Source organism: Nycticebus coucang, chromosome X (assembly GCF_027406575.1).
Source record: "Nycticebus coucang isolate mNycCou1 chromosome X, mNycCou1.pri, whole genome shotgun sequence".
NCBI lineage: Eukaryota > Metazoa > Chordata > Mammalia > Primates > Lorisidae > Nycticebus > Nycticebus coucang.
This window is the reverse complement of record NC_069804.1, coordinates 1,079,135-1,196,413: the sequence shown is the minus strand read 5'-3', so window position 1 is coordinate 1,196,413 and position 117,279 is coordinate 1,079,135. Positions and strand designations below refer to the sequence as shown.

Genomic DNA, 117,279 nt, shown 5'->3' with positions numbered 1-117,279 from the left:
ACGAGAACCCTTCAGCCTTGCAGCTGGTGAGGCTGCTGCCAGCAGGCAAAGCACCCCATGTTTGCCAATTTCAGCTTTATTATTTCACTGTGAAGCCACCCGGCCACTGGGAACTGCCAACAGCCTGTGTTACTTCTGTGTATGTTTGCCAGAAATGTACCTAGTCTGTTCACCCTGTTCAGCACTGAGTGCCTGGATAACACATTTCTGTTTCCTCACACAAATTTAAAAAGAAAAAAGAAAGAAAGAAAGAAAAGAAAAAAGGAAAGCTATAGTCCTGCTCTTGGCAGGACGTGCAGAGAGAGAGGTGCTCAGAAAAGCAACAGCCTCAACACAGCTTCTGATTTTTCCCAGTGTAGAGGGCAAAGATGTCTGTCTGTGTCTCTCTCATTTCTGGGGTACCAGATCATTTTATGGTGGATGCAATACCTCATCCACCTCACAGGCCTTTTATCTCAGTCTGTTCAGGCTGAAAAAAAGAAATACCATAGACTGAGTGGCTTATAAGCAACAGGTATTTATTGCTCATGGGTCTAGAGGCTGAAGATCAAGATCCTGGCATGTGCTGTCAGGTGCTGTGAGTGGTGGGGACTCAATTCCTGGTTCATAGATGGCACCTCTCCCTGTGTCCTCACACACTGGAAGAGGTGAGGGGGGTCTCTGAGGTCCCTTTTATAAGGATACGGAGGCTTATAAACAACCAGTATTTATTGCACCCGGGTCTGGAGGCTGAAGATCCTGGTTCATAGATGGGGCCTTCTCGCTGTGTCTTCATGTGGTAGAAGGGGCCATGGAGCTCTCTGGGGTCCCTGTTCAAAGGACCCTGATCCCATCCATGAGGCTGCACCCTCCTGACCCCACCTCCTCACACCATTACCCTATTTGCACATACACATCCATCCATCCATACTATAGGGCATTGGGTGGAAAAAAAAATTGCAGAACCTTGATTACAGATACTACCAGAAGCTGGGTGAAAATAATGAAGGTTTTTGTTTTTTTTTCCCCAACAACACCATTCTCTTTACTTTTCACATATTTGAAAATACAAGGTGAAAGAAAATGTATTCTATTGGAAAATGCCCTAGGAAGACACGATTTATACAAACTGGGTTACTGAATGCTGCAAACTGTATCCGTTCAGAATTACCAAGTAAGGAAGAAGCAAACTTTCCAATTCTGCTGCTTTTTTTTTTTTTTTTATAACTGAGGAATCACTGACATATCATAAAATGAGCCCATTTCCCCTTCTGCAGAGGTGAGCCAAGGATCGAATCAAAACATCCTCACAATGTGGCTGAGTATCCGCGGCAGCTGTCACATGGAGTCGTGAGCACACGCTTACTCTTTCTGGAGGAAATGAGTCTGGAAAACAACTTCAAAGATATGCCTAGACAATGTGAGAATTTCACTGTGACTCACCAAAACATAGAAGTCATTCAGGTCACACGTACTGTGAAAACTCTTCCACTTTTGCCCTTGGCTTTGTCGTTTTTGATACCTCTTTGGGAATCTGCGCTATTCTGTATTGTCAAAGGACTCTTCAGTGCTATGAAAATACCTCTAAGGTAGGAATAAACACAGGGTGGCCGTAAAGTTTGTGTGCAATTTTAAACTGCACACTATTATAAATTGTACACAAACTTGTGCGGCATCTGTGGCTCAGTGGATAGGGCACCGGCCCCATGTTCCAAGGGTGGAGGGTTCAAAACTGGCCCCAGCCAAATTGCAACAAAGAAATGACTGGGCATTGTGGTGGGCGCCTGTAGTCCCAGCTCCTCGGGAGGCTGAGGCAGGAGAATAGTCTGGGCCCAGGAGTCAGAAGTTGCTGTGAGTTGTGTGACACCACGGCACTCTACCGAGGACAATAAAGTGAGACTCTGTCTCTACAAAAAGAAAAAAAAAAAAAACAGGTAAATTGTACACAAACTTTACAGCCACCCTGTATAAGCCATATACCAGCAGGTTACTTAAAAAAAAAAAAAAAGGGATATTAAATAGTAGAGTGAAGGTGTTTTTGTTTTCATTAATTTCTTACTCTTAATTATTTTGGATACACAACAGTTTGTACATATTAGGTTGTGTTTCAACAGTAGTCTGTGGGATTCTTAGAGAAATCTCAAATAATGCGTGGGGTGAATCCTAACCTCTCTCAAGAGAGGTTTATCCCAACCACCATAGAGTGAGAACTTGGCCCATTTTCCAGAAGAAGAAATCAAGGCTATTTGAAGATAGGTCACTCAATTTGTTCAGGGTCCCAGAGGTATAAAAAAGGATGGCTGGGCCTGATCCCAGTACTCAAGGGGCACTCAGAACTGGTATGTTAATTCTTAGCAAAAGTTGAAGGAAATCATTAATTTAAGGGACATCCAGCTCCACCCACCATCCTTTCTGCTTTCAGGGTTCACCTTTCTGGGTCATTTTATTATAATAAAGACCTTCCAAGTCAAAAAAGACAAAGATGGTCAAAAAAAAAAAATAATAAAGACCTTCCTAGAACATAAATAAAAATGGTATCAAAACTCCAGCTGACCAACCCATTGTCATTATGACAACTTGGGGATGTACAGTGTTCGGCTGAAAGCGGAAACAGGTCAGGGTGTGTGTTTATGTGGGTGATTCATACAATATGTACGACTTCCATGTGAATCTAAAACTACTGCAAAATAAACTCTATGTTAAAAAATGAGATGATGGGTTTGTGCGTAGAACGGCTAGGGTGTCATTGAGGCCCCTCTCTGGAAACTTAAGAGCTGACCTCATCTAACACTTTCAGGAGGTGTATGTGAAAATAGCAAAGGTATTGATATTTAGTAAATGTTTTTGAAGTTTTCCCTTAAAATACCTCATCTGAGCTGGGCACAGTAACTCATGCATATAATGCCAGCACTTTGCAAGGCTAAGGAGGGAAGATTGATTGAGGCCAGGAGCTCCAGGCCAGCCTGGTCAACACAGTGATACCACATCTCCATAAGAAATTTAAGAATTTATCAGGACATGGTGGCATTTACCTATCAATAGTCACAGCTGCTCAGGAGGCTGAGGCAGGAGGATTGCTTGAGCCCAAGAATTCGAGGCTGCAGTGAGCTATGATGAGACCACTGCACTCTAGCCTGGGCAACAGAGCAAGACCCTGTCTCTAAAATAAATGAATAACATAGGTTCTCTGTTTTCCCCATCCCAGGGAAAATTCAGTGCCACCACGCTGGCCGAGGGCACCTCTGATGCCATTCCTGCCATGCAAAGTGAAATACTCCTCGGCCTTACCTGAAGGAAATAACCCCTTTGTAAATGCAGAGACATTGTTTCAGCTTTATTTCTGACTACAGGCACCACAGGGGCATTAAAAACTCAACCAGAGGGCAGCGCCTGTGGCTCAAAGGAGTAGGGTGCAAGCCCCATACATCAGAGGTGGCGGGTTCAAACCCGGCCCTGGTCAAAAACTGCAACAACAAAAAAACTCAACCAGAGGCTCAGCGCCTGTAGTACAGTGGGTTATGGCATGGGCCACATACACCCAAGCTGGCGGGTTCAAACCTGGCCCCAGCCAGCTAAACAATGACAACTGCAACAACAACAAAAATAGCCGAGCGTTGTGGCAGGCATCTATAGGCCCAGCTACTTGGGAGGCTGAGGCAAGAGAATTACTTAAGCCCAAGAGTTGGAGGTTGCACTGAGCTGTGATGCCACAGCACTCTACCCAGGGGACAAACCGAGATTCTGTCTCAAAAAAAAAAAAGAGAAAGAAAGACAAAACTCAACCAGAAATATGTGAATGTTTTTAGCAGTTTATTCTAGGAGAGGTGAGACAGCAAGTCAGGGTTGGCTGCTGGGGGGTTGTCTCTTGGGGATGGGGATGTTGGTCCCACAGCAGGGGTGGAGAGAACAGATTTGGGATTTAGCCTCATGACAAGGCTGCCAACCGTCAACCATAATCACTCATAAAGGAGTCGGGCTCCAAAAAAGAAGATCATTTGTTCCTGTTCACATAGCACTTCACAAATGTCAGGTGCAGAACTCAGAAAGAAAAAGCAGGGCGGCGCCTGTGGCTCAAAGGAGTAGGGTGCCAGCCCCATATACCAGAGGTAGTGGGTTCAACTCCGGCCCTGGCCAAAAAAAAAAAAAAAAAAAAAAGAAAAGAAAAAGTAAAGGCTGGGTTTGGTGTTCCTTTTTTTTTTTCTTTTTATTAAATCATAGCTGTGTACATTGATATGATCATGGGGCATCATTCACTAGCTTCACAGACCGTTTAGCAAGTTTCACATATACCCTTGTAAGATGCACCGCTGGTGTAATCCCACCAATCCCCTTCCCTCTACCCACCACCCCCCTCCCTCCCCTCCCTTTCCCCCTATTCTTAGGTTGTAACTAGGTTATAGCTTTCATGTGAAAACCCTGAATTAGTCTCATAGTAGGTCTGAGTACATTGGGTACTTTTTCTTCCATTCTTGAGATACTTTACTAAGAAGAATATGTTCCAGCTCCATCCATGTAAACATGAAAGAGGTAAAGTCTCCATCTTTCTTTAAGGCTGCATAATATTCCATAGTGTATATATACCACAATTTATTAATCCATTCGTGGATCGATGGGCACCTGGGCTTCTTCCATGACTTAGCAATTATGAATTGGGCTGCAATAAACATTCTGGTACAAATATCTTTGTTATGATGTGATTTTTGGTCTTCTGGGTATATGCCCAGTAGAGGGATTACAGGATTGAATGGCAGATCTATTTTTAGATCTCTAAGTGTTCTCCATATCTCTTTCCAAAAGGAATGTATTAATTTGCATTCCCACCACCAGTGCAAAAGTGTTCCCTTTTCTCCACATCCGCGCCAACATCTCTGGTCTTGGGATTTTGTGATATAGGCTAGTCTCACTGGAGTTAGATGGTATCTCAAAGTAGTTTTGATTTGCATTTCTCTGATGATTAAAGATGATGAACATTTTTTCATATGTCTGAAGGCCGCACGCCTGTCTTCTTCAGAGAAGTTTCTCTTCAAATCCCTTGCCCAGCCTGCGATGGGATCCCTTGTTCTATTCTTGCTAATGCGTTTGAGTTCTCTGTGGATTCTGGTTATTAAACCTTTGTCGGAGACATAACCTGAAAATATCTTCTCCCATTCTGAGGGCTGTTTGCTTGCTTTACTTACTGTGTTCTTGGCTGTGCAGAAGCTTTTTAGTTTGATCAAGTCCCAGTAGTGTATTTTTGAAGCTGCTTCAATTGCCCAGGGGGTCCTCCTCATAAAATACTCGTCCATCCCGATTTCTTCAAGGGTTTTGCCTGCACTCTCCTCTAGTATTTTTATAGTTTCATGTCTTAAGTTTAAATCTTTGATCCAGTGAGAGTCTATCTTAGTTAATGGTGAAAGGTGTGGGTCCACTTTCAGTCTTTTACAGGTTGCCAGCCAGTTCACCCAGCACCATTTGTTAAATAGGGAATCTTTTCCCCACTGAATGTTTTTAATTGGCTTGTCAAAGATTAAATAACGGTAATTAGCTGGATTCATCTCTTGATTCTCTATTCTATTCCAGACATCTACCTCTCTGTTTTTGTGCCAATACCATGCTGTTTTGACCACTATTGATTGTAGTATAGTCTGAGGTCTGGTAGCGTAATTCCTCCTGCTTTGTTTTTATTTCTGAGTAATGTCTTGGCTATTCGAGGTTTTTTCTGATTCCATATAAAACGAAGTATTGTTTTTTCCAGATCTTTAAAGTATGACAGTGGAGCTTTAATAGGGATTGCATTAAAATTATATATTGCTTTGGGTAGTATGGACATTTTAACTATGTTGATTCTTCCCAGCCATGAGCATGGTATGTTTTTCCATTTGTTAATAGTTTCAGCTATTTCTTTTCTTAGAGTTTCATAGTTCTCTTTATAGAGATCTTTCACGTCCTTTGTTAGATAAATTCCCAAATAGTTCATCTTCTTTGGCACTACTGTGAATGGGATAGAGTCCTTAACTGTTTTTTTCAACTTGACTGTTGTTGGTGTATATAAAGGCTACCAATTTATGAATGTTGATTTTGTAACCTGAGATGCTGCTGTATTCCTTGATCACTTCTAAGAGTTTTGTAGTAGAGTCCCTAGTGTTTTCCAGATATACTATCATATCATCCGTGAAGAGTGAAAGTTTCATCTCTTCTGACCCTATATGGATACCCTTGATCGCCTTTTCTTCCCTAATTGCAGTGGCTAAAACTTCCATTACAATGTTGAAAAGCAATGAAGACAATGGGCAGCCTTGTCTGGTTCCTGATCTGAGTGGAAATGATTCCAATTTAACTCCATTCAATATGATATTGGCTGTGGGTTTGCTGTAGATGGTCTCAATCAGTTTAAGAAATGTCCCTTCTATACCGATTTTCTTAAGTGTTCTGATCATGAAGGGATGCTGGATATTATCAAAAGCTTTTTCTGCATCAATTGAGAGAATCATATGGTCTTTGTTTTTTAATTTGTTTATGTGCTGGATTACATTTATAGATTTACGTATATTGAACCAGCCTTGAGATCCTGGGATAAAACTGACTTGGTCATGATGTATAATTTGTTTGATGTGTTGCTGGATTCTGTTTGTTTGGATCTTGTTGAATATTTTTGCATCTATATTCATTAGTGATATCGGTCTATAATTTTCTTTTCCTGTTGGGTCTTTCCCTGGTTTGGGGATCAGGGTGATGTTTGCTTCATAGAATGTGTTGGGTAGTCTTCCTTCTTTTTCTACGTTTTGGAACAGGTTGAGTAATATAGGTACTAATTCCTCTTTAAAGGTTTGGTAGAATTCAGACGTGAAACCATCTGGTCCTCGGCTTTTGTTTTTAGGGAGGTTTTGTATAGTTGATGCTATTTCTGAACTTGATATGGGTCTGTTCAACATTTCCACTTGATTCTGGCTAAGTCTTGGAAGGTGATGTGCTTCCAAGTATTGGTCAATTTCCTTCAGATTTTCATATTTCTGAGAATAAAGTTTCTTGTAATATTCATTAAGGATTTTTTGGATTTCTGAGGAGTCTGTTGTTATTTCGTTTTTGTTGTTTCTGATTGATGAGATTAGAGATTTTACTCTTTTTTTCCTGATTAGGTTGGCCAAAGGTTTATCTATTTTATTGACCTTTTTGAAAAACCAGCTTTTTGATTTATTGATCTGTTGTATTATTCTTTTGTTTTCAATTTCATTTAATTCTGCTCTAATTTTGGTTATTTCTTTTCTTCTACTGGGTTTGGGATTGGAATGTTCTTCCTTTTCCAGTTGCTTGAGATGTCCCATTAAGTTGTTAACTTCCTCTCTTTCCGTTCTCTTGAGGAAGGCTTGCAGTGCTATAAATTTCCCTCTTAGGACTGCCTTTGCGGTGTTCCAGAGGTTCTGATAGTTTGTGTCTTCATTGTTGTTTTGTTCCAAAAAATTGGCGATTTCTTTCTTAATCTCATCTCTGACCCAGCTATCATTCAGCATAAGGTTATTTAACTTCCATGTTTTTGTATGAGTATGCAGATTCCTGTTGTTACTCAGCTCAAGTTTTATTCCATGGTGGTCCGAGAAGATGCATGGAATAATTTCTATTCCTTTAAATTTACTGAGGTTAGACTTGTGACTTAAGATGTGATCGATTTTGGAGTAAGTTCCATGGGCTGGTGAGAAGTATGTGTATTCAGTTTTGTTGGGATGAAATGTTCTGTAGATGTCAACTAAATCCAAATGTTGGATGGTTAGGTTTAAATCTAAGATTTCTTTGCTCAGCTTCTTTCTGGAGGATCGATCCAACACTGCCAAAGGAGTGTTGCAATCTCCGACGATTATGGAGCTGGAGGAAATCAAGTTACTCATGTCTGTTAGAGTTTCTCTTATAAATTGAGGTGCATTCTGGTTGGGTGCATAGATATTAATAATTGAGATCTCATCATAGTGAGTATTACCCTTAATAAATATGAACTGACCATTCTTGTCCTTCCTTACTTTTGATGGTTTAAAGCCTACTGTATCTGCAAATAAAATTGCAACACCTGCTTTTTTCTGATTACCATTTGCCTGAAATATGGACAACCATCCTTTCACCCTGAGTCTATATTTGTCTTTTAGGTTAAGATGTGACTCTTGTATGCAACAGATATCTGGCCTGAGTTTTTGTATCCAGTCAGCTAACCTATGCCTCTTTAGAGGACAGTTTAAGCCGTTCACATTAATGGAGAATATTGATAAGTCTGGTGAAGTTTTAGTCTAGTGGCCATTTTTAATCCTTTCGCCAGTGTGGAAATTGGAGTTTGATCCAAAGTTTCTGAGTGAGTTTACTTTTGTGGTATAGGATTGGGTTGGTCATTATGGAGGATAGGTCTGAGAATATCCTGAAGAGCTGGTTTGGTTATGGCAAATTTCTTCAACATATGAATGTCATTAAATTATTTAATTTCGCCATCATAAATGAAACTCAGTTTAGCTGGATACAAGATCTGGGGTTGAAAGTTATTTTGCTTTAGGAGATTAAAAGTCAGTGACCACCCTCTTCTGGCTTGAAAAGTTTCAGCAGAGAAATCTGCAGTCATTCTAATATTCTTCCCTTTGAAGGTAATGGTTTTCTTTCTCCTGGCAGCTTTGAGGATTTTCTCCTTCATATTAACTTTAGTGAAGTTAATTATGATATGCCTTGGGGATGTCTTATTGGGGTTGAGTCGTGCTGGGGTTCTGAAGCTGTCCTCTATCTGAATTTCAGAATCTCTAGGCATGTCTGGAAAATTCTCTTTCATAATTTCATGCAGAAGGGCCTCTGTGCCCAGCGAGGCCACTTCATCTGTTTCTGGAACTCCTATGATTCGGATATTCACCTTCTTCACTCTGAGAGAGTGATCCGTTTTTGCTCTCCATTTCTCTTCCTCTTTGAGAGTTTGGGAGTGTTCAAAGGCTTTATCTTCGATGTCAGAAATCCTTTCTTCTGCTTGCTCCATTCTGTTACTGAGGGATTCTACTGTATTTTTCATATCTTTGAGGGCTGCAAATTCTTGCTTCAGTGTGTCTAAGTCTTTGGTGGTTTTGTCTTTAAATTCGTTAAATTCTTGAGACAACTTTTGAATTTCTCCTCGAATTCCTAATTCCACTTTTTAAATCTTGTCTGCAATCCAAATTCTGAACTTGATTTCTGACATCTCAGCCAGTTGTTTATGAATGGGATCTTCAATTGCATCTGCCATATTTTTCCTTGGGGGGGTTGATCTATTCTGGTTATTCATGTTACCAGAGTTTTTCTGCTGATTCTGCCCCATGGTTGTTTTACTCCCTCTGATTTTTTCCCTGGGGCTTTGTCGAGGGCCTGTACAGTGTTGTGGCCTGAGAAACTGGGGCCCTGTCTGGTGTGGTGGGGCTAAATGGTTCTGGCTTGTTTTCAGCTGGTTTCTGTTTCACCCTAGTGAAACAGATACTTTGGACTGAAGTCTCAGCTGTGGAGAAATATCAGCAATTAAGTCACCCCGCCCCCCACCGGCATACAATTGGAGAAGAAAAATCAAACCTTCCTACCACCGTGCACCCAGGGCACCACCTGATTTGTCCTCAGGCGATTGGTTCAGTTCAAAAAGGTCCAAATCAATTGTCTCCGTCTGCACCTGTCTCGGGTGAGAGAGTTTAAGAGGTCTCTGGGAACTGGATCACAGGGGTCTGGTGACTACTCTGGTGTGGCTTGCTCCAGTGCTGCGTGGAGTCAGGAGAAGCCACCCAGCCAATAAATCAGTCTGGGAAGGTTGCTGCCTCCTTCCCCACCTTGCACCACTTCGCATCCAGTCACTGATAGCCCTGCAGTTGGCTGACCCGGTTGCCTATAGTGAATCGGTACTCCAGGAGTTTGTACCTGCCTGAATCACAAGGAAGTCTGCCAGGCCACTGCTCTCTGTCTCTCTCCAGCAGGAGGAGGTGAGGCCTGACAACCTCGGGCACTTGATGAAGGTTGAGGGGTTTTCACTCAGGTCCAGTCTCACCCCTGATTAATGTTACTGACAGAACAGAACAGAACAACTCTGCGTTTCCCCTTCTATTTGTATCCTTGTGGTGGCAGCTCGCCTCAGTGGGGTTGACGTGCGTTCTACAACCTTCTCTCTTAGTGCATCTCAAATCCACCAGGTTACTTGCTGAATTTTTGTACTTTAACTCTCCTTCTGGATGGGAGCCTCTGTAGAAATTCTCCAATGTGGAGAAACCAAAACACTTGTGCACTGCTGGTGGGAAGGTAAAATGGTACAGCCGTTGTGTAAACAGTATGGAGGTTCCCACTGCTCACCAGGAACCTAGCCCCGGTGTGTTTCAAAATCAGAAATGCAGCAGGTAGTGAGTCGTATTGCTAGTAAGAGGGCTGCTGCCTTATGGCTCAGGCAACCATTGCTCCGGTGTAGCTCCCCTCTGGCCAACCGTCCTCTCTCCGCTCCCGTATCCCAGAGTCTGCACCCGACCGGCTGCAGCCCAGCACTGTTTACACCCCTCGAGCAATTGCCCAAGAGTCTGGACCCGTGGGGACAGGCCTCCAGACCTTGAAGCGAGAGCAGAGGGGAGCGCGGGGAGCGCTGGAAGCCTGGGGTTGCGGGCAGAGAACACACACAGCTTTACACAGTTTTATGCCTGGCCATATTGTCACCAAAAGATGGCTGTCGCACTGTGTCTCAGGGAACTGCCACACCGGGACTGGCCTCTAGACCCCAGTGTGAGCGAAGGGGAGCGCTGGGAGCTCAGAATTCCAGGTAGAGACTATATACAGTTTATACAGATTTATGCCTGGCAGGAAGACGCCGTGGCACCCTAGTAGGGGAGGTAGGTCCAGTTTTTAGAGGGTCTCTCCCGTGGAGTGTAGTGGGAGGATGTTTGAACTCTGCCCGGTTGTTTGTGGGGCACTCTGAGCCGTTCTCATGGGGGACAGGACTCCGGTCCGCTTGGTGATGGATTTTGTACCTTTTGTTTGTATCCTTGTGGTCGCAGCTCACCTCAGGGGGTTGACGTGCGTTCTACAACCTTCTCTCTTAGTGCAGCTCAAATCCACCAGGTTACTTGCTGAATTTTTGTCCTTTAACTCTCCTTCTGAACGGGAGCCTCTGTGGAAAGCAAGCTTCAGTCAGCCATCTTGTCTCCTTCCCCCACACCCCACTCCACCCCCGGGTTTGGTGTTCTTTCCACAGCCATGGTAAGGGCTCTGAGCAGAGTACGTTTGAGGAGGAGGGATGCTGTAATGCACATCAGGTTCCTAAAAAGATTCGGACCTAAGTGCCGTAACTCACCCCACAGCTACACCAAACTTAACTGTAACCATCCCTACCCCAACCCTAACCCTAATAACTATGCCTACCCCAATCCCAACCTCTAACCCTAACACCAGCCCTACTTTAACATTAACCCTAACCCTAACCCCTAACTCCAATCCCTACTCTACCCATAAATCTAAGCCTAACCCCAGCCCTACCCTACCGAGAACGCTAACCTCTACTCCTATTACCAACGTCTAACCCCTACTCCTAACCCTAACCCCAATCCCTACACCTCATCCTAACCCCTACCCCAAATCCTTTACCCTCCCTGAAACTTTACCCCTACCTCTACCCCAACCCTAACCCTAAACTCAACCCCTAACCCTATTCTTAAGAGTAACCCTCAATCAAATTCCTGCCTCTAACCCTAACCCTAACCACTACCCCTACCCTAACCACTAACCTTACCCCTAACCCCAATCCCAACATCTAACACTAACCCCAGCCCTACTTTAACATCAACCCTAACCCAAAACCTAACCCCTAGCTCCAATCTCTACTCTACCCCTAAACCTAAGCCTAACCCAGACATAACCTACCCAGAATGCTAAACTCTACCCCTAGCCCCAATGCTTAACCCCTACTCCTAACCATAATCCCAACCCCTACACCTAACCCTAATCCCTACCCCAAATCCTTTAGACTTACCTCCACCCCAACCCTAACCCTAAACTCAACCCCTAACCCTACTACTAACACAAACCCCTAATGCTACCCCTGCCTCTAACCCTACTCAAGCCTAACCTCTAACGCCAACCCTAACCCTAACGACTATCCCTACCCCTCACCCCAATCCCAACCTCTAACACTAACTGAAGCCCTACTTCAACATCAACCCTAACTCTAACTATAACCCCTAGCTCCAATCCCTACTCTAACCCTAAACCTAAGCCTAACCCTAATCCCTAACCACTACCCCTACCCTAACCACTATCCTTACCCCTAACCCCAATCCCAACATCTAACACTAACCCCAGCCCTACTTTAACATCAACCCTAACCCTAAACCTAACCCCTAGCTCCAATCCCTACTCTACCCCTAAACCTAAGCCTAACCCAGACATAACCTACCCAGAATGCTAAACTCTACCCCAGCCCCAACGCTTAACCCCTACTCCTAACCATAATCCCAACCCCTACACCTAACCCTAATCCCTACCCCAAATCCTTTACCCTACCTCAACCTTTAGCCTTACCTCCACCCCAACCCTAACCCTAAACTCAACCCCTAACCCTACTACTAACACAAACCCCTAATGCTACCCCTGCCTCTAACCCTACTCAAGCCCTAACCTCTAACCCCAACCCCTACCCTAACCACTATCCCTACCCCTCACCCCAATCCCACCTCTAACACTAACTGAAGCCCTACTTCAACATCAACCCTAACTCTAACCCATAGCTCCAATCCCTACTCTAACCCTAAATCTAAGCCTAACCTCAGCCATACCCTAACCACAACGCTAACCTCTACCCCTAACCCCAACCCTTAACACCTACTCCTAACCCTAATCCCAAACCCTACACCTAATTCTAACCCTTACCCCAAATCCTTTACCCTACCTCAACCTTTACCCCAACCCTAACCTCAACCCCTAACCCTACTCTTAACACTAACCCCTAATCCTACCCCTGCCTCTAACCCTAACCCTACTCCTAGCCCTAACTCCTTGCACTACCCTAACCCCACCACTTAACCCAACCCTTAACCCCACTACTAACTCTAACCCTGTCTCTAGTTCCAGAATGTTCTCAGCATCCCCAAAAGAAGACCTCCTTCCCCCTTAGCAGTCATTCCCCTTCCCAGCCCCTAAACAACCCACGGCCTGTCTCCACATATCTGCCTGTTCTGGACATTTCCTATAAATGGAATTATGCAGTATCTGGGCTTTTGTGTCCAGCTTCTCCCTGACCATCACATCCTCAAGGTTCACCCATGTACTAGCAGGTGTCAGAGCCTCACTCCTTCCCGTGTGGGTGGACCACGTTCTGTTCCTCTACGCATCCCATGACGGCCACTTGGGTTCCTTCCACCTTTCAGCCCTTGTGAGTAGGGCTGCTACAAAAACACATATGCACATTTTTCTTTGAGTCCCCGTTATCTGTTTTCCTGGGTTCTAGAGGCAGTGGCACCACAGATAATCAGCTTGTAGCCAGTCTCCTGTGTCCACAGGCAGGAAATGAGGGTGACACTTTACTCCAAGGGGCCAAATCCCAGTTCTCTGCAAAGGCAGCTCCTAAAACTCCCCACTGTCCATACGGTGCAATGGCAAATTCCAATCGGAAAATGAGGGATGGCCCACGCGCAGACGGAAGGCGGCTGAATCCCTTTAGGAAGCGTGATTTGTTTGCAAAATCCTTTGGACAGGTCAGTTCTGGAGGTAAAACTCTGTCCTGAAAATGCTGCTCAACCTTCCTCTGTCCCCTGTGTGGCCCGTAAAATTTATGCATTGAAGCGCTGATCCCCAGAAACTCAGGATGTGGCTGTGTTTGGAAAGGGGTCTTTAAAGAGGTGATTAAGGTAAAATGAGGTTACTAGATTGGGCCCTGGTCCAGCAGGGCTGGTGTCCTGATCAGAAGAGGAGGTGAGGACCCAGACAGGCACAGAAGGACGACCCCATGAGGACCCGGAGAGAAGATGACGTCCACACGCCACAGAGAGAGGCTTCAGGAGGACCAGCCTGAGACACCTCGACCTCAGACGTCCAGCCTCCAGGATGTGAGAGAAGAAACGTCTGTGGTTTAAGCTGCCTGGTCTGTGGGAGTTTGTCAGGGCAGCCTGAGGACAATGATTCAGCCCCGTGCCAGCACCTCAGCTCCTGTCCTTATCTCACTGAAGCAGAATCATACGCTTTAATGTTCCAGGGTTCTCAAGGGCACACCTGTGTGTGTAGGTTTTATGTAATGCACCTGCCAAAAACTAGGGAGATTCTGCCCCCAGGGGACCCTAGGTGAGGGCTGCAGACCTTTCATGACCTGGTGGTAGTGCTGCTGGCATCTGGCGGGTGGGGCCCAGAAACACCGCTCAACACCCACAGTGCACAGGACGCCCCCAACACAGTCAGCAGTGCTGAGGCTGAAATACCCTGTGTTACACGCGTTGGGAGTCTCCATCCTTCATCTGTATCTGTGTATCATCCGTCTTCTCCACCTGTCACTCACCTATCCATCAGTGGTCTGTGCTCCCAGTAGCTACCGCTATCCATTTATTATTCATCGGTTTCATGTACTTATTATCTATTAATCACCTGCCTATGCCTTCTATGCCTGTCATTCATCTATATGTCTATCGTATCTGTTAGTTTAGGTATGCATTATCTGCCTATTATTCCATTATTTGTCATTCATCCTACTTCTAACTTATCTATGCGTTTATGGATGGATCATCCATCTATTAAGCCATTATCTATTTCTGTATTATTCACCTATCTCATCAATTAGCTATCTATTCAATCTATCTATCTAATCTATCCATCCAGGTATCTATCTATCCATCCATCTCTTCTATCCATCCATCCATCTGTTCTTTCTATCTGTCCATCCATCCATCTATCCATCCATTTTATCTATCTATCCATCCACCCACCCATCTATCCATCCATTTTATCTATCTATCCATCCACCCACCCATCTATCCATCCATTTTATCTATCTATCCACCCATCTATCTATCCATATTATCTATCCATCCATCCACCCATCTAATCTATCCATCCCTCCATCCATCCACCCATCTATCCATCTTATCTATCCATCCATCCATCCATCCACCCATCTATCCATCTTATCTATCCATCCATCCATCCATCTATCCATCCATCTTATCTATCCATCCACCCACCCATCTATCCATCCATTTTATCTATCTATCCATCTATCCACCCATCTATCTATCCATATTATCTATCCATCCATCCATCCACCCATCTAATCTATCCATCCCTCCATCCATCCACCCATCTATCCATCCATCTTATCTATCCATCCATCCATCCATCCATCCACCCATCTATCCATCTTATCTATCCATCCATCCATCTTATCTATCCATCCATCCACCCATCTATCCATCTTATCTATCCATCCATCCACCTTATCTATCCATCCATCCACCCATCTATCCATCCATCTTATCTATCTATCCATCTATCCATCCATCTTATCTATGTCTATCCATCCATCCCTATCACTCTATAGCAGTCTTCCCAATCAAAGACCATTTACTACTCCCTCAGGGTACACTTGGTGATGTCTGTGGAAACCTCTGGCTGTCACAACTGCAGTGGATGCTGCTGGCATCTGGTGGGTGGGGCCCAGCGATGCTGCCCCACACCCCACAGTGCACTAGACGACCCTCCATGGGGAGTCCTCCAGCCCCAAATGTCCTCAGTGAGGACTCCTGGTCCAAAGGGAGAACAGGCTCATGGGGGCAAGGACCATGCCCAGTACATCAGGGTAGAGGCATTAGGAACATACCTCAGACCTTGAAACTGCTACTCAAGCACCAGGGAACCCAAAAGCATCTCCCAAGGTGGCCTCTCATCTGAACAGAACCCCTAACCCCTCCTGCTCAACACGTCCAAGGAAACCACTGAGGACACACCTGGGGGCTCCATCCTGATCAAGATAGTACCCCAGACACATCAGATCCGGTCTCTTTTATTGTATAGATAAGAGCAGAAAGGGGCATATGATTTCAACACCCCCAAGGACAAGTGCACACACTCAAGTCTTACAACCTGCCTTCACTGATCAAAGATCCTTGGTCTTTCCCTCAGCGTATGTGTGTGAGGAATCATTTCTGTCCCTAGAACAACACATCTGAACTCAACTCCCAGGATGGCCGGACAGCCCAAAACTGCTTGAGCAATTGTAACCCGCCAAAGCACTGAACCCTTCCTACCTCAAGTGTATTTTCTCTTAAATGTGCCTTTCACCCAGAAAAACACACACAATTAAAAGAAAATCTCGTGTCACCGACCCTTAGCAAAGAAGTCTATTTTTGAATATGAACTTGTATTTCTGGGGTAAGAGTCACCGTTGCTGACAGCATCTGGGAAAACAGCGTTTCCAGTCTGGTCCCCTGGACTTTGTAGCTGCCAGCTGGCCCAGGGGACTGCCTGAGGCTACAACTCTGGCCAGGAGGAAGTTACTGGCTGTGACACATCTATTTCTCTCTATGATTCATTATTAGCTGGTCCCACTTAGACACTCTGCCAGCAACAGGGAATAAAATAAAGAAATAAGGCTCTGTGCTCATAGACAGTGGTTACAGCCCCAGACACATGCACCGAGGCTGGCGGGTTCGAACCCAGCCCGGGCCAACTAAACGAGAACTGTGACAAAAATACAGCCTGGCAGGCACGTGTACTTGGGAGGCTGAGGCAAGAGAATCACTTAAGCCCAAGAGTTTGGGGTTGCTGTGAGCTGTGACGCCATGGCACTCTACTGAGGGCCACATAGTGAGATTGTGTCTCAAATAAATAAATAAATAATAAAAATAAAAAAATAAGAAACACAGATGTCTGTCTTCCGGGAACTCACAGGGCATCAGGAAAAACTGCTCTATAAAATGTTCGCCTGGTGGTGATGCCTGTGTGCTGCCCGTAAAGCTCGCGGGAACTGTCCCCGTCTGCTGCCGCGCTAGGCTCGTGGGGAACCCCCTATGTCTGCGCCCCCTTCCTGCGCCCAGGGATCCCCCCACGCCTGCGCCCGCTCGGTGCCAGTGGGGACGCGCGCGTCTGCGCCCTCTAGCGTCCACAGGGTCTCCCGAGACTCCAGGGTGAGCCCCGTGCTGCCCGCGCGGAACCCCACGTCTGAGCCAGGATCCCCCCAAGTCTGAGCTCCTTACCCACCGTGGGACCCGCTAAGTCTCTGCTCCCTCCCGCCCGCGGAGCCACCTCCATGTCTGAGCCTCCTACCGCCCGCGGGAATCCCCGCAAGTCTAGGCTCCGCCGCAGCCGCTGGGACCTCCCACGTCTGCGCTCCGCACCGCCCGCGTGGAGCCTACTCGCCGCGCCTGCAGGGTTCGTATCTCCGCGGGATCCCGGACGGGCCCCGACTCCTCCCCAGTGCGGAAGGGCCCAGAACCTCACTCCGGGCGGAGCCTGAAGAGCCGGGGCGGCCTCTAGGCGGGGCTCACATGGGGCGGGGCTTAGAAGTGGAGGGGCGGGGCCTGAAGAGCCGGGGCGGCCTCTAGGCGGGGCTCACATGGGGCGGGGCTTAGAAGTGGAGGGCGGGACATGAAAAGCCGGGGCGGCCTCTGGGCGGGGCTCACATGGGGCGGGGCTTCTTTGCCCAGGAGGGATGGAAGGCGGGTGGGGCGGGGCTTAGAAGTGGAGGGGCGGGGCCTAAAGAGCCGGGGCGGCCTCTGGGCGGGGCTCACACGAGGCGGGGCTTCTTTGCGTAGGAGGGATGGCCGGCGGGTGGGCGGGACTTAGAAGTGGAGGGGCGGGGCTTCCTCGCGGAGGAAGGCCGGGCAGCGGGAGGAGCTTCGCCCGGGAGGAGAGGCTTATAGGGGGAGGGGAAGAGCTTCCTCACAAAGGCTGGACGGGGCGGTGGGCGGGTCCTCAAGTAGGCGTGGCTCTGGGCTCCTTCCTCTGCGGCCACCGTACACCTGCGCCGGGCGCGGGTCTCGGGGTCTCGGTCCAGGCCGCGGCGCCATGGTGCTGTGCCCGGTGCTAGGAAAGCTGCTGCACAAGCACGTGGTGCTGGCCAGCGCCTCCCCGCGCCGCCGGGAGATTCTCAGCAACGCGGTGGGCGGCTGGGACCGGGCGTGGGTGGGGACGGGGGTGGTGGGGGGTGGTGATTACGTGGGGAGGGGGCCGGGGAGGCCGGGGACAGAGGGTGGGCCTGGTGACCGAGGTGGGGGACTAGGGTCTGCTAGTGACGGCATGGGGACCTACTGACTGCTAGTGACCCAAGATGGGGGAGCTGGTGACCGTTAGTGGTCAGGATGGGAACCTGGTGACGGTTAGTGGTCAGGATCGGAACCTGATGACCGTTAGTGACCAAGATGGGGGGGCCTAGTAACCCCTAGTGACCAAGATGAGGGCCTCGTGACCAGAGTGGGAGCCTATTCACTGCTGGTGACCAGGATGGGAGGGCCTACCATGGGGGCCTAGTAACCGGAGTGGGTGGCCTTGTGATTGCTAGTGACAGGGTTGGAGGCCTGTTGACCGGTAGTGACCGTGGAAGACCTTGTGACCAAGAGGGGAGACCTGGTGACTGGAACTTATTAGGGGCCAGGGAACTGCAGCTGTAGGGAAGGACTTGAGTGATCTGGGGGTTGTAGTGCAGGGGCCTATGTGATTTGGAGGCCAAGGTCCAGGGACTTAGTGACCTGCAGGTATAGACCCACATGCACACTGTAGGGGTGTGGGGGGTTTGTCACTGGTGACATTACCCAACCCCAAGGTTTAGGTCCACATCTCTGCCCCCCAGAGACTCAGGACTGGCCTCCCCAGGGACTGTTGTCAGTCCCCGTGGATTACAGGAGCAGGCTAACACCATCATTTCTGGAATTTCGTGTGAGCAGGGCCCTTTCTGTAGGCCGCCTTGACCTTCACTGGCCCCTGGGAGCCCTCTGACCTCCCCGGCACTACACCCCACACCCCGATCAATACTCCCCCGCCACCAGCCTCTCTGTTCTCCAGCCTCTTCCCTGCACGTCCGCCCGGGCTGGTTCATGGTCTGTCCCTGGCCAGCTCCCTAACCCAGCGTGGGCACATGCTAAAAGCCAGTCAGTGGCCTCCATCACTGCCATGCACCTTCTGTTCTGGGGCTCTCCCACCCCCAGCCTAGATCCTTTTTCTTCTGTTGCAGGGTCTCAGGTTTGAGGTGGTTCCTTCCAAGTTTAAAGAGAAGCTGAATAAAGCCTCGTTCTCCACCCCGTATGCATATGCCGTGGAGACTGCCAGGCAGAAGGCTCTGGAAGTGGCCAACAGGTTGCACCAGGCAAGGGGCCCTCTTCCTGTAATGCTCTTTTGCTGTGAGAGGATTTCCAGGTTTTTAACATAAATGTTATAAATAAATGCCATTTATATATATGATTAATGCTGCTTACCAATTACTATGTTATAATGTACTGTTGCAGTATCATTCATAAGACAGCACTAATATACATTTCCTATTGTGTTTTATAATTGACATATAATTAATATACAATACCATTTATAATGTGGGATGAACATAGCTTATTACCGTGTATTATTGCAATTCATATAATAGTATCATTTATTATCTAGAATTATGTAACTTATCCTTACTTTATGCTACCCTGTACTATCCTATTATAAATAATACAATACTATCATTTAGGATATAGAATTAATGCAGTTATCTGTTAGTATTTAAATATCAGGTGTATACACCTGTTGCAATTCACATGATGTCAGTTACAGTATACTAATACAATTAATGTACATGTATCTTATATATTACTATTTGTTATAGTGTGATATACTGTTGATAGTATACCCTAAATATTATCATTTAGAGTATAGAAGTAATGTAGCTTGTCTGTTACTATGTGTTTTATAATATTCTATTACAATTAATAAAATATCAGTTGTAATATAGAATTAATATATCTTGTATTTTGCTGTTTATTATAATGTGATATACCATTGATATAACCTTCTCCTTTAGAGTACAGAAGTCATTTAGCTTATTACTATGTGTTTTATAATATACTAGTGCAATTAATATAATATCAGTTACAATATAGAATTAACATGTCTTCTATGTTACTGTTATAATGTAACATTGATATCACCTTATCATTTAGAGCACAAAATAATTTAGCTCATTTCTTACTATATGTTTTATAATATACCATTGCAATTAATATAGTATCAGTTACAATATAGAATTAATATATCTTACAATATGTTACAATGTGATATATCATTGCTATAACAATGTCATGTAGAGTTAGAATTAAAGTAGTTTAATCTATTTCTACTTGTGATAATGTAACATACTATTGCAATTCACATAATAAATGCATTAAAGTTACTGCTATAATTTACTGTTATAGATAAATGAGTAGTAATTGGTTGGTTTTGATAGGGGAACACTTAGACTAGTATTTAGGTGCAAACTAAGATCAAGGTTGTATACAAATTTCACTTGAGTGTGTTCAAGCCCAAGGTTGAATTTTCAGCTTAGATTTGTTCTGTTGCCTTAAGTACTTCTGCCCCATACATTGAGTGGGTCAAAAACCTTTTGGCCATAATTCAAGACACCTCAGGGAGCGTCTGGGGCCTAAAATCAACCTTAATGGAATTGGCCCAGTAGCTCCCCCATGAAGGGATGAAAAGCCTGCACAGCCAGTGTGAACATTCCCAGTGGTGCCCACCAGCTGCTCTGGAGAGCCCAGCAGGTGCCATCCCCTGTAGCTGATCACACAGTCCCAGCCTCTGGACCCTGCAGGCTGGCAGGTGCCTTGGAGATGCACCTGTGTCCTTGCCTGGGGCGTCGAGGGCTCCTGGAATTGCTTTCCAAAGTCAGGCTGCTCTGAAGTTTCAGAGATGCTTTCCACTGGTGCAACATGCCCTGAAGATGTTTGTGTGAGACTCCCAGGAAGGAATGTCCCTTCTAAATCTGAGGTTGGCTTTCTTCCAGAAGGACCTCCGGACCCCCGACGTGGTCATCGGGGCAGACACCATCGTGGTGAGTCCTCCTCTGTGTAGCCTGTAGTGTGGTTTGCATGTTCTTGGAGATTCAGCTTATGTCAGACCCTGACCCAGGGAGCGAGGGCCTCAGGGAGCTGGTGTCCCCCCAGGGCCTGTGTGGGTAGAGGGCGCACTTGTTCCTGGAACCGCTGTAACACCCACACACCAAGCGTCCTAAACAACAGAACTATCCTCTCCTAGGGTTCCAGGGACCACAAGTCTGAATTGAAGGCACCAGCAGGCTGCCTCTTTCTGGAGGCTCCTGGGGCGAGTCAGTTGTGTGTCTCCATCCACCTTCTGGTGGCTTCCGACAGTCCTGGATAGTCTTTGGCTTGTGGCTGCATCACCCCAACCCCTGCCTTTGTCTTCATGTGGCCTTGTTCCACTGTGGGTGTCTGGGTCCAAATTTCTATCCTCTAATAAGTGTACCTCTGAGTGGACTTAGGGACCACCCTACACTTGTCTCCCTTAACTACTTACCTCTGCAAAGACCCTGTTTCCAAGTACCACTGTGGTCAGAGGGGCCAGGGGTTAGGTTGTGGACGAACCTTCTGGGGAGCAGGATTCTACCCACAGTGTGTGTTTGGACGCTGAGCAGCATGCTGTGCCGTGGGAGCCGTTCATGTCTCTCTGCCATGCCAGAGACACATCTAAGCATGATGCAGGGAGGTTGGGCCCCAGTGCAAGGCACTGCAAATGTAAACGTCTCACACAGTCCAGGGGCAGAAAGCACTGACTGGGCTGGTCCAGGGCCCCCCTGGCTCCATGTGGCTAAAGTCCACGGTACCCGTGTGCCTGCGGGCAAGAAGGAGACCCTCACTCTTGTCACCCAGGCTGGACTGCAGTGGTGTCATCATAGCTCACTGCAAACTCGAATTCCTGGGCTCAAGCCATCTTTCTGCCTCAGCCTCCTGAATACCTGGGCATACAGGCGCCCGCCATAGTGCCCAGCTAGTTTTTCTATTTTTAGTAGAGATGGGGTCTTCTCATGCTTAGGCTGGTCTCAAACTCATGAACTCAAGGGATCCTCCTACTTGGGCCTCCCAGAGTGCTGTGATTACCAGCATGAGCCACCATGCCTGTTTCAAGATAGTGAAGTTTAAAAAAAATTTTTTTTTTAGAGACAGGGTCTTGCTATGTTCTCAAGCTGGGTTCAAGCTCCTGAGCTCAACAATCCTCCTACTTTCCAAGTAGCTGGGACTACAGACACCACCTTGCCTGCCTCTAGGGATGTTAAAAAGTGAAAACTTAGGTTCCTCAAATGGATAAATATAAAATTACCTGGTGCTCCAGCAATTCTGCTGTTATGGGTAGAATTTTCAAAGCCAAAATTACCAGAACCTCAGACTGTGGCTGGGTTTGAAGATGGGTCTTTACAGGGGTGATTAAGGTACAATGAGGTCACAGTGTGGGTCCTGACCCCCCAGGACTGGTGTCCTCATAAGAAGAACAGATTGGGACACAGACAGGCACAGAGGGAGGACTTCGTGAGGAAACGGAGATGATGGTGTCTACACAGCAAGGAGAGAGGCCTCAGGAGGGGCCAGCCTGAGACCCCTTGATCTCAGACTTCCAGCCTCCAGGATGCGAGAGAATGAACTTCTGTGGTTTAAGCCGCCCGGTCTGTGGGACGGTCTGGGGGACTCTGGCAGGGCTGCCCCAGGAGACTAGTACATCTGTTTGCTGTAAACCCAAAGAATTGAAAGCAAGTGTTCAAATAAAACCTTGAACACAAATGTTGACAGCAGCCAAAAGCTGGAAACAACCAAACGTCCACCCAGGCGAGTGGGTGAACAGGGTGAACTCAGGGTGTTCTGTGTACACCATGAGCGGTGTAGGGAGGGAAGGAGGCTCTGACCCCTGCTGAGTGGGTGAGCAGGGTGTGTTCTGTGCACACCACGAGCGGTGTAGGGAGGGAAGGAGGCTCTGACCCCTGCTGAGTGGGTGAGCAGGGTGTGTTCTGTGCACACCATGAGCGGTGTAGGGAGGGAAGGAGGCTCTGACCCCTGCTGAGTGGGTGAGCAGGGTGTGTTCTGTGCACACCATGAGCGGTGTAGGGAGGGAAGGAGGCTCTGACCCCTGCTGAGTGGGTGAGCAGGGTGTGTTCTGTGCACACCACGAGCGGTGTAGGGAGGGAAGGAGGCTCTGCCTCCTGCTGAGTGGGTAAACCATGATAAGTGAGGCTCTGTGGGAGGAGCCAGGCAGGACGGGCACCTGTGATTCCATTTACATGCAGTGTCCAAAGGAGAGTGGACTCATGGTCTCCGGGGACTGAGAAGCAACGGTGCATGGGACAAGGTGTCCTTTGGGGGCAATGAGAATGTTCCTGAACTGGACACAGGTGGGGTTTGAACAACATGGTGAATGTACAAAACACCCCTGAATTGTTTGCTTTTAAAATGGGGAAGTGAGGTCAGGCATGGCGGCTCACTCCTGTAATTCCAGCACTCTTGAGAGGCCTTGGTGGCAGGGTCCAGGAGTTTTGAGACCACCCCAAGCAAGAGCGAGACCCCGTCTGTACTGAAAATAGAAAAACTATCCCGGCAAGGTGGTGTGCTCCTGTAGTCCCAGTTACTCAGGAGGCTGAGGCAGGAGGATCACTTGACCCCAGGACTTTGAGGTTGCTGTGAGCTATGTTGAGGTCACAGCACTCTACCAAGGGTGACAGAGCGGAACTCTGTCTCAAAAAAATAAATAAATTAAAACGGGGAAGTGTGTGTCATGTTGATTTCACTTTCAACAAAAGCCCCGACTTGTAAAAAGGGGACGGTGGGGCTTTTGCGGAAGGGATGTGGTAATCGACGCCATGTGTGCTGGTGTCTTGCAGGCAGTGTCCGGGCTGATTCTGGAGAAGCCGTTGGATAAGCAGGATGCCTACAGGATGCTATCTAGGTGGGCACGGGGCTGGCGTTGGGGATGCCTGTAGGATGCTGTCCAGCCGGGCACGGGGCTGGCGTCGGGGATGCCTGTAGGATGCTATCCAGGTGGGCATGGGGCTGGTGTCGGGGATGCCTGCAGGATGCTGTCCAGCCGGGCACGGGGCTGGCGTCGGGGATGCCTGTAGGATGCTGTCCAGCCGGGCACGGGGCTGGCATCGGGGATGCCTGTAGGATGCTATTCAGGTGGGCACAGGGCTGGCGTCAGGGCCGTCCTGGGTGCAGAAATAGCCTTGGGGGGTCAGTGTGTGGCCTCAGTGGTCAGAGCCTCAGCGCCCCACCACCCCGGGATGTGAGGATGGAGCAGGCCCACTGTAATCCTTGACCCCTGGCACGTTCTCAGCCTTGCGGGCTCTGTGTCCTGCCCACATCCTGCCCACATACACTGAGAGGGGCAGCTTGCCCAGCTCTGGGCTACAGGGCAGCTGTCACGTCCAACTGGCTGCACAGGGCAGCCCCATGCATCTTACCCTGGCGGTGTTTACTGGGGGGCTGGGAGCCCAGCCGGGGTTCCACAGCAACCCCCTTGCTGCTCATGTCCAACCTCCATTGAGGACAGATGTTGGCCATGCCCCATCGTCCCATCTGGGCATCCCAGGCCTGCCTCACCTCTCATTCCATCTCTGTACACACAGAAGGCCCCTGGGAAGGTGGGTGCTCTCTTTACAGCTCCCGCCTGTGACAGCATGTGGCCGCTGTGTCTTGCAGGCTGAACGGGAAAGAGCATAGTGTGTTCACTGGTGTCGCCATCGTCCACTGCTACAGTAAAGGTGACTGGGGCCCAGGGGGACGTGAACTTGGGGGAGACTTCACCCCAGGACAGACCCCAGGCCCTCTGAATTGCTGTCAGTCCTGCTGTGCTTGGAGCTGCCCCCTCCCTGCCGTGGCCATGTGCTAACTTCAAAAGTACCACTTGGAGGATTTCTGTGCAGAACGGGAGGCCCTGTCCTCAGGCTGGCTCTGCCTGCCCCCTCCCAATTCCTCCTGTTGCCTCTGTTGTCCTGTTTCTGTTTTGTGATTTTTTTTTCCTTTCCTAAGTGAACCTTCCCTCTTCACCGAGGGGAGGTGTCTGGCTGCAGGATGAGCCTGGGGTCCATGCCCCTATGGGCAGTTGGGAAGCAGGGGTCAGCCTGGCCGTACACCCTCACCTCTACACCTTTGTCCTTCAGAGGGTCAGCTGGACACTGAGGTCTCCGAATTCTATGAGGAAACAACTGTGAAGTTCTCAGAACTGTCCGAGGAGCTGCTCTGGGAATACATCCACAGCGGGGAACCCATGTGAGTGCAGGGACTGTGTGGGGCTGGGGACCAGGTATGGGGCCCCAGCTGTCTGCACACATGGGATCCTATTAGCCTCTCCCCAAAAAGGAAATCCTATCATCTGTAACAACACAGACGGACTGGCCGATGTCATGTTCAGTGAAACACATGCACCCCATGTTCTCACTCTTCTGTGCAATCTAAGAACATTGATGTCTGAGAAACAGAACAAAAGGGTGTAGCTGAGGGCAGTGGGCTGAGGACATGTTACTCAAAGACTGCAAAACTCTAGTTAGTTCACGAGACATATTCTACAGCCAGTGACTGTAAGTAAGAACGGTGGGTCGTGTTCTTTTTGGGTTTTTTTGTAGACAGGGCTCACTCCATCTCCCTGAATAGTGCTGTGGCATCAGCATAGCTCACAGCAACCTCAGACTCCTGGGCTTAAGCAATCCTCCTGCCTCAGCCTCCTTTGATGGCAGGTGCCTGGGTGCCATCGCACCCAGCTAATTTTTCTACTTTCAGTAGAGATGGGAGTCTCACTCTTGCTCATGCTGGATTTGAACTCGTGAGCTCAAGTGATCCATCTGCGTCAGCCCCCAGAGTGCTGGGATTACAGGCATGAGCCACTGGGCCCAGCCTTGATCATTTTCTTGAAAAAGGCCATGGGACTGTATCCTGTGTGTGGTCACCATACAAAGAAACATATGTTTCCTGACGTCAGGAATAGTGTGATTCGCTTGATTTAATCTTTTTACAGTGTGACCATCTACATCAAAACATCTTGTTGTACACCTTAAGTATACAAGAGCTGAAAAAAAATGTGTGTACATTTCAAAAACGAAAAGCTGTATTAAATTTGTAACACTCAGGTCACATTTGACCCCTGCAATGCCGGAGGTGCCCAGCATGACCTGTGTTCATCTTGTGTTATCGGTGTATCTGGGTGTTACAATTTTAGTAGATTTTTCTTTTCTTAAAATGTACGTCCATGTTTTTGGTACCCTCTGTGTGTATATATAACATGACCTATGGCCAGTTGCTGAGCTGCTTAATGTGTAGCCACCAAGGAGTGAGATGGCTGGGTCCCCTGCGGTCCCATGTCTGATAGGCCTGATATGAGCTCTGGTCCTAGGATTTTCCATCTCATGAACGTGGCTCTGATCCCTCCCAAACTTGTGCAGGGACAAAGCTGGCGGCTACGGGATCCAGGCGCTGGGCGGGATGCTGGTGGAGTATGTCCACGGGGACTTTCTCAACGTGGTGGGCTTCCCGCTGAACCACTTCTGCAAGAAGCTGGTGGAGCTGTACCACCCTCCCCACCAGGGGCACCTGCAGCGGACCAGACAGGACTCTATCCCACCCGTGGACACGTTTGAGAATCCCAGCGACGTGGACGGTGATGGCTCCAAGCTTGTTCAGAGGACAGTGGGCAGCAAGGACAGGACAGAAGTTGGCACTGACCACCAGGCTAGGGGCGCCCTCAACACCGACTGTAACAGGATGGTGGGGCCCCTGCCCCCTTTCCCGGCCAGACTTCTAGAACTGGTAGATGGCTTCAAAGTATCAAAGGTACTCAGGTTGGTCCCTGGGGCCGCTATAGCAAATGGCCAAAACCTGGTCACCTGAAAGAACAGGAGCTCACCCTCCCCCAACCCTGGAGCCCAGGGGTCTGAGGTTCAGGTGTCTCACGGCCGCTCCCTCCACAGGCCCCAGGGGAGGCCCCTTCCTGCCTCTCCCAGCTCCTGGGGGCTCCAGGTGTCCCTGGGCTTGTGTCCACATCACTCCAGTCTCTGCCTCCATCGCCACGTGGCTTCTCCTCTGTGTCTGTGTCCCCTCTGCTGTCTTTTAGGAGGACACCTGTCACTGGATTTGGGGCCCTCTCTAATCCAGAATGGCCTCATCTCCAGATCCTTCACTAATCACATCTGCAGTTGCAATAAGGTCCCATTTCAAGAACCCAGGGTTTGGGATACATGGTTGTATCTTTTTGGGTGACACCCATTAGTCCATGACAGCATCTTGGGCTGATTGATTGACTGACTTCCCTAAGTGGCCTGGCACAGAGAAAGAGATTCTGGGAATAGGTTCCCATCAGCCAGTGTGCTGCCCACCCTGGGGTCATCGGGAACACGGCCAGAAAGGGGCCCAGTATGTTTCTGAGGGTGCAGAGGGCACAGATGACCCCAGCATGTGGCCAGGCTGCAGTGCTGATGGCGCGTAACCTCAGGGTGCCCTGAAGCCTGCTGGCTGGACATGGGTGGACTTTGGTTTCGGTCACCACCTGCCTCGAGAGCAGACAGGGTCAGGGTTTGTGTCCTCCTGTCCCGTGACCTCATGCCCTCAGGGCAGCCGTCCCAGCAAGGGGCTGGCCTGGGTAGAGCAGGAACCAGCAGGCCCAACTCAGAATCCCCAGTCTGTTCCCACCTGGCCGCAGCAGCTAGGTTCATCCAGTCTGTTCCCACCTGGCCGCAGCAGCTAGGTTCATCCAGTGTGGTCACAGCTGTGGGCAGCTGGTCACCGACACACCCCTGTGTGGTCACAGCTGTGGGCAGCTGGTCACTGACACACCCCTGTGTGGTCACAGCTGTGGGCAGCTGCTCACTGACACATCCCTGTGTGGTCACAGCTGTGGGCAGCTGCTCACTGACACATCCCTGTGTGGTCACAGCTGTGGGCAGCTGCTCACTGACACACCCCTGTGTGGTCACAGCTGTGGGCAGCTGGTCACTGACACACCCCTGTGTGGTCACAGCTGTGGGCAGCTGCTCACTGACACATCCCTGTGTGGTCACAGCTGTGGGCAGCTGCTCACTGACACACCCCTGTGTGGTCACAGCTGTGGGCAGCTGGTCACTGACACATCCCTGTGTGGTCACAGCTGTGGGCAGCTGCTCACTGACACACCCCTGTGTGGTCACAGCTGTGGGCAGCTGCTCACTGACACACCCCTGTGTGGTCACAGCTGTGGGCAGCTGGTCACTGACACATCCCTGTGTGGTCACAGCTGTGGGCAGCTGGTCACTGACACATCCCTGTGTGGTCACAGCTGTGGGCAGCTGGTCACCGACACACCCCTGTGTGGTCACAGCTGTGGGCAGCTGGTCACCGACACACCCCTGTGTGGTCACAGCTGTGGGCAGCTGCTCACCGACACACCCCTGTGTGGTCACAGCTGTGGGCAGCTGCTCACTGACACATCCCTGTGTGGTCACAGCTGTGGGCAGCTGCTCACTGACACACCCCTGTGTGGTCACAGCTGTGGGCAGCTGGTCACTGACACACCCCTGTGTGGTCACAGCTGTGGGCAGCTGCTCACTGACACACCCCTGTGTGGTCACAGCTGTGGGCAGCTGCTCACTGACACACCCCTGTGTGGTCACAGCTGTGGGCAGCTGGTCACTGACACACCCCTGTGTGGTCACAGCTGTGGGCAGCTGCTCACTGACACACCCCTGTGTGGTCACAGCTGTGGGCAGCTGGTCACTGACACACCCCTGTGTGGTCACAGCTGTGGGCAGCTGCTCACTGACACATCCCTGTGTGGTCACAGCTGTGGGCAGCTGGTCACTGACACACCCCTGTGTGGTCACAGCTGTGGGCAGCTGGTCACTGACACACCCCTGTGTGGTCACAGCTGTGGGCAGCTGCTCACTGACACACCCCTGTGTGGTCACAGCTGTGGGCAGCTGGTCACTGACACACCCCTGTGTGGTCACAGCTGTGGGCAGCTGGTCACTGACACACCCCTGTGTGGTCACAGCTGTGGGCAGCTGGTCACTGACACACCCCTGTGTGGTCACAGCTGTGGGCAGCTGGTCACTGACACACCCCTGTGTGGTCACAGCTGTGGGCAGCTGGTCACTGACACACCCCTGTGTGGTCACAGCTGTGGGCAGCTGGTCACTGACACACCCCTGTGTGGTCACAGCTGTGGGCAGCTGGTCACTGACACACCCCTGTGTGGTCACAGCTGTGGGCAGCTGGTCACTGACACACCCCTGTGTGGTCACAGCTGTGGGCAGCTGGTCACTGACACACCCCTGTGTGGTCACAGCTGTGGGCAGCTGGTCACTGACACACCCCTGTGTGGTCACAGCTGTGGGCAGCTGGTCACTGACACACCCCTGTGTGGTCACAGCTGTGGGCAGCTGGTCACTGACACACCCCTGTGTGGTCACAGCTGTGGGCAGCTGCTCACTGACACACCCCTGTGTGGTCACAGCTGTGGGCAGCTGGTCACTGACACATCCCTGTGTGGTCACAGCTGTGGGCAGCTGGTCACTGACACATCCCTGTGTGGTCACAGCTGTGGGCAGCTGCTCACTGACACATCCCTGTGTGGTCACAGCTGTGGGCAGCTGGTCACTGACACATCCCTGTGTGGTCACAGGTGCCCATCCCTGTGTGGGCAGCCTGGCCAGCCCAGGGAATGGATTGTGCAGAAGGCTGTCCACTTGGGCAGCCTCTGCCTTCTCTGCCCTGGAGTCTGTGCCTACCCAGGCAGCCGCTAAAGCTCTGTCCCCTCTGCTCCCCTTGCAAGTCACCATGTGAGTCTCACTGCCCCCACGTGTGATGCACAGGCCCTGTTCACCGCATGCAGACTGAAGGTGTTTGACGTGTTGAAAGGTGAAGTGCCCCAGAAGGCTGTGGATGTTGCCAGCATGGTGGACGTCTCTGTGTGTGGAGCTGAACGACTGTTGGACGTCTGTGCCATCCTGGGGCTCCTGGAGAGGTCCGAGCGAGGTATCAGGCGTCTCAGTGTCTCTGTGGGTGGGGGAAGTCACCAAGTTAAGGTGGTATGGCACAGAGGCGGGTGGCAGGTGACAGCCAGGCTGCCTATCAGTAATGTAAGGTGACAGAGGCGGGTGGCAGGTGACAGCCAGGCTGCCTATCAGTAATGTAAGGTGACAGAGGCGGGTGGCAGGTGGCAGCCAGGCTGCCTATCAGTAACGTTTCTTCCCAAAAAGCTAAGAGGACGAGCAAGGAGAAAAGAAAGAATGAGCAACCTGCCCACAGGCTGTGGTCTCAAAGGGCTTGTGTCAGTCACGGATCTCCAGAGAAGCAAGGCCCGTAGAGTACACGCACCACACACACACCGCCGCTCTTAGTATCCTTTAGGACACACAAACGCACATCTTTATCCGTTTCTTTATTTTGATAGGCATATACAGGGTGGACGTATGGATGTCTTCAGAGATGTTAAATGCACAGATAGCTACACACAAATGGATGACAGAGAAGAGGAACGAGCCTCAGTGTCAGCACAAGTGACAATTTGGGCTCAAGCAACTCTGTGCTGGGCATCCTTTGCATTGCAGGGTGTTGAACAGTGTCCCTGGCCCTTACCCATCAGATGCTAGCAGCACCTGTCACCCAATCATAGCAACCAAAAGTGTCCCTAGAAATTGCCAAGTGTTCCTGGAGGCGAAATTGCCAGTTGAGAACCATGGGTTTGATAGTAATTGACTGATTGATGGATAGATAGATCAATAGATAGAGCTGATGGATGGATGGATGGATGGATGGATGAATGGATGATAGGGTGGATGGATGGATGGATGGATTATAGGGTGGGTGGGTGCATAGATGAACGGGTGGGTGAGTGGGTAGGTAGATGGATGGATGGTAGGTGGGTGGGTGAATGGGTAGCTAGATTGTTAGATGGATAGATAGATGGGTGAAACGATGAATGAATGAGTGGGTGGATGGCTTAAGAAGGGGTGGGTGGACATGGGTCAATGAGTGGATGAATGAGTGGGTGGATGGGTAAAAGAATGGCTGGGTGGATGTAGGTGGGTGAGTGAATGGACGGATGGGTGTATGGATGAATGGATAGGCTGGTGGATGGATGGGGAAAAGGATAAACAGGTAGAAGAATGGATGGATGAATGAATGGATGGATAGATGGATGGAGAGAGGAGTGGATGGATGAATGCGTGGGTGGGTAGATGGACGGATGGATGGATGAATGGATGGATAGATGGATGGAGGGAGGAGTGGATGGATGAATGCATGGGTGGGTAGATGGATGGATGAATGGACAGATAGATAGGATGGATAAGTGGATGGATAGTCGGATGGAGGGAGGAGTGGATGGATGAATGCGTGGGTGAGTGGATGAGTGAATGGATGGATAGATGAATGAATAGTTTCATAGATGGGTGGAAGGATGGATAGGTGGAATGATGGATGGATGAAGGGATAAGTGGATGGATGGATGAATGGGTGGGTGGATGGATGGATGAATAGACAAGATGGACGGATGGATGAGGTTGGGTGGATGGATGGATGAGTGGATGGTTACATAGATGGGTGGATGAGTGGGTGGGTGGGTCGATGGGTGACAGTGTATGTTTGCTGAATCAAGCAGACCTCTTCAGCATGGTCCTAGAGCACAAGGTGTGTATGCTCTCTGTTCCACGAGCAGCTTGGGAAGGCGAGGTGGGCAGAAGACCCCAGGGCAGAGGCAGCTTTGCTTCTGTGACCAGATGGCAGACCATGCTGGGGGAGACCTGACTTTCTGCCCTCACACAGAGACACCTGACTGTATCCTTAGAGTTTAGAAAATATGAGGCACAGCCTGTTTCTCAGCCAGAGCATTTTAGTACCGTTCTCCTATTAAAAATGATTCCTGAATATGAGAAAAGCTATGTCATCAGCACTGTCACCTTGTAAGCTTGTTCTGACTCCTTTTGCAAATGCTTTGAACCCGGGGACTGATGCATCGTGCAGCGTGATGGCTGCCTGGGCCCTTTCTCATCCTCAGAAGCTGTGGTGTCATTTCTTTGTTAATGTGACACAGGGCCATTTCTTATGTCTGATGGCTCTAGTTGTGTGAGGCTGTCTGTTTACATCTATGGGTCTCCACTACCAAGACCTGTACATCCAGCTTCCAATGCTGTGGGCAGAATGGAGCTTGGGAGCGGGGTCCCGTGCACAGCTGACCTAGGAGTAACGTGGGTGCAGGAGGCAAGGTTCCTGCATCATTAAGGGCTCTCCAGAGTGACAGAAACCCTGGGATGTAAACCAGGAGATTTATTTGAAGGATTCACATGATGGTGGCAGTCTACCCTTCCAAGGCAAGCCAGCGGGCTGAATACTCAGGCAGGAGCTGGGCTCCAGTCTTGCAGATGGAATTGCTAATCCAGAAAACACTTCTGTCTTTGTCTGTGTGGTTTCCAGTGGACTGGATGAGGCCCACCCACATTACGGGGGCTTATCTCCTTTCCTTAAAGTCAGATTGATGTAGGTGCTCACCACATCTACAGAACATCTCCACAGCAATACCTAGAGTGGCACTTGATTGAAGAACTGATACAGTGTCTCTAGGTGACAGTCACAGCAGTCGACAGCTAAGGCTGCCTCAGTGCTGTTTCCCCATCAACTGACTGCGCATGCAGTTTGCCATAGTCAGGTAGATGATTTTTATTTTGATGTGTCAGTGATGCTGATCAGAGGGTACAGAGGGTCCCTAAGGTGAGGTCTGCTTGAGTGTTCTTTTTAGGCAAACACAAGACCGTCCCTGTTTCTTCAGGTTACTGTAACACAGAGTTGGCAGATCTGTACCTGGTGTCGGACAGCGAATACTCCCTACGTGACTTCATCATGCATAGTGACCAGCACACCTGGAACCTCTTCACACGTTTGGAGGTGGCCATTCGAGAGGGAAAGAAGGCAGAAGACCTGTCCCAGGTAGTGTCAGTCCTGAGACCCCTTTTCCCTGGTCTGCTTTCTGCCGAAGGATGGGGCCAGATGAATCTATCAAAAGTTGATGAATCTGTTCCCAGCTTGAGGACAACCGGAGCCACTTAGAAAGCCACTGAGCATTTGCCTTATGATGCCAGGAGTCCTGATGGAAGGTCCCAGATGGATGATCTGTGTAGGGGGACATTGGGGGCTTGGTGGGAGGGGTGACTCTGGTCACTCTATAAAGGGCCTAGGCTGCCTCTCCCACCCACATCCTGAGCCTGGGGGACACTGTCTTCACTTTCAGATTGGTGTCAGGTTCAGCAAAGTCAAGGAGTTTTGCCCTCATGGTCAAATGGGGTCTGGGGCTGACCAGTCCAGATGTACACCCTAGATGCTCAGCTCTCATGCCTAAAAATGTCAGAGCTGTGTCTGTCACCTTGCTGTGTTCTGGGATGGCTTGGGGCTGTCATCCTGCAACACCCAAAGAGTTTTCTCATAGAGAGGGGTTCAGCTGGTTGCCTTGAGTTAATACACAGCTTTTCCTAAGTGCAAATGGAACAGACACAGCCTTACTCCAGGCCACCGTTTGCAAAGCACTTTCTACATCCCTCCCCTCTTGACTCTGCCCCAGTTAGCATTGTCTTAAGAGTGACATGCAGAGATTGGCGTGTGTCCTGGGGGGTCCTGTCCAGGTGGCAGGTCAGGATCTGCAAGGCTGTACACAATGGGCGTGGGCTGTACATGATGGGCGTGGGGAGTTTGGGGTGGGCACAGCTAACTGCAGCCTCCTTCGGTCCTCCTGGGCAGTGTCTGCCCAGCACATGAGGAGCTGAGTCTGGGTGTGTGTGAGGCAGAAGCCGGCTGGGCAAGGGTCGCAGAGGAGATGGATACGGAGACAGAGGGAGAGAGAGAAACAGAGAAGTAGAAGGAGGTAGAGAAATACAGACAGAGAGACAGGCAGAGAGAGACAAACAGGGGAACAGAGAGGGAGACAGACACAGAGAGACAGGGAAACGGGGAGAGACACAGAGAGAGGGAGCCAGGGAGACAGACATAGGCAGAGGGACAGACCAGTGTTGAGAGAGGCAGACATGGGCCGATGTGGAAACACAGCCAGAGACAGGAGCAGAGACGGGGTCAGACCCCAGAGACGGTGCCAGCGGCAGGCCTGGGCTCCCCAGCGCACCCTGAGTTCCTCTACAGACTGGTGGTGCAGGGAGGACGCAGAGAGGCCACGCACACTTCATTTATTTTTTATTTTCTTTTTTGAGACAGAATCTCATTCTGCTTCCCAAGTAGTTGGGACTACAGCCACCCGCCATCCTGCCTGGCCATTACCTTACTCTAGTTGGTCTTGAACACCTGAGCTCAAGCAATCCACCAGCCTCAGCCTCCCAAAGTGCTGAGATTACAGGCATGAGCCACCGCACCCAGCTCCCCAGGCACTTTACATATTTATTTATTTTATTTTTTTGAGACAGAGTCTCACTTTGTTGCCCTCTGTAGAGTACCGTGGTGTCACAGTTGCTCACGGCAACTTCAAACTCTTGAGATTTTTCTTGCCTCAGCCTCCTGAGCAGCTGGGACTACTGGCACCTGCCACAACACCAGGCTATTTTTAGAGACAGAGTCTTGCTCTTGCTCAGGCTGGTCTCATACCCGTGAGCTCAGACCATCCACCTGCCTTGGCCTCCCAGAGTGCTGGGATTACAGGCATGAGCCACTGTGCCTGGCTTCCCCTGGAGTTTAATTGACAAAGGTGGATGGAGAAAGGCTAAGCAGCTGGGGTTGTGCCCAGACCCATCTCAGGGTGGACTTGCCAAGACAGCAGTCCATGTATGTGTGTGTGTGTTTTCGGGGGGGGCAGGGGAGACCTGGCTGGGGGCAGCCCTGGGGCAGGACGGGCCTGAGCTCCCTGGGACCCAGGTGGGTGTAAGCCGTGGAGTTGGTGCAGATTGGAGGATCTAGCCCCCTGCACCCACCCATACCAATGTGGTGACAGCTGAGCGGGGCTGTGGAGGGACTTGGTGATTCTCTGTCCCTGGGTTTCCTCCTGTGAGATGCTCGTGTAGCCGGGATCCTCCAACATGGGCACCTGTGTTGTCTGGGAAACCCAGACCCTTGGCACACAGGGCACGGTAGAGACCAGGGTGTTCTAAGGGGAGATGCCTGTGTCCAGCCCACCCCCTCACAGGTAGTTCTGTCAGACATAGCTGGGCCACAAAGCCCCTGCCCAGCCCAGCCCCACAATGTAGCCACCACCCCCTAGAGCTCCCAGAGCCCCCTCCCTGTCCCTGAGGACAGTAGGGGAGCCCATGGACCCTTGGGCCTGCCCCAGCACCTGCTCAGACCCTCCCCCGCTTCCAGGACACCTCCCTCCAGACCAGAGAGGAGAAGCTACAGTTCCTGGGGGCCATGCACAGCCTCACCAAGCTGACCGCGCGCCACGTGGTCACAGCCTTCGACCTGTCCCAGTTTGCCTCCGCCTGTGACCTGGGAGGTGTGTAGCTGCCCACGAGGAGTCAGGTGCAAACAGCTGCATGCGACTCTTCCCTGTCGTTAAGCCACGGGCACCTTGTCTGCTCCTGACACTTGGGAATCACCCTTATCTATTTGGACCTAAATTGGGCCAGGGTGAGTCCCAGGTCTTGGGCAAATGTTCCCAAGTTCTAGCAGGTTCCTGGGAGTGGCCAGGGACCCACTTGAGTAGTGGTTCTCAACCTTCCTAATGCCGTGGCCCTTTAATACAGTTCCTGTGGGTCATGACCCACAGGTTGAAAACCGCTGCACTAGAGATTAAGGGCCATTTTTGGTGAGGGGAGAGAGGACGGTGGAGCCAGGTGTCTCCTGTTACCAGTCTGCTTGTGCCCCACTCACCCTCCACCCGACCCCAGCCCATGCCTCTCCCCTGGATGGTGGATAGAGAAGCCGATGTCTTCCCCAGGGGCATTGTGGATCAGGGACTGAAAGGGCAGCCATGCTGCCAGCCTCATGTCCCCATCCTCTGCACGGCACATCACTCCTCATGGCCCAGAGTAGCTGCTATGATGCCAGCCGTCATATCTGTATTCCTGCAGAAGGAAAGGATGAGCATAGCCCCACCCCTGGGCTGTAAGGGCTCCCCTGTGAGTCCACACACACCCACACCCACTCCCCCACCCTCAGCCAGCACCAGATGGCACAGTCTTCCCTCTGGGACACCCGAGATCTCTAGCACAGGGCACAGTTCCTGCCCCTGCACAGTGTTGGTTTTTGTGCGTTGGACTTTGGGGATGCCTCAGGGTGGTGATGTGCGCCAGCTGGATGCTGCCACACGGTTTGTGTCTGCCTCCCATAGGCTGCACGGGTGCCCTGGCCCGAGAGCTGTCCCGGGAGTACCCGGATCTGAAGGTGACGGTGGTCGACCTCCCGGACGTCATCGAGCATGTCCCCCATTTTCAACCCGATGGGCCAGAGACGGCACGAGTCAGCTTCCAGGCGGGTAAATGAGCCTTTGTCTGTGTATTAACATTTTACCAGGCTATTTCTCTCTTTCTGAAGACAGTGTGCGTGTGAGCCCACGTGTGTGTGCACGTTTGTGTGCACACCTGTGTGTTTCTGTGTGTCTCTGAGCATCTGTACACGTGTCTACCTCTGCGTGGGGTGTGCACTGGCATGCCATGTGTGTCCCCGTGTGAGTGCTGGCAGGAGTGAGTCAGGAGGGCGAGGCCCATGGGGATGGGGACGCCTTAGATCAGTGTCCGTGGGCACCTAGGACTGACCAAGGCCACAAAAGCAAATGAGCCACGAGCTATAACAGGGGGGCCTCTGGTGAGACTCGAGGAAGAGCGTCCAGGTGTCAGCTGTCAGCAGCAGGAGGGAAGAAAGGACACGCCTGACGTCCTGGAGTTGGTGCCTTCATGCCACGGCCCTGCCCACAGTAGAGGTGCTGGGCACCCTAGTGCCCGTTGACAGTTTTGCTGCTTTCCTAGCTTAATGAGGCAGTCACCCTGCAGCTCCCAAGCTAGGATTGTGCTGACAAGCTGTGCTGTGGATTTGCCAGACGTGTGGAAGCAGAAACACCCAAGTTTAAAGACACAGACACTCCCTGCGGCTGTGGAGGAGGCAGAGTAGGACTCCAGCCCACACAGCCACCTGTGTCCCTTCGCATCCTCTCTTTGCACCTCACACACATGTGTCACTTTCTGCTCTCGGTTCATCTCTGAGCTGCATCCAAGACTTTGCTGGACAAACCAGGGGCAGAAATAAAGGAACAGACATTTCTGTGTCCACAGTTGCAGACCAGACCTCGGGATGTGCACTGCTTTCCTGGGGTGCCCTGACAAACCCCACAGACTGGGGGCCTCATGACAGTTTCTAAAACCACAGGAATTTACTTTCCCAGCCCTGGAGTCCAGGGGTCTGAGCTTCAGGTATCTCATGGCTGCTCCCTCCACAGGCCCCAGGGGAGGCTCCTTCCTGCCTCTCCCAGCTCCTGGGGACTCCAGGCGTCCCTGGGCTTGTGGCCACATCACTCCAGTCTCTGCCTCCGTCTCCACGTGGCTTCTCTGTGTCTGTGTCTCCTCTGCTGTCTCTTAGGACAGCTGTCACTGGGGTTAGGGCCCTCCGTAATCCAGGATGGTCTCATCTTGAGATCCTTCACTATTTACTTCTGCAAAGATAGTTTTTCCAGATGAGGCCCCATTCACAATTACTCACACCTGAACATATATTTTGGGGGGGACACAACTCACCCCACTGTTGTAGGGCATCATTTTATTTTAGCACTTCTAGAATGTGGTACAAATAGACCCCACCCCGAGATGTCTGTCTCTCCCATGGCACCTGGATCTGGTGTCCCCAGAGGGGCCTGCCTGGCTGTTCCTTACTTATGAAGAGCCAGAAGCCCATGCTGTGAGTAGTGCCAGCTGGGCTCCCCTGCAGAAGGACACCCCCTCTGTGTGACCCTGCCCTCCATGCTAGCGGCTCTGTCCTGAGTTCCTCTGCTGTTTTCTACGTGTAGGTCGTAGGCCACTGTACCCTGTTCTGTCCTGCAGGGACCTCTCCTCCTGCACCTGCCAGATTTACCTGCTTTTGTCTTCGAACCAGGTGACTTCTTCAGAGACAGCCTCCCTGAGGCTGACTTGTTCCTTCTGTCCAGAGTCCTCCACGACTGGCCAGATGACCGTGTGCACGCGCTGCTCAGCAGAGTGTCCAGCAGCTGCCATCCAGGTAAGAACATGCTGTTATTGTTCCTTTAAGTTTTCCTTTTATTAAAAATTTGTTTATAGAGTTTTTGATTAAACAAAAGAGTGAATTTTTGAAAAGAATCCATCGAACCAGCTGGCCCTGGTGGGCGGATGCTGGTGATGGGACTCTGCACTTTCTGCCTCCAGTCACCTGGCTGGTCCTGGGCTCCCGACTCTGACGAGAAAATGAAGAGTTTTCATTCCCCACATCTCCCGTGCGGTTCAGAGCATAGAATATTAACGATTCGGGGCCCATTTTCAAACCACAAAGCTTTCTCTGTCGTCTGCCCTCGGGGAAGCCCTCACCACTGTACCCTGGACAAAAGCTGGCGAGAGCGTGAAAGTCCATTTCTGTAGAGATGGGAAAACACCCAGGGATGTTGCCCATCCAGCCTTGAATCAGTCTCGCTCCCCCCACCCCCACCAAGAAATGTGGCGAGACCTCTGTGCGTTTCCATGTTCCTCCTGCGTGGGCAGCAGCGGCCGTCCCAGCTCACGGGAGCATGTGTGTGCATGGCGTAGCCACTCAGGGATCGGAGCACGTGCTGTTTCACTTCCCTGACAGCTCCCTGTCCCCCGGAGGCCAGCCCAAGCTCCTGTGTCCTGAGGGTCACAGATGGGACGTCCACTCCAGGCCTTTTGTGGAAGCCCAGGCTGGGACCCGGCCAGTGCACAGGCAGTGCCGTCTTCCATCCTCAGATTGCAGCAGTTGTCTCAGGGCGTCTCCCAGGGATTCGGATGCTCTTCCCATCTCTTCTGTCTGCTCAGTCTTCTCTCTGAGCTCATCTGACTGCCCATGGGCTGGGATGGACAGTCAGGCATGTCCAGCCAGGGTGGGCAGATTCAGAGGGCACAGCTCCAGTGTCCAGTAGGCCCAGGGCCATCTGCACTGCCTCCTCAGACTGTGTTAGGTGAAAGACGGGACGAGAAGGGTCACCCAGAGGGACAGTGTGATGGGGACAGGAGAGGGCAGGAGGAAGGAGCCAGTGGCACGTTTCTCTATGGCCGTCCTTGCACTGGCTGGACACTGCCCACATCATGAACAGGAAACTGCCTCACCCTTAGTATTCTGACTGAAACGTTCATCTCATATGCAAAGTGCCAGCCACATCTCTGGGTGCCGTGGTTCAGCCATGTGAACATGTGCAGGTTGCCCAGTGTCAGCCCTTGCCACAGGCCTCGTCCCCTAACAGCTGGGCAGGACCAGAGCTGGGGCCATCACAGGCTCCAGAGTCAGGTATCAGGGGTCCTGAGTATTGGCCTTCCCCTTGGAGCCCCTCACCCAGGGCCCCCTGCAGCAGCTTTCTGTGTCCTGGAGAAAAGCCCCTTCTCCCTGCCGTGCATGGGGTCCCCAGAGATGCTGCCACTTGACCCCAACTGCAAGTTCCCACAGTTCCCACATCCAAGAATCACAGGATGACCAGGAATGTCTCTAAGGAGGAGACCTGGGCCAGGGCCAGGCACACAGAGCTCTGAGAAAAAGTGACCCTTCGTGACATGTGGAATGGAGATGTTCCACCAGAGCAGAAGGCTCAGTCCACCCATCATCAAGGACAGAGGTGGTAGGAGAGGAACGGAGAGGAGGAAGTTCTTCACCCAAGTAATACAGACATGGAGTGACGCTTCTGACAAAAAGAGAAAATGGGAAAAAAGGTCTTGGAAATGATATAAGGGAAAGGAAGGAGTCCGGATGCAGTGGTCAGGCCTGTGACAGGTGCCGTGGCTCAGGCCTGTGATCCCAGCACTCTGGGAGGCTGACGTGGGAGGATCCCTTGAACTCAGGAGTTAAAGACCAGCCTGAACAAGTGCAAGACCCCATCTCTACTAAAAATAGAAAAACTAGCTGGGCATCGTGGCAGGTGCCTGTAGTCCTAGTCTTTGGAGGCTGAGGCAAGAGAATCACTTGAACCCAAGAATTTGAGGTTGCTGTGAGCTGTGATGCCACAGCACTCTACCAAGGGAGACTATCTCAAAAAAAAAAAAAAAAAAGAAAGAAAAATAAAGGAAAAGAAATAAGGGATAGGAAGTAGATAGATTGGAAATTATAGTCTTTTGTATGAAGAACATCATGCAGAAAACAAAAGCCCCTTGGAGGGCTCTTCCCTGAGTGCTGAGATACGACCTCTGGGGAGCTGGAAGCCAGGACACCAGTCGGCAGCCGCTGGCACAAAGCCAGAATTTGAGCACAACAGGCGTCCAGAGTGGCCTCCATGTCAGAAAACCAGAAATTTAGAAGCCAGAAGCCAAGTCTCACATGGAATTGGCCCCAGAAACACACAGGTTCCTCAAAGGCAAGAATTTATACCACAGAGATGGGCAGGCCCCACAAACCAGGGCTGCCGTCCACCCCAGCCGCCGAGTGGTCAGTGGGGCTGGCACTGCCTGAACAGGAGTCTCCCCTGTGAGTGCAAGCCTGTGCAGCTGGTCAGCTCAACTCTGTGTGTGTTTTACTGTGAAAGACATAAAAATTAAGAAAGCAAGCGGTCTTGATACTGCCCCCTCCTCCCACCTTCCTGTTTATCTGGCCCCTTTTCTCTATGTCCCCTTTCTCCCTCTCTGTCCTTCCTAATCGGTCTGGTCTCCGCCTCCCTCTGCCCACCTGGTCTCTGTCTCTCTCTGTTCATCTGGTCTCCGTCCCTCCCTCTGCCCACCTGGTCTCTGTCTCTCTCTGTTCATCTGGTCTCCGTCCCTCCCTCTGCCCACCTGGTCTCTGTCTCTCTGCCCACCTGGTCTCCGTCCCTCCCTCTGCCCACCTGGTCTCTGTCTCTCTCTGTTCATCTGGTCTCCGCCTCCCTCTGCCCACCTGGTCTCTGTCTCTCTCTGTTCATCTGGTCTCCATCACACCCTCTGCCCACCTGGTCTCTGTCTCTCTCTGTTCATCTGGTCTCCGTCCCTCCCTCTGCCCACCTGGTCTCTGTCTCTCTCTGCCCACCTGGTCTCCGTCCCTCCCTCTGCCCACCTGGTCTCTGTCTCTCTCTGTTCATCTGGTCTCCGCCTCCCTCTGCCCACCTGGTCTCTGTCTCTCTCTGTTCATCTGGTCTCCATCACACCCTCTGCCCACCTGGTCTCTGTCTCTCTCTGTTCATCTGGTCTCCGTCCCTCCCTCTGCCCACCTGGTCTCTGTCTCTCTCTGTTCATCTGGTCTCCGTCGCACCCTCTGCCCACCTGGTCTCTGTCTCTCTGCCACCTGGTCTCCGTCCCTCCCTCTGCCCACCTGGTCTCTGTCTCTCTGCCCACCTGGTCTCCGTCCCTCCCTCTGCCCACCTGGTCTCTGTCTCTCTCTGTTCATCTGGTCTCCGTCCCTCCCTCTGCCCACCTGGTCTCTGTCTCTCTCTGTTCATCTGGTCTCCGTCCCTCCCTCTGCCCACCTGGTCTCTGTCTCTCTGCCCACCTGGTCTCCGTCCCTCCCTCTGCCCACCTGGTCTCTGTCTCTCTGCCCACCTGGTCTCCGTCCCTCCCTCTGCCCACCTGGTCTCTGTCTCTCTCTGTTCATCTGGTCTCCGCCTCCCTCTGCCCACCTGGTCTCTGTCTCTCTCTGTTCATCTGGTCTCCATCACACCCTCTGCCCACCTGGTCTCTGTCTCTCTCTGTTCATCTGGTCTCCGTCCCTCCCTCTGCCCACCTGGTCTCTGCCTCTCTCTGTTCATCTGGTCTCCGTCGCACCCTCTGCCCACCTGGTCTCTGTCTCTCTGCCACCTGGTCTCCGTCCCTCCCTCTGCCCACCTGGTCTCTGTCTCTCTGCCCACCTGGTCTCCGTCCCTCCCTCTGCCCACCTGGTCTCTGTCTCTCTGCCCACCTGGTCTCCGTCCCTCCCTCTGCCCACCTGGTCTCTGTCTCTCTCTGTTCATCTGGTCTCCGCCTCCCTCTGCCCACCTGGTCTCTGTCTCTCTCTGTTCATCTGGTCTCCGCCTCCCTCTGCCCACCTGGTCTCTGTCTCTCTCTGTTCATCTGGTCTCCGCCTCCCTCTGCCCACCTGGTCTCTGTCTCTCTCTGTTCATCTGGTCTCCGCCTCCCTCTGCCCACCTGGTCTCTGTCTCTCTCTGTTCATCTGCTCTCCATCACACCCTCTGCCCACCTGGTCTCTGTCTCTCTCTGTTCATCTGGTCTCTGTCCCTCCCTCTGCCCACCTGGTCTCTGTCTCTCTCTGTTCATCTGCTCTCCGTCGCACCCTCTGCCCACCTGGTCTCTGTCTCTCTGCCACCTGGTCTCCGTCCCTCCCTCTGCCCACCTGGTCTCTGTCTCTCTGCCCACCTGGTCTCCGTCCCTCCCTCTGCCCACCTGGTCTCTGTCTCTCTCTGTTCATCTGGTCTCCGTCCCTCCCTCTGCCCACCTGGTCTCTGTCTCTCTCTGTTCATCTGGTCTCCGTCCCTCCCTCTGCCCACCTGGTCTCTGTCTCTCTGCCCACCTGGTCTCCGTCCCTCCCTCTGCCCACCTGGTCTCTGTCTCTCTCTGTTCATCTGGTCTCCGCCTCCCTCTGCCCACCTGGTCTCTGTCTCTCTCTGTTCATCTGGTCTCCATCACACCCTCTGCCCACCTGGTCTCTGTCTCTCTCTGTTCATCTGGTCTCCGTCCCTCCCTCTGCCCACCTGGTCTCTGTCTCTCTCTGTTCATCTGGTCTCCGTCGCACCCTCTGCCCACCTGGTCTCAGTCTCTCTCTGTTCATCTGGTCTCCGCCTCCCTCTGCCCACCTGGTCTCTGTCTCTCTCTGTTCATCTGGTCTCCATCACACCCTCTGCCCACCTGGTCTCTGTCTCTCTCTGTTCATCTGGTCTCCGTCCCTCCCTCTGCCCACCTGGTCTCTGCCTCTCTCTGTTCATCTGGTCTCCGTCGCACCCTCTGCCCACCTGGTCTCTGTCTCTCTGCCACCTGGTCTCCGTCCCTCCCTCTGCCCACCTGGTCTCTGTCTCTCTGCCCACCTGGTCTCCGTCCCTCCCTCTGCCCACCTGGTCTCTGTCTCTCTCTGTTCATCTGGTCTCCGTCCCTCCCTCTGCCCACCTGGTCTCTGTCTCTCTCTGTTCATCTGGTCTCCGTCCCTCCCTCTGCTCACCTGGTCTCTGTCTCTCTCTGTTCATCTGGTCTCCGTCGCACCCTCTGCCCACCTGGTCTCTGTCTCTCTGCCCACCTGGTCTCCGTCCCTCCCTCTGCCCACCTGGTCTCTGTCTCTCTGCCCACCTGGTCTCCGTCCCTCCCTCTGCCCACCTGGTCTCTGTCTCTCTGCCCACCTGGTCTCTGTCTCTCTCTGTTCATCTGGTCTCCGTCCCTCCCTCTGCCCACCTGGTCTCTGTCTCTCTCTGTTCATCTGGTCTCCGTCGCACCCTCTGCCCACCTGGTCTCTGTCTCTCTGCCCACCTGGTCTCCGTCCCTCCCTCTGCCCACCTGGTCTCTGTCTCTCTGCCCACCTGGTCTCCGTCCCTCCCTCTGCCACCTGGTCTCTGTCTCTCTCTGTTCATCTGGTCTCCGCCTCCCTCTGCCCACCTGGTCTCTGTCTCTCTCTGTTCATCTGGTCTCCATCACACCCTCTGCCCACCTGGTCTCTGTCTCTCTCTGTTCATCTGGTCTCTGTCCCTCCCTCTGCCCACCTGGTCTCTGCCTCTCTCTGTTCATCTGGTCTCCGTCGCACCCTCTGCCCACCTGGTCTCTGTCTCTCTGCCACCTGGTCTCCGTCCCTCCCTCTGCCCACCTGGTCTCTGTCTCTCTGCCCACCTGGTCTCCGTCCCTCCCTCTGCCCACCTGGTCTCTGTCTCTCTCTGTTCATCTGGTCTCCGTCCCTCCCTCTGCCCACCTGGTCTCTGTCTCTCTCTGTTCATCTGGTCTCCGTCGCACCCTCTGCCCACCTGGTCTCTGTCTCTCTGCCCACCTGGTCTCCGTCCCTCCCTCTGCCCACCTGGTCTCTGTCTCTCTGCCCACCTGTTCTCCGTCCCTCCCTCTGCCCACCTGGTCTCTGTCTCTCTGCCCACCTGGTCTCCATCCCTCCCTCTGCCCACCTGGTCTCTGTCTCTCTCTGTTCATCTGGTCTCCGCCTCCCTCTGCCCACCTGATCTCTGTCTCTCTCTGTTCATCTGGTCTCCATCACACCCTCTGCCCACCTGGTCTCTGTCTCTCTCTGTTCATCTGGACTCCGTCCCTCCCTCTGCCCACCTGGTCTCTGCCTCTCTCTGTTCATCTGGTCTCCGTCGCACCCTCTGCCCACCTGGTCTCTGTCTCTCTGCCACCTGGTCTCCGTCCCTCCCTCTGCCCACCTGGTCTCTGTCTCTCTGCCCACCTGGTCTCTGTCTCTCTCTGTTCATCTGGTCTCCGTCCCTCCCTCTGCCCACCTGGTCTCTGTCTCTCTCTGTTCATCTGGTCTCCGTCGCACCCTCTGCCCACCTGGTCTCTGTCTCTCTGCCCACCTGGTCTCCGTCCCTCCCTCTGCCCACCTGGTCTCTGTCTCTCTGCCCACCTGGTCTCCATCCCTCCCTCTGCCCACCTGGTCTCTGTCTCTCTCTGTTCATCTGGTCTCCGCCTCCCTCTGCCCACCTGGTCTCTGTCTCTCTCTGTTCATCTGGTCTCCATCACACCCTCTGCCCACCTGGTCTCTGTCTCTCTCTGTTCATCTGGTCTCCGTCCCTCCCTCTGCCCACCTGGTCTCTGTCTCTCTCTGTTCATCTGGTCTCCGTCGCACCCTCTGCCCACCTGGTCTCTGTCTCTCTGCCACCTGGTCTCCGTCCCTCCCTCTGCCCACCTGGTCTCTGTCTCTCTGCCCACCTGGTCTCCGTCCCTCCCTCTGCCCACCTGGTCTCTGTCTCTCTCTGTTCATCTGGTCTCCGTCCCTCCCTCTGCCCACCTGGTCTCTGTCTCTCTCTGTTCATCTGGTCTCCGTCCCTCCCTCTGCCCACCTGGTCTCTGTCTCTCTGCCCACCTGGTCTCCGTCCCTCCCTCTGCCCACCTGGTCTCTGTCTCTCTGCCCACCTGGTCTCCGTCCCTCCCTCTGCCCACCTGGTCTCTGTCTCTCTCTGTTCATCTGGTCTCCGCCTCCCTCTGCCCACCTGGTCTCTGTCTCTCTCTGTTCATCTGGTCTCCATCACACCCTCTGCCCACCTGGTCTCTGTCTCTCTCTGTTCCTCTGGTCTCCGTCCCTCCCTCTGCCCACCTGGTCTCTGCCTCTCTCTGTTCATCTGGTCTCCGTCGCACCCTCTGCCCACCTGGTCTCTGTCTCTCTGCCACCTGGTCTCCGTCCCTCCCTCTGCCCACCTGGTCTCTGTCTCTCTGCCCACCTGGTCTCCGTCCCTCCCTCTGCCCACCTGGTCTCTGTCTCTCTCTGTTCATCTGGTCTCCGTCCCTCCCTCTGCCCACCTGGTCTCTGTCTCTCTCTGTTCATCTGGTCTCCGTCCCTCCCTCTGCCCACCTGGTCTCTGTCTCTCTCTGTTCATCTGGTCTCCGTCGCACCCTCTGCCCACCTGGTCTCTGTCTCTCTGCCCACCTGGTCTCCGTCCCTCCCTCTGCCCACCTGGTCTCTGTCTCTCTGCCCACCTGGTCCCGTCCCTCCCTCTGCCCACCTGGTCTCTGTCTCTCTCTGTTCATCTGGTCTCCGTCCCTCCCTCTGCCCACCTGGTCTCTGTCTCTCTCTGTTCATCTGGTCTCCGTCGCACCCTCTGCCCACCTGGTCTCTGTCTCTCTGCCCACCTGGTCTCCGTCCCTCCCTCTGCCCACCTGGTCTCTGTCTCTCTGCCCACCTGGTCTCCGTCCCTCCCTCTGCCCACCTGGTCTCTGTCTCTCTCTGTTCATCTGGTCTCCGTCCCTCCCTCTGCCCACCTGGTCTCTGTCTCTCTCTGTTCATCTGGTCTCCATCACACCCTCTGCCCACCTGGTCTCTGTCTCTCTCTGTTCATCTGGTCTCCGTCCCTCCCTCTGCCCACCTGGTCTCTGTCTCTCTCTGTTCATCTGGTCTCCGTCGCACCCTCTGCCCACCTGGTCTCTGTCTCTCTGCCCACCTGGTCTCCGTCCCTCCCTCTGCCCACCTGGTCTCTGTCTCTCTGCCCCGCTGGTCTCCGTCCCTCCCTCTGCCCACCTGGTCTCTGTCTCTCTCTGTTCATCTGGTCTCCGCCTCCCTCTGCCCACCTGGTCTCTGTCTCTCTCTGTTCATCTGGTCTCCGCCTCCCTCTGCCCACCTGGTCTCTGTCTCTCTCTGTTCATCTGGTCTCCATCACACCCTCTGCCCACCTGGTCTCTGTCTCTCTCTGTTCATCTGGTCTCCGTCCCTCCCTCTGCCCACCTGGTCTCTGTCTCTCTCTGTTCATCTGGTCTCCGTCGCACCCTCTGCCCACCTGGTCTCTGTCTCTCTGCCACCTGGTCTCCGTCCCTCCCTCTGCCCACCTGGTCTCTGTCTCTCTGCCCACCTGGTCTCCGTCCCTCCCTCTGCCCACCTGGTCTCTGTCTCTCTGCCCACCTGGTCTCTGTCTCTCTCTGTTCATCTGGTCTCCGTCCCTCCCTCTGCCCACCTGGTCTCTGTCTCTCTCTGTTCATCTGGTCTCCGTCGCACCCTCTGCCCACCTGGTCTCTGTCTCTCTGCCCACCTGGTCTCCGTCCCTCCCTCTGCCCACCTGGTCTCTGTCTCTCTGCCCACCTGGTCTCCGTCCCTCCCTCTGCCCACCTGGTCTCTGTCTCTCTGCCCACCTGGTCTCCGTCCCTCCCTCTGCCCACCTGGTCTCTGTCTCTCTCTGTTCATCTGGTCTCCGCCTCCCTCTGCCCACCTGGTCTCTGTCTCTCTCTGTTCATCTGGTCTCCATCACACCCTCTGCCCACCTGGTCTCTGTCTCTCTCTGTTCATCTGGTCTCCGTCCCTCCCTCTGCCCACCTGGTCTCTGCCTCTCTCTGTTCATCTGGTCTCCGTCGCACCCTCTGCCCACCTGGTCTCTGTCTCTCTGCCACCTGGTCTCCGTCCCTCCCTCTGCCCACCTGGTCTCTGTCTCTCTGCCCACCTGGTCTCTGTCTCTCTCTGTTCATCTGGTCTCCGTCCCTCCCTCTGCCCACCTGGTCTCTGTCTCTCTCTGTTCATCTGGTCTCCGTCGCACCCTCTGCCCACCTGGTCTCTGTCTCTCTGCCCACCTGGTCTCCGTCCCTCCCTCTGCCCACCTGGTCTCTGTCTCTCTGCCCACCTGGTCTCCGTCCCTCCCTCTGCCCACCTGGTCTCTGTCTCTCTCTGTTCATCTGGTCTCCGCCTCCCTCTGCCCACCTGGTCTCTGTCTCTCTCTGTTCATCTGGTCTCCATCACACCCTCTGCCCACCTGGTCTCTGTCTCTCTCTGTTCATCTGGTCTCCGCCTCCCTCTGCCCACCTGGTCTCTGTCTCTCTCTGTTCATCTGGTCTCCATCACACCCTCTGCCCACCTGGTCTCTGTCTCTCTCTGTTCATCTGGTCTCCGTCCCTCCCTCTGCCCACCTGGTCTCTGCCTCTCTCTGTTCATCTGGTCTCCGTCGCACCCTCTGCCCACCTGGTCTCTGTCTCTCTGCCACCTGGTCTCCGTCCCTCCCTCTGCCCACCTGGTCTCTGTCTCTCTGCCCACCTGGTCTCCGTCCCTCCCTCTGCCCACCTGGTCTCTGTCTCTCTCTGTTCATCTGGTCTCCGTCCCTCCCTCTGCCCACCTGGTCTCTGTCTCTCTCTGTTCATCTGGTCTCCGTCCCTCCCTCTGCCCACTTGGTCTCTGTCTCTCTCTGTTCATCTGGTCTCCGTCGCACCCTCTGCCCACCTGGTCTCTGTCTCTCTGCCCACCTGGTCTCCGTCCCTCCCTCTGCCCACCTGGTCTCTGTCTCTCTGCCCACCTGGTCCCGTCCCTCCCTCTGCCCACCTGGTCTCTGTCTCTCTCTGTTCATCTGGTCTCCGTCCCTCCCTCTGCCCACCTGGTCTCTGTCTCTCTCTGTTCATCTGGTCTCCGTCGCACCCTCTGCCCACCTGGTCTCTGTCTCTCTGCCCACCTGGTCTCCGTCCCTCCCTCTGCCCACCTGGTCTCTGTCTCTCTGCCACCTGGTCTCCGTCCCTCCCTCTGCCCACCTGGTCTCTGTCTCTCTGCCCACCTGGTCTCCGTCCCTCCCTCTGCCCACCTGGTCTCTGTCTCTCTGCCCACCTGGTCTCTGTCTCTCTCTGTTCATCTGGTCTCCGTCCCTCCCTCTGCCCACCTGGTCTCTGTCTCTCTCTGTTCATCTGGTCTCCGTCGCACCCTCTGCCCACCTGGTCTCTGTCTCTCTGCCCACCTGGTCTCCGTCCCTCCCTCTGCCCACCTGGTCTCTGTCTCTCTGCCCACCTGGTCTCCGTCCCTCCCTCTGCCCACCTGGTCTCTGTCTCTCTGCCCACCTGGTCTCCGTCCCTCCCTCTGCCCACCTGGTCTCTGTCTCTCTCTGTTCATCTGGTCTCCGCCTCCCTCTGCCCACCTGGTCTCTGTCTCTCTCTGTTCATCTGGTCTCCATCACACCCTCTGCCCACCTGGTCTCTGTCTCTCTCTGTTCATCTGGTCTCCGTCCCTCCCTCTGCCCACCTGGTCTCTGCCTCTCTCTGTTCATCTGGTCTCCGTCGCACCCTCTGCCCACCTGGTCTCTGTCTCTCTGCCACCTGGTCTCCGTCCCTCCCTCTGCCCACCTGGTCTCTGTCTCTCTGCCCACCTGGTCTCTGTCTCTCTCTGTTCATCTGGTCTCCGTCCCTCCCTCTGCCCACCTGGTCTCTGTCTCTCTCTGTTCATCTGGTCTCCGTCGCACCCTCTGCCCACCTGGTCTCTGTCTCTCTGCCCACCTGGTCTCCGTCCCTCCCTCTGCCCACCTGGTCTCTGTCTCTCTGCCCACCTGGTCTCCGTCCCTCCCTCTGCCCACCTGGTCTCTGTCTCTCTCTGTTCATCTGGTCTCCGCCTCCCTCTGCCCACCTGGTCTCTGTCTCTCTCTGTTCATCTGGTCTCCATCACACCCTCTGCCCACCTGGTCTCTGTCTCTCTCTGTTCATCTGGTCTCCGTCCCTCCCTCTGCCCACCTGGTCTCTGCCTCTCTCTGTTCATCTGGTCTCCGTCGCACCCTCTGCCCACCTGGTCTCTGTCTCTCTGCCACCTGGTCTCCGTCCCTCCCTCTGCCCACCTGGTCTCTGTCTCTCTGCCCACCTGGTCTCCGTCCCTCCCTCTGCCCACCTGGTCTCTGTCTCTCTCTGTTCATCTGGTCTCCGTCCCTCCCTCTGCCCACCTGGTCTCTGTCTCTCTCTGTTCATCTGGTCTCCGTCCCTCCCTCTGCCCACTTGGTCTCTGTCTCTCTCTGTTCATCTGGTCTCCGTCGCACCCTCTGCCCACCTGGTCTCTGTCTCTCTGCCCACCTGGTCTCCGTCCCTCCCTCTGCCCACCTGGTCTCTGTCTCTCTGCCCACCTGGTCCCGTCCCTCCCTCTGCCCACCTGGTCTCTGTCTCTCTCTGTTCATCTGGTCTCCGTCCCTCCCTCTGCCCACCTGGTCTCTGTCTCTCTCTGTTCATCTGGTCTCCGTCGCACCCTCTGCCCACCTGGTCTCTGTCTCTCTGCCCACCTGGTCTCCGTCCCTCCCTCTGCCCACCTGGTCTCTGTCTCTCTGCCCACCTGGTCTCCGTCCCTCCCTCTGCCCACCTGGTCTCTGTCTCTCTCTGTTCATCTGGTCTCCGTCCCTCCCTCTGCCCACCTGGTCTCTGTCTCTCTCTGTTCATCTCGTCTCCATCACACCCTCTGCCCACCTGGTCTCTGTCTCTCTCTGTTCATCTGGTCTCCGTCCCTCCCTCTGCCCACCTGGTCTCTGTCTCTCTCTGTTCATCTGGTCTCCGTCGCACCCTCTGCCCACCTGGTCTCTGTCTCTCTGCCCACCTGGTCTCCGTCCCTCCCTCTGCCCACCTGGTCTCTGTCTCTCTGCCCCGCTGGTCTCCGTCCCTCCCTCTGCCCACCTGGTCTCTGTCTCTCTCTGTTCATCTGGTCTCCGCCTCCCTCTGCCCACCTGGTCTCTGTCTCTCTCTGTTCATCTGGTCTCCATCACACCCTCTGCCCACCTGGTCTCTGTCTCTCTCTGTTCATCTGGTCTCCGTCCCTCCCTCTGCCCACCTGGTCTCTGTCTCTCTCTGTTCATCTGGTCTCCGTCGCACCCTCTGCCCACCTGGTCTCTGTCTCTCTGCCACCTGGTCTCCGTCCCTCCCTCTGCCCACCTGGTCTCTGTCTCTCTGCCCACCTGGTCTCCGTCCCTCCCTCTGCCCACCTGGTCTCTGTCTCTCTGCCCACCTGGTCTCTGTCTCTCTCTGTTCATCTGGTCTCCGTCCCTCCCTCTGCCCACCTGGTCTCTGTCTCTCTCTGTTCATCTGGTCTCCGTCGCACCCTCTGCCCACCTGGTCTCTGTCTCTCTGCCCACCTGGTCTCCGTCCCTCCCTCTGCCCACCTGGTCTCTGTCTCTCTGCCCACCTGGTCTCCGTCCCTCCCTCTGCCCACCTGGTCTCTGTCTCTCTGCCCACCTGGTCTCCGTCCCTCCCTCTGCCCACCTGGTCTCTGTCTCTCTCTGTTCATCTGGTCTCCGCCTCCCTCTGCCCACCTGGTCTCTGTCTCTCTCTGTTCATCTGGTCTCCATCACACCCTCTGCCCACCTGGTCTCTGTCTCTCTCTGTTCATCTGGTCTCCGTCCCTCCCTCTGCCCACCTGGTCTCTGCCTCTCTCTGTTCATCTGGTCTCCGTCGCACCCTCTGCCCACCTGGTCTCTGTCTCTCTGCCACCTGGTCTCCGTCCCTCCCTCTGCCCACCTGGTCTCTGTCTCTCTGCCCACCTGGTCTCTGTCTCTCTCTGTTCATCTGGTCTCCGTCCCTCCCTCTGCCCACCTGGTCTCTGTCTCTCTCTGTTCATCTGGTCTCCGTCGCACCCTCTGCCCACCTGGTCTCTGTCTCTCTGCCCACCTGTTCTCCGTCCCTCCCTCTGCCCACCTGGTCTCTGTCTCTCTGCCCACCTGGTCTCCGTCCCTCCCTCTGCCCACCTGGTCTCTGTCTCTCTCTGTTCATCTGGTCTCCGCCTCCCTCTGCCCACCTGGTCTCTGTCTCTCTCTGTTCATCTGGTCTCCATCACACCCTCTGCCCACCTGGTCTCTGTCTCTCTCTGTTCATCTGGTCTCCGTCCCTCCCTCTGCCCATCTGGTCTCTGTCTCTCTCTGTTCATCTGGTCTCCGTCGCACCCTCTGCCCACCTGGTCTCTGTCTCTCTGCCACCTGGTCTCCGTCCCTCCCTCTGCCCACCTGGTCTCTGTCTCTCTGCCCACCTGGTCTCCGTCCCTCCCTCTGCCCACCTGGTCTCTGTCTCTCTGCCCACCTGGTCTCTGTCTCTCTCTGTTCATCTGGTCTCCGTCCCTCCCTCTGCCCACCTGGTCTCTGTCTGTCTCTGTTCATCTGGTCTCCGTCGCACCCTCTGCCCACCTGGTCTCTGTCTCTCTGCCCACCTGGTCTCCGTCCCTCCCTCTTCCCACCTGGTCTCTGTCTCTCTGCCCACCTGGTCTCCGTCCCTCCCTCTGCCCACCTGGTCTCTGTCTCTCTGCTCACCTGGTGTCTGTCTACCCGTGTTTCTACCCACTGATCACCTGTCTCCTGCATCACTGCCTCCCTCCCGCCCATCCTCATCCAGCTAACCCAGTGACTTTCTGCTGTGTCGTGATCTTTGGTGTGCTGTAAACATTTTTTAAAAATACTAATTAAGTTACATTCTAAAGAAGTTCAAAGCACAGTAAGTATATTCTTTTTTACTTTTTTTTTGGATCCACATCATTTAAGGGTGCCGCAGAAGTTTCAGTATGGGTTTGAGTGTGCTGTGAGATGAGATAGGTTGGAAAACTCTGCTGTAACCTATCTCTGCATCTGTCTCTCCCACCTCTCAGCCTGGGCCCCCTTCCCCGAGCACCTCTGTGCCCCACCTCCGGTGGTGCTGATGGGACTTACATCTCTCTGCCTGTCCTCCCTCTTCAGGGGCTGGCCTCTTGCTGGTGGAAGCTATCCTGGACTCGGAGGAGCAAGAGCCGCGGGCCAGCCTGACGTGGTCACTGAACTCACTGCTGCAGACGCGGGGCAGGGACAGGTGTGTGGCCGAGTACCGGGCCCTGCTGGAGCAGCACGGCTTTGGGGACGTGCAGGAGGCGCCCGCAGGGCCTGGCCTGACTGCGCTCTTGGGCAGCAGAATCAGCCAGTGAGATGGGGCACTGCAGGCATCCTGCAGACCTTCTTGCCGGGCTAGGCTGAGGGACCCCAGCCCCAAACACTGGTCTTCAGAGTAAGTGTTAATTAATCCATGTCACTTCCAAATGGACTGTGATGGTGGAATAAAGTGAGGGAAAGCCGGGCCTGAGTGGGCTCCTTAGTGGGTGGCTGCCACCGGAGGGCGAGTGGTCATCCAGCTGGCCCCGGAGCCACAGCTGTGCTGCGTAGCCCATGGTGACACGGGGAGGCCGGCGGAGATGGGGCATGACGCTGTGCCTGCCTTGACTCTGGGACCTATCCGATTGATCCCCATTTCCTAACCCTCCCCCCATTTCAAATTTGCTTCATCTGCGGGCATCACAGCTGCCACTGACTGAGGGCCCTGTGGGCAGCATGTGTCGGCCCTCACAGTGGTTTCCACCACTCATGCCCTGGCAGTGACTCTGAGGCGTGGCCTTCCCGGGGCCCTGCCGTGTGGCTGACACACAGTGTCCTGACTCGGACCCACCCAGGCTGGGGGCTCCTGGCACCGCTGGCTGTAGACCCAGGTCACCCAGCTCACCCGGCTGCTGTCTGTACCCTGAGCTCCGGGCTGCTGTCTGTACCCTGAGCTCTCGGCCACACTGTCCTCTACAGCACCTGCAGTGTACCCTCCTGACTGGTCCTCTGGCAAGAGCCATATGCAGGCCAAGTACCAGCCGGTCTTCCCAAGGCCATTCAGCCTATGGTCCTGACCCTGAGGAGGCAGCAATGTGAGTTAGGTAGAATCTCAAAGGCAGAGAGAGGTGTTTTTCTTTTCTCTTTTTATTTCTTACTGCAAATGCTTCTAATTTGTCCACTGCCAGATTGGGCTTAGGTCTGTTTTATATTTTAACAATGTACATGTTTTGTTAAACGAGCAGAGAGTGTAAGAGAGAGGCTTTCCTGAGTCAGGCAGTTGTAAGTAGGTAGCAGCATAAAGGCTTGGTGTCACTGAGATGTGGATGTTAAGACCAGAAGCCCCAGCTCCACAGAGCTGCCCCCCCCCCCCGCCCCGCCCGGCTCACTGACATGTGCATGTGAAGACCAGAAGCCCCAGCTCCACAGAGCTGCCCCGCCCCACCCCGCCCCGCCCCGCCCCACGGGTACAAACACATCCTGCTGGCTCCTCCCCTGCTAGCTTGGTGTCACTGAGATGTGGATGTTAAGACCAGAAGCCCCAGCTTCACAGAGCTGCCCACCACCCCCCCACGCCCTGCCCCGCGGGTACAAACACATCCTGCTGGCTCCTCCCCTGCTAACACTGCCACAGCCAGCCAGATAAACGGTAACTCATGGATCACACATGCACACAGAGACCGTCTCTGTCAGTGCGCTTTATATCTATAAACTACGTGCTCTCATAACTCACAGGCATGTGTGCACAGGTCACTACGAAAGTTCTGAAGACACACTGTGCTATGGCCCATTATCTCACACCCAAGAAACAGTGTCAGCAGCGTCCTTTCTGATTGCCCTGTGCAAGTGTCACATTGCTCTGCTTCTTGGTATGGCTGGGAGGGTTTCACTTGTTTCCATCCATGCAGATGTTTCTTGATTTTTTTTGTGTTATCTCAAAACTTTTGTAATGACCCACATGCATACTTGTTTGTGCACACCCATCCGTACACACCTGTACACACACACAAATACAGACAGGGACACATCCTGAGAAGTGTGTCCTCGGGAGAGTTCATTTTTGTCATGACACAGACTTAACACACACACCTCAGCACAACACCCCAGCTGCACAGTATCCTTGTGACAAACCTGCAGCCTTTAAAAGGATTTGCTCCGTAAAATTTGGATTTTATCAAAGGGACACACTCAAGGATGCAGAAGGCCGTGTGTGTCCCCAGGGCCGCAGGATCCCCCGTCCCTAATGGGACTCCCTTTGTGTTATCTGCCATTGACTGAGACATTATGGCTCACTGCTTCACTGTATATAATTTCCAAGGGACGCCAATTGAAAAAAAAACACCACACAGCTGGGCTCAGTGGCTCTGGCCTGTAACCCCCGCCTTCCGGAAGGCTGAGGCAGGAGGATCCCTTGAGCTCAGAAGTTTGAGACCAACCTGAGCAAGAGCAAGACCCTATCTCTACTAAAAATACAAAAACTAGCCAGGTCTGGTGGCAGGTCCCTGCAGTCCTAGCTACTCCAGAGGCTGAAGCAGGAGGATCACTTGAGCCCAGGAGTTTGAGGTTGCTATTAACTACGATGATGCCACAGCACTCTACCCAGGGGGACAGAGTGAGTCTTTCTCAAAAGAAAAACACACACACACACAATTGTGTGTCCGTGAGGGGCCAGATGGAGGGAGAAAAGTCGACTTTGATTAATATGAGGGTGCGTGTCACGGGGGCACCAGGTGGGCCTTGCCCACAGTGCTCACCTGCTATAATCAGCCTATCAGTCACCCCAGCCTGGTGTGGGCTCAGGTGGGCCCTGCAGTTGCTGGGAGACAACAGTGTGTGGCCCTGGGGGGTGGCAAGTATTCCCTCCCCCTGGCTTACCCCAGTCGGCTGGGCCACCCAGAGCTTAGTGATACTGGTCTGGTCCCCCTGGGCCAGGCTTTCCCCTATCCTGTTCTGGAAGAGCAGCGTGTCCCTGCAGGGCTATAGAATGCCTTCTGTACTCACAGTAAGAGCCCTTAGGTGCCCTCCAAGGTCACAAGTGGCCTGAGGATTCCATACCCCCCATCATAGGGGTGGCAGAGAGGGCCCAGGGAGAGGCCGACAGAACAGATTCCCAGGCCCGAAGCTCACCTGGGCTATTGCAGATGCACTCAGTGTGGCCTCCCCTGAACTGCAAGGAGTCCCACGCCCCTAGCTGAGCCCTGAAACCAAGGACCCAGCCGTGGGTGCCCCCAGGGTGGAAGGAAGCTGCCAGACAACCACCTGTTCCAACAGGTACACTGTCCTGCTCACCCTCCCTTTCAGGTCTGTTGGAAGTTTTTGTAGTAAAAAAGTTAACAGCGGGCAGTAAAAACTTGACTTACACAGGTCTTTTTATTTATCTGGACTGCTGGGCAGAAATCTCTGCAGAGGAGTTGGAGAAAGAAGGTGTATGTGTTCACTTACACATGGGTGTCCCTGGACAGCTTTGATGATGCAGAGATCAGTGGGGGTTACACGGTGGAATCCAGACCAGAGCACGGGACCCCACAGTGCACCGCAGTCCTTCTGCTCCATTCAGGGCACAGGGCACACCCTCATTATAATCGGGGCAGTCAGAGCCTGGCCGTGTTTGGATGCTTCCAGGATAAAATCTGCCTTTAGGGCTCATTTGGAGGCTGGGTGGGAAGGACAACGCACCACAGGGCTCTCCTGGGGACAGCTTCTGGGGCGGGGTCTCTGTCTAGCATCTTCAGCCTGCGGCCCATGGCCCTCCTTTAACACATTGCTGAAAGGCAGTGTAAATCTCAAATTGGTCCCTGGTGCCCCCTCACTGGCCCACACAGGGCCTGGCTCGGCCCCCTCAGGAACTGCTGAATGCAGTCATCTGTCATCTGCTGAAACCTGAAGTCTATGATTTAAAACGCCCCTGCTTCTTTCTTCATGAACCTGCCCATTTTGTTCAGATCACCAAGGTACTTTCTGAGTGCAGACCCAGGCGACCTGCTGGCCTGTGTCTGTCTCCTTCCCAGTTACCCAGTGTGAGGTCTACCTGGATCCTGTTCCCAAGGTAGGAGGCTCCCACACCCTTCTCGTCTTGCCCTCATTGGGCCCAGGACTGTTCCCCCATTCTGAATCCAAGTGTAACAGGTTCCATGGAGACTCTGAACCCCAGCCAGCAATGACAGGGAGACCCCACATTCATTTGTTGGTTCCAGGAACACTAGTTGGGCACCTTCTCTGCTGAGCTGGGCAGCCAGGGGTCCTCCGGGCAGGGAGAGCACTGAGAGGCACCTGCAGATAGAAGACTGTGGGTGGAGGGGGGATCGCTGAGGGAGGGTGGCCCAGGCACAGGCAGGAACTGGTCTGTGCCAGTGAGAGGGACAGATTGCTCAGGCTTCCCCCTGCACAGAGGGAGCCTGCTTCTCTTCCACAGTGGTCACCACTGGTGAAATAGCAACAGCACATTCCAGGGCCTGCCTAGCAGCCCCAGCCCCAGCCCAGCCTGCAGCCAACCAGCTGCATCTGGAACCAGCAGCTCCACCTGTTGGCTCCCTGGGCGGGGTAACCGTTTCCTGGGTCCCTTCCAGCCCAGACCGGTCAATTCTGTGAAAAGACACGAGATGATTTTCCTATGTGAGACACAGACCCCCAACACGTCCTTGGAGGGAACCTGGCTCAGCCTTCTAGCCCTGCCCCTGACAACTTCTCAAGAATGCGCCAAAATCCCCCAGGCCCTTCAGCTATCAGAGCAGCCACTCCTGCAGGCCTAAACCGCATGACCCTAACCCTCCTCCCCAGGGCAGCCACACCAGTCCCTGGAGCCCTGCCCAGCCCAGCCCTGCCCCTCACCGACCTCCCCTGGAGGTCAGAAAGGGCTGAGGAAGGACGCGGGAAACCGGGGCTCAGGGTGACCAGCGCTCCCGGGCAGCTCAGTCCCGGCCCTCCATCAGTGTCAGAGCTTTTAATCTTCTGGGTATACGGGAAAGCAATGACAAAAGACAAATGGAAGGAAAGGTGAGAGGGAACCAGGCAAGGAACAAGAGGAAGAGAAAGGAAAAGTAAGGAAAAGAGAAACAGAAAGAAGAAAAAAGGGAGGGAGGGAGAAAGGAGAAAAAACGTGAAACAGAAAAGAGGGAAGGAAGACAGGGAAAGAAAAGGAGAGGAAGGGGGAGAAAGAAAGAAAAAGAAGGGAAAGAAGAAAAGGGAAGGAGGGAGGAGAAAAAAAAGATAAATAAAAAAAGGAGGGAAAATAGGAAGGAAATGAAACAAACGGGAACAAATAGATTAGAAGGGGGAAATGACGCCGGGCCGTCCCAGCCCGTGTTCCCGAGCGACTGCGGCTGCGGCTGCGGCCGTCCCTGTCCTGTTCCGTTCCTGTCTCGCTGGCTCGGTCCCCGTTCCGTTCCTATCACTGGCTCGGTCCCCGTCTTGTCCCGACGCGCCGCCCCGCGCCCGGGCCCAAGTGTCAAACGTCAACTAAGCTCATGTTCAACGTGCATTAAAAACTCCCGCCTGGCAAGGGGATCCAGAGGCCACCCCGTCACCCGCGTGGTCACGGGGTCGGGTGGGCACCAAGGAGTAAGGACAGGGTCCGGTGACCCCTCCCGAGGGGAAGCCGCCGGCAAGCCTCGGGGACCGCTCAGGGTCTCCCGAGATTCGTCCACACGCGGGGTTAGGAAATCTCCAGGGCCTGCCGGGGGTCAAAGGTCGGAGGTCAAGGCACCACGTGTCGCGCGTATCCGTAGCAGGGTGAGGGTACGGCCTGCGGGAGAAACGGGACGCGCGTCTCGGTGCGAACGGGGTTGAAGCGTAGGGTCCCGGCTCTACTGATCCCTGCCCACCCATCCGTCCGCCCGCGAAGCGGCGTGACCTTCACAAGGTCAGGGCAGCCGCCGAGGCCCCCCTCTAGGCCCGCACGACGCATGGGCAGGGCCAGGATCCCAGCATGCCTCGGGACGACCGCCGGGACAAGACGTCGCCGGAGATTCAGCCAATGAGAACATCGCGCGGGGGCGCAGGGCGGGGTTCGCATGGCTCCCGGCATCCATCAGGGACGCCGTGCGCGGGCAAGGGCGGGACTACACGAGAAGTTCGGCCAATGGGTGCTAAGCGCGGGGGCGCGGGGCGTGGAAGTGGGCGGGACGTAGGCGCTTTAGCGGCTGCGCCGTAGCCACCCCGTCCTTTCGGTCCTAGCGGCGGCAGTGCTGAGCCAGCGGTGCCCTCCCTCTGTCCTCCGCGCCCGCTCTCCGGCCGTTCGCCCGCGCCGCCACCATGACGGAACAGGCCATCTCCTTCGCCAAGGACTTCCTGGCCGGGGGCATCGCCGCCGCCATCTCCAAGACGGCCGTGGCCCCGATCGAGCGGGTCAAGCTGCTGCTGCAGGTGGGGGCGCGGTTTCAGCCACCCCGGGGACCAAGTGGCCGGGCCGGAGGGAAGCTGGGCCGGGCAGGTCGGCCGGGCCAGGTACACCAGGACCGGCTGGCGGGAGGGCGCCGGAAGTGGAAGGCCGCAGCCGCTTTGTCCGCGAAGCGCCGGCTTCCGGGGACGCGTCGTGTGGGTAGGTCCGCATGCGCAGGGGCGGGCTCGCGCGTGCGCACGAGTTTTCTGCGACCTGCGGGGACATCGCGCGTGCGCTGTGGGCCCGGTGCGCGGGGAGAAGGTTGTTGCCCTAGCCAGAAGGCGCTTGTGCTAAGGCTGGGCGTGCGGACAGATTCTGCGACAATGGGGTGAGGGCTTGGAGCGGGTGGTCGGGGACTGAGAGCTCCCGGCTCGGGTCGCTTCCGGGCTAGTTTCCACTTTTGCGCGCCCCCACCTGGAATAACAATTGTGCGAGGACAGTAGTCCTTTCCCGCGTGTGTCCTGTCATTGACTAGTTACACTGAAATAAGGATTTGCTGTTGCATTTTATCCCGTTCTGGGCAGTTCTGAGCCAAAACGAGCCTTGGTACCCTTTGTCAGGATGTTGCTAGACGTAGCAATGCCGACTGGCTACCTTATTGCCTGGATGCCACAGGCAGCGTTACGACATAGCAGGTGGCGGTCTGGTTACAGTGACAACTAGTCTTGGCCCCAGAGAGCGGGTTTGTAGGGTGGAAGCCGTTGGGGCGGCTCTCAGGTGGCCCCGTGAGGTAGTTTTGTAAGAACGGGCTCTGTGGTCAGCTGGGGCATCTTCCCCGGCCGGGTCTGAACCCCCTCTCTCCTCCCCCCCGACCCCCCGCCCTGCAGGTGCAGCACGCGAGCAAGCAGATTGCAGCCGATAAGCAGTACAAGGGCATTGTGGACTGCGTCGTGCGCATCCCCAGGGAGCAGGGCGTGTTGTCCTTCTGGAGGGGCAACTTGGCCAACGTCATCCGCTATTTCCCCACCCAAGCCCTCAACTTTGCCTTCAAGGATAAGTACAAGCAGATCTTCCTGGGGGGTGTGGACAAACACACTCAGTTCTGGAGGTATTTCGCCGGTAACCTGGCCTCTGGAGGGGCCGCTGGGGCCACCTCCCTCTGCTTCGTGTACCCGCTGGATTTCGCCAGAACCCGTTTGGCTGCCGACGTGGGGAAGTCGGGCGCAGAACGGGAGTTCAAAGGCCTGGGAGACTGTCTGGTGAAGATCACTAAGTCAGATGGGGTCCGTGGCCTGTACCAGGGTTTCAACGTCTCAGTGCAGGGAATCATCATCTACCGGGCTGCCTACTTCGGCGTGTATGACACCGCCAAAGGTGAGTGAGGACTGTCACAGGTGTGCAGGAGGTCTTTGGTGTCCCAGGCTGGTCCTTCCCAGGCCTCTCTCCTTGGCATGTAGCTACCATCTTTTCTCTGTGTCCTCACAGGGCCATCCCTCTGTGAGTGTCTGTGTTCTCCTCTCCTACAAGGAAACCGGTCCTGCTGGATCAGGGCCCACCTTAGACCCTTTTAGCTTGTCTTTTTAACTCCAAATGTTGCTGCGTCCTGAGGTAGGGAGCTGAGCTTCCACATGTGAATTCCAGAGGCGAAGTAGTAGGAGTTTGTTAACCACGTGAGCCATGGCCAGGCCTGCTGGTAGACAAGGCTGTCGTTCCACAGTGGAAGGCCCTCAGAAAGCACCTCCATGGGGCTCTTATGTCCTTCTTCTCAGGACAGGCCACCCCAGGCCCCAGCCTCAGGGCCTTCCCTGGCACGCTGCAGCAGATTGTAGGCTCTCTTCCCTTCCTAGTCCTGCAGCTGACTGTCTTGCTCCTCAGTGCTACGAGGGGCTTTTGTGCTGAGATGCTCATGGGCAGCCACACAGAGAGGTGGTTCTGACTTGGGGAGCTCCCTGCCACCTCCCGGTGGCCATGTGTGTGCTGGGTGGGGGAGTGGGCTGATACTGGCTGTGATTCCACAGGCATGCTCCCCGACCCCAAGAACACCCACATTGTGGTCAGTTGGATGATAGCCCAGACTGTGACGGCCGTGGCTGGTGTCGTGTCCTATCCCTTCGACACTGTGAGGCGAAGGATGATGATGCAGTCGGGGCGCAAAGGAGGTACCTGTCCATCCCTGGGTCCTGGGAACCCGTGGTGGGCTTCTAAGGTGGTACCTGTCCGTCCCTGGGTCCCGGGGAGCCCTGAGTGGGCCTCAGCCTCAACCCTAGAAAGGGAAGAGCAATCACAGGAGGCTGTCCTGAGGGGCTGTGAGGCAGCAGTTGTTTTCATGAGGTGAACCAACTTCCTGAGGAATCTGTTTTAAGAAAGTGCTTCTGTTCTTTTTGAGACTTAAATTATCCAAGTAACAGTGTAAATCCCAGCTTCCCAGAACCTTAGGCCCCATCTGGGCACCTGGCCACATCCACCCCTTCAATCTTGCCCTCCCTGCACAGACAGGGGGTGGGAATGAGATACTGCCAAGGCTGGGGTCTCACAGCTCTGGTGGGTTGAAAATGGCTTCTTTCTGACAATAGTTTAGTAGCAGGTAGGAAGCCAGAGTGTTGGTCACCAGAGCTTCATTTTTTCCTATTTTAAACCTGACTCAGATAGTCAGGGCCCACCTTAGACCTTGTCTCTGTGAGGTTTGGGGGTGGTGGTACCTGTGTTCTGAGGAACTTAACCGCACTGCCCGCCCTCTTCCCCACAGCTGACATCATGTACAAGGGCACTGTGGACTGCTGGAGGAAGATCTTCAGGGATGAAGGGGGCAGAGCCTTCTTCAAGGGCGCCTGGTCCAACGTCCTCAGGGGTATGGGGGGGGCCTTTGTGCTGGTCCTGTACGACGAGCTCAAGAAAGTCATCTAAGAACAGCTATACTCAATGCGGTGTGGGGACCAGGAGAGCCGCGTAGAATCCCTAACCCTCAAGGACCATCATCCTTCGAGAAATTCCAGTTATCCTGGCCAGATCATGTAGAGGCTGGGGAGGCTCTAGAAAGGGGCTCCAGATCATGTTGACCATTGATTACGGGGGGAGGGGGATCTTGACATGTGGGCCACTCAGACCTAGAGTCCAGACGCTTGTAGGACCCATGTTGTTTAAGTATTTATTTAAAAAGAATCACGTCTCCCATTTGTACTTAAGCACTAGCTCCTCTTTGCACATTGAGCGCTCCGGATGCTGTCCTGTGTTGGGCATTCCTGCAGAACAATAAACGGAGCACACCCAGCGCCTCCAGCGTGAGCAGAGCAGCCTCGGGGGTGTCCAGAGAGCCTGTGTGGGAGGCAGGCAGGGTCTGTGACAGGTCTTGTGGTGCTTCCCACCCACCCTGGGGGTGGAGCAGGGAGGGCCGAGTGTCAGCATCCTGTAAGAGGTAGGATGGAGACAGGCGCTGGCAGGGCCGTCCAGGCTTCCGTTGAACTCCCTGCTCTGGAGAGTGGTCTTCGTGGGCACTACTTTACAGTTTCTTACTCAGTTCATACCCTTGTAACAGTGCTATGAACTGAGTGGTTATGACCAAGTCTGTTTCTCACAGTTCTGCGGGCTGCAAGTGGGATGCCAGGGCCTGGCAGGGTTGGTGACGGGGAAGGCCGTCTTCTCCCTGTGTTAGTCTGGGGGGGAACTTCTCAGAGGCCCCTTCTCCCTGTGTTAGTCTGGGGGGGAACTTCTCAGAGGCCCCTTCTCTAAGGGCACTGACCTGCTCACAAAGGCAGAGCCCTCACGCTTCCTAAGGCCCTACCTGATAGCATCACCTTGAGGGTAAGGATTTCAGTGTGACAGACCTTCAGACCTTTCTGCCCCAAAGTTCTGCCCCTGTGGTGGCTCCTTGGGCCGCCGTCTGCCTTTTGTTCCACCAGTGGCTGTAGTGGACATCACAGAGGTGACAGGGAGTTCCTTCCCCAGGCCTTACCTGTGATACAGCCTTCACTGCAGGAGGAGAAGCTTGTTTTGAAATTTTCTCCACCAAACTGAGCATTCATGCTGACTGCTCATGAATCCTAAGAGCCTGCCTCCTGAGCTTTTGAAAAATACTGGCTCCAAGGCAGGATTTGATGTTTTTATCAGAAATCTCAAGGCATTGCCAGGTACAAGCCATTATTTCTGTCCTGATGAAACTAGATTAGGACCAGGATATTCAAGTCATGTCTCAGCTGCAGTCACGTGGTTCATTCTGTGGGTGAGTGACAAAACAAGACTTTCCACCTGTCACCCCCACGTGGGTCTTAACAGAGGAACCCTGGTTCCCTGGGCTCTGACCCATCAACTCCAGGGTTTCTATTTTGGTTCTCAGCTACCTGAAGCTGTGGGAAATGAAGGATTTAGCCTTGAGCTCATTTTCATTTCCTGTTACACTTTAACCTGGTCATTAGTTACTTGTTCAATCAGTGGTTCCCTCAACCCAGTCCTGTTGACCTTGTGGGCATTCTGCGAATCCTGGTGTTTTGTGGTTGGGGGGGGGGGTTCCTCAAAAGTTGGCAAACAAAGGCCAGCACCTGCAGGGTGAGTTTTTATGTTCTACATGAACTTAAAATGTCAGCAAGGGGTTTCTGCTGCCCTGGTGCTTTTTATTCCATGTGGGCGGCTCCCAGAAACCTTTAAGAATAAAAGGCCATGTCAGTCCTCTGATCACAACGGTCAGAATCGCCTGAATTCTGAAGCTTTTCCCTCCTTCCTGGGCCTCAGTACACGTGTAACACTGCGGCACCCTTCTGTTCAGGTGCAGCTCTACTGGTGGTGCAGCCCAGGTCCATCCCCCACGGATGATGGGGCCGGCAGGGCATGGTCTCAAGGTCCTACCAGACCTCTCTAGCCGGCAGGTGCTGAGTCTGGGTAGAATCGTCTGCACGTGCGTGACTGACGTTCAGGGACATCGGGCCCTCCTGGCTGTGTGGGTGCTGGCAGGGGGCTTAGGAAGGCGTGCGGTGAGGGCGCACAGGGGAGCACTGGAGACGGGAAGGTGGACGCGGCACAGGACGGATGTAAACGCGAAGCTGACGGCAGGAAGTGGAAACGGTCCCTGTGGCTTTAGGGTGCTGTGGCTGGACCCCCAGGCGGGATGAAGGGTAACAGTGAGTGGGTAGGAAGCACTTTATTTGGGAAATCACAACAGCAAGGATCTCTGTCCCGCCCCCGGGCGCGCGCGCGCACACACACCAATGTGGGTTCCGCCCGGCACCCGGCGGTGCAGGACTCGGCACCGGTCACGTTTCCTTCACCAGCTGCACCTCGGCCACCGCGCAGTCCTCGGGTTCCGCCGTGCCCGCCTCCCAGGCCATCTGCAGGCCAAGGGACGAACCAGTGAGCCGCAGACAAGGGAGCGACTCCATCCCCAAAGCCGGAGGTGCCCGCGCGCTCTACCCTGTCCGCTCTGCCGGGTCACCGGCGGGGAGCGCGGCGTCTCACGCTCCCCGCAGCCTCCCCAGGCCCCCGTTGGGCAGCGGACAGAGTTAGCTTCCTGGGCCAGGTCGCAAGCCTACCAGCTTGTCGTTCGGGAAGTTGTCGCTGATGGGGTTCTTCATGCGAGGGATGGGCGGGAAGATTTTCTGCACCACCGAGTACCTTGGGGCAAAGCGATCTCGGCTCTGGGTCCAGCCCCGGCCGGCGCGTCCGCAGGGACAAGGGCTCAGCCCACATGCAGGGGGCTGTCTCCCTGGCCTCAATCCCAGGAACCCCCCGCGTCATCCCACATGTCTTAGCAGGAGCGGGTGCTCCCCAAGGCCAGCGCGCGGCAGGTGCGACAGGACAGCGCTGGTCCCTGGTGGCCCTTCGGGCGCCCCGTTTACGGATTACAGGGCGCTGGAGCGGATGGAGCGGGCGAGCAGCGCCCCCTGGGGGTCACCGGGCCTCCTTGACAAACCGGCTTGCTCCAGCTAACAGCTGGGCTGGGAGCTCAGCCTGGTGTCCCAGGCCAGAGGTCACCGGCTTCTCCTTCCACTACTTCAAGCACTCTGGGCTGGAAGGACTGCCGTGCCTCCAGTCTAGGGACACCCACGTGCCAGGTCGCAGCCCTGACCCTCTGGGTCCGCGCGCTTTCCTGGATGCCCTGGCCGCAGGAGTCCCGGAAACTGGCAGGAGCGAGGGTGGCGCTGCGGGGACTTCGGGGGCTGGGGGCTTGGGGGAGCTGCGGGGACTTCGGGGGCTGGGGGCTTGGGGGAGCTGCGGGGACTTCGGGGGCTGGGGGCTTGGGGGAGCTGCGGGGACTTCGGGGGCTGGGGGCTTGCGGGAGCTGCGGAGACTTGGGGGCTGGGAGCAGGGAGCGGCGGGCAGGGAGCTGCGCGCGAGGCCTCACCTTCTGCAGAGCACCAGCGCCAGCAGCAGCGCCAGCAGCGCCCCCAGTGCGACCATCAGAGACACTCGCCAGCTCCGAGCCTGTGGTGGCTCCTCCGGGTCACACACTGGGGGAGAAAGGTCACGTCCAGGGCCGCCCTGGGGTGTCCAGGGGTTGGTGTGCCCTCAGAGCTATGAGGTCTCCCCAGGCCTGGGAGAGAGGGAGGGCTGGGCAGCTGGGGGGACACTCCAAGAGGGAAATTTGGACGGTATGGCGGCCACCTCCTGCTAGACACTGCAGTATCCCCTGCAGGGGGCCCCTTACCCCCACTGAAGAACAGGGGACATGAGTGACACCCCCACCACCACCTCTGTCCAGCTAGTGTGAGGGGCTCAGGGAGGACGAGGGCCTTTGCTGCCCTCAGCAATTCAACAAGGTATTGGGTGTGTCCAGCGGCCTGGCCTTGACCTGGTTACCACGGCCAGGAGGGATGAGGATGCGCAGACCAGCCAGAGGGCCCACACAGTGAGAAAGAACCCCCACCCCCCCCATAGAAGAGGGACCCTCACAAGAGAGGGCCTCCCATGATAGAGGGATACCCCCCCAGAGAACCTCACACGGGAGAGGGACTGCCCACGGGAGAGGGACCGCCCACATGAGAGAAGGAACGCCCACATGTGAGAGGGAACGCCCACTGGAGAGGAGGAACGCCCACATGTGAGGGGGAACGCCCACATGAGAGAGGGAACGCCCACGGGAGAGGGAACACCTACAGGGGAGGGAACGCCCACATGAGAGAGGGAACGCCCACGGGAGAGGGAACACCTACAGGGGAGGGAACGCCCACATGAGAGAGGGAACGCCCACGGGAGAGGGAACACCTACAGGGGAGGGAACGCCCACATGAGAGAGGGAACGCCCACGGGAGAGGGAACACCTACAGGGGAGGGAACGCCCACGGGAGAGGGAACACCTACGGGGGAGGGAACGCCCACATGAGAGAGGGAACGCCCACGGGAGAGGGAACACCTACGGGGGAGGGAACGCCCACATGAGAGAGGGAACGCCCACGGGAGAGGGAACGCCTACGGGGGAGGGAACGCCCACATGAGAGAGGGAACGCCCACGGGAGAGGGAACACCTACAGGGGAGGGAACGCCCACATGAGAGAGGGAACGCCCACGGGAGAGGGAACACCTACAGGGGAGGGAACGCCCACATGAGAGAGGGAACGCCCACGGGAGAGGGAACACCTACAGGGGAGGGAACGCCCACATGAGAGAGGGAACGCCCACGGGAGAGGGAACACCTACAGGGGAGGGAACGCCCACATGAGAGAGGGAACGCCCACGGGAGAGGGAACACCTACAGGGGAGGGAACGCCCACATGAGAGAGGGAACGCCCACGGGAGAGGGAACACCTACGGGGGAGGGAACGCCCACATGAGAGAGGGAACGCCTACGGGGGAGGGAACGCCCACATGAGAGAGGGAACGCCCACGGGAGAGGGAACACCTACAGGGGAGGGAACGCCCACATGAGAGAGGGAACGCCCACGGGAGAGGGAACGCCTACGGGGGAGGGATGTCCACTTGGCATAGCAGGGCGGGTCCCCGACAACCCAGTCCTTGAATTTGATAGTATCCATCAAAATCCATCTCAGATTTTGTGCATGGTTTGGTTTTTTAAAGCATGAAAGCTGCATCTTGGTGACTGAGGTTTTTGGCAGTCGGGACTTTGTGGATAGAACGAGGAAAAGCTGAGACGGTGCCTGGGTCCCCTAAACTAATATGACTGAGGGTCTGTCAATAAAGAAGGTTATGACTCAGACACCGACACGGAGGAGAAGCTGGGGACGGAGGCAGAGACTTGGAGTGGTGTGGCCACAAGCCCAGGGACACCTGGCGCCCCCAGGAGCTGGGAGAGGCAGGAAGGAGCCTCCCCTGGGGCCTGTGGAGGGAGCGGCCCTGAGACACCTGCAGCTCAGACTCTTGGGCTCCAGGGCTGGGGGAGGGTGAATTCCTGTTTTTTCAAACCACCCCCACCCTGGGGGATGAAAACCCTTACTTTGCTTGTGCCTGTCTTGGAATTAGGGGTCTTCACAATCCAACTTTTATGAAGAATGACAGTTTCCTTTGCTATCATTCCTCCTGGTTTAATAATTCACCTGTATCATGTGTTGATGATATGTGATCTAGTCTGTAAAATTATAGTCACTCTCTACAGCTTCAGGACTAACAAAGTTATTCTTCCAAATGTCTGAAATCTAATCTGCGGGCTGTCAGAGGATTTCTGAAGCATCTCTGAGACGCCTGCACTCAGACCCCTGGGCTCCAGCACTGGGGCCAGTTTAAGGCCCTAAGGTGTGGTCTTGTTTGACAGCCCTAGGAGACCCACATCCAGTGTCTCCAGAGTGCCCAGGGCCTGGATGTCTGCAGTGTCCTGCCCCGAGGCTTTAGAAAGAGGAATACTGTTTGCATCCCAAGAGAAAGGACTCGGGGACCTGCTTTTAGTACTGCCCGGGGACCAACAGCAGGTCTTGTTCTTGAAGAATGATTCTCTCCACTTTATTTTTTTTTTTTTTTTTGGTATTCAAGACAGAGTCTTTCTCTGTCTCCTAGACTAGAGTGCAGTGGCTTCATTGTACTTCACAGCCTCAAACTCCTCAGCTCAAACGATCCTCCTGCCTCAGCCTCCCGAGGAGCTGGGACCACAGATGTGTGCACACCACCACGTCTAGCTGACTTTTCTATTTTTTGTAGAAACAGAGTCTCACTTTATTGCCAAGGCTGGCCTCAACCTCCTGGCCTCAATCAATCCTCCTGCCTGGGCCTCCCAAAGTGCAGGGATTATAGGCATGAGCAACCCCATCCCATTTGAGACGGCCTCTTAGTCTGGCTGTGGAGACCATGGCCCTGGTCTCTTTGGATAGGACCTTCTTGCCTGCCGACAGCTTCCTCATTATAAGCCCCAGGGGTTCTTACTGGGACAGTCTGGTTTTACCCTCCCTGGTCCCTCACATGGGGTTAGAGCAAGAGGCTGCGTCACTATTGGACTCAGGGCCCTCTCTGGATCAGAGAAACCGGCAAACACTCCTTTGGCAGTGGGGAGCTGAGGCGGCACAGAAAGTGGGCTCTATGTTTCCGTGACCAGGGGCTGTGCACATGCCTTCCACACGGGCACCAGGCAAATATGAAGTACACCCCACTCACCAAAGTGTTGGGGGTCGCTCCATTCACTCAGGAGGCCGTCATACACTTCCTTGGCTCTTATCTTCACGGTGTACCGTCCAGGATTGGGGAACATGAAGGAGGTTCCGTGTATGTCCTTTAGATGAAAAGAAAGTAAGGAAGAAAAAAACCTTTCTGCAGGGAAGGAGAATGGGGCTGAAATGTGTCCCTCACCAAATTCATGCTGCAGTCCTAGCCTTCAGGACCTTAGAATGGGGTCTGATTTGGAAACAGAGTCTCTGTAGATGTAATTAGCGAGAGATTTGGGGATGACACCATCCTGGATTAGGGAGAGCCCTAACTCTAAGAGACAGCAGAAGAGACACAGACACAGAGGAGAAGCCACGTGGAGATGGAGGCAGAGACTGGAGTGATGTGGCCACAAGCCCAGGGACGCCTGGAGCCTGCAGGAGCTGGGAGAGGCAGGAAGGAGCCTCCCCTGGGGCTTCCTAAAGAAGTGGGTATGATTATAGTGGGTGGACCTGTGTGAGTCCCTAAATGTGCACATCCTAATCCACACAACCTGTGAATGGGGAACAAGGACAGGCCTGTGTGAGCAGCTCTGGGGTCCCAGGGGTGTGACAGCACCAGTTTCTACATCCGCCATGCCAGTCGGCTGCTATTTCACAACACATCTTGCGTGGACGGCAGCCAGGCAGGCCCTGCGATTGCTATGTCCCTCGGGATGGGCACAGTGAGGACTCGGTGTGAGATGAAGGGAGCTCTAGGCATGGGGTTCCAGGTGGGGTGTGCAGACCCTAAGGGCAACTGTGGGATGATTACTGAGCAGCTCACCTCCCAAGATGCTGCTTCCTGACTGATCATGGGAGGGCTGGAGTGGGGGAGACAGAAGAGAGAGAGGGAGAGAGAGACAGAGAGAGGGAGAGAAAGACAGACAGAGAGAGAGAGAGAGACAGACAGACAGACCGAGAAAGCCTTTATCCACCTTTTCCTCCTCCCCGAGTGCAGGTCTGAGGTCCTCCTGCCATGCATAGGTCACCTGTATGTGATCTTTTCCCTGGTCACATACAGGGAGACAGAGCCCCAGTTTGGTGACTTGGTCCTGCCGGGTCCCGGAGACCTGGCCCAGGCTAAGGACCTCGGGAGCAAATGGGGGGACCTAATGTGGGCAGCATCTCTTAGTCTCCCATTTCCTTGTCCCTACATTTGGGGTTGCAAACCCCAGCTTTGCAGGACTATGGTAAGGGTGACTGTTGCCTGCACTTGAAGTCTGCCAAGTCAGAATAGGGGACAGTAATAATAATTAACTCTCGCTTTGCAGTGCTAAGTTCAGAGAGGCAGGGGACACTCACTGTTTCCAAGACAGCAGGTTCTGTGCCCTGCAAGAGAAGATCAAACAAGCTTTGAGGTGCCTGGACCCTGCCCTGACACATTTTCCCACACCTGAATTTTCTTTTTAGGGTAGAGAATGTTTAAACCATTTCCCCCCCATGAGCGTCATTTAACTGGCTTTCCCATTTTTTAACTATCCTAAATACAACTATTTTTTTTGTTTTCCAGGCAGAGCCTCATTGTGTCTCCCTGGGTAGAGTGCCGTGGCATCATCATAGCTTCCAGCAACCTCAAACTTCTGTGCTCAAGTGATCCTCCTGCCTCAGCCCCCCAGGTAGCTGGGACTACAGGTGCCTGTCCCAGCATCCCACTAGTTTTTCTATTTCTCTCTTGCTCAGGCTGGTCTCAAAGTCCTGACCTCAAGTGATCCTCCGTCCTCACCTCCCAGAGTGCTGTGATTACAGGTGTGAGCCACTGCACCTGGCTGGACTTTTAGTGCCTTAATGCTGACTTTAGCCCACCTTTTTAGTTTTACTAAAGCCCCATTCACCAAACTGTTCTTTTTTTAATGTTTCATACTTTTTTGTGCCCTGTCCAAGGAGACTCTGCCCAGCCCAAGTCCCCAGAATATGGGTTGCAGGGAGCAAAAGATGCCCGCAGGGGCCAAGCTGTACCTTTTGTATCTGAAGTTCATAGGTAAATCTTGTATTGAAATGGCTCAGCATCCTCCATGCCATGAAAGAGTGTGTTTTATTACACTCTGTGGTCATTTTGGGTGTACTTAATTTCTCTAGAGGTGGAGAAAAAAATTCTTTGATGAGTAAAATAAAAAAAAAAAATACTATTTTCCCCTGGAGATACTTTAAAACAATGCCTCTTATAGATTCTGGTGGCGGGAGGTGGGAGGAGAGGAGAATATCCTTCTGGAGTTGAGGAATGGGCAGAGAGATTAATAGGAAGAGACACAGGACAAAGTTGGGCTGGGATCATTAATGTCCACTAGCCGGGCCAGCAGGTCTGCAGACCCTGGCACCCAGGAGACCCTCCCCAAAAGCTTTCTCCAACAAAGTGTGCAGCCACTTCCTTCCTTCCTGGCACTGCCCCTCCCCTCTGCCTTTTGTTAATTCTATGCCATGGATTCCGTGGCTCCCTGAGCTTCCATGAGACCACATCCAGCTCTGCACATCCAGATCTGATCTCAACCAGAAGCCCAAGACAACACTCGCTGCCTGCATGCAGGTAGCTAAGGAGGCTCGGCCACCATGGGCACTCTGAATCACGGCACAGGGCTGGAGGGCCCTGGAGGCCAATGGCTCTGCGGGAGGGGTGTCTGGGACCAACGGGAAATTAGCCAGCGCTGTTCTGTGGTGGAATCAACAGTCCATAAAACGTAAGTCCACTGGGAACCTGTGATCTTATTTAGAAATAGAATCTTCAAAAATTAAGTTAAAGATCTTAACAGAAGGCCATAGAGTGAACCCAGTGACAGGTGTCCTCCTGAGAGAGACAGCAGAGGAGACACAGACACAGAGGAGAAGCCACATGGAGACGGAGGCAGAGACTGGAGTGATGTGGCCACAAGCCCAGGGATGGCTGGAGCCCCCAGGAGCTGGGAGAGGTAGGAAGGGGCCTCCCTGGGGCCTTAAGAAGGAACTGGATACAATTTTAATGGGTTGAATTGGTGACCCCAAAATATCTGTCCATGTGCCCTCACCCAGAACGTATGAATAGAATGTAATTTGGCAATAGGGTCTCTGCAGATGTAATTGGTGAGGGATCTCGAGATGAGACATTCTGGGTTAGAGAGGGCCTTAAACCCTGTGACAGGTGTCCTCCTAAGAAAGACAAGAGACGCAGACACAGAGGAGAAAAAGAGAGATAAAAGAAGAGAAGCACTTTCCCCCTGCCATTTAAAGGAGAATCCATGTTTTCCTTTTGCAGGGGTTCCATTTGCAAACCTGTGCTCAGGAGATGTGGGTCAGCCTGGGCAGGCCCAGGTTTTGTGGTACATGAAGTGATTTTGGTGAGGGGAGTTCAGTGTAGGGGACGGAATAATGAAATAACTTTCCTAAGATGGTTCTATAAAGGAAGTGTGTCCACTCCATAATTCCTATGTGAAAATCCTCACCCCCAAAGTAATGGTGTTAGGAGGCGGGGACTTTGGGAGGTGCTGAAGTCCTGAGGATGGAGCCTCATGGATGGGATCAGTGTCCTTCTAGAAGGGACCCCAGAGAGCTCCCTTGCCCTTTCCAGCATGTGAGGACACAGTGAGAAGGCGCTACCTGTGAACCAGGAGCTGAGTCCCCGCCACTCACAGCATCTGCCATGCGGGGATCTTTAACTTCCAGCCTTCAGGACTGTGAGCAACAAATGTCTGTTGTTTGTAAGCCTCAGCATCCTTTAAAAGGGACCCCAGAGAGCTCCCTCGCCCCTTCCACCCTGTGAGGACACAGTGAGAAGGCGCCATCTATGAACCAGGAAATGAGTCCCCGCCACTCACAGCATCTGCAGTGCCGGGATCTTGAACTTCAGCCTCCAGGGGTGTGAGCAGTGAGTTGGTGCTGAGCCGCTGCTGTGCAGTATTTCCTATGGCAGCCCAGGTGAAGACAGCAGCACCCAAAGCTGAAGGTGTGAGTATGAAGGAAATGCCCCAAGTCCTTACTCACCAATTCCTGATAGATCTGAGATGGTAATATCGGTGCAGGGGATCCTGGCATCTTCACTGGTCCCATTCACCATAATCACGTAATTATGAAAATATTTGAACTTTTTAGAGATGTCATCAAAACGGCAGCTGGTGTGTGTCCCCCGGGCATCTGCTCTGTAATGCAGACACTCACGCTGCTCACGGGTGCTGTGGGAAGTACACAGGTGCAGGCATGAGCCCAGCCATTCCCCGCCTGTGGCTGGGAGAGCCGGACAGTCCCCAAGGCCACACGTACTCCACATCTGTCGAGTAGAGGTGGTATTGGACATCGCTCGGGGCCCCCTGGCCCACCGTCCAATTGCAGGTAATGAAATCCACATCATGAATGAGGCAGCTCAGATTCTCAGCAGCAGCCTCAGGCTTTCCGTCTGGGCTTGCAAAGATAAAAGCGAAAACAAATCATTCTGGAGAATAATTAAAGTAAGTGAAAGTAACTTTCTTTTTCTCTTTCTTTCTTTCTTTCTTCATCTCTTTCTTTATTTCATTCTTTTCTTTCTTTCTTTCTTTCTTTCTCTTTTCTTTGTCTTCTTTCTCTCTTTATCTCTTTCTTTCTCTCTTTTCTCTTTCTTTCTTTCCTTCTCTCTTTCTTTTTTGTCTCCGTCCCTCCCTCCCTCCCTTCCTTCCTCACAAGGTTAGAGTACACCTCTTGGGGGCAGGATGCAATTATAAGAGGTTCTCTACCTAAGAAATGCAAACATTGCAACTTAATTCTTTGTACCCTCAATTAACATTTCTTTCTTTCGAGTCAGACTCTCTGTCCCCCTGGGTAGAGGGCCATGCCATCATCACAGCTCACAGCAACCTCAAACTCCTGGGCTCAAGTGATCCTCCTGCTTCAGCCTCCCAAGTAGAAGGGACTACAGGCGCCTGCCACCACACCTGCATAATTTTTCTGTTTTTAGTAGAGATGGGGTGTCACTCCTGCTCGGGCTGGTCTCCAAATCTGAGCTCAGGTGATCCACACTCCTTGGCCTCCCAAGTGCTGGGATTACAGGTGTGAGCACTTTTTATTCTGAGATCTCTGTGCAGTTGCATGTCGTTGTGGGAAATAATTCAGAGAAGCCTCTGCTCAGTTTCTCCTTACCATAACATCTTGCAATACTCTAGGGCAGGTGTCCTCAAACTTTTTATTCATTTTTTTTTTTTTGGCCGGGGCTGGGTTTGAACCCGCCACCTCCGGCATATGGGACCGGCGCCCTACCCGCTGAGCCACAGGCGCCACCCTGTCCTCAAACTTTTTAAACAGGGGGCCAGACCGTTGGAAGGCTGGACTATAGTTTTAAAAAAAAAAAAAAAAACTATGAACAAATTCCTATGCACACTGCACATATCTTATTTTGAAGTAAAAAACAAAATGGGAACAAATACCATTCACACCACTTCATGTTGCCCGCGGGCCACAGTTTGAGGACACCTGCTCTAGAGCAGCGATTTTCAACGACTGTGCCGAGGCTCATGGGTGTGCCACGGAAAGTTTTAAAGATCATTCATTAAATTACTTGCAGAAGTTCAAAGCACAGTGAGTATATTCTTTTCTTCACTCTTTTGTTTCCCATCAACATAATTTAAGTGTGCCGTGGCAGTTTAACTGTAAGTTCAAGTGTGCCATGAGATAAAAAAAAGGTAGAAAAACACTGCTCTAGGGACATTGCTCAGCTGTACTATTGATCAGGGTACACGAAGGATACCGACCATTTCCATCACCCCCAAGGTCTGTTTTTATGGACACATCCACTTGTCTCCGGACACTCCCCCTGCTCGACCCCTGCCCATCACGAGCCTGTTTCTCATTTCTACAATTTTGCCGTTTCAAGTCTGTCTTCTACATATGAGTTCACATTGTATATTACATCTGCTGTTGACTTTTTCCCCACTCAGCGTGAATCCTTAGAGATGTCTCCACAGTATAAGTAATTTTTTTTTTTTCTTTTGCAGTTTTTGGCTGGGGCCGGGTTTGAACCTGCCACCTCCGGTATGTGGGGCTGGTGCTCTACTCCTTTGAGCCACAGGTGCCGTCCCAGTGTAAGTAATTCTTTTGATCTTGTGGGAGGCAGGGGAATAAGGACAGGGAGAGGAGAGAGGGGTATGGGTTTGCTCCCACTTAATGGGCACAATGTTAGGGCTTACGGCACACCTCTTGGGGGTGGTACACAATTATAAGAGGGACTTTACCTAACTCATGCAAACCTTGCCACTTTGTACCCTCAATTAACCCGAAACAATAAAAAATAAAAATAAATAAAATGATACCAACAAAATGAAGAACCCTGAGAGCTGGTTAAAATGCAAACAAAATAAGCATTTCTCCTCACCCTGCTCAGGGAACAGAATCCACGTGGAGAACGGGGACTCCGACACCCTGACGGTGTAGTTTGTCACAGTGCAGAGGGAAAGGGCCTCAATATGGCAATACGCGTTTCTTGTCGCCTGGGAAAGATGTAAGAATGTGGTGATAGTTTGGATAATATACTTTTTTCTGACATGAATAATTTTTTCACGTTACAATACCATTCTACTTTTTTATTTTTTTGTTTGTTTTTTGAGACAGTTTCACTGCTGCCCTGGCTAGAGTGCTGTGACATCATAGCTCACAACCACCTCAAATTCCTGGGCTCCGGGGTGGCACCTGTGGCTCAAAGGAGTAGGGCTCCACCTCCATTTTGGAGGTGGCGTGTTCAAACCCGCCCCAGCCAAAAACAGCAAAATAAATAAATAAATAAATAAACAAACAAATAAATAAAATTCCTGGGCTTAAGCGATCCTTCTTGTCTCAGCCTCCAGAGTAGCTGGGACTGCAGGTACCCACCAGAATACCCGTCCCTTTTTTTCCTCTTTTTTTTTTTTTTTTTTTGATCAACATAATTTAAGTGTGTAGTGGACGTTTGTTTAACTATGGGTTCAAGTGTGCTGTGAGATTAAAAAAAGTTGAAAAACACTGCTCTAGGCTTAGCACCTGTGGCTCAAGTGGCTAAGGCGCCAGCCACATACACCTGAGCTGGCGGGTTCAAATCCAGCCTGGGCCCACCAAACAACGACGGCTGCAACCAAAAAATAGCCCAGCGTTGTGGCGGCACCTGTAGTCCCAGCTACTTGGGAGGCTGAGGCAGGAGAATCGCTTGAGCCCAGGAGTTGGAGGTTGCTGTGAGCTGTGATGCTACAGCACTCTACCCAGAGCGACAGCTTGAGGCTCTGTCAGGGAAGGGAAGGGAAGGGAAGGGAAGGGAAGGGAAGGGAAGGGAAGGGAAGGGAAGGGAAGGGAAGGGAAGGGAAGGGAAGGGAAGGGAAGGGAAGGGAAGGGAAGGGAAGGGAAGGGAAGGGAAGGGAAGGGAAGGGAAGGGAAGGGAAGGGAAGGGAAGGGAAGGGAAGGGAAGGGAAGGGAAGGGAAGGGAAGGGAAGGGAAGGGAAGGGAAGGGAAGGGAAGGGAAGGGAAGGGAAGGGAAGGGAAGGGAAGGGAAGGGAAGGGAAGGGAAGGGAAGGGAGAAGGAAGGAAAGAAAAAAGAAAAAGAAAAACACTACTTTAGCTGTGAAAAGAAAAGAAAAGAAAAGAAAAAGAAAAACACTGCTTTAGCTGTCCAAACCCAGGCGATGACAGGATAGAGTATTAGGGAGGCCTCTGGGATGAGGACCGGGCTTCCTGAGTATTCAGTTTCAGTTCTTCCCTTCTCTACCTGAAATGTCTGAGCCCACCTCGACACCCATGCTGTTGAGTGTGGATGTGGGAAGAACTGCAGCATCGGTGGTGGAAACTCACTCCCTGTACACCCCGTGGCTTACTACACACGGACTCTACATGGTCGTGATGCCAGAGACGGCTCACCCTTTCAGCTCTCCTGGTTCTCAGACCCTTGCACGATGCAGAAACATTTGGGCCAACTGTCGAGAACGCGGTTTACCTCCATGGGCAGTATCGAGTCTTTGATACACTCAATTTTGGACACATTTCCGTTAAGGTCCCAGGTCAACCGTTCGCTTTTTGGGTCCACCCTTAAGTTCTTGATTGGTGAGTTGGGTTCTGAAATGTTGACAGATTACAGTTAGGAGAGATACACAAGGATCTTAAAACAGCCACAAAATCAGCCAATAATTAGGAATCAGATCTCGACATGGACAAGGGCTAGTGGGAGCCAGGAACCAATAGCACATTACTGATCTCACTTGTCTTCCCAAGGAAGGTCCCATCATCACCTTCCCAATTGTTGGGGGGAAGAGTCAGCAAAACACATCAAGCTGTGTCTGTGTACGTGAGATCTACCCTTCAGGGCCAGCCGTGTCATAGTGTGCTGTTCTCAGGGAGAAGTGAGAACACTTTCTTGCCTTAGAAATTTGGCTAATTCTCCAATAACAAAAGGTGATTTTGGAATGGCAGTTTTCAAAGTGCTATGTGTGGCTATCTATCATCTATCTATCTGTCTATCTATCTGTCCGTCCATCTATCTATCCATCCTCAATCCTATCTTATCTATCATCCACCATCTATCTATCCATCTATTCTCTTATCTATTTATCCATTTGTCTATCCATACATCCTATCTATCTATCTATCTATCTATCTATCTATCTATCTATCTATCTATCTATCTATCTATCTATCTATCTAATCTGTCTATCCATCCATCCAGTCTATCTATCTACCTAGCCATCCATCCATCTCATCCTATCTATTTATCTATCTATCTATCTATCTATCTATCTATCTATCTATCTATCTATCTATCTATCTATCCAGTCATTCTATCTATCTATCTATCCATCTATCTATCTATCTATCTATCTATCTATCTATCATCTGTCAATCTATCTAAATATCTAGATATCTGTCTAGCTATCTATCCATTCATCCAGTCTGTCTATCTATCTATCTATCCATCCATCCATCTATATATCCATTTATCAGTCCATCTACCTGTCTATCTATCTACCCATCTGTCCATCTGTCCACCCATTCATCCATTTACCTCTTCATTCATCTATCTATCTACCTACCCACCTATCCATCTATCCATCCATCCATCCATCCATCTGTGTATCTATCTATCTATCTAATCTGTCTATCTATCCATCCATCCATCCATCCAGTCTCTATCTATCCATCCATCCTTTATCTATCCATCTAATGTATCTATCTATCTATCCATCCATCCATCCAGTCTCTCTCTATCTATCCATCCATCCATCCATCTCATCTCATCTCATCTCATCCATCCATCCATCCATGCATCCTATCTATCTATCCATCCATCCATCTCATCTCATTTCATCTCATCTCATCCATCCATTCTATCTATCTATCTATCAATCATATCTCTCTATCATCTCTCTATCCATTCTCTTATCTCTCTATCTACATCTACCCATCCACCCATCCCATCTTATCTATCTATCCACTGTCTATCTATCCATCCATCCAGTCTCGTATCTATCTATATCTATGTATATCTATTTATCCATCATCAATCCTATCTATCCATCCATCCATCCTCCTATATACAGAGGGTGCCAAAATTTGTATACACATTTTAAGAAAGGAAAAACCTGGGCGGTGCCTGTGGCTCAAAGGAGTAGGGCGCTGGCCCCATATGCTGGAGTTGGTGGGTTCAAACCCAGTCCCAGTCAAAAACTGCAAAAAAAAAAAATAATAAATAAATAAATAAAAATAAATTAATTAAAAAAAGAAAGAAAGAAAGGAAAAACCTGTATTAAAATTGTAATACTCAATATGTAACTAAAGATGAACACAAGTGTCGTTGACCCCCTTTTGTAGTTGCAGAAGTCAAACATGATTCAATACAGTTTTTTTTCCTTTCTTAAGATGTGTATACTTTTCTTTTGGCACCCTCTGGGTAGAGCACTTTGCTTCATAAAATACAAGGCATAGTTATTACACAATGATATTTGTGTTCTTACACAGGTCACAGGCTGTTGGAGCAATTCTGATATTGTCAGAAAATCTCCCAGAATGTGTATATGTGTATGTTTGAAGAAATGTTGCAGGAGAACTACATATTGGCACCACGTTTTTGAGTGTTGATGCAGAAAGAGGTCTCTCTCTGCAACCACGGGGTTTGCTGTCTTTTATTAATGACTCAGATAAAGATGCGGAAGATAATATTCAACCAAAATTTGCCAATAACTCAAAGTTATAAATGCACCCTGGATATCTCTAGAGCAGTGTTTTTCAACCTTTTTTTTTTAAATCTCATGGCACACTTACATTATCTCGATGAAAAAAAAGAGTTAATAAAAGAAAATAAACTTCCTGTGCTTTGAACTTCTTTTGAAAATAATTTATGAATAATCTTTAAACATTTTTGCAGCACCCCTAAGATCCTCTCACGGCACAGCAGGGTTGCAGTGACTGATAATGGCTGCTTTAAAAGCTTCCTCTGGGACCCGTCACTCAGAGAACCAAGAGAAATGAATTGTTTACACACTACACATACCAAGAATAGTTACCAAGTTCAACAACCTTGATTTTATGAGCAAGACCAAAGTTTTGAATGCCTTGCTTTCTGCAAGTATTTTCTCCTAACTTCTCAGGATAATTTATTCCTTGAAAAAAACTCTCCTAGGCTTGGCGCCCCTAGCTCAGTGATTAGGGTGCTGGCCACATACACCCTGGGCTGGCAGGTTGGAACCCTGGGCCTGCTAAACAACAATGACAACTACTACAAAAAAGTAATTGGGTGTTGTGGTGGGCATCTGTAGTCCCAGCTACTTGGGAGGCCGAGGTGAGAGAATCGCTTAAGCCCGAGAGTTTGAGGTTGCTGTGAGCTGTGACACCACAGCACTCTACTGAGGGTGACATACTAAAACTCTGTCTCAAAAAAAAAAAGAAAAGAAAAAAAAAAAACTCTCCTAGAGAAAATGTATTTTATTTATTTATTTATTTATTTATTTATTTATTTATTTATTGTCTTTTTTAGAGACAGAGTCTCACTATGTCGCCCTTGGTAGAGTGCTGTGGCGTCACAGCTCATAGCAACCTCCAGTTCTTGGGCTTAGGCGATTCTCTTGCCTCAGCCTCCCAAGTAGCTGGGGCTACAGGTGCTTGCCACAACACCTGGCCATTTTTTTGTTGCAATTTGGCTGGGACCGGGCTCAAAACTGCCGCTCTTGGTATATGGGGCCGGCACCCTACCCACTGAGCCACAGGTGCCACCCAGAGAGAAAATGTATATAACACTGTTATATGTAACTCTTAATAGTCATAAGAATCTACTGTTTCTTCTGCTAAAACAATGTCGAACCTCATTAAAATACATATGAGTGTTAAAGTTGTAAATATTTCTTTTAGTGTATTTTATTATATCTTATGTATATATAAATAGAGAGGGTGCCAAAAAAGTATACACATTTTAAGAAAAGAAAATACTGAATTTAAATTATAGTATTCAGACAGGGCACAGTGGCTCATACCTGTAATCCCAGCATTCTGGGAGGCCAAGGCAAATGGATCCCTTGAGGTCAGGAGTTTGAGACCAGCCTGAGCAAGATCAAGACCTCATATCTACTAAAAACAGGAAAACTAGCTGGGTGTTGTATTGGGGGCCTATAGTCCCAGATACTTGGGAGTCTGAGGCAGGAGGATCACTTGAGCCCAGGAATTTGAGGTTGCTGTGAGCTATGACACCACAGCACTCTACCAATGGTGACAAAGTGATTTTTTGTGTGGGGGGGAGGGGACAGAGTCTCACTCTGTGCCCTGGGTAGAGTGCCATGGTGGCATCATAGCTCACAGCAACCTCAAACTCCTGGGCTCAAGTGATCCTCCTGCCTCAGACTCCTGAGTAACTGGGAAAATAAGAGCCCCCCACAACCCCTGACTAGTTTTTCTATTTTTAGGAGAGACAGGGTCTCAATCTTGTCCAGGTTGGTCTCGAACTCCTGAGCTCAAGGGATCCTCCTGCCTTAGCCTCCCAGAGTGCTGGTACAACAAGCATGAGCCACACCACCTGGCCAGAAAATTAGTAAACATTTTGAATAGAATGAAAATGAAAATAAATTAAACAAACAAGCAGAAGTTTGGATGAACACAGCTAACGCAGTCCTTAGGAGAAAGTTACAAGATTGTATACTTGGTAGAAAAGAGTGTAAACACCATTATCTGAGTTTCCACATTATAACCTTAGAGAAAGAAGATCAAATTGAACTTCAAAGAAATTAAGTGTCAAGTGAAACCTCTCCAATAACAAAGGCAATAAAAACTAATGCAAAAGAAAACGGTAAAACGATAAAGGAAAACAAAACAGGTGGCCCTTTGTAAAGATCAGTATAATTGATAATCGTCTAGTTAGGGAAAAAAGAGACAAAATTAAAATGGCCCATTGTAGAGCAAAAGAATGGATTATACAGATTCTTTAATATTGGAAGAATAGGGCGGCGCCTGTGGCTCAAAGGGGTAGGGCGCTAGCCCCATATGCTGGAGATGGCGGGTTCAAACCCAGCCCCGGCCAAAAACTGCAAACAAACAAAAAAAATTGGAAGAATAATAAGGGAGTATTTGAATAAATGTGTGCTAATACATTCAACAGTACCAGAAACAGGCTCCTTCCTTGAAATACACAAGTTAACAATGTTGATGTAAGACCTCTGTATCTGTCAAAGGAATAGAACTTAGAGTTAAAAACCTCCCCACAATGAACATACCAGGTATAAGATGGTTTCACTGGCAAATTTTATCAAATGCTTAGAAACACATGATATCAACAGACACAATCTTTTAAAAATATAAAGAGAGGCTTGGCGTCCCTAGCACCGTGGTTATGGTGCCAGCCACACACACTGAGGCTGGTGGGTTCGAACCTGGCCCAGGCCAGCTAAACAACAATGACAACTGCAACAAAAAGCAGCCGGGCCTTGTGGCCGGTGCCCGTGGTCCCAACTACTTGGGAGGCTGAGGCAAGACAATCACTTAAGCTCAAGAGTTGGAGGTTGCTGTGAGCTGTGATGCCACAGCGCTCTACCCAGGGTGACAACTTAAGACTCTGTCTCAAAAAAAAAAAAAAAAAAAATATATATATATACACACACACACACACACACACGGGGGGGGGAACTTTTCTGAGTCATTTTGTAAGGTCACCGTTCATCTGATAGCAAAATCCAAGATGTTAAAAGCAAACTTATTCATAACAGGCAAGATGTACAGGTTAATTGGGTTGACTTAGCCATCTCTCTCTGCATGTATGTTTGGCATCATATGGTATGCCATAAATAATACATACTATTTTTTATCTGTCACTTAAAAAGTAAGTTTTGTTTTGAGACAGACTCTCACTGTGTCACCCTGGGTAGAGTGCCATGGTGTCATAGCTCACAGCAACCTCCAACTCTTGGGCTCAAGTGATCCTCTTGCCTCAGCCTCCCAAATAGCTGGGACTACAGGCGCCTACCACAATGCTTGGCTATTTTTAGAGACAAGGTCTCACTCTGGCTCAGGCTGGTTTCGAACCTGTGAGCTCAGGCAATCCACCCTCCTTGGCCTCCCAGAGTGCTAGAATTATAGGAGTGAGCCACCCCTCCTGGCCTAAAAAGTAAGTTTTAAAAACCTGATTGTGGTAGGTCAGATTCGGTGTCTCATGCCTGTGATCCCAGCACTCTGGGAGGCTGAGGCAAGTGGATTGCTTGAGCTCAGGAGTTCAAGAGCAGCCTGAGCAAGAGTGAGACCCCTGCCTGTACTAAAATAGAAAAACTAGCTAGGCGTTGTGGCAGGTACCTGTAGTCCCAGCTACTAGGGAGGCTGAGGCAAGAGAATCGCTTTAAGCCCAAAAGTTTGAGGTTGCTGTGAGCTGTGACGCCACAGCACCCTACCCAGGGCAATAGCGTGAGACTCTGTCTCAAAAATAAAAATCATAGTAATAATAAATTTTTAAAAATGCAATGTGGTATTCAATTTAAATTTTCATTACAATAAATATTTTGGTTTCTCCGGGGAAAAACGGTGAATAGAAGTCGGTGAATCATCCTCATAAACACAGACCCACACTTCCTTAACAAAATATTAGTAAGTGAATCAAACAATATGCAATATACAAAATTGGTAACACCTGGTGTTCAAGGAGGATTCACTGCCAGGAATGCAACATTGCTTTGACCATCACCGCAATTCTCACTATTTCTTTCTTTTATTTTTTTGCTTTTTTTTTTTAATCAGGATCTTTACCATTCATGCCATTAATGGGAAACAGGCGATTCTCTTAATCAAAGCAGGAGCGGGGAACTGACAAAATTTAACACCCATTCATGATTTATAACTCTCACCAAATTAGATGTGGACACAAACTTCCTCACCCCGATAAATCTAGGAAAATACTTTGGCTAACTCAGCCTTAACACTGAGAGACTGAACCCTTGCCGGCAACTCTATGTAGCCCTCTCGTGCAGTTCAACAGAGGGAGAAGTTTTAGGGAACTTGGAGGAAGAAAAGTGAGCTTTTCGAGTGCACTGGGAGCTTCCTTCTTGGTCTGCTACTACTAGAAAGAAACATCCTTCCTGCCTGTGGTGACAGATCTCTCGTGGGCTGGAGTGACCACAGAGGGGTGCAACCTCACTCAGGGCCCGAAGATAAAGCTGAGATCACAGGGGGCCTGAGAAGTGCTGGAAGCCCCCAGCCCCTCTTGGAGTTGGATATAGTCATGCAGCTGAGTTCTAGTTCATGGAGTGACATCTGATCCTTCCAGTTCTGGCCCCAGACATACCACGTAGCATCATTTAAGCTCTGCGGAGAGCCCAGGGCCACACTGAGGGACTTACAGGCCAGCAGATAAGATGAACCTGTGACGAGCTAGATCGTGCCTCCCCCATCCCCCTAGTTTGTGTGTTGAAGTCCTAAGTGTCCCCACTGAGAACCTGAGCTTATCTGGACGCAGGTGCATTGCTCAGCTAATGAGTTCACCTGGATGCTGAATGGTGCAGAACAGGACCCTGATCTAACACACCTGGTGTCTGTAAAAAGGGGGATTTGGACACAGACACCAACACCCAGAGAACGTGACAAGACTGGACTGATGCTGCCACAGGCCAGGGAAATATAAGAGGTGGGAGAGAGAGGCCTGGGACTGACCCTTCTTGGAGCCAGTGCTGCCCACACCTGGGACGCCTTCCCACCTTCAGACCACAAGACTATCAATGTCTGCTTTTGAACCCGCCCAATTTATGGTTCTTTGCTGAAGCAGTTGTTTTGAACGGAATGTTTGTGCCTGTCCCAAATTATTAACCATTGTAATTGAATTATCTTGTCAGGTCAAAGAGATGCTAATTTGCCTTCCATCGTTAACCTGTGTCGAGCCACATCGCTCCATTCTCTGCCTCCATCTCCATGTGGCTTCTCCTCTGTGTCTGTGTCTCCTCTGCTGTCTCTCAGGAGGACACCTGTCACTGGGTTTAGGGCCCCCATAATCCAGGATGGCCTCATCTCGAGATCCTTCACTAATTACATCTGCAGCGACCTTATTTCCAAATAAAGTCACCTCTGAAGGTGCTAGGGGTTATAACTTCAACATAGGAGTTTGGGAAGACACTATTCAGCCTGTCACAATGGTCTTTTCAATTGGTCTCCCCAGAAATAGGCTGAGACACAATTTCCTGTGAAAATGTTAAAACTGAATGTTGGTGAGTGATGGGTCCTAAAGCCTGAGATACACAAAACACCTGATACCAGGTCTGTATCATGATCAAGTCATGGGCTGTCCCATTGTATTACAGTTTCGCAGGACGTCACCACTCGGGGAAGGTGGCAGGGGTCCCGGGATGTCCATCTCATTCCCAACACAGTAGTGTCCCCTCCCATACCTACCCTGGCTGGTCTGTGGCAGGCAGGAGGCAGAGGTCAGAAACACCATGAGCCAAAAGAGGACCATGGTGGATGCAGCGCCCACGGGAACCAAGCGTGTGCTGTGAGGGAGAGCAGAGTCAGCTATCATGGAGCAGGTGGCAGGGGTGCAGGGCCGACTCCTTAGGGAGGGTGGGGCTTGGGGTGCACACAGCTCTCTCCAGAGGGACAGTGCCTTGCAGGTGCACATGTGTGCAAATGGCATCATGCACGTGTGTGCACACATGCCTGTTTATGTGGGCACATGTATATGCATATGTGCTTGTGAGTGTGCATGCTTGTGTGTGCACGTATCCATGGGTGAGTGTGCTTGTGTGTGGGTACGCACATGTGTGCAAATGCATGTGTGTGAGTGTGCATGCTTGTGTGTGCACGCATACATGTGTGTGAGTGTGCATGCTTGTGTGTGCATGTATACATGTGTGAGTGTGTGCGTGTGCATGCTTGTGTGTGCATGTATACGTGTGTGAATGTGTGTGTGCGTGCAAGTGTGCATGCTTGTGTGTGCATGCATGTGTGTGTGAGTGTGTGGGTATGCATGTGTGAGTGTGCTTGTGTGTGCACGTACGCATGTGTGTGAATGTGCTTGTGTGAATCTGCATGTGTGTGAGTGTGCTTGTGTGAATCTGCATGTGTGTGAGTACGCCTGTATATGCATATGTGTGTGTGGGAGTCTCTGTGTGTCATCCTGTTTTGAAAGAGCTCCCGCCCCAGGGCTTAGCACGCTCTTGGCTCTGGCCCTATCTGGAAACCAAGAAAAACACAGGCCATGCAGAGCTGCAGGAAACACTGAAATGACCCAACAGTGGAAGGAAAGGCCAATTACAGTGATGAAATCAAGGCAGGCTGAGCTTCCCAATGGACCCAGTTTCGGTAACTGGGCATTGCAAGCTCTCAGTGTCCGGCCTGGAATTTTGCCCCGGGGTTCCTGTGAAGTCCTTGCTGGCAGGACTTCCTGAGCTGGCTCTCCCGAGCACCTCTTCATGGGTGGCCAGGTGGCTCTGAGGTCTCACCATGGCTCTTGCCCCAGTCATCTTTTGCACACACTGTTATCATACTTGGGTGCCCCTTTGAGCTGACAGCAGTCAGAAAGCAAAAATAAGATCCCAGGTCCCCCATGCTGGGACGTGGCACCTCGGGGGGCCAGCTCAGGGCTGCCACACCAGTGATTGACCCCACCAGGATTCGCAGGGCCTCGCCTGCCAGGGGATCACCCCCTCCCACAGGGGCTCAGTCTCTCTGTGAGCCTGGGGATTTCCCACAAAACACTCTCACTGTGAACCAAGCCATCTGCAAGAACACGCCTGGGGCCAAGGACAGGGGCTGAGACTGTCCCCACCCGTGAGAGGCGTTCCCAGCCTCTGCCACTTGGAGCTGGTTCTCCAGTGGACTGTCAATTCCCAGGAAATGCATTATCTGGATGGTGGAAGTGTGAGGGTCCCCACAGGTCCCAGCTCTTACACAAGCGGGCACCACATTCTGTTATCAAAACTGCTTCTTACAGAGCATGGGGCCCATGCTCCCTGCCAGTGGGTAAGATCCAGAATTCTTTACCAGGTCTCCCCATCAACCTGTCACTCTGGGACCGGGTGAGGACAGAGGGTGAGGCATTTAGGTGCAAAATTTTGGGGGCCACCCTCAAACCCATGTTACTATAAATAAAAATTGTTAGGCAGTATTTTTAAAAGACCCAAACCACACATCCATGATGAGAAACGTATCAAAATTTTAAACAAAGGCAGGATGACAACAGCCTGACAGTGACTTTTATTTACTGCACGTGGGTCCAGGGACACCATGAGGTTCACTGCTGGGGGATTTCTGGGGTCCCTGCTCCTGTCTTTTGCTCGGGTAAACTAAACTCCCCCAACATACAGGTGATCCAGGCAGAGTCAGACGTGCTTGGTAATCTTTTCCTAATGTGAAGAGATTAACATCCTTTAAGGAACTAAATGGCATTGATCACAGGACGTTATTGAGCTGGGCTCAAGTGATCTTCCTGCCTCAACAGCTCGAGTGGCTGAGACAACAGGTGACTCCCACCCCCATCTAGTATTTTTTTTTTCATGTTTTGTAAAGCTGGGATCTTGCTATGTTGGCCAGGTTGGCCTCAAGTGGCCCTCCTGATGTGGCCTCTCCAAGGGCTAGGATTACAGGAGTGAACAACCACACCAGGCTTAAAGCTTATGGACTAAGATGTTCATTGATTAAAAATAAATAAATAAATAAATAAAATAAAAAGATGTTCATTGATGTGAAACTCACTGGCCGTAAAGTGCACCATTGTAAAATGTTCAAGCCTAGGGCATTGCCTGCCTTCACAATTCTGTACAAACGCCACCTCTATCAATCTCCAGAACATTTTCATCCCCCTAGAAGGTGATCCATTAGGCGATCACCCCCCATTCCCTCTGCAGCTCTGTTAACCACTAATCTTTGCTCTCTCTCTGTGGATCTATGTCTGGACAGGATTTCATTCCTTTTCAGGGCTAAATAATATTCTCTTTGAGAGGTGAATCACTTCTGTTTCCCCATTCGTCCACTGCCAGACATCTGGGCATGCCCACCTCCTGGCTATTGTCAATCCTGCCTCTATGAGGGACGCGTGTTCTGACCAGCCCTCTGGGGCACTCTCAGTCTCACTAAGCTTTGAGAGACGCCAGTAACAGACATTGTGACTGTGGTGGGACCCCAGCCCCCAAAGCCGCTCCTTGGCAGGCAGCCCCAGGTATTAGGTGAAGCCTTGACCAGCCGAAGACAGTAACTGTGGTCACCCGTATACACGTACATTTTCTGGGAGCCATACTAAAGAAGGGGGGGACCCAGTAAAATTAATTATGATCCTATACATTATCTAACCCAAAGTATCCAAAATACCATACCATCACTGAAGCTTATGGTCAGCATAAAAATGAGGAATGATAGTTTGAGCGTCCTGATTTGGTACTGAGTCTTTGTACCGTGGACCCCGGACGCCACATCTCATCTGCAACTGGCCATGCACAAATGCTCCGTGGCCTCCTGTGGCTGGTACCCCTGTAGTGGCCAGTCTGAGTTTACAAAGAAACCACTTGGGGGCTGCCTCCTGTGCTGGACAGATGAGGGGGTCTTACCTTGAACGCAGACGGAAGCCCAGCGTGGGAGAAGCAGCTGACTGGTTTTAGTCCAGCTGGTCTGGCGGTCCCGGCCAGGGGTGACCCTGGTCTCAGGCGTTTCAGCTGCTTTCCCCTGTCTGCTGCAGGAAGTGTCCCCACACAGAGAAATGAAAGCTCCTTCTCCTCACTCAGCTGTTTTATAGCCTCCAGATGGAGCCCCACCCCAAACACACCCAATGAGGGTCCCTTGTGGTAGGTGCCCAGCAAGGACCCCTTGTCTCTCTCCCTGACGGCTGTGGTGCTGGGGCCAGCTGCTTCCCCACCCCCAGAACAAACTCTCTTTCTTTGGAAAGTGTCATTTTCCTGTTCTAGCTTTTTGGCCAGTGTTATCCTGTGTTATAATTATAATTACTGCTTACGGTTCAAAGTTGCGTGGTTGGGCAACTTCCTGCCATAATAAATCCAGCCCGGCAGGCGTGGTCGGTGGTGCCAGGGGGCTCCTCTCTGCCCCATCAGAAAGCTCCCCAGGACAGGGAGGTGACCCTGGACGAGGTGGGGTACAGCCAGTATTGGGGCAGGGCCAGTCCACGCCCCGAGCTGCCCAGTGCTGGAATAATTGGTTATTACCTTTTTCTCCCCGAAGCCTCCATTAGGCACCCCTCACCCTCACGCCTTTCACCTCTGCTCCAAGTTCTCGCTCAGCCCTCCCCTCCCCACGGTCTCCACCATGGGTCCTGCTCATTGTGTCTCCCCAGCTGCTGGAGCTGGACTGCCTGTCTCTCCTCCCCGGGCTCCAAATGTATGTCCGCCTGGAATGTCACAACAGGACCTTATCTGGGAAAAGGGTCTCCACAGATGTTATTAAGGATTTCAAGATGAGACCATCCTGGATTAGGGAGGGCCCTAAACCCAGTGACATGTGTCCTTCTAAGAGACAGCAGAGGGGACACAGACACTGAGGAGAAGCCACGTGGAGACGGAGGCAGAGACTGGAGTGATGTGGACACAAGCCCAGGGACGCCTGGAGCCCCCAGGAGCCTCCTCTGGGGCCTGTGGAGGGAGCTGACTGAGACCCCTGCAGCTCAGACCCCTGGGCTCCAGGGCTGGGGAAGGTGAATGTCTGTTGTTTTCTAAGCCACCAATTTGTGGCACTTTGTCTTGGGAGCCCCAGGACACTGATATGCCAACACATCTGGTGTGGACCTGAGTCCCTGCTAGCTGAACAGAGGCTTTTGGAGACGACAGTCCCTCTTGCCCCCAACAGAAGGCCTGGGACTCCCTCCCCACCTCATGCCTTCTAGAGTAATCACCACACTGGGGCCTGACAACGATGGCATTCCTGGTGGCAAGCGCTTGCTGTGGGGTCCCTTTTGTCCAGGACCCTTGGCAGCACAGTGGGTGGTCTGGGCTCTCAGGTGATGGGCGGGCTTCAGGAGGATTCCAGCTGTGGGGCTGCAGGGCCCTCTAGTGCAGTCCAGGCCGAGTGCTGGGCTGAGGAGACTGACCCTGTGGACCTCGGGTGCCCCCAACACCTGGGTCAAGCTTTGAGGGCCTTTCTGAGAAACACGAATGGGCCATTTCCCAGCACCTCCAGGGCAAAGGCCAGCCACCCAAGGGCAGAGGTCACAGAGAGGACAGGAGGGGACAAAGAGGAACTGGGTGGCTTGTGGGAAGTGCTGAGGGCTGCCAGATGGGACAGGACAGAGCCAACCTCAGGAGGTTACCCTGGGGTGGGGTGGTGGAGGCTCCTTCTAGACCTGCAGACCTACAGGTGGGGAGGGGTGGGTGGAGGACAAGTGGGTTGGGTGAGGCTTGGGGTACACACAGCAACACTCCCTGCGCCCAAGACACTACCAGGTGGGATGAAGGGGCTGTGGTCCTTCCTTCCTTCCCTCCCTTCCTCCTTAGGTCCTTCCTTCCCTCTTTCCCTCCTTCCTTCTTTCCTTCCCCCATTTCCTATCTCCTTCCTTCCTTTTTCCCTTCCCTTCCCTTCCCTTTCTTTCAAAGAGTCTCACTTTGACACACTGGGTAGAGTGAGGTGGCGTCACAGCTCACAGCAACCTCAAACTCTTGGGCTTAAGCAATTCTCTTGCCTCAGCCTCCCAAATAGCCTGGCTATTTTTATTTTTTGGTTGTAGTTGTCATTGTTGTTTGGCAGGCCGGGGATGGATTCAAACCTGCCAGCTCTGGTGTATGTGGCTGGAACCCTAGCCACTGAGCTACAGGCACTGAGCCTCGTTTTCTCTCTCTCTCTTTTTCCTCCTTCCTTCCTTTCTTTCTTCCCGTTCTCTCTCCCTCTCAACCTCCTTTCCCTCCTTTTTTTCCTTTCTTTCAACGTAAAGAGAGACAGAACAGAAAAGCGTGGAGGGAGGCTCATGTCCCATTGGTCCAAGAAATGCAGCCCTCCCTGGCAGTGCTGAGATCCAGGGGCACCCCCCACATCCCGGGAAGCCCGAGGCTGGGGAATTGGGACCCTGGTGGGTGTCAGCAGGGCTGACGGGGAAGACCGGCTGGACATCTGTGTACCTTGTCCAGCCCCCTCCCCCAGGTGGCTGCTGAGATGCAGAAAGACACAGGTAGTCTTGGAGGGTCTTAGCGCGAGGGATCCCACAACAGAGAGACACATTTCTGTCCAAATGTGGAGTCTTATCCATCACTCTTGGGCATGAGCAAAGATGGCCAAGGATCAAAAAACTGAACACCTAGACCAACAGTGTGAACAATCTACCCACGGTGGGGGCTATTAATCAGGAGGAGAAGATTGTTCAAAAATTATTAATATGAACAATGACAACAAAAACCCAGGACCGTACAGGGGGGAAAGGCATATTCAGAAAAACACAAAGACATTTAAAAATGACATTTAAAAGGTGATAAAAACTCAAGGGATGTCTTGAAAGATAAAGGCTGGGAAAAACTCCTCAGAAGTGTAGAAAAGACTGGGAAATGGAAATACCAGGAAAATGTGTGGGTAGATCTGCAAAGTCTAATGTTCACATGTAGAAGGTTCCAGGGACGAGTTAAGGGAGAATGGATTGGGGGGGGGTCTTCCATAGTGATGCCAGGGGATGTCTCAAACCTGGAAGACACACAGCTTGGGGAAGGAGGGAAGGAAGGAAGAAGGAAGGAAGCGACAGCGAAGAGGAAAGGAAGGAAGGACGGGAGGGAGGGAGGGAGAGAAGGAAGAACAGTAGGTTCTTACCAAGAACCTTCAAAGCCATTGCCTGAACCCGTGGCTGTTATTTACCGGGCCTGTGTTCCTGAACAAAGCCTTCAGTTTTGGGGTGCAGTGGACAGTGAGGGTTTCTGATCTCTCCACCACAATGACCAGACCCTAGCCCTGCAGTGTGCTGTGGCATCCAGGACCCTGTCTGCAGGGATGTAACTGTCACCAGACCCTGAAACTTTGGCCAAGCAGCTCAGGACCCAGATACAGCAGGCAGGACACATAAGCACCCCAGTGTCACAGGAGTGAGGACCCCAGGCAGTGGGGACAGCTTGAGTGGGGCGCCAGAGTCATTAAAAAAAAACAAAAGTTCAGTTCAGGGCAGCACCTGTGGCTCAGGGCTGCACCTGTGGCCCCATATACCTGGTGTGCTGGGTTCAAGCCCCGCCCCGGCCAAAACTGCAAAAAAAAAAAAAGTTGAGTTAATTTGAGATGATCACAGATTCAGATGCAGGTGGGAGAAAGAAGACACAGACCAGACTTGGCCGCGTTTCCTTCTGCAGTGACAGATGGGAAAATGAAGACCCACCGTTGTAAAAGGAATGCTGACGCTGGTACAGGACCCACGGTCGCCATCAGAATACTGACACTCAGACAGTCTTACTTGGATTTTCCCAGTATTACTTAGCACTCACTGCTGAGCAATTTCATCCCACGTGAAAAATTTCCTCCAGTGGCCCTTTTACCACCTGTACTTGGAGTCTTTGAGTCTGACCCGGGGTCATTTTTTAAATGCCCCCTGCCACCTCCCCAGGTGCTGGCTGGGGAGGGAAGGGGCCGGGGACCTCGCATGCTGGAGGGAGTGGTGGAGCCTTGGCATGCGGGGGTGTGCGCAGGTGAGGAGGAACAGAAAGGCAGAAATAGGACAGGAGCAGTGGGTATGTGGGGAGCAGCAGGCTGTGGGAGGCGCCCAAAATAGTACCCTGCTGGTTTGGCAGGGCCGCACCTGTGTGTTTCCCCAGGACAGAGCAAGCCTTTGAGGGAGGCGTGGATGGAGGGATTGTTTCCCCAGAAGCAGCAGGGTTCCAGGACTTGGGGTGAAAGCGACAACCCAATGTCACCTGACTGTCACCCCCAAGTGATATCTGAGCTCTGTCACAGCCTGCAAACCCCGGGAGGCATGGCCCCAAACACCATTACCACCGGCCCTGCGGCCCACACCAGGGCGGACATCAGCCCTCTGAAAATGCCAGCCACATGTGGAAAGCAATATTTTCTGTGGTTTCCAACAGCTAGAAGGTTTGATTCTTGGTTTCGTATTTACAGATGAGGAAAAGGAATCCCAAGGAAATGAAATGATTTACTTGATGCCGTTTAGCTAATGAGTGATCCAAGTCACAAGTAGACTTCAAACTTCCTTCCTGTGCAAAGCACTCCTATTTCCCCAGGAATTGCTAATTGCTTTAAGCATTTGAGAACATGGGAGGATTTGACTATTTGCATGTCCCTTCCTGATGCTCTGATTTTCAGTGCTCTTTTCCTTGTCCTGAACTCCCAACCTCCCCAAAAGAGACCCCAGCTGCGGAAATACGCAGAGCTTCTAATTTGGGGATGTTAGTTATGAACCTCCAAGGACAATTTCAGATGCATTTTCTCCCAGCTTATTAGACACATCTTTGTACGGAGCAACGCGTTATACTGTGAATATAATTTCAGAAATGCTGGAAGAGGGTGTTGAATGTCCCCAACACAGAAAAGTGATAACATTCAAGATGATGGTTACGTTGAACACCCAAAATGCTCCTCACAAATTGTATATATTGAAACATCGCTATGGGCCCCATGCATCAGTGAAGTTATTATGTGCCAATGAAAAATGTAAAAGGAAAGAAAACTTAAAAAGATGAAATAAGCCAGCCAGGTACGATGTATGGTGGCTAACATGTGTCATCCCAGCACTCTGACAGGCTGAGGCAGGTGGGTCACCTGAACTCAGGAGTTCAAGACCAGCCTGACAAAGAGTGAGACCCCATCTCTACTAAAAATAGAAAAACTAGGGCGGCGCCTGTGGCTCAAAGGAGTAGGGCACCGGCCCCATATGCTGGAGGTGGCAGGTTCAAACCCAGCCCTGGCCAAAAACTGCAAAAAAAAAAAAAAAAAAAAAAAAAATTTAGAAAGATGGTGACAGGTGCCTGTAGTCCCCGCTACTGGGGAGGCTGAGGCAGGAGGATTGCTTGAGCCCAGGAGTTTGAGGTTGTTGTGAGCTGTGACGACACAGCACTCTATCCAGGGTGACAGAGGGAGACTCTGTCTCAAGAAAAAAATTAATATACTTTCAACGTTGTTTATGAAGCAGGCTTTGGGATACAGTATAACTTTTTTTTTTAACTGCATTATAAAAGTGTGATAACAAAATGTTGAAGACAAGTTGACTGTGTATAAACAAATGGCTGCAGACCTTGTTATGTACACTTGAGCCTTTCTAGCTCGGGCTGATCACACAAGTGTTGCTGAGGTGTGTGTACACAGTACAGATTCCAGAGCACACACACACACACACACACACACAGAGGCCACGGCACTCACGTACACGTGCACACACGGGGTGCCCCCCAAAGTGTACACGTTTAAAGAGAGGCAAAAACTGTATTAAGATTGTAATCCTGAGTATATAGAGACAAGGAGGGGTGAACATGAGTCGCATTTGACTTGATACGAGAGGTGCTCAGAGTGGCCAGCACCAGCCTGCAGACAAGGTGAACTATTGCGGGAGCAATGCCGACCACGGTGTCCACTCGTATCAGGTCACATACGATCTGCACTTCTTCCCTGTTTTCTATGGCACACCACGTCCATTAAGGCCCCCCACAGACAGAAGTCTGGGGGTGTTAATTCAGGAGGATGCCATGTCCCACTTCAAATGCTCTTGCACTCTTCAGAGGACAACTACTTTTGTGCCGCTTTCTTTGACTGTCCTGGCTGTCACCTCGTGATGCCAGCACTCATGTGGTTTATGAAATGTTTTGAGCAAATGCCTACTGTCCATTGCTACTGTAATTCAGTTCAACTTCTAAAAGTCATGTTGATAATATTGCTTAAAATGTGCATACATTTTTTGACCCCCCTGGTATAAGGGTGTGTAGATGGAAGGATGGATGGATAGGTAGGTAGGATAGATAGATAGATAGAAGGATTAGACAGATAGATTAAATTGATAGATAAATAGATGGAAGGAAGGATTATAGATATAGATAAATAAATAGATAAAATGGACAGATGGGAAGATTATAGATACATAGATAAGAAAGTAGATGGACAGATAGAAAGATAGATAGGAAAGATGGATAGATGGAAGAGGTGGATGGATGGATGGATAGATAGATAGATAGATGCCTAGAAATGGGATTGCAGGATCAAATGGAAGGTTTAATTCAAGTTGAGAACTCTCCATACTTCTTTCTAAAGACGCTGTCTTAGTTTGCAGTCCCCCCAGCAGTGTAAAAGTATTCCCTTCTCTCCACATCCACGCCAGCATCTGCAGCTTATGATGTGGGCCTCTCTCACTGAGGTTAGGTGATATCTCAGGCAAATCTCTGATTTGCCTTTCTCTGATGACCAGGGATGATGAGCATTTCTTCATATATACATATATATTGAGACAGAGTCTCACTCTGTCACCCTGGTTAGAGTACTATGGCGTCATAGCTCACAGCAACCTCAAACTCCTGGGCTCAAGTGATCCTCCTTCCCCCAGTAGTTGGGACAACAGACACCTGCCATTATGCCCAGCTACTTTTTCTATTTTTAGTAAAGACAGAGTCTCACTCTTGCTCAGGGTCTCACTGTTGCTCAAACTCCTGAGCTCAAGCAATCCACCTGCCTCGGCCTCCCAGAGTGCTGAGATTACAGACGTGCGCCATCTCACCCTGTCTATATTTTTGCCGTCTCTAAAGGTGCCAGGAAACCCAGACGAGATACCTTATGAGTAAAATGTTGAATGAAGCAAACAAAAGTGCAGATGACAAGCCATAAATTCAGGGGCAGGCGCAGTGGCTCACGTCCAACCCTTGGACCTCTTAAACACCATTATCTGTGCACCAGCTTCGTAAAGCCAGGCTGGGGTGTGGGGACCCCGAGAGGGCCTTTGGGAGTGAGAGGGGTACAACCAGGGGTCCTCACCTCTACTGAGTCCTAGGAGACCTGGGGAGTCCCACAAAGGCCCTCCCAGTGGCCTCTTCCTCACTGGCAGGTGCAGAGCATTGCAAACCTTCGGGGAGGTTCAAGGGTGTGCACAACCTGATGCCCGAACAGATGCCCCCCACCCCCCACCTCCACAAGGACAGAGCTCATCCTTCCGGCTCAGCCTTGCCTACTTGGAGCCACATGGGCATGTCCAGGGGTGATTCACAGGCTCCCTTGGGCAGCAGGTAGGCACCTTCTGGAATCATCTTTGTCACCAACAAGGGTGTCAGATCAGAGAAGGAGCCAGACTTCCAAATCTGAACCCTGTCACTTAGCAGTGCTGTGCCTGCGGAGCTGTTAATTAAATATTGTTCCAATGATTGCACAGTTTGGGAAATCATTCCTCCCCTGCAGGGTTGTGGAGGGGCCCATGGGGACCAGGTGAATAGGATGGGGCCTGGCTCCGGGTCGGTGCCTACTTTCTAAAGACGCTGCTTTAGTTTGTACTCCCATTTCAATCACTGCTTTGTTCCCAGACTGGGGATAAGTGGATACTTTGGGCCCCAGCCTTCCTGTCTCACAGTGACATCCTGGCCTTGCCCACCTTTGCACCTTGATCACAACATCCAGCAACTCAGGGTATTCTTGCTCCTACCCAGCAGATCCCTATGTGAAGCCCAACTGGGAGTGTGTCTTCCTCAGTGGGCTCCAGACAGCTCAGGGTGCCCACGGCAGGAGAGAACTGATGCCCTCTGCACACTGAGGTCTGAAGGAACCCACCATGGCATCTTCTTTTCTTTCACTGGGACAGTGCTTGTAGAATTGTCCTGGGGGTGCTAGGACAACGCATCCCTAAATGGGGGCTTGAATGACAGGGACTCACCCCACTCCGGGGGAGGCTCCTTCCTGCCTCTCCCAGCTCCTGGGGGCTCCAGGCGTCCCTGAGCTTGTGGCCACATCACTCCAGTCTCTGCCTCCATCTCCACATGGCTTCTCCTCTGTGTCTGTGTTTCCTCTGCTGTCTCTTAGGAGGACACCTGTCACTGGATTCGGGGCCCTCCCCAATCCTGGATAGTCTCATGTCAAGACCATTCAGTTAATTTCATCTACAAAGATCCCTTTGCCCTGAAAGGTTCATGATCACAGGCTCCGTGGATGGGGACATGGATACCTTTCAGAGGTCATGGTGGACTCAGCCACTCTGTCTGAGATGCCTCCCGATGGTATTTTACCTGGATGTCCCAGTGCCTCCTATCTGCACTTTCTGGGATGGGCTAAACAGGACACCCTTCCCTCATGCCCACTGCATGCTCTATGTGAGAAATATGGGTGCTGCGTCTGAGTTCAGAGAGAAGCGGGTGGACCCCAAAAGTCTGGCTGCCTCAGCCCCTTCCCTAGGTGGGGGCCTCTGGGCATCTGCTGGATCAGCAGCATCTCAGGAGCCAGGACCTAGAATTCAGCATCATTTTCTCTAGAAAGACCCCACTCCTCTGCCCTCTGAGAGCCCAGCCCTGCAGTGAGGCCCATGGTACCCACGGGCTCTGGGATCCAGCAGCTTCCCAGCTGTGCCATCCTGGGAAGGGGCCCTGCAGGGATGGTTCCAAGGTGGCCTTTGCCTTCCAATGCAGGCAGGCTGGGTGCCATTGACTTCATCGGGGCCTGTGGGATTCCCCTGAAATGAGAGCCTTCCCACTCATCGGCCTTTCCCAGAGAAAACACATCCGGCCACAGCCGCTGCTGCCCCCTCACACTCAAGAGCCCCCAGCAAGGGAGCTCAGACCTCTGGGCTTCTCAGCTGGCTGCTCCCCTGTGTGGAGAGGCTTGGTGATTTTCCTCTGCTTCTCTGGGTACCCAGCACGTTCACTCCCCAAGAGCTGCCGAGGCCATGCTCTTGAGCTCTGCGCAGGAGCTGGGCCCTGAGGCTGTCTTCACCGAGGCACTGTTCTGGGGATACATGGGTCCAGTCCCCAAGGGAAACAGAGAGCTTGCTAGTAATTGCACTAGGGTGAATCAGGTCTAACCTTGAATTCACACCTGCCTGGAAGCTGTGAACAGAGCCTTATTTTTAAAACAGGGTCTCTGCAGGTGTAATTCATGAAGAATCTCAAGATGACACCAGCCTGGATTAGGGAAGGGCCTAAATAGGATGACAAGTGTCCTCCTAAGAGACAGAACAGGAGACACAGACAGAGGAGAAGCCATGTGGAGACAGAGGCAGAGACTGGAATGATGTGGCCACAAGCCCAGGGATGCCTGGAGCCCCCAGGAGCTGGGAGAGGCAAGAAGGAGCCTCCCGGGGGCCTGTGGAGGGAGCGGCTCTGAGACACCTGCAGCTCAGATCCCTGGGTTCCCAGGCTGCGGGAAGGTGAATTCCTGTTCTGTTAAGCCCCCAATTTGTGGTCATTTCTTAAAGTAGCACTAGAAAACCCCGACAATAATATTATTCTTCCTTCCTTCCGGTATCCCTCACCTCTGCCAGAAACCTGCCCTGGGTCCCCCATCCCAGGCCTTGGAAGCAGGAACTTGACTACCCTGGGTGGGGTCCCCAACTCCCCCCAACTTTCCTGTACAATGTTGGTCTTTAACTTCCAAACCTGTTGCCCCTGACACAGCCTGGGGCTGACTTCCCATGTTCTCATTTTTTATTTAAATCCATCCTCCCAAATTAGAAGCTTCCCACCATCTGCCCTAGTTTTGGGTCATCCTTAAACCCGGCCCTGCTGTTTCCTACAGAAACTGATCTCTTGGGCTCAGAGGGTTTCACAACTGAAGCTGCCATCACCTGCTGGTAATCTGGGCTCTGTGTCAGCCCTGGTTGTTATCTTGGAGGGCAGCTGGACCCGCTGGCCTTGTGACACTGTGTATCTTGGACTCTGGCTCCCGGGGCCCGTCTGGCTGCAGCGATAGGGCATGAGTGGACCCCTCAATACGGGAAACCATGCCACTTTTGTTTTCTTGATGCAACGGAAGTCTTTTGAAAGATGTTTGCTGTTAGGTCCATTTTATCTCACCCCTGTTGTAAGCCAAGATGTGGAGGTTTTGAAATGAAAATCTTTCTTATCGGCAACCAAATGCGTGTGATGAAATGTGTTATTTCTACAGTTTTACCCAAGATTGGTTGTCTGGCTCTGTTCCAGATGAGATGATCCCTGTGTCAGAGCCATTGACTATTTTTACATTTCCCTTAAAGCTTCTCCAACACATGTGGCCTGGGAAATTGTTTTCCTAATTTTTTTTTTTTTTTTTGAGACAGAGTCTCACTTCGTTACCCTGTACCGTGCTGTGGTGTCATAGTTCACAGCAACCTCAAATTCTTGGGCTCAAGTGATTCTCTTGCCTCAGCCTCCTCGGGAGCCAGGACTACAGGCACCTGTCACAAAGCCCAGCTAGTTTTTCTTTTTCTTTTTTTTTTTTTTTTAAGATAAGAGTCCCATTTTGTTGCCCTCGGTAGAGTGCTGTGGCTTCACAGCTCACAGCAACCTCCAGCTCTTGGACTTAGGCGATTCTCTTGCCTCAGCCCCCCGAGTAGCTGGGACTACAGGCGCCCGCCCCAATGCCCAGCTATTTTTTGTTGCAGTTTGGTCGGGGCCAGGTTTGAACCCATCACCCTCGGTATAAGGGGCCGGCACCCTACTCACTGAGCCACAGGTGCCGCCCCCCGAGCTAGTTCTTCTATTTTTAGTAGACATGGGTGCGGGGGGGGGGGGGAGGGGGTCTCACTGTAGCCCAGGCTGGTCTCAAACTCCTGAGCTTGAGGGATCCACCTGCCTTGGCCTCCCAGAGTGCTGGGATTACAGGCCCGAGCCACCATGCCCGGCCTTCTTTTCCTTTTTAAGTCCAACCCAGGTAGTGGGGTTGTGCAAAGTCTTGTGCTAAATTGAGCTCAGCCTCCTCGCCCTCTTTCCTTTCCCACCAAAGCCCTTTAACTGCTGACTCAAAAATTAACAAGAAGAGGTGACGTCTGTGTCACCTGGGCTTCAGTCTTCTGGGTTGATTTGGTGTCACTTTGGGACTTTTCCCAATCCTTTCCCCTAAATGTCTTTCCTCATCTTCAAAGCTCTATTTCAAAAGGAAAGAAACAATATATGGGAACAGCTCAAGCCTCCAGTAATGGACAGGCAGATGAACAGGGCCGGGTCCGGATGCATCGTGGAATATCACTCAGCCATGAACACGCACAAGGGCCTGACACCTGCTACCACGTGGGTGGACCGTGAAAAGACGTGTGCCCAGTGAGAGAAGCTGGACACAAACTGGATGTTATAGGATCACATTTCTGAGAAATGTTCAGGACTGGCAAATCCATACAGTTGGAAGGCAGATTAGAGGTTACCAGCTGCAGGCGGAGGTGGGCGGGCAGGAGTGACTGCTCATGGGGTTGCCGCCTCCTTGTGGGCCCATGAGAGCATTTCAGAACTAGACAGAGGGGATGGCTGCACAGCATGTCAGTCACGGTAAATTCTATGTTGTATATATTGTATTGCAATGAAGACAAAAAGAGAGAGAGGGAAAGGATGGAGAGAGACAGAGAGAGAAAGAAAGAATGCAAAAAAATGGTCGGACGTTCTGACTCTGCTTTCCATTGCAAGATTTCTGTGGAATTCATGGGAATTTTGAGGGACACGGATATTCAGACCACAGCAGCTTGGGAAGGGAATACCTACCTTCCCCAGAGCCAGGTTCACCACACCCTGCTGACCCCAACAGTGGGTCTGTAAAGCCATGGAGTGTAATTACTGTAGGGTTAAGGACCAGAACCCATCCGCTCCCTCAGCTGCAGCAGGCCAGGGTCTTGGTGTCCTAGGGAAGCCCAATCTTCTGCTGTTTTTATCTGCACATGCAGGTGATGGTGTTTGCCATCACCGAGCTCATCTTAGCTACTTCTAGAAATTACTAGACATGACATTCTAGTTTGTCAGGCTGGCTGTGCCAAATCTCTTTAACAAAAAAGATTCTTTGAAGTGATATTTATTTCATAGCAACGGGATTCATAGAGAATTAGCCACGATGAGAGCAGTGCAAGTTTATTATATACATTTTGGAAAAACAGAGACAATAAAACACGCTTGATAATTCCAATAGCGAGAAAAAGGGAAGCAGGTGGACACAGGTTTGCAAACATCCAAATATACTTGACTGCCGTCTTTGCCCATTTTCACTTAACATTCCACTGTTGGGATTTCCCACATCCAAATTGGATTCTAACATTTTTATTTTCCAAAAAAAAAAAAAAAAATTAATTTTCATTGTAAAAATGAGGTTTTTGGGGGGTGGGGAATGCACTCATTAAAAAGGAAAAAAAAATGGATAGCCATGAAGACTCATGCCTATAACCCCAGCACTTTGGGAGGCCTCACTTGAAGCCTGGGGTTCGAGAGCAGCCTGGACAACATACTGAGACTTTGTCTCTATAAAAATAAATTAAAAATGGAATAGACACCGGAAGTTTGAAGATCACCACCTCTGTGTGGTGTTGGGTTTGCACACATAGCTGCACACACATGCACACATAGCTGCACACGCACATGCACACATAGCTGCACACACGCACATGCACACATAAAGCTGCACACACACATGCACACACAGCTGCACACACGCACATGCACACATAGCTACACACGCACATGCACACATAGCTGCACACGCACATGCACACATAGCTGCACACATGCACATGCACACATAGCTGCACACGCACATGCACACATAGCTGCACACACACATGCATACATCGCTACACACATGCACATGCACACATAGCTGCACACACATGCATACATCACTACACACATGCACACATAGCTGCACACACACATGCACACATAGCTTCACACACCTGCACACATGCACACGCACAAATAGCTGCACACACACATGCACATAGCTATACACAAGCACACACAGCTGCACACACGCACATGCACACATAGCTTCCCACATGCACACATAGCTAAACACACGCACATGCACACATAGCTGCACACACACATGCACACATAGCTACACACACACACATAGCTGCACACACACATGCACATAGCTACACACACGCACACATAGCTGCACACACACATGCACGTAGCTACACACACGCACAAATAACTGCACACACACACATGCACACACAGCTGCACAGACGCACGTGCACACATATAGCTGCACACACATGCACACACGCACATTCACACATAGCTGCACACACGCACATGCACACATAGCTGCACACACATGCACACACACGCACATGCACATACAGTGGCACACACGCGTGCACACATAGCTGCACACACGCACATGCACACATAGCTGCACACACATGCACACATAGCTGCACACATGCACATGCACACACAAGGCTGCACACACACACATGCACACATAGCTGCACACACACATAGCTGCACACACATACATAGCTGAACACACACACTGCACACACAGCTGCACACACACACTGCACACACAGCTGCACACACACACATAAAGCTGCATACACATGCACACATAGCTGCACACACACATGCACACATAGCTGCACACACGTACATGCACACAAAGCTGCACACATGCACATGCACACATAAAGCTGCACACACACACAAATGCACACATAGCTGCACACACACACCTGTGCACACACTCACAGGACTCCCACCTGCAAAGACTCTTACTCTCTCTACATGCTGTGCTGAACCTTCTCCATTTTCCTATAAGGATCCCAAAATATGTTTCCTTGCAAATAGAAAATCCCCAAATTTCTATGTGCCACCACAATTTAAAAACCTGTCTCCTGTGAATAACATCTGAGGGTTTTTGCATTTTGTAAAAGCCTTATAAACAACACTCTGGTGAGCAAACGTCTTCCTACATCTCTGGCACCCCTTGGATCAAATCGGATGGGTCGACTCCTTAGCAGGTTATTTTTTTTTTTTTTTTAATTTTGCTTTAACTGGCTTTCAATCATCTTAGTTTGAAGTTTTTTTTTTTAATTTTCTTTCTTTCTTTTTTTTTTCTTCCTTTAGCGATTCTCTTGCCCTCAGCCTCCCAGGTAGCTGGAACTGCAGGCATCCACCACAACACCCGGCTTTATTTGGTACAGATGGGGTCTCACTCTGGGTCACTCCAGCTCAGGCTGGTCTCAAACCTCTGAGCTCAGGACAATCCACCCATCTCTGCCTCCCACAGCACTAGGATTACAGGCTGAGCCACCACACCTGGTCTAGCAGGTTATTTTTAACAACATCAAGCATCAGGTAAGGGGTTGCACTATTTCAGCAATTGGTGCCACCTGTTTTTGTGGGTTCCTTTTTGTTTTATACTTGGGTTAGATTTTTTTTTTTTGAATGGCTGGTCCAGTATCTGACCATTCAAATAGTGGCATGACTCCAATCAAAGTGGGGACAGCCACCTTCACAGGAAAGTGTCTTCCCAAAGACTCCATTTTTGCATTGCTAAGAAAGATGCCCACTGCTAATACAGTCATACAAACATGTGAAGGTATAACGCATAAGCCAACTTATCAGGAGAACATCTTCACGTCCTGAGCCCTCGTTCCCAAGGGCACAACTTTGGGAATGTGTTCGCAGAGGAGAACCCACTGTTAGGCTGTCCCAACACTTGAACGTTTCATTGTGTGGGTTTCTGCTCACTCCAAAATAGTGCATTGAGACAATCAAATTACACATTTTATTTTTTATCGGTTCTTTGCAAATCAATGCTGCTGCAGATGAATCCATGTGGAGGTTCCTGCCCTCGTGTTTGATTTTTGCTGCAGTAAAAAGGCAAGATTCTGGGACAAAATGCGCATACTGTCAACGTCCAGATACATCCTGCCTGGTGTTTCTGAGCCAATAACCACGGGGCCTCCATCACTCCTACCAGCCTGTGGGAGCTCTTTTCATGAGGGTCCAACCAACAGACCGAGGATGGGGCAGGTAGAAAAGGTGGAGTTGCAGTGTTTTTCTTTGACTCTTCCCTGTGGATGAATATCCGAGACTTTGGCATCTGGGTCAATTTTATGACACCTTTCCAGAAATATGCCTGCAAAGAAGCTTTTGTGCCCGCTCCCGACCTCTACACACTGTTTTGAAGGGGAAATTAGAAATCGTTCACAAATAACACAATTGCTGACAGTCGCTTAAGCAAACACATATAGAAAAGATACTTTCAGAAATAGAGGGTGAGGCTGAAGCAGGAATCTCTGCTCGTCCACACGGAAATTATGGTGTTTCCTCCACAATGAGGATGTCCTCAGGTTCCTGTGAGCCTGGAGGTAGATGGGTCCCTTCCCAGGAGACCTAAAAGAGGAGTCACACTGCTGAGACAGCCCACGCTGACTGCCTCGTACCCCTATTAAGGAAACTTCAACAAAAGACCAGTGGGATTCACAGCAACCAAAAGGTGCAACCCCTGAGTGTCCACCTGCCAACGTGGTCCCTCTACATGGCAGAACATTACTCAGCTATGATAAGGAACCAGGCTCTGACGCCTGATGCCATGTGGATGAACCTTGGACAGGTGATACCCAGTGATGACGGCTGGACACAGAAGCCTGTGTGTTATATAATTTTATTACATAAATCAGCCACAACAGGCAAGCCTGTAGATGCAGAAAGTAGATTGCTAGTTGTCAGGGGCTGGGGACAGAACGGAGGGAGGGACGATTCTGTGGATATAATGTCTTCTTCGGGGGAGATAAAATGTTCTGAAGCTAGACAGAAGTGATGGTAGCACAGAACTGTGAAGGTGCTAAATACTCCCAAGTTGCGTGATTTACATGGGCCAATTATCTGACAAGGGAGTTGTAGCTCAATAAATGTGCTTATGGAAGACCATGGGAACTCCCATCTCTGAGGCACCTGCAAGCTGAGACGGAGAGACAGCAGAGGCTCTTCGGGGACAGACAGATGTTGACCAATTCAGCACCCATAGACTTTAGTCCTCACTCTTGGGCTCCCTCCTGTCTGACCCACTGGCTGTGGAAACCAACAGCACACCTGCATCCTTGGGAGAGCCCTGGGCCCCGGGACACAGAGGGTCTTCCCGATTAATTGGGTAGAGGACCAGGTGCCTGTAGCTCGGTGGTTATGGCGCCAGCCACATACACGGAGGCGGACGGGTTTGAACCCAGCCTGGTCCAGCTAAACAACAACGGCAACTGAAACAACAACAGATAGCCGGGCATTGTGCTGGGCACCTGTAGTCCCAGCTACTTGGGAGGCTGAGGCAAGAGAATCACTTAAGCCCAAGAGTTTGAGCTTGCTGTGAGCTGTGACGCCACAGCACTCTACCAAGGGTGACATGGTGAGACTCTGTCTCAAAAAAAAAAAAAAAAAAAATTGGGTAATCACATAGAGGCCTAGAAGTTTCCTTGACTCTTCAGGGCTGGCCTCAGGTGGGGGGCTGGTTGTAGGACTTGGGGAGACCACCCCAAGTTTGAGTGGGGGACACCTGGCCAGCATGAGTGAACGAGCAGGGCTGTGGGAGGTGGGCTTGTTCACTCACTGGGGGGCTCACAGGGCCTTCATTCACATCCACCATCCAGCACTCCTGGCTCCTGCAGAGCGGCATTTTCTAGACCCCACTTTGACAAGGGGTCAGCCTCCTTTGTACAGAGGCTGCGTACAGTGGGCAGAGCCAGGGTTTACGTGGCAGGGCCCATCAGAAGGGGTCCACTGGGACTGTCTGTATCTCTTCAATTCTCTTCAAGAGTAACATTCTAGGTTAAACCAACTCTGTTAATGCAAGTGATGCCCTCAGATTAGTGGTGAACCCTAAACACCTCTGGGCCGGCCTCATGGATGCTCCAAGAAGGTTAAGGTGAGATGCCAAGGCCCCCTAAATGTGAGTAATCCCTGGCATGAGGCTGACTGGTCACTAGGAGAAAAGGCGTAGATATTTATTTAACAGGTATACATGGGAGCCTTCAGAATGAGAGCCCAGAGACACAGGGGAAACTGTCCATGTTTTGTGCCAGGTTCAATAAAGCATGGGCGGCCGTGCAGAAATAAGATTGCACAAAAAAGGCTTGATCTGATGCCGACAGACCAAGTGGGGACCCAGCAAGGCCTGGGTGTCTGGACTCTTCTTGGCCTCTCTGAGCAGTGTCCTTCCTCCTGGGTGTGGGCAGGACCCTCCCTGAAATAGGGGTCTCGTAACTTACTGTCCAAAAAGGCAGGTCATAGAATTTCCCTCTGGCCAGTTCTTATACAGAAAGGTGGGGGAGAAATCGGAGTTAGACTTCTAGGTTTATGGCTGTCTTTGGGGGAAAAAGGATTATAGTTTCTCTGACCTACCTCGGGGAAAAGGGATTCTAGTTTCTACACACAAATGGGAGCAAAGGGGACAGAGACAGAAGGGCAGGAGAGAGAAACTTTGAGGCTGTTGCTGAGGATTTTATAAGGGGTGTTGTTTCCTGAGCCCTGACATCTTCAAGCTGAGAATTGGAGCTGCTGTTCTGGGGGTGTTCGTCTGCTTCATTACGGGGGAGCAGTCACAGTCCAGGGGCAAGTTACAAGGGACAAATGTTAATACCTCAGAAATGCCCCTTGATGTCCCAGGGGCAGGAACATAAAAATACCACCTCCCCCCTACCCCGAACATATCTATGGGCAGAGCTGCTGGCTTCTGCACTCTCCCCAAGGACCCAGCACAGGTGTGAGTCCTGGTGGTCCACAGCTGAAAACAGCTGCCTCAGACTGGCCAGTGCCCCCACAACAGATACGTCTGCTCAGAACCTGGGATGGGAGTTTGTTCAGAAATAGGATCTTTACAGATACAGTTAGTTAAGGGTTTCCAGATGAGCTCATCCTGTGGGAGGGAGGGCCCTAAACCCAGTGACAAGTGTCCTGAGAGACAGCAGAGGAGACACAGACACAGAGGAGAAGCCATGTGGAGATGGAGGCAGAGACTGGAGTGATGTGGCCACAAGCCCAGGGACGCCTGGAGCCCCCAGGAGCCGGGAGAGGCAGGAAGGAGCCTCCCCTGGGGCCTTCAGAAGGAAGTGGATTCAGCATAAGAGGGTGAATGGTGACCCCTAAAATGTATGCTATGTCCTATCACCCAGAACCTACGAATAGAATTTAACTTGGCATCTCTGCAGATGTAATTAGTGAAGTATCTCTAGATGAGACCATCCTGGATGAGGGTGAGCCCAGAATCCAGTGACAGGTGTCCTTTTTTGTTTTTTGAGACAGAGCCTCAAGCTGTTGCCCTGGGTAAAGTGCCATGGCATCACAGCTCATAGCAACCTCCACCTCCTGGGCTTAAGCAATTCTCCTGCCTCCGCCTCCCAAGTAGCTGGGACTACAGGCCCCCGCCACAACGCCTGGCTATTTTTAGGTTGCAGCCATTGTTTTTGTTTGGCAGGCCTGGGCTGGATTCGAACCCGCCAGCTCAGGTGTATGTGGCTGGCGCCTTAGCCGCCTGAGCCACAGGCACCAACAGGTGTCCTTCTAAGAGACAGCAGAGGAGACACAGACACAGAGGAGAAGCCACGTGGAGACGGAGCCAGAGACTGGAGTGATGTGGCCACAAGCCCAGGGAAGCCTGGAGCCCCCAGGAGCTGGGAGGGGCAGGAAGGAGCCTCCCTGGGGCCTGTGGAGGGAGCAGCCCTGAGACACCTGCTCCTCAGACCTCTGGGTGGGTGGAGAACTGCCCATAGTTTAAGCCCCTGAGTTTGGGATACCTCATCAGAACTCTCTGGGTCACACAATTTAAAGTGATTTGACTTGCTGACAAGGGTATCAGATGGCTCCACAGAGAGAATAGAAGCCCCCCAAACTGGCTGGGGATTTCTGCCACAGACGGACACAGCACAGGCAGCCTTGTTCCATCTGGGGGCTCCTTTCTCGCCCTACATATAGGGGGGTTTGTGGCGTGTATCTGAGACAGGGCACCAGAAGGGACGGAGAGATTTCGGTGAAGGAAGCTGAAGGTCCATCCCTCTCTCCCTCTGCTCCAGCCCTCTCCTGGCCTCTGTATAAGCATCAGCCCTGTTGGGGAAGGAAGGACACTCCCCTTATCCACCCACAGAGTCCGAAGCAGCTCCTAAGCCTGCATGGATACCCCTGGCCTCACCCTTGGCACCAGAGCTCGGATACAGGAGGTTGATGGTGGGAGTTACTCACCTCTGGGTTTGGAATAAAGATGCTAGCTAATTCCCCTTTCACCTGTGGGATGGGAGGGAACAGTCTCTGTGTCACCGAGTACCTGGGTAGAGAAAGGAACAACATGAGGGGAGCCTTATGGCAGTGGCCAGCACAGGAGGTGGACGATAGTCCAATGCCCACAGGCATCTGTATGGCGTGGGCTTAAACTTGTGCCAGCTGGCATCAGCCATGTCCAGCGACCCTGCACATGGAAGCAACCAAATTAAAAGACTCCCATAATAGGGTGGCACCTGTGGATCAAGGAGTAGGGCGACAGCCCCATATACCAGAGGGGCAGGTTCAAACCCGGCCCTGGCCAAAAAAAAAAAAAAAAAAAAAGACTCCCATAATAGGGTGGGCTTAGAGGCTTATACCTGTAATCCCAGCACTCTGTGAGGCTGAGGCAGGTGGATAGATGGCTTGAGCTCAGGAGTTCAAGACCAGCCCAAGCAAGAGTGAGACCCTCATCTCTACTAAAAATTGAAAAACTAGCTGAGCACTGTGGTGTGCACCTGTAGTCCAAGCTACAGTGGAGGCATGACTGGTGCTGTGAGCAGGTTTTCTGGGGCTGCTCAGTGTGGGGAAGACTCAGGCACCCTCATGGCGGGACACAGAGCTGCCCCCAGGCCTGTGGCTTGGCAGTGGTGCCAGGAGCCTCCAGATAGAGCAGGGCACAGGAGGTGGTTTCTATGGTGGGGTCACCCCCTGGGCAGCAGCTGAACTGCCCTCCTATGGTTACGACTGTTTGTGTGAAGCTCCACACATCAGCCCTCCCATGTGGACTTAGGCAGAGAACAGCAAAAGTTACCTTTTATTCCTTAGGTATGTCTGCCTGAAATCTGTAATTATGGGTGTATTTTTTTTTTTAAGCAGTCTCACTCTGTTGCCCTTAGTAGAGTGCCGTGGCATCATAGCTCACAGAAACCTCAAACTCCTGGGGTCAAGTGATCCTCCTGCCTCAGCCTCCTGAGTAGCTCAAACATGTCATAATGCTCAACTATTTTTTCTATTTTTAGTAGAGATGGGGTCTCGCTCTTGCTTAGGCTGGTCTTAAACTCCTGAGTTCAAGTCATCCATCCACCTGCTTCAGCCTCACAGAGTGCTGGGATTACAGGAGTAAGCCTCCAAGCCCACCCTATTATGGGAGTCTTTAATTTGCTTGTTTTCATATTTGTAAATATGACATTCAAAATTTTTCCGTGTTAACTTTTTTAATTAATTTTCTGCACATTGCTTTTTTTCCCTCTTTGTTTTTAATCCCATAAAGAGTATTTAATTCTTTTTTTTTTTTTTTTTGAGACAGAGCCTCAAGCTGTTTCCCTGGATAGAGTGCTGTGGCATCACAGCTCACAGCACCTCCAACTCCTGAGCTCAACTGATTCTCCTCCCTCCACCTCCCAAGTAGCTGGGACTACAGGTGCCCGCCACAACGCCCGGCTATTTTTTGGTTGCAGCCATCATTGTTGTTTGGCGGGCCCAGGCTGGATTCGAACCTGCCAACTCAGGTATATGTGGCTGGCGCCTTAGCCGCTTGAGCCACAGGCGCTGAGCCAGAGTATTTAATTCTTGAAATACACTAAAATAATTTGCCTGCTATGGTGTGACTATAATTCCCCCCTCAAATTTTTTTTTAAATTGAGGTACAAGTCATGAAACATAAAATCAACACTGTTAGCCTGAGCAACCCAGGGAGTGTTCAGATCATTCCCACTTACCTCCCCCAGCCAGCCAGCACCTGGGTTTAGCTCTGGGAAATCTGTGACCCCTCCAGAAAGAGACCCCTGACCTCATCAAGGAGTCACTCTCAGCCTTCTCCCCAAACTTCTGATAACCACTGGTCACCCATTTGTGCCCCATGATTTTCCAGTACTTTTTTTTTTTTTTTTGAGACAGAGTCTCACTATGTCACCCTTAGTAGAGTGCCATGGCACCACAGCTCACAGCAACCTCAAACTCTTGGGCTTAGCAATTCTCTTGTCTCAGCCTCCCAAGTAGCTACAGGCTCCCGCCACCACGCCTGGCTATTTTTTTGTTGCAGTTGTCATTATTGTTTAGCTGGCCCAGCCCAGGCTCGAACCTGCCAGCCTAGTGTATGTGGCCAGCGCCCTAACCACCAAGCTACAGGTACTGAGCCTTTCGGGCACATTTTAAGTAAATGAAATTGTGTGATATGTGTCAGGCTCCCTCCTGTGTTTTGAGCTTGGGCTTCTCACCTTTTACAGACAAACATGACCAGGGTGGGCAGGGCCACCGCCCCCAGCACCAGCATGGCCAGGGCCACAGGGGCGCCACTGTAACCCTCTTCTTGGACACCTGATGGAGACAAAGATGAGGAAGTCAGGAGAGACCAGGAGCTCAGTCTCGCAGGATAACAGAAGTCACGGTGGGAGTCTTGTTGGCTACATTGGGGCCAGAAAGGAGGAAAACAGGACACATGGGCAAAGGGAGGTGCTCAACAGGGAAAGTCACTGGCCCCCACCTGAGAATGCATCCTTCCCTAACAATCAGAGGAGACACAGACACAGAGAAGAAGCCACATAGAGACAGAGGCAGAGACTAGAGTGATGTAGCCACAAGCCCAGGGATGCCTGGAGCCCCCAGGAGCTGGGAGAGGCAGGAAAGAGCCTCCCCCGGGGCCTCCAGAAGGAACTGGATACATCGTAATGGGTTAATGGTGATTCCCAAATATATGTCCATGTCCTATCACCCAGAACCTATAAATAGATCATAGTTTAGCAATAGAATCTCTGCAGATGTAATTAAGGATCCAGAGATGACATAATTGTACATCAGGGAGGGCCCTAAACCCAGTGACAGGTGTCATCGTAGGAGACGGCAGAGACACAGATGTAGAGAATAAGTCACGTAGAGACAGAGGCAGAGACTGGAGTGATGTAGCCACAAGCCCAAGGATGCCTGGAGCCCCCAGGAGCTGTGAGAGGCAGGAAGGAGGCTCCCCAAGGAACTGGATACAATTTTAATGGGTTGAATGGTGACCCCAAAATATATATGTCCATGTCCTATCTCCCATAACTTGGGAATAGAACGCAACCTGACAGTAAGATCTCTGCAGATATAATTAGTGAAGGATCCTGTGATGAGACCATCCTGGATTAGGGAGGGCCCTAAACCCAGTACGGGTGTCCTCCTGAGAGACAGCAGAGGAGACACAGACACAGAGGAGAAGCCACGTGGAGATGGAGGCAGAGACTGGAGTGATGTGGCCACAAGCCCAGGGAAGCCTGGAGACCCCAGGATCTGGGAGAGGCAGGAAGGAGCCTTCCCTGCGGCCTCGAGAAGGAACTGGATACATCATAATGGGTTGAATGGTGACCCCAAAATATATGTCCATGTCCTATCACTCAGAGCCTATGAATAGAATGTAATTTGGCAATAGGTTCTCTGCAGATGTAGTCCCTGAGGGATATTGAGATGAGACCATCTAGGATGTAGGGAGAGCTCAAATTGATGACAGGTGTCTTCATGAGACACAGCAGAGGAGACACAGACTCAGAGAAGCCACGTGGAGACAGAGGCAGAGACTGGAGTGATGTGGCCACAAGCCCAGGGAAGCCTGGAGCCCCCAGGAGCTGGGAGGGGCAGGAAGGAGCCTCCCTGGGGCCTGTGGAGGGAGCACAGCCCTGAGACCCCTGCACTTCAGACTCCTGGGCTGCAGGGCTGGGAGAATAGCTACCTGTTGATCTAAGCTGTTTCGTTTTTGGTACTTTGGAATGCCAACCAGGCAAATTAGTAAGGGATGGTTCGACTGGCAAAGTAAACCAATTAGGAGACTCCTGAAGGAACGGAACACATTTGTAACGGGTTGAGTGGTGACCCCAAAATATATGTCCATGTCCCATCTTCCTGGCCCCAGCGGGCAGCATCCTTCTCTGGCACTAGGCAGGGCGAGACGCCAGCCTCACGGAACCCAGAACTGGCAACAGACGATTTGCTCCTGCGGGTCGAGGACAAACCTTTGCATAATCCTCCCAGAAACGGCCAAAATCGGCTGTACGATTAAAACAGGGGTTCCCTTCGCCCCCCATCCACCCGGGCCGAGCGCCCGCGTCCTCTCGGGGATGGTCCTGGGCCCCGCGCTCACCGAAAGGCAGCGTCGCGCTCCAGTCGCTCCAGATGACGTTGCGCAGGTGCCGAACGCGCATGCGCAGGGTGTTCACGCCGTTTGCGTCCGAACTGGGCAGCGGGTAGACGTTCCTGTCTCGTCCTCGTTGGAAAACCTTTGAAAGAAAAGGGAAGACCGAGCGTTGGGGAGCGGAGTGGATGCGGATAGGGGCGCTGCGATGTCCGAGCGTTCCACGCGGGGGCCCGACGTGTGAGTCCGACGGGGCACCCCGGGTGAGGACCGGGAAGGGCCTGCGGTTGTGAGGCGCGCTCGGCTTTCCTCGCCTGCCTGCGCCTCTCCCGCAGCGTGCGCACCGCCCTGCGAGGCGCTGTGGTTATTCTGACTCTATCCTAAGAAGCTGGGCGGCCGGGCACAGGCCCCATCGGGGAGCACAGCTTCTGGGGGCCGAGATGCAATCCACCTCTGAGCGTCTTGCTCTTTGGCGCGTCGCTGGACAGAGCTCATTTCCGGCTCCACGCGAGCAGGGCTGCCCTGCGCTCCTGCCCTTGAGGTCAGTGGCTCCTTGAGAAGCCCCAGGTGCCCTCGTGCACAGGCCCGCATCTTCATCCGCGGTGGGGCCACAGGTAACCGTGATGCCCTGGATATTTGAGTGTGCAGAGACCCAAAGGAAACGGAGCCCAGGACACCTGCTATCCGTAAGGAAAACAGGACAGTCTCTGCGTGGAACCTTCTTGGCCCAAGTGTGTCAGCGAGATGCAGAGGGAAGATCTGTGATGAAGGCGCTCAGGCCATCTCCTGAGCCGAGCTGGGGGCCGCCCTCACACAGCTCCCACTTGCGCAAAATCGCATCACTATGGCCGAAAGGAGTAGGGCAGTGGCCCCATATGCCGGAGGTGGCAGGTTCAAACCCAGGCCCTGCCAAAAAAAAAAAAAAAAAAAAATCCCATCTCATCTACCCACAATGTCAGAACCACGATGTCGTGACATCACTGGGCACCAGGGCCCTCCCAGAGGCTGCCATCAACAGGAAGGCAGAGTCCCCCATCCTGCCCTCTTAGAAGTAACGGTGTTTCTGTACAACCTCAAGATCAGATGGATGGTGACTGCAGGACCTCAGAGAGCCCCATCCAGGAAGATGCCCTTGCCTTGTGTCTCTTGGCTTAAAGAACCCAGTTTGTTTTTCTGGCTCTTGTGGGGATAAAGGCTGCTCGGCTTATGATGGGGATGCGTCCTCATACACCCATCATAAGCCGAAAATATATAAGCTGGAAATGCATGGCTAACTGGGAGCTGTGATTTCTCTCTGCTGCACACTGGGAACTTTATAACTGAATGCCTATTTTTAATTTTTTTTTTTTTTTTAGACAGAGCCTCACTTTGTCATGCTGGGTAGAGTGCTGTGGCATCACAGCTCCAATTGGTGGGCTTAAGCGATTGTCTTGTCTCAGCCTTCCAAATAGCTGGGAATACAGGAGCCCACCGCAACTCCTGGCTGTTTTTTTTGTTGCTGTTGCAGTGGTCATTGTTGTTTAGCAGGCCCGGAAGGGGTTCAAACCTGCCACCCTTGGTGCTAACTGCTGTGCTATGGGCACTGAGCCGTGCATATCATTTTTGCATCACCAGAAAGTCAAAGATTGGAAAAAGCCAAGAGGAGGGACTGTGTCTACATGGCACAAAAACTTGGTTTCATTAGTGATGCTTTTTACCTTAGACTCTGCAAAACTATCTTCCCCACCCTAAGGCAGAGGTGGGCTGGGGGCTGCTGGGTCAGCCGGTGAAGACAGAAGTTCAGACAAAGGGCAGAGACTCCACTCTCCCCGGAGGAGAGACCCCTCCCCTTGGCCTCCTTCTGGGCCAGACAGCTGTGAGCATGGTAAGACATCATTGGGGCCACAGGTGTGGCCCAGAAAGGAACGGTATCTCCCCAATGCTGGCCTCCAAAGATGCCTTCAGACAGCTTCTCATCCCCTTTCACTTCTCCTACCACTCAAAATGTGGTCCACAGGGTCAAAGCCGCCCCATCTCCACCTGGGAGCTGGTGGCTGCTTCGTAGGCCCCACCCAGACCTCAGACTCAAGTGCCCCTGTAGGATATAGATCACCCCACATCTGATGGTGCACAATGTTGCTGCCCTCCAGTGGCTGAGGGCATGTTCACCTCCGTAGGAGTTTCCTGCGGCTGCCACAAGGGAGTACCACAAACTAGCATTAACAGAAATTTGTTCCCTCACAGTTTGGGTATCCAGGAGAACTCCCTCATTAGATAATGACCCCCTCCCTATCCCCAGACGAGCAGTTCTACTTGGTGGGTGCTGAACATTGAGGTGACTCATGGCTCAGGTGCAGGATGTCATAGAGAAAGAGAGTGATACTTACGGGGTCTTTCTTTGGGGAGCCTCCCTGGAAAAAAAAAATAGTGGAATTAAAATGGTAAGTGATCGATTTCCCAGCATCACCTGCAGATGTGGGGATCCACTCAAAAGCCAGAGTGAGCATGAAGGTCATTTTAAACTGAAAATATTGGAGATTGAGCTGATGCAGAAGGAAGCCTTCTTGGATCTTTCTTTGTCTATTGAATAAAGGCATAAAGCTTTTCAGAATGCCATTGATGACCTCTTTAAGATGACCTCCTTCCCAGCAGTGAAACTGCCACTAATTGTATCTCTGGGGGAGTTTTATGGCCACAGAAAGACAGAAAAGGCCATAAACAAACACCATCATACACTTTGTTATCTCCTATTTGTTCTCCTAGATATTTATATGTCTTTCTTAAAAACCATTTGTGCTTTCTGTATACAAGATTTTTCTCCTTATTAGGTAAATTATATAAGCCCGTAACTTTAGCTATTTAAGGAATCAGTTCTTTTGTGAGCTCCTAAATGCAATGTGAATGAACTTGATGGGTTTTTCTTTTGCTAAGCTGACTTTTGTCAGTTTAATTTGCAGGCCTCCATCAAAGAACTTAAAAGGGTAGAAAAAAAGCTTTTTCTTCCAGATCCAAAGTTCCCTCCTGTGAATTTACCTCTGACTGGCAAGTTTGCTTTGAGGATATTAACAAGTGAAATGGACACAGAGAGACTATGATGGTGTTTCATTCTGTGTTGAGGAAATTTCAGATGTCTAGTTAAGGGGTAGACATCTCAAGCTGACCATCAGTCACCCTTCAACGTGGAGTTACTGGATTTGTATGTGAAGCACTGTGTAGAGGGCTGGACTGAAGCTTTCTATAGCACAGGAGTTAACACCCGCTGCTCCTGGTGCCTGGACTGGACAGTGCCCTGGACCGTGAGGGCCCCGCACCTGGGGACAGGGAGGATGAGAAGGCAACGTACCTACTGTGGTGATAGCCCTGATTACAAGGAGGAGGCGAGGGCATTGGGGACGTGTGTCCCCTAAGCTGAGATGGTCGTTGGGGGGTAATACTGGGGAGCTTACAGAGTTTGAGTGTGGGCAATAAAATGGGGCCAGCGAGGAGCTGACAGAGGGTCACCAAGTGTGAGACACTTGCCTGAGGTCACCTGTGTGAGTTCACCTGTACTAGGTCACCTGTCTGCAGTAACCTGTGTATAGTTACCCGTGAGTTCACCTGTAGGGAATCACCTATCTCAAGTCACCTGTGTGCTGACCCTGTGTGTAACATCTGTGTGAGGGACCTGTGTGTGGTCACTGATAAAAGGTCGTGTTTGGGAAGGACCCAGGTGAAGTTACCTGTCTACGGTACCTGTATGTGGGTCACCTGTGAAGAGCCAGTATGAGGTCATCTGTGTAGAGTCACCTATATGAATCCATACGTGTGGAATCATCATCTGCGTGTGGTCCTCTGTCTGTAGTTATGTGAGGTCACTGAGTGAAGTCTCCTGTCTGAAGCCACCTGTGTTATCACCTCTGTGTCACTACTTGGATGAATACATGTGTCAGTCAACCTGTGTGAGCCATCTGTCTGGGGTCACGTGAATTCGTGTGTATAAAAGACCTGAGTGAGGTTACCTGTGTGAGTCACCTGCATGTGACTCACCTGTGAGATCACCTATGTGGTTCCCTACGTGAGGTCACCTGAGTTCGCCTGTGTTACCAACTGTGTGAGGAACAGGGCAGATGCTATCCAGGGGCTGGGGCCACATGCCAGTTCTTGGGGGAGACATTCATGGCTCTGGACTTTAATCAAGACAGAAACATAATTGTAGGAAGGGTTTTAAGCAGCAGAGGGGTTCGTAACACGACCATTGGAAATTGTTCTGTTTGGGGCGGTGTCTGTAGCTCAGTGGGTAGGCCACCGGCCACATACACCCAGGCTAGCAGGTTCGAATCCAGCCTGGGCCAGCCAAACAACAATGACAACTGCAACAAAAAAATAGCCGGGTGTTGTGAGGGGTACCTGTAGTCCTAGCTACTTTGGGAGGCTGAGGCAAGAGAATCACTTAAGCCCAAGATTTGAGGTTGCTGTGAGCTGTGACATCACGGCACTCTACCGAGGGCGACATAGTGAGACTCTGTCTCAAAAAAAAAAGAAAATGATTTTAAAAGATCCCTGTGGCTGGGCAGCCACCACTTGGGCAAGCATTGGGCTTACCTGTGGGGCTTCCAGGGATACCCCAGTGTGATTTTAAAGGGCTGAGGGGTGTGAGGAGAGGGGCTGGGGGGCCAAGGGTTGGGGGCAGCGGGAAGGGTCAGGTGCCAGCCAGTGTTGAAGGTGCACGCTTCTCAGTGAACAGCAGACAGGGTCCCAGCTGTCAGAGAACATGCCTTCTATACAACAGAGACTTAGCAAATAAATTAACCCACACCAGGAAGAGCACTTCACATCAGTGCCAGGAAGAAAACAAGACAAGGTGACAGGATTAACTCAAAATGCCCCAAACAGCTAAACGTAAGCACCAAGTCTGTGACACTCTCAGATGAAAACACAGGTGCTGGTGGGATTTTCACACCTCGCGTTAGGAACGGTTTCCCAAGTACGTCGAAAACATATGTCACAAAATAAAAATAGATAAACCGGACTTCAGAGTTAAGCACAGCTGCCATAGGAACGGTGCTTATACGGCAAAGAGAAGTTAAGAAAGAATTGCAGAATAATTCTCTCGAAAAAATAACACTCTTGCTGGCGAGGATTAAGTTTCGAGCAGCACAGAGAGGGGAGCACAGCGGGTGGGTCCCCACCCACATCTGAGATTTTTACCTTTCTTTGCATGTCGAGTTCATAATAAAAGATTTGACTCCCAAGGTCGAACCTGATCTCGGGATTGTCCCACTGGATAACGTGGTTTGATCCGTTGTAGCTAATTGTGATGTTTGCTGGTGGGTTATACTTTTCTGAAACAGAAACGCAGACCAGGTGAACGCAACAAGTGACAATCTGCAAAGCCAGGGAGCCCCTTACATGGGAAACTGGGAGAAATGTATCTTTGCGGTAAATTGTGCTATGTTCTTTTTCTTGCATGATCGATAACAACAAAAAAGCCCAATAAGGCTGTAAAGAAAGATCTTGGGTCAGCTGAGTGTGCACCTTGTAGTGTCCCCGTCCAGGGGACAGCCCCTTCTGCTTCGACATTGTAAAATTACTAACGCAACCGGGAGATGCCTGTAGGAGCTTTCCCTCTGTTGGTCCCGCACCTTTTCCTCAACGTTCTATGACTGCAGGAGCGAAAGTCAGCCAGTCTCCTCCTTAAGTCATCCAACTGCCCAGGAAATGAAAAAATGCCCAGTCACCAGATGGTTTGTGTTTGTGGAAGGATGGTCTCCAGGAATCCCTTCATTTTATGCAGAAATGTGAGTGAAAATCGGGAAGGGAATCAGCCAAGCTCAGGATTGCAGATGGGAGGGCGGTTCCCTAATGTCTAAAGCACAATTACCTTGCTCTGCTTTCAAAGAACACTCAGTCACAACCATGAACAAAATACTATGTCGCCCTGGGTAGAGTGCTGTGGCATCACAGCTCACAGCTACCTTAAACTCTTGGGCATAAGTGATTCTCTTGCCTCAGCTCCCAAGTAGCTGGGACTACAGGTGCCCATCACAGCGGCTGGCTATTTTTTGTTGCAATTGTCCTTGTTGTTTAGCTGGCCCGGGCCAGGTTTGAACCCACCAGCAGCCATAACACAGTTACAGGCACCAAGCCAACAAAACCATTTGTATAGCACCCAGATTCCCCACAGCACCGTGGCTGAGCATAAACCCTCTCAGTGAAGGAGGCTTTGCTGCTCAGAGCATATAGTAAGCTGTCATGATTTGTGGATTTTATTTAATTCATTAATTAATTTGTTTTCAGATACAGCCTCTGTGTACTTTGTTGGGCCAGGCAAGAGTGCCGGGGCATTGGCCTACCTCACAGCAACCTCAAACTCCTGGGCTCAAATGATCCTCCTGCCTCACCCTCCAAAAGTAGCTGGGACTACAGGTGCTTGCCACAACACGCAGCTAATTTCTCTATTTTTAGTAGGCACAGGGTCACTCTTGTTAAGGCTGGTCTTGAACTCCTGAGCTCAACCAATCCACCCACCTCAGCCTCCCAGAGTACTGGAATAACAGACGTGAGCCACAGTGCCTGGCTTTATTTGTGGATTTTATATTTGCAAATGGGCGTGTTCCCTATTTTATGCACACCCCCCCCCATTGAAATTTGTTGCAAATTTCATGGTCATTCACAGTCACGTGCAATGTGGCAAAAAATTGGAGCTGCCTGATGTGTACATTCCCACCAAGTCGAAGAGGGTCCTTTTATTTGGATGGTTCTCTTCCTATATCTTATGTTTTCTCTGTTTTCAGCCTTTGCATTGGTGATGTCCCAAGCACAGCACTGAAATACACCACCCAATAAAATGCTACTTTGGCATATGGATTATTTTGAGCTCAGGCAATGGAGAAACAGCAGGTGCACAAAGAAGCCTTCTCGGAATTTCTCTTATCTCACTGAAAGCAGACGCTTCTGAGAAACATGGACTTCCTCTCTGGGGAAGTTTTATGGCCATGAAAAACACAGAACTAGCTTGCAGAGATGAATCTGCACAAAAAA

At 51.9% G+C, this 117,279-nt stretch overlaps 5 protein-coding genes and 2 long non-coding RNA genes across 16 annotated transcripts in view; 4 read left to right on the top strand and 3 right to left on the bottom strand.

Annotated features, from left to right (window-relative positions):
- Positions 1 to 17,863: 17,863 nt before the first annotated feature.
- ASMTL (acetylserotonin O-methyltransferase like) lies at positions 17,864 to 52,392 on the top strand. 4 transcript variants are annotated; one of them, XM_053579682.1, is made up of 13 exons: positions 17,864 to 18,039; positions 19,109 to 19,240; positions 20,915 to 20,959; positions 23,789 to 23,853; positions 24,606 to 24,667; positions 25,067 to 25,175; positions 26,342 to 26,729; positions 29,741 to 29,903; positions 32,695 to 32,852; positions 35,217 to 35,349; positions 36,187 to 36,330; positions 37,938 to 38,060; positions 52,024 to 52,392. In XM_053579682.1, exons 1-13 carry the CDS (start codon positions 17,947 to 17,949, stop codon positions 52,242 to 52,244), a joined length of 1,836 nt encoding a protein of 611 aa, XP_053435657.1. In that variant the 5' UTR covers positions 17,864 to 17,946; the 3' UTR covers positions 52,245 to 52,392. The 4 variants fall into 4 exon arrangements, with proteins under 4 accessions (XP_053435657.1, XP_053435659.1, XP_053435656.1 ...); XM_053579684.1 differs by having other exon boundaries at positions 20,912 to 20,959; positions 37,990 to 38,060; positions 52,024 to 52,229; XM_053579681.1 differs by having other exon boundaries at positions 17,865 to 18,039; positions 20,912 to 20,959.
- On the top strand, positions 26,744 to 29,734 carry LOC128577450 (uncharacterized). Its single transcript, XR_008377574.1, has 3 exons — positions 26,744 to 27,601; positions 27,640 to 27,690; positions 29,551 to 29,734. It is a non-coding gene; the product is annotated as an uncharacterized LOC128577450 (long non-coding RNA).
- A 5,610-nt stretch (positions 52,393 to 58,002) lies between the features above and the next one.
- On the top strand, positions 58,003 to 61,495 carry SLC25A6 (solute carrier family 25 member 6). Its single transcript, XM_053580153.1, has 4 exons — positions 58,003 to 58,269; positions 59,113 to 59,599; positions 60,244 to 60,384; positions 60,972 to 61,495. The coding sequence occupies exons 1-4, from the start codon at positions 58,159 to 58,161 to the stop codon at positions 61,127 to 61,129; spliced, it is 897 nt and encodes a 298-aa protein (XP_053436128.1). The 5' UTR covers positions 58,003 to 58,158; the 3' UTR covers positions 61,130 to 61,495.
- Positions 61,496 to 61,643: 148 nt separating this feature from the next.
- On the bottom strand, positions 61,644 to 87,048 carry IL3RA (interleukin 3 receptor subunit alpha). Of its 4 annotated transcripts, none has more exons than XM_053580145.1 (13): positions 86,706 to 87,048; positions 83,557 to 83,654; positions 75,656 to 75,774; positions 74,075 to 74,189; positions 71,998 to 72,130; positions 71,722 to 71,909; positions 69,730 to 69,845; positions 69,076 to 69,102; positions 67,745 to 67,859; positions 64,554 to 64,659; positions 63,742 to 63,823; positions 63,419 to 63,540; positions 61,644 to 63,303 (listed from the first exon to the last, which is right to left on the bottom strand). In XM_053580145.1, the coding sequence occupies exons 2-12, from the start codon at positions 83,618 to 83,620 to the stop codon at positions 63,466 to 63,468; spliced, it is 1,140 nt and encodes a 379-aa protein (XP_053436120.1). In that variant the 5' UTR covers positions 83,621 to 83,654; positions 86,706 to 87,048; the 3' UTR covers positions 61,644 to 63,303; positions 63,419 to 63,465. The 4 variants fall into 4 exon arrangements, with proteins under 4 accessions (XP_053436120.1, XP_053436121.1, XP_053436119.1 ...); XM_053580146.1 differs by having other exon boundaries at positions 61,644 to 63,255; XM_053580144.1 differs by lacking the exon at positions 61,644 to 63,303 and having other exon boundaries at positions 63,321 to 63,540.
- LOC128577810 (uncharacterized) lies at positions 72,142 to 78,059 on the top strand. Of its 3 annotated transcripts, none has more exons than XR_008377629.1 (4): positions 72,142 to 72,756; positions 73,698 to 73,784; positions 74,084 to 74,200; positions 75,415 to 75,648. It is a non-coding gene; the product is annotated as an uncharacterized LOC128577810 (long non-coding RNA). The 3 variants fall into 3 exon arrangements; XR_008377631.1 differs by lacking the exon at positions 75,415 to 75,648 and adding an exon at positions 74,311 to 74,442; XR_008377630.1 differs by lacking the exons at positions 74,084 to 74,200; positions 75,415 to 75,648 and adding an exon at positions 77,671 to 78,059.
- An 11,973-nt stretch (positions 87,049 to 99,021) lies between the features above and the next one.
- Positions 99,022 to 114,879, bottom strand: LOC128577809 (granulocyte-macrophage colony-stimulating factor receptor subunit alpha-like). Of its 2 annotated transcripts, none has more exons than XM_053580155.1 (4): positions 110,290 to 114,879; positions 108,401 to 108,500; positions 106,167 to 106,248; positions 99,022 to 102,335 (listed from the first exon to the last, which is right to left on the bottom strand). In XM_053580155.1, exons 1-4 carry the CDS (start codon positions 110,348 to 110,350, stop codon positions 102,258 to 102,260), a joined length of 321 nt encoding a protein of 106 aa, XP_053436130.1. In that variant the 5' UTR covers positions 110,351 to 114,879; the 3' UTR covers positions 99,022 to 102,257. The 2 variants fall into 2 exon arrangements, with proteins under 2 accessions (XP_053436130.1, XP_053436129.1); XM_053580154.1 differs by lacking the exon at positions 110,290 to 114,879 and adding an exon at positions 109,882 to 110,278.
- Positions 112,569 to 117,279, bottom strand: part of LOC128577806 (granulocyte-macrophage colony-stimulating factor receptor subunit alpha-like) — a 35,168-nt gene continuing 30,457 nt past the window's right edge. Inside the window, exons 7-8 of the mRNA XM_053580152.1 lie at positions 115,447 to 115,580; positions 112,569 to 112,670 (exon numbers count right to left, since the gene is read on the bottom strand). Of these exons, the coding sequence (XP_053436127.1) occupies positions 112,569 to 112,670; positions 115,447 to 115,580 (236 nt within the window). The remainder of the gene's footprint in view (positions 112,671 to 115,446; positions 115,581 to 117,279) is intronic.

Excerpts from the sequence above, each read along its gene's own strand:
- ASMTL (XM_053579681.1), top strand. The coding sequence starts at position 17,947 with ATGGTGCTGTGCCCGGTGCTAGGAAAGCTGCTGCACAAGCACGTGGTG. Across the intron at positions 20,960-23,788 it reads TCGGGGCAGACACCATCGTG|GCAGTGTCCGGGCTGATTCT; the intron begins GTGAGTCCTCCT and ends GGTGTCTTGCAG. Across the intron at positions 24,668-25,066 it reads CGTCCACTGCTACAGTAAAG|AGGGTCAGCTGGACACTGAG; the intron begins GTGACTGGGGCC and ends TTTGTCCTTCAG.
- SLC25A6 (XM_053580153.1), top strand. The coding sequence starts at position 58,159 with ATGACGGAACAGGCCATCTCCTTCGCCAAGGACTTCCTGGCCGGGGGC. Across the intron at positions 58,270-59,112 it reads GGGTCAAGCTGCTGCTGCAG|GTGCAGCACGCGAGCAAGCA; the intron begins GTGGGGGCGCGG and ends CCCGCCCTGCAG. Across the intron at positions 60,385-60,971 it reads GCAGTCGGGGCGCAAAGGAG|CTGACATCATGTACAAGGGC; the intron begins GTACCTGTCCAT and ends TCTTCCCCACAG.
- IL3RA (XM_053580145.1), bottom strand. The coding sequence starts at position 83,620 with ATGGTCCTCTTTTGGCTCATGGTGTTTCTGACCTCTGCCTCCTGCCTG. Across the intron at positions 75,775-83,556 it reads CCTGCCACAGACCAGCCAGG|AACCCAACTCACCAATCAAG; the intron begins GTAGGTATGGGA and ends TCAACATTTCAG. Across the intron at positions 69,846-71,721 it reads CTCAGATCTATCAGGAATTG|AGAAATTAAGTACACCCAAA; the intron begins GTGAGTAAGGAC and ends CTCCACCTCTAG.
- LOC128577809 (XM_053580154.1), bottom strand. The coding sequence starts at position 110,071 with ATGCTGCCCGCTGGGGCCAGGAAGATGGGACATGGACATATATTTTGG. Across the intron at positions 108,501-109,881 it reads GAAACAGCTTAGATCAACAG|GTGTCCAAGAAGAGGGTTAC; the intron begins GTAGCTATTCTC and ends TGTCTCCATCAG. Across the intron at positions 106,249-108,400 it reads GTCATGTTTGTCTGTAAAAG|GTACTCGGTGACACAGAGAC; the intron begins GTGAGAAGCCCA and ends TTCTCTACCCAG.